At 36.6% G+C, this 125,392-nt stretch overlaps 4 protein-coding genes across 19 annotated transcripts; 2 read left to right on the top strand and 2 right to left on the bottom strand.

The window, feature by feature from the left end:
• Positions 1 to 25,941: 25,941 nt before the first annotated feature.
• Positions 25,942 to 32,960, bottom strand: LOC116574093. The gene is made up of 4 exons (XM_032314616.1): positions 32,945 to 32,960; positions 32,086 to 32,672; positions 27,801 to 27,844; positions 25,942 to 26,644 (listed from the first exon to the last, which is right to left on the bottom strand). The coding sequence occupies exons 1-4, from the start codon at positions 32,958 to 32,960 to the stop codon at positions 26,569 to 26,571; spliced, it is 723 nt and encodes a 240-aa protein (XP_032170507.1). The 3' UTR covers positions 25,942 to 26,568.
• On the top strand, positions 32,147 to 73,328 carry SUPT20H (SPT20 homolog, SAGA complex component). 15 transcript variants are annotated; one of them, XM_032314342.1, is made up of 26 exons: positions 32,147 to 32,255; positions 34,613 to 34,707; positions 37,942 to 37,977; positions 38,604 to 38,662; positions 38,915 to 38,981; positions 42,175 to 42,304; positions 43,295 to 43,398; positions 46,348 to 46,464; positions 46,697 to 46,750; positions 49,963 to 50,102; positions 52,014 to 52,170; positions 52,265 to 52,321; positions 54,566 to 54,637; positions 55,283 to 55,440; positions 56,560 to 56,586; positions 57,146 to 57,178; positions 57,952 to 58,069; positions 58,586 to 58,688; positions 58,832 to 58,990; positions 60,702 to 61,008; positions 61,567 to 61,721; positions 64,590 to 64,645; positions 67,898 to 68,017; positions 70,399 to 70,504; positions 71,962 to 72,065; positions 72,824 to 73,328. In XM_032314342.1, exons 2-26 carry the CDS (start codon positions 34,705 to 34,707, stop codon positions 72,959 to 72,961), a joined length of 2,580 nt encoding a protein of 859 aa, XP_032170233.1. In that variant the 5' UTR covers positions 32,147 to 32,255; positions 34,613 to 34,704; the 3' UTR covers positions 72,962 to 73,328. The 15 variants fall into 15 exon arrangements, with proteins under 15 accessions (XP_032170233.1, XP_032170239.1, XP_032170234.1 ...); XM_032314343.1 differs by lacking the exon at positions 32,147 to 32,255 and adding an exon at positions 32,274 to 32,365; XM_032314341.1 differs by lacking the exon at positions 32,147 to 32,255 and adding an exon at positions 32,371 to 32,479.
• On the bottom strand, positions 73,253 to 80,223 carry EXOSC8 (exosome component 8). The gene is made up of 11 exons (XM_032314358.1): positions 79,978 to 80,223; positions 78,816 to 78,852; positions 78,598 to 78,661; positions 77,970 to 78,043; positions 76,665 to 76,710; positions 75,862 to 75,967; positions 75,731 to 75,776; positions 74,839 to 74,935; positions 74,452 to 74,572; positions 73,835 to 73,941; positions 73,253 to 73,465 (listed from the first exon to the last, which is right to left on the bottom strand). The coding sequence occupies exons 1-11, from the start codon at positions 79,992 to 79,994 to the stop codon at positions 73,350 to 73,352; spliced, it is 831 nt and encodes a 276-aa protein (XP_032170249.1). The 5' UTR covers positions 79,995 to 80,223; the 3' UTR covers positions 73,253 to 73,349.
• Positions 80,224 to 81,055: 832 nt separating this feature from the next.
• ALG5 (ALG5 dolichyl-phosphate beta-glucosyltransferase) lies at positions 81,056 to 120,669 on the top strand. Of its 2 annotated transcripts, XM_032314356.1 has the most exons (10): positions 81,056 to 81,207; positions 84,385 to 84,556; positions 84,930 to 84,976; positions 86,691 to 86,759; positions 88,628 to 88,720; positions 93,068 to 93,181; positions 105,767 to 105,826; positions 112,169 to 112,320; positions 118,205 to 118,290; positions 120,366 to 120,669. In XM_032314356.1, the coding sequence occupies exons 1-10, from the start codon at positions 81,142 to 81,144 to the stop codon at positions 120,479 to 120,481; spliced, it is 975 nt and encodes a 324-aa protein (XP_032170247.1). In that variant the 5' UTR covers positions 81,056 to 81,141; the 3' UTR covers positions 120,482 to 120,669. The 2 variants fall into 2 exon arrangements, with proteins under 2 accessions (XP_032170247.1, XP_032170248.1); XM_032314357.1 differs by lacking the exon at positions 81,056 to 81,207 and having other exon boundaries at positions 84,442 to 84,554.
• Positions 120,670 to 125,392: the final 4,723 nt, after the last annotated feature.

Below are 125,392 nucleotides of genomic sequence, written 5' to 3' on the forward strand. Positions count from 1 at the left end.
TTCACTCAAGCCTTGAATCTCCTGGGGTCTCTATGAAGGAAATGAGACTTGTGCTAGACCAGGAAGAACACATAAGACTCATACAGACAGTAAAGAGGAAAGTGTACACCAAAATAAGGCAAATGGCATAAACGCTAGAAATTGGAATGTTCATGGCCAGCTCATGGAACAATGAAATGACAGACTTAGCTAGAATGAGACATGGAGGATTTATTTAACACAGGCTATTTTTTTCAGCATTCAACTGGAAACTTGAAACATAGCTCTGTCCTCAGAGAACTATAATCTAGTGAAAGGAGAATGATACATAAAGAACTGTCCTAAAGTTTTATAGGTGCTGTGATAGTGTGACAAGAGGATACAAAGGAAGAAACAGTTAAATCTGTGTGGATAAATAAAGAGAAAGTCTTCTTGGGGATAGTGATTGAGTTTGCTCAAAAAAGTACATTAGTGGGGCGCCTGCGTGGCTCAGTGGGTTAAGCCGCTGCCTTCGGCTCCGGTCATGATCTCAGGGTGCAGGGATCGAGTCCCGCGTCGGGCTCTCTGCTCAGCGGGGAGCCTGCTTCCCTCTGTCTCTCTCTGTCTGCCTCTCCATCTACTTGTGATTTCTCTCTGTCAAATAAATAAATAAATAAATAAAATCTTTAAAAAATAAAAAATAAAAAAAGTACATTAGTATGACCACGTACACAAAGCCAGAAGTTATTCTAAAATGTTATCTAAATGGATCTACAAGTTTAAGGCTCTTACAATAAGAAAATTCTATAATCTTTTGGTAACCTATTACAGCATTCAATAGCCTTTACTTTTACAAAGTTCTTTTTTACTCATGAATGCCCCTTTCTTTACAAAATTCAACATGGAGGATTTTATAACGTCCAGGTTAAGTTTCCACATTCATATTAATATTTTCTGTGAGGGAAAATTAAAGGGGAAAGATGTGTTGCTTAAATCCCAATACAGACTTTAACTCTGTAACTCTGATACAAAAGAACACCTGATTTAGCCTCAGTGCTGGCAGTCTATCTTTGTTTATCTTCTTTGGGTGGCTATACAAATAAAAAGAATATTACTGCTTTGGGAAACAGGATTAACTAAAATCCAGGTGTTTAAAATATTACTCAATCTAAATATAAACATACCAGAGTGTTTATCCATCAGTCACTCCAAGCACTTCTCATAGGCTTTTATTTCCCACTTAGTTTACTCATTGTAATCTATCTTGCTTATTCGGTGTATTTAGGAACCCTATTAAATGATGGCGAAGATTTTCTTTCTGGAATATGGAATCTCTTTCTTGCCATTGGCAGAACACAAACATGCTCAAATTCCTTTACATTTTATATTATTTTTTAAAGATCTTATTTATTTATTTGACAGAGAGAGACAGCGAGAGAGGGAACACAGCATGGGAAGCTGGAGAGGGAGAAGCAGGCTTTCCAACTAGCAGGGAGCCTGATGCAAGGCTTGATCAGAGGACCCTGGGATCATAACCTGAGCTGAAGGCAGACGCTTAATGACTGAGCCACCCAGGTGTCACAAATTTCTTTACATTTAAAAATAATCTTGTTTAGAAATCAATCTCCCAGAACCCTCTTCTTAGTAGACATGGCACATTCTTTCTTTCTAATGCATGACCCATCAGTTTCCAATTTTCTTAGGGCAATCACATACCCGGTTTTCATGTGCTCAGAGGAAGGACTTAGCCTCCCTACCCCTATCTGATTTAGATCTCCTCCACTGTACTAACATAGAATCTTTACACATTATAATTATATTGAACTGTGAACCCTGATTTATTATCTGCTTCCTCACCAGACTAAAAGCTTATCATGTTTTATTTGAATCTCATCCATTCAATACAAATGGATGGCTAGCTGGCTGGCTGGCAGACTGGCTGGAAAAACATACAATAAACCTCACTTAATCTTTATAAGCAGAGTTTTCAATACAATTCAATTTAGGTTCATGACTGCAAGAGCCATGCTTCTTTAAATGGTTTCTCTTTTATTCAACTAATGAATAAATATATGGAATAAAATTAGTTATTCAATTAATATATAAGCTCTGTAACTGACTTTATTTGTACTTATAAAACATTGGAATGTCTTAAAAATTTGATGTTTCTTTCAGTTATTTTAATAAATTATCTGGTTTTTAAAAATGCATTTCATTTTCTTCTCTACCTCATTAATTCCCTACCTTATGCAACAACAACAACAAAAACTATTAAATATTTCCAAGTATATTCTCGTATATCTGGATTTTAAAAATCAGTTCAGAATAGTCTTCTAAGTAGCCAAAATTAAATCTAAGGGTTTAATATTAATATCAGCTGAAATGAAAAGATATACTCCTAAAATTAATTTTGGAGAACTTACTAGAAATGGGTAACAGTAGAGAAATTTAAAACTCTTTAGGTAAATGAAAAATGTATTAGCTAAGTATTTAAGAAAATCCTAAGGCCATTTTAACTAGACTCAAATAGTTCAGCATGATTCAGATAAGGCCCAACTGTAGATAATAATGAAAGGCTAGTTAACATCTATCACCTCACATATTTATAGTGTTTTTCTTCAAAATTAGAACTTTCAAGATCTACTCTCTCAGCAACTTTCAAATATATAAGATAGTATTTTTTTTTTAAAGATTTTTATTTATTTATTTGACAGAGAGAGATCACAGGTAGGTAGAGAGGCTGGCGCAGAGAGAGAGAGAGAGGGAAGCAGGCTCCCTGCTGAGCAGAGAGCCCGATGCGGGACTCGATCCAGGACCCCGAGATCATGACCCGAGCCGAAGGCAGCGGCCCAACCCACTGAGCCACCCAGGCGCCCATATAAGATAGTATTATTAACTATAGTCCTAAGTCTTACTGTTCCCACTTCACATACAAATAAACAGACACTCAAAGTGCTCATGTTATAAGATGCCATAATAAAATACTGCCAGATTCTAAACCCTAGATTATCTGGGTTTAGTCCATGTTTTTCCACCCCTGTAAGATGATAATTGAAGTAAAGATGTGATTCTCAAAATGTGTAAATTATTGCTATTATCATACTCACTATTGTCTTGACATTAGGTTTTGGGGCAGTAATTTACCATAACAGTTGCACTACTGGAGTTCAATTTTTCCCACTTGTGAAAAAGACAAATAACACATATCTACCTCTAATAAAAATTCTTAGTATGATTAAATTGAAAAACATCTTTGGATCCACAAGACTACCCAGTCAATAGAAAGGCACATTTCAAAGAAAGTTCTGGAAATAGTACTAGGAATCAGGCCTGAGGACAATCCCAGGGAGAAGGCACAGCTACAGATTCCCACAAAAGCCATGGACAAGCTTTATTTCCTCCTCTCCTTTACTGCTCATTCCCTTTTTCCATGCTTGGTTCACCAGTATTTTTCCTACTTTCCTATATTTCCTGTTTTACCCTTTTAACCAGAGTATTGCATACAGTTAAAGCAGCATATAAACTGATTTAAACTTCTAGGGTAGTTCTAGCAAGTGTTTAAATCTAGGAATCATAATTTTAATATAGTGATAATGGTCTAAAATGGAAAAATTATATTGTAAAACTATATTTAAACTTCAAAGACAACAAACATTTTATACTTGAGACAAAAATGTTTACCCAGAGGGTGCCTGAGTGGCTCAGTGGGTTAAAGCCTCTGCCTTCGGCTCAAGTCATGATCCCAGGGTTCTGGGATCACGACCCACATCGGGCTTTCTGCTCAGCAGGGAGCCTGCTTCCCTCTCTCCCTCTCTCTCTGCCAGCCTCTCTGCCTACTTGTGATTTCTGTTAAATGAATAAATAAAATCTTTAAAAAAAATTTTTACCCAGAAATTCTTAATAATGACAACTCATTAACAAAGACTTTTCTACTCTTTATAAAACTTAAGTCTAGATCCTTCACGAGGTCCAGTACAGTACTTATTTTTAAAATAAAGTCCTGACCTCTAGTGGCTAAGTTGAATTAATAATTGAATATACTGAACAATCTTTTTTGGGTTTTTTTTAAAGATTTTATTTATTTACTTGACAGAGATCACAAGAGGCAGAGAGGCAGGCAGGTGAGGGGATAGGCGGGGCGGGGGGGGGGGGGGGGAGGGGAACAGGCTCCCTGTTGAGTAGAGAACCCAACACGGGGCTCAATCCCAGGACCCTGGGACCAGGACCTGAGCTGAAGCAGAGGCTTTAACCTACTGAGCCACCCAGGCACCCCTATACTGAACAATCTTCACATCAAAAAAGAGACATATATTTTTTTTAATATTTTATTTATTTATTTGACAGAGAGAGAGAGATCAGAAGTAGGCAGAGAGAAACAGAGGAGAAAGCAGGCTCCCCGCAGAGCAGAGAGCCCGATGCGGGGCTCGATCCCAGAACCCTGAGATCATGACCTGAGCCAAAGGCAAAGCCTTTAACCCACAGAGCCACCCAGGCGCTCCAAGAGACATGTATTAAATGCTCCCTAATGAATATAGTAGGCAACGTACAATTCCATCTATGAAATACTCGTAAAAAGAAGAAAAATCAGATTTCAATCTGATCTAGCCTCTAGGTCTAATACAACAACCAGGTTAGCAAAAATAAAAAGCTAGATTAAAAAGGTAAACACCAATCTAGAACATGGGAAATTCTATCCCATCTAAGATCCATTCCAGAAAGAAAAGAAGAAAAAGAAAGGAAAAGAAAAGAAAAGAAGAAAGAAAAAAAAGTGATGGGAGAGAAAACTCTTATGGATTAAAAGTGTCTTAAGAGGATACTATGTGGCATCTTAAAAACAAAACAAATGAATAAAACAAACAAAAAGTAGGATCAGAACTATAAATACAGAGAACACTCTGATGGTTGCCAGAGGGAAGAGGGGTAGAGGGTTGGGCAAAATGGGTGAAAAGGAGTGGGAGAAATAGGCTTCCAGTTATGGAATGAATAAGTCAAGAGAATTAAAGGCACAGCATGGGGAATATAGTCAATGACATTGTAATAGCATTGTATGGTGTCATATGGTAAGCATCATGTGAACATAGCATAAGGAATAGACAAGTAGAATCACTATGCTATATATTTGAAACTAATGTAACATTGTAAGTCATACTCAAATTAAAAAAAAAATATATATATATATATATATATCACCAACAGTGTAAGAGGGTTCCCCTTTCTCCACATCCTCTCCAACTCTTGTTTACTGTCTTATTAATTTTGGCCATTCTAACTGCTGTAAGGTGGTATCTCAGTGTGGTTTTGATTTGAATCTCCCTGATGGCTAATGAAATGAACATTTTTTCATGCCACCCAGGCACCCCTACAAATGTCTGTTAGGCATTTGTATGTCTTCTTTGGAGAAACGTCTGTTCATGCCTTCTGCCCATTTTTTGACGTGATTATCTGTTTTGTGTGTGTTGAGTTTGAGGAGATCTTTACAGATCTTTATAGATCTTGGATATCAGCCCTTTGTATTTTCTCGCAAAATATATTTGCGAATATCTTCTCCCATTCTGTGGATTGCCTCTTTGTTTTCCTGACGGTTTCCTTTGCTGTGCAGAAGCTTTTGATCTTGAAGTCCCAAAAGTTCATTTTCGCTTTTGTTTCCTTCACTTTGGAGACGTGTCTTGAAAGAAGTTGCTGTGGCTGATATCGAAGAGGATACTGTCTATGTTCTCCTCTAGGATTTTGATAGATTCTTGCCTCATGCAGAGGTCTTTTATCCATTTTGAGTTTATCTTTGTGTATGGTATAAGAGAATGGTTGAATTTCATTCTTCTACACGTAGCTGTCCAATTTTCCCAGCACCATTTATTGAAGAGACTGTCTTTTTTCCACTGTATTCTTTTTCCTGCTTTGTTGAAGAATAGTTGACCATAGAGTTGAGGGCCCATATCTAGGTTCTCTACACTGTTTGACTGGTCTATGTGTGTTTTGTGCAAGTACCATGCTGCTTGGTGATCACAGCTTTGTAGTAAAGCTTGAAATCAGGCAAGTTTGAAATCAGTTTTGTTTTTCTTTTTCAACATTTCCTTAGCAATTTGGGGTCTCTTCTGATTCCATACAAATTTTAGGATTGTTTTTTCAGCTCTTTGGAAAATACTGGTTAAATTTAAATTAGGATGGCATTGAAAGTATAGATTGCTCTAGGCAGGATAGACATTTTAACAATGTTTATTCTTCCAATCCATAAGCAGGGAGTGCATTTCCATCTTTTTGTGTCTTCTTCAATTTCTTTCATGAGTGTTCTGTAGTTCCTCAAGTACAGATCCTTCACCTCTTTGGTTAGGTTTACTCCCAGATATCTTATGGTTCTTGGTGCTATAGTAAATGGAATCAATTCTCTAATTTCCCTTCTGTATTTTCATTGTTAGTGTATAAGAAAGAAACTGATTTCTATACATTGATTTTGCATCCTGCCACATTACTGAATTGCTGTATGAGTTCTAGTAGTTTGGGGGTGGCGTCTTTTGGGTTTTCCATATAAAGTATCATATCATCTGCAAAGAGAGAGAGAGTTTGATTTCTTTGCCAATTTGAATACCTTTTATTTCTCTTTGTTGTCTGATTGCTCTTGCTAGGTCTTCTGTTGGTGGGAATGGAAGTTGGTGCAGCCACTCTGAAAAACAGTGTGGAAATTCCTTAAGAAATTAAAAATAGAGCTTCCCTATGACCCTGCAATTGCACTACTGGGTATTTACCCCAAAGATACAGATGTAGTGAAAATAAGGGTTATCTGTACCCCAGTGTCCATAAGAAGTAATGGCCACAGTCGCCAAATGTTGGAAAGAGCCCAGATGCCCTTCAACAGATGAATGAATAAATAATATATGGTCCCTATATACAATAGAATATTATGCCTCCATCAGAAAGGATGAATACCCAACTTTTTTATCAACATGGATGGGATTGGGGGAGATTATGCTGAGTGAAATAAGTCAAGCAGAGAGAGTCAATTATCATATGGTTTCACTTACTTGTGGAGCATAAGGAATAACATGGAGGACATTGGGAGCTGGGAGTTGGAGAGAAGAGAGTTGGGGGAAATTGGAGGGGGAGACAAACCATTAAAGACTGTGGACTCTGAGAAACAAACTGAGGGTTTTGGAGGGGAGGTGAAGGGTGGGGAGTTGGGTGAAACTGGTGGTGGGTATTAAGGAAGGCATGTATTTGCATGGAGCACTGAGTTTGGTGCATAAACAATGAATCTTGGAACACTGAAAATATATATATACATATCATCATAAACATACTAAAAAGAGACATATGCAATGTGTGAAACTTGTTTGGACCCTAATCTGAACAAATGTCCTTTTAAACTGTGAAAACAAGGGAAATACAAACTCTGCATATCAGACGACATTATGGAATTATAGTTTAATATCAAGGTGCAATATTGATATTATGTTTACTTTTTAAATGGTCTCTTAGATATAGAGTGAATTATTTACAATTAAAATTTTAAAATATCAGATAATTATAAGTAAAGAAAACAACAGATGCAAAGAAAACAAAGATGCAAACAAATAGATGCAAAGAAAACAAAAGGCAGAAATGTGTTTCAGAAGGTGAGTTCAAAAAGGGTCATGGGAGTGTGGGATAATGTAGGGTTTTGTAGGCTTTTTAATGACTTTCCCTATTTTTAGCAGAGTAGTAATATAATCAGATTTAGAAATTTAAAAGGTCATTCTGCATGTAAAGCACGTTATTGACAGGCAATGGTGAGCACAACACAACCAGTTAGGAAGTTGTTGCCATTATATAGGATAATAAATGGTGGCTTAGACAGTGAGAAGCAGTCATACTCTGTTCTATTGCACAAGCAGAGCTGACAGGATTTACTAAATGTGAGTAAATGTGATGACTAAATGTGAGTGTGAGAAAAAGAGAGGCATCAAAGATGCCCACAGTTTTCTAGCCTGATCTATTGGAAATATGGAGATGTTATCTGGGAAAGGAAAAAATGATAGGAGAGGACTTGGTGGGGAATTTGAAGTTCAGTTTTATCATCTTTTCCCCTAGTTTTATCAAGATACACACGTACTATATATATATATATATATATATATATATATATATATATATGTATACATATGTGTGTACACATATATACATGTATATATATATGTGGTATATATATGTATATGTGTGTATATGTGTGTGTACATACATATGTATACGTGTGTGTGTGTGTGTGTGTGTGTGTGTGTGTACACACACATATATATGGAAATGTCATCTGGGAAAGGGAAAGATGATAGGAGAGGACTTGGTGGGGAATTTGAAGTTCAGTTTTGTTTTTTTTTTTTAAGATTTTATTTATTTATCAGAGAGAGAGAGGGAGAGAGCGAGCACAGGCAGACAGAATGGCGGGCAGAGGCAGAGGGAGAAGCAGGCTCCCCGCTGAGCAAGGAGCCCGATGTGGGACTCGATCCTAGGACGCTGGGATCATGACCTGAGCTGAAGGCAGCTGCTTAACCAACTGAGCCACCCAGGCGTCCCTGAAGTTCAGTTTTATCATTATTTTTTCCCCTAGTTTTATTGAGATACACACACACACACACATACATATATATACATATGTGTATACACATATTTATGTGTATATATACACAATATATAATATAATAATAATATTATATTAGCTTATATATAATATTGTATTAGCTTAAGGTATAGAATAAATTTGATATGTATATGTGTTGTGAAATGATCATAATTAGTCTAGTTCATATTCATCATCTCACATAACTATAATTTTTTTGAGATGAGAACTTATAAGACTTACTCTCTTAGCAACTTTCAAGTACTGTATATTAACCATAGCCACCATGTTGTATATTATATCTCCAGAACTTATAAGGGGAAATTTATACCTTTTGACCTCCTTTGACTACCTTCACTCATTTCACTTACCCCCTGCACTCCCTCCAGCAACCACCAATCTGTTCTGTTTCTATGGGTTCAGTTGTTTGTTTTTTAAATTCCATTTATAAGTGAGGTCACACAGTATTTGTATTTCTCTATAGAATTTATTTCACTTACTTTAATGTCCTTAAGCTCTAACCATGTTGTTGTGAATGGCACAATTTCCTTCTTTTTCATGGTGATATAATGTTCTATTGTGAATATATATCACAATTTTGTTTTCATCCACTGATGGATATATAGGTTTGTTTCTATGTCTTGGCTATTGTAAATAATGCTACAATGAATACTGGGAGGGGAAGATATATTTTCAAACTACTGATTTTGACAGATATATGATAGAGTAGAACTGCTAGATCATAAAATACTTCTATTTTCTTCTTCTTCATTTTTTTTTAGGAAATTCCATACTATTTTACATATGGGTGCCCCAATTAACATGCCCACCAACAATGCACAAGGGGCCCCTTTCTTCTATACCTTCACCAACACGTGTATCTGTTGTCGTTTTGATGATGGTAACTCTAACAGGTATGAAGCAATATCTCATTGTGGTTTTGGTTTGCTGAGCACCTTTTCATGTATCTATTGGTCATTTGTACTCATGACCGTGAGATCAAGATCTGAGCTGAGATCAAGAGTCAGACACTTAACTGACTGAGCCATCCAGAAGCCCCAGTTCCTCATTTTTAAATCATACTGTTTGTGGAGTTTCTTTGCTAAGCTATAAGATTTCTTTATATTTTTTGGATATCAACCCTTTATCAGATATGTGATTCGCAAATATGTTCTCCCATTTGATAGGTTTCCTTTTAGTTTTTTGATGGTTTCCTTTGCTGTGAAGAAGTTTCTTAGTTTTATGAAGTCCCACTTGTTTATTTTTGCTTTTGTTGCCATGGCTTTTGGTGTCATTTCCAAAAAACACTGCCAAAACTGTTGTCAAGGAGCTTAGCCTCATGTTCCCATGTTTTCTTCTAGTTTTATGATTTCAGGTATGTCCTGAAATTCAATCAATTTTAGGTGATTTTTGCATATTGCATAAGACAGAGTTCTGGTTTCATTCTTTTCCACATGGCTGTCCAGTTTTCCCAACATCATTTATTGAAGAGACATCCTTTTCTCCATTGTATATTCTTGGCTCCTTTGTTGTAAATTAATTGACTATATATGTATGGGTTTATTTCTGGGCTCGCTATTCTGTTCATTGAGATATGTGTCCATATTCATGCCAATGCCATACTGTTTTGATTACTAATGCTTTGTAATATAGTTTGAAATTAGGAAAAGTGATGCCTCCAGCTTTGTTCTTTCTCAAGATTACTTTGACTATCTGGGGTCTTTTTTGGGTCTATAGTCTAAGATAATTTTTACTATTTCTTTGAAAAATGACATTGAAAATTTGACAGGGATTGCAAAGAATCTATAGCTTGCTTTGGGTAGTACAGACTTTTGAACAACATTATTCTAATCCACAAACACAGAATATCTTTCCATGTAATTATGTCTTCAATTTCTTTCATTGATGTCTTACAGATTTCAGTGCACAGCTCTATCCATTGGCTTGATTAAATTTATTCTCAATTTTGATCCAATTGTAAATGGGACTATACTCTTAATTTCAGATAGTTCATTATTGCTGTATGGAAACACATTGATTTTTGCAAATTGTGAGTCTTACAAATTTATTGAATTTGACGTTTTTGTTCTAACAGTTTTTGGGTGGCATCTTTAGGGTTTTCTAATATAATATCATGTCATCTGCAAAAAAAGACTTCCTCCATAATTTGAATGTCTTCTACTTCTTTTCCTATTTCTTTTTCCTCTAACAGGACCCAGCATTATACTGAATAAAAGTAACATGAACATCTTTGTGTTGTTCCTGATCTTGGAGGAAAAGCTTTTATACTCACAACTAAGTATAATGCTAGCAGAGGGCTTGTCATATATGGCCTTTATGATGTTGAGGTATGTTCCCTCTACACACATTTGGATGAGAGTTTTCATCATGACAGCTGTTGAATTTTATCAAATGATTTTCTGCATCTATTGAGATGATCAAAGGCTTTTTATCTTTTATTTTGTTATTATAGTCTATGACACTGATTTATTTGCAGATGTTTTACCACCCTTGCATTCTTAGAATAAATCCCACTTTTTCATGGTGTATGATCCTTTTAATATACTATTGAATTTGGTTTGCTATTTCATTGAGGACTTTTGCATCTATGTTCACACAAGAAATTGGCCTATAATTTTCTTGTGTCCTAGACTGGTTTTGGTATCAGGGTAATGGTGGCCTCAAAAAAAAAAAGACTTTGGGAATATTCCCTCCTCTTCTATTTTTTGGAAGAGTTTGAGAAGGATTGATATTAATATTTCTTCAAATAATTAGAATTTACCTGTGAAGCTATCTGGTCTTAGATTTTTGTTTGTTGGTAGCTTTATGATTACTGAGTCAATAAACTTACTAGCAATTGGTCTGTTCAGATTTTCTACTTCTTCACAATTCAGTTTTGGAAAATTACATGTCATATGAATTTACTCATCTAAGTTGTCCAATTTGTGGGTGTATAATTGCTCATATTAATCTCTTACAATCCTTTGTATTTCTGTGGCATGAGTGTTAATATATCCTCTTTCATCTCTAATTTTATGTAATTGAATCATCTCTCCTTTTTCCTTAATAAGTCAATCTATTTTTGTCCCTGCTTCCTGATAACATCCAATCCACAGCAAATCTCCACTTCATTAGACCCTTTCCAAAACTACCCAGTCTAAATTCTATAATAGGTTCTTTCTAACACTATTACTGGGCCTCCCCACAGCTGCTCATGGTGATAGCTCTCCCTCACTGCAACAATAAGCCCAAGTTGTTCAACTACAAGTGTGTTCCTGCTGGTCTTTGCCTGAAGGACACTGACACATCTAACATACTATGTGTTCTTCTTGTTTATTTGTTTAACATCTGTCTTTCCCACTGTAAGGAATTTTTGTCTAGTCACTGCTAACATCCTTAGCAGTTAGATTCATGCCTGCTATATTATAGGCTCTCAATAAATAGTTGCTAAGTAAGTGAATGAACATTAAGCACTCAGATTTCAGCAAACAGTAGAGATGCAAATGTGAATCAGAGTAAGTCCCTGAGATGTTCAGAGGAGTGGCTCAGTTTCACCAATACTGATTCAGTAAGTTCGCCTGGGGAAAAAATAAAACAGGCACAGACAGTAAGTCAAATTCGGTGCGGGGGGGCTGGAATGTTATTCTGCTTCCCATTCCTGCTTTATTTTTGGTTTCTTTGTTTTCTTTCTTTACCAAGTCAGACACATTCTTCTGAAACCAGTGATGGCTAAAGGAAACTTGAGTTTAGACTGCCAATGAGAATTGGACATGCTATGGAATCTCATGCCAAATCTATAAAACTTCCTCTTGATGGCCTTGCTGAGACAATAATTCAAAAATTAGAGATTAATTCATTGTAATTTAGAAATCCTACTTACGATTCTCAAACTTCAGAGCACTTAAGAATCCCCTGAGGAGTTAAATAAACTGTTTGTTTGGGTTTTTTTTATAAGATTATTTATTTATTTATTTATTTATTTATTTATTTATTTATTTGACAGACAGAAATCACAAGTAGGCAGAGAGGCCTGCAGAGAGGGTAGGGGGAAGCAGCGTCCCCCGAACAGAAAGCCCAATGCAGAGCTCGATCCCAGGACCCTGAGATCATGACCCGAGCCAAAGACAGAGGCTTAACGCACTGAGGCACCCAGGCACCCTGAAACTGTTCTTAATTGAAACAAAATTTATTAACCTTATAATAAAATTAGTACATTGAACTTAAAGGCTTAAAAGGTCTAAATTTACTAGTTTAGAATTTTAATAAACTGAAAATTCACTAAACATTGGCAACTATAAATATTTTTTTCAAGCCCAAAATCTTCCCTCAAGAAAATTCACAATCCAACTGACATTTCCCAACTGACATTTGTCAGGGTTCTTTGCAAATCCTTTTGGCTTACAACAGCCAACCTGCATACTTCTCATCTTCATTGGTTTCAACTATCATCTTTAGGCCGATTGTTTAAACAAGTAGTAATTCTGGTTTAGGGAATCTCTTAAAAGTTGGTGAGTTTCCACACCTGGAAGGGGTTGTAGTGATCTAGGTGTTTAGGAATTGTCCCAGGTAGGCCCCACCCATGTATACAAAAGCATCCTTTAGCATCACCATTAGTTTATTATCCTCTGATTGCAATCATGCTTATTTCAGGTAAACTTTAAAGAAGATATATAGCATCTGGATTTTCAAAAAGAGAACAATCTGTTCAAAGAAAATACCAATATAGTACTGACTATTCCAGTTGGTGCCACAAGGTGTCACTTATATACAAGAAAACTCTCCATGTATAATAGAAATAATTTTAATTCTTTCCAGTAAACATTTTTTAAAATTTTTTTTAAAAGATTTTATTTATTTGAGAGAAAGACCATAAGGGAGAGAGAGCAGGGGTAGGAAGAGAAGAAGAGGGAGAACAGACTCCCCACCAAAGAGAGCCCAACACGCGGATCGATCCCGCAACTCTGGAATTTGGCTCATGACCTGAGCCAAAGGCAAACACAACAAATTAAGCTATCCAGGCACCCTACAGCAAACTTTTTTTTTTTTAAGACTTTATTTATTTCTTTGTCAGGGAGAGAGAGAGCACAAGCAAATGGAGCTGTTGGCAAAGGGAGAAGCAGGCAGAGGGATAAGCAGGCCCCTCCGCTGCTGAGCAAGGAGTCTGATGTTGGACTCCATCCCAGGACTCCAGGATCATGACCCAAGCGAAGGCAGACACTTAGCCAACTGAACCACCCAGGTGTCCCAACATTTTTTGAAGCCCTAACATGGGTCCCAACCTCAAAGGGCTTCAAATATCACTGAAAAACAGATATGTAACTAAATATAACACATGCAATATAATACATACAATGCAATGCCAGAAATATGAATTGTCAAAGCAAAAATTGCCCTAAAGTTAAAAAGGTAAGGAAGACTACCGAAAGCTATTGAAATAGGTAAAAGAGATCAGAACACAGTATGAACTCAAATCCTCTGGAACAAAGAATGGGAGAGTTGTTTTGGAGGTGTTTTTAGTATTTTCTTATTATGGTAAAATATACATAAGATAAAATATACCATGTTTACCTATTTTAAATGAACAATTCAGTGACATTAACAACATTCACAAATGTTGTTTAACCATCAGTATTCTCTATATCTAGAAGTTTTCACCTTACAAAATTGAAACTCTATATCCTTTGAGCTACAATTACCCATTCCACTCTCCTCACAGCCCCTGGTTAACTGTTCTATTTTCTGTCTCTATGCATTTAACTATTCTAAGTACCTCATTAAGTGGAATCATGTGATAGTTGTCCTTTTGTGTTCAGGTAATTTTGTTTAGCATAAAGCTCAAGATTCGTCTATGTTAGCATGGCATGTATCAGAATTTCATCACTTTTTTAAAATTTTTTATTTTTTTATAAACATATAATATATTTTTTATCCCCCGGGGTACAGGTCTGTGAGTCGCCAGGTTTACACACTTCACAGCATTCACCATAGTACATATCCTCCCCAATGTCCATAACCCCACCCCCCTTCTCCCAACCCCCCTCCCCCCAACAACCCTCAGTTTGTTTTGTGAGATTAAGAGTCACTTATGGTTTGTCTCCCTCCCAATCCCATCTTGTTTCATTTATTCTTCTCCTACCCCCTTAACCCCCATGTTGCATCTCCACTTCCTCATATCAGGGAGATCATATGATAGTTGTCTTTCTCCGCTTGACTTATTTCGGTAAGCATGATACGTTCTAGTTCCATCCACGTTGTCGCAAATGGCAAGATTTCATTTCTTTTGATAGCTGCATAGTATTCCATTGTGTACATATACCACATCTTCTTTATCCATTCATTGGTTGATGGGACATCTAGGTTCTTTCTATAGTTTGACTATTGTGGACATTGCTGCTATAAACATTCGGGTGCATGTGCCCCTTCGGATCACTACGTTTGTATCTTTAGGGTAAATACCCAGTAGTGCAATTGCTGGGTCATAGGGCAGTTCTATTTTCAACATTTTGAGGAACCTCCATGCTGTTTTCCAGAGTGGTTGCACCAGCTTGCATTCCCACCAACAGTAAGAGGGTTCCCCTTTCTCTGCATCCTCACCAGCATCTGTCATTTCCTGACTTTAATTTTAGTCATTCTGACTGGTGTGAGGTGGTATCTCATTGTGGTTTTGATTTGTATTTCCCTGATGCCAAGTGTGAATTTCATCACTTTTTAAGGCTAAAAATACTCCACTGTGTGCAAACAACACATTTTGTTTCTTTATCTTTTGATGGATAGCCTAGTTGTTTCCACCTTTTGGCCATAGTGAATAATGTTGCTATGAAAAACAGTGTGCAAACATCTGTTAAAGTCTCTGTTTTTAATTCTTTTAGGAATATACTTAGAAGTAAAATTGCTGGACCACATAGTAATTCCATTGAGCTTTTTAAGGAACCACCATACTGTTTTCCATAGTAGCTGCACTATTTCACATATCCACCCGCGATGTATAAGGATGCCGATTTCTCCACATCCTTGACAATACTTGCTATTTTCTATTTTCTTATTTAAGTGAAATTTTTTCCCAACAGGATAGTGTAGTCTTTATCTCCGTTGTCCATTCCCCCATCCATCTCCCCTCTGGTAACCATCAGTTTGTTCTCTATAGTTAAGAATCCATTTCTTGGTTTCTCTTTTTTTTTTCCTTTGTTTTTTGTTTCGTTTTCTTAAATTCCACATATGAGTGAAATCAAATGGTATTTGTCTTTCTCTGACTGACTTATTTTACTTAACATTATACTTTCTAGTTCTATCCATGTTGTTGTAAATGACAAGATTTCATTCCTTTTAATGGCTGAATGATATTTCATTGTATTTCTGTACCACTTCTATATCCCTTCACCTATCAATGGGTACTTGGGCTACTTTCATAATTTGGCTATTATAAATAATGCTGCAATAAACATAGGTGCATAAGTCTCCCTTTGAATTAGTATTGCATTTTTGGAGTAAATACCCAGTTAGTGTGATTATTGGATCATAGGGTAGTACTATTGTAAACTTTTTGAGGAATCTCCATAATATTTTCCAAAGTGACTACATAAGTTTGCCTTCGCACCAACAGGACACAAGGGTTCCTTTTTCTCTGCTTTCTTGCTAGCATTTGTTGTTTCTTGTATCTTTTATTTTTGCCCTTCTGACAGATGTGAGGTGATACTTCATGGTAGTTTTGATCTGTATTTCTCTGGTGATCAGTGATGTTGAGCATCTTTTCATGTGTCTGTTGGCCATCTGGATGTCATTGGATAAATGTCTGTTCATTTCTACCCATTTTCTAATCTGGTTATTTGCCTTTTGGGTGTTGATTGTGTAAATTCTTTATATATGTTGGATACCAAACCTTTATCAGGTATGTCATTTACAAATATCTTCTCCCAATCCATAGGTTGCCTTTTAGTTTTATTGATTGTTTCCTTCACTGTGCGAAAGCTTTTCATTCTAATGTAGTCCCATAGTTTATTTTTGCTTTTATTTTCCCTGAGGAGACATATCTAGAAAAAGTATTGCTATGGCCAATGTCAAAGATGTTACTGCCTATGTTCTTTCCTAGGATTTTTATTGTTTCTGGTCTCTATCTAGGACTTTAATCCATTTTGAGTTCATTTTTGTGTATGGTGTTACAAGTGGTCCGGTTTCATTCTTTTGCATGTAGCTGTCCAGATTTCCCCGCATCATTTCTTGAAGAAACTGTATTTTTCCCCCATTGGATATTCTTTCCCTCTTTGTCGAATATTAATCGACCATGTAGTTGTGGGTTCATTTCTGGGTTTTCTATTCTGTTCTATTGATCTACATGTGTCTATTTTTTTATGCCAGTATCATACTGTTTTGAGAACTACAGCTTTGTAATATAACTTAAAGTTCAGAATTGTGATACCTCCAGTTCTGTTCTTTTTCAAGATTGCTTTGGCTATACGAGGTTTTTTGTGGCTCCAAACAAATTTTAGGACTGTTTGTTCTAGTTCTGTGAAAAACAGTCTTGGTATTTTGATAGGGATTGCATTAAATGTGTAGATTGCTTTGGGCAGTATTGACATTCTGACATTATTTGCTCTTCCAACACATGAGCATGGAATGTCTTTCCATTTCTTTGTGTCATCTTTAATTGTTTTCATCAGTGTGCTGTAGTTTTCAGAGTATGTCTTTTATCTTTTTGGTTGGGTTCATTCCTAAGTATCTTATTATTTTTGTACAATTATAAATGGGATGGTTAATTTCTCTTTATACATTTATTTTGTGTCCTGCACAAAAGTAGTGAAAGTAGTGACAAACACTAATGATTTCACTTACCAGTTCTAGCAGTTTTTTGGTGGAGTGTTCTGGTTTTCGACATATAGTATTATGTCATCTGCAAATAGTGCAAGTTTTACCTCTTCCTTGCCAATTTGGGTGTCTTTCATTGTTTTTTGTTGTCTGGTATGGTTAGGAATTCCAGTACTATATTAAATAAAAGTGTTGAGAATGGACATCCTTGTCTTACAATCTCAACCTTAGAGGAAAAGTTCTCAGTTTTCCCCCATTGAGTATATTTATTGTGGGTTTTTCATGTATGGCCTTTATTATTTTGAGGGATGTTCCCTCAAGACCTGCTTTGTTGAGGGTTTTTATCATGAATGGATATTTTATCTTGTCAAATGCTTTTTCTGCATCTTTTTAAATGATCATATGGTTTTTATCCTTTCTCTTATTGATGTGATATATCATGTTGATTGAACTGTGAATACTGAACCACCCTTGTGAAGGAGCAGGAGGCTGGCTGAGGACAAAGCAAAGGCTGGCGCCTTGCACCCCCCCCTTCATCCGCTCCCCTCCATATGTGTAGCATTCCTCAGGCACCCCTGACTGCCATAAAATGATAAATAGTTAACTTGCTGAGATCGCAATCCTGCAAGACAGGAGTCTCCCTTGGTTTGCAAATTTCCTTGAGATTACAACAAAGAAGTTACCTTATCAATAGCCCAATTTCCAAAGACACAGAACTCAGTTCCTCAAGCCTAATGTTACCCTCCCCTCCATAAAAACCGAAGGAGGTGGAGGTAGAAGGAAAAGTAAATAAAGTTAAATTTCTTCTAAACCTAAATCTCATTAACAAGGATGCTTGATAGCAGGAATGTAACATTCCACCAGGAGACTCCCAATTGTCTTTACTTGATAAGTAACCAGGCCTCCAATATCCTGGTAGTGCTTTTTTTTCCGCATGCGTGGGCTAACCGGCCAGTTCTGCTTCTGTAAGATTGCTTTGTCTGCTTTCGCGCGGGGTCCCCTGACCCAATCCACTGACGCCAAGTATGCCTGTTCAAACTATCAATCAATCAGCTCAGCCCCACCCGAAACTTGTTTGTATCTGTCTATAAAAATCCTGCACCAACCCAGCTCTGGACCTCTCGGCGTTATCGGCAACGAGCGCCGCAGAGGTCCAGGTTCGAACCTGCAATAAACGACCCTTGCTGATTGGCTTTGACTCACGTCTCTGGTGGTCTTTTAAGGTGGGGGTAATATTCAATTGGCATTTCACTTGCATTCCAGGAATAAATCCCATGTGGTCATGGTGAATATTGCTGGATTTGGCTTCCTAGGATTTTGTTGAGCATTTTCTTTTTTAAAGACTTATTTATTTACTTTAGAGAAAGAGAGAGCAAGTATACAAGTGGGAGAAGGGGCAGATGGAGAGGGAGAAAAGCAGATTCCCTGCTTAATATAGAGCTGGACTCAGGGCTTGATCCCAGAACCCTGAGATCCTGACCTGAGCTAAAATCAGGAGTTGGATGCATAACTGACTGAGCCACCAAAGTGCCCTGGATTTTGTTGAGGATTTTTTTTGCTTCTATGATCATGAGACATACTGGCCTATAGCTCACTTTTTTGGTGATAGCTGGTTTTGGTATCAAGGTACTATTGGATTCATAGAATGAATTTGGAAGTTTTCCTTCCTCTTGTACTTTTTGGAATAGTTTGAGAAGAATAGGTATCAACTCTTTAAACGTTAGGTAGAGGGGCACCTGGGTGGCTCAGTGGGTTAAAGCCTCTGCCTTCGGCTCAGGTCATGATCCCAGGGTCCTGGGATCCAGCCCCACATCCGGGTTCTCTGCTCAGCAGAGAGCCTGCTCCCCCCACCCCCCGCCTCTCTGCCTATGTGCGATCTCTGTCAAATGAATAAATAAACTCTCAAAATAAATAAATAAATAAATGTTCGGTAGAATTTGTCTGTGAAGCTGTCTGGTCCTGAACTTTTGTTTGTAGGGAGTTCCTTGATTATGGATTCTATTTCATTGCTGTAATCACTCTGTCCAAACTTTCTATTTCTTTCTGCTTCAGTTTTGGTAGGTTATATGTTTCTAGGAATTTATCCATTTCTCCTAGGTTATCCAATTTGTTAGCATATAATTTTTCATAATATTTTCTTACAATTGTTTGCATTTCTGTGGTGTTGGGTATTTTTTTCTTCTCTCATTTGTGATTTTTGTTTGGGTTCTCTCCCCTCCCACACACTTTTTATTATTTTTTTAATGAGTCTGGCTAGAGATTTGTCAGTTTTGCTGATCTTTTCAAATAAGAAGTTCCTGGTGTATCTGTTCCACTTTTTTAAAAAATTCCTATATCATTTATTTTTGCTCTAATCTATTATTTCCTTCTTTCTGCTGGTTTGGAGTTTTGTTGTTTTTTTTTAATCTCCTTTAGGTATAAAGTTAGGTTGTTTATTTGACATTTTTCCTGCTTCTTGAGGTAGGCCTATATTGCTGTAAACTTCCCTCTTAGAATTGCTTTCGTTGCATCCTGAACATTTTGGATCATTGTGTTTTCATTTTCACTTGTAATTTTTTATTTCTTTGATTTCTTTTTTTTTTTTTAAAGGTTTTATTTATTTGACAGAGAGAGATCACAAGTAGGCAGAGAGGCAGGCAGAGAGAGAGGAGGAAGCAGGCTCCCTGCTGAGCAGAGAGCCCAATGCGGGACTCGATCCCAGGACCCTGAGATCATGACCTGAGCCGAAGGCAGTGGCTTAACCCACTGAGCCACCCAGGCGCCCTATTTCTTTGATTTCTTGATTGACTCAACCATTGTTGAGTAGCATGTTATTTAACTTCCATGTATCTGTGTTCTTTCCAGATTTTTTCTTGGGGTTGATTTTCTAATTTCAAGCATTGTGGTCAGAAAAGATGCATAATTTAACTACAATCTTTTTGAATTTGTTGAGACTTGTTTTGTGGCCTAACATGATCTATTCTGTGTGTGCTTGTAAAGAATGTGTATTCTGCTGTTTTAGGATGGAATGTTCTGAATATATCTGTTAAATCCATCTGGTCCAGTGTGCCACTTGTAGCCACTGTTTCCTTGTTGATTTTGTTTAGATGATCTAGTCATTGATGTAATGGGGCATTAAAGCCCCTATTATCATTATGTTATTATCAATTATTTCCTCTATGTTTGTTAATCACTGCTTGATGTATTTGGGTGCTCCCATGTTGGGTGCATAAATATTTTCAATTGTTATTATCTTCTTGTTGAATTGGTCCCTTTATGATTATGTAGTGTCCTTCTTTGTCTCTTGTTACAATCTTTGTTTTAAAGCCTATTTGTCTATTGCTACCCTGTATTTCTTTTTACTTCCATTTATATAAGTGTTTTTCCTAGCCCTTCATTTTCAATCTGCATGTGTCAGGTCAAAATGAGTCTTTTGTAGGCAACATATAAATGGGACTTGTTTTTTTATCCTTTCCATCACCTAATCTCTTTTGACTGGAATTTTTAGTCCATTTACACTCAAAGTAGTTATCACTAGGTATATACTTATTGCCATTTTATTAGCTGTTTAACAGTTGTTTGTAGTTCTTCTCTGTTCCTTTCTTCTCTTGCTCTCTTCTCTCTATATTTGCTGGCTTTATTTAGTGATATACTTGGATTACTTTCTCTCTCTCTCTCTTTTTCTCTCTCTGCATATATATTAAGAGTTTTTTTATTTGTGATTACCATTAGGTTTATATATAACATCTTATGCATAGAGCAGTCTGTATTAATTTGATGGTTGATTAAGCTTGAAGCCATTCTAAAACCACTAAATATTTACTCCTCTCCCTATCCCATGTTTTAGGCATATGGTGTCATATTTTACATTCTTTTGTGAATCCCTTAACTGATTTTTATAGATATACCTAATTTTGCTGTTTTTGTGCTTCTCACTTTTCTTACTCTTACTTATTGTCTTTCCTTCCCACTCAAAAAGTCCCCTTTAACATTTCTTACAGGGCCTGACTCAGAGATGAATTCTTTTAACTTTTGTCTGGGAAATTCTTTATCTCTCCTTCTTTCTGAATAATAGCTTTGCTGGACAGAGTATTTTTGGCTGCAAATTTTTTCCTCTCAGCATTCTGAATATATCATGCCAATCCCTTCTGGCCTGTAAAGTTTCTGCTATAAAGTCTACTGATAGCCTTATGGGGTTTCCCTGGTATGTAACTGCTTTCTTTCCTCTTGCTACTTTTAGAACTCTCTGTCATGACTTTCTGCCATTTTAATTACTATGTGTGTTGGTGTGGACCTCCTTGGACTGATTTTATTGGGGATCTCTACACCTCCAGGATCTGGATTTGTTTCATTCCCCAGTTCAGTGAAGTTTTCAGCTCTTATTTCTTCAAAGAAATTTTCCACCCCCTTTTCCTTCTCTTCTCCTAAAGGAATCCCTATAATACAATTGGTGTTAACACCTGATGGTGTTGCTGAGTTCCCTTAATCTCTTCTGATTTTTTTTATTATTCTTTTCTCTTTCTCCTTTTCAGCTTTATTGCTTTTCATTACTGTCCTCCAGGTCATTGATCCATTCTTCCACTTCCTCTACTTTAATACTAATTCCTTCTAGTGTGTTTTTAAATTTTAGATATTGAGTTCATCATCTCTGATTTGTTTTTATGTTTTTCTATCTCTTTGTTGAGGGTTTCACTAACATCTTCCACTCTTTTCTCAAGTCCAGTGAATATCTTTTTGACCATTACTTTAAATTCTCTACCAGTCATACTACTTATTTCTGTTTCATTTAGCTCCCTTGCTGTGATTTGTCCTGTTCTCTCATTTGGGACATATCCTTCTGTCTCTTCATTTTATCTTACTCTCTGTATCTGTTTCTATATTAAGAAAGCTTTGTCTCCTATTCTTAAATAGTGACTTTATGAAGAAGAGCTTCTATAGGGCCCTACAGAACCATGTCCCTGGCACTTCAGAAATGTTTTTTTTTCCAATGTATGCTGGGTGCACCCTACTATTGTGACTAAGCCACATTTGCCTTTAGTCCAGTCACCTTTATGGCTCCTTTACCTGTGTGGGTCATTTTCTGAGTTATTTACACTGAGGTGGGTGTCATCTGGGTGTATCTGTGGGAGGAGGTGAGCTTAGTGTCATCCTATTCCACCATCCTCCCCAGAAATTCTATTAGCTTTTATTCTTTAAAAGGAAACTTTTACTCATAAATTAATTGAATTCCTTAAGGTAGAGAAAATTACAAAAACAGAATAAATGATTAATCCTCTCTCTTTATTTAGTAATAAAATACATACACACACACAAATGATAACTACACACATGTGTCACATACATTCATATAGTAACTACATTAAACTAAAATATATGCTTAACAATATAGGGAAGATGGAAGAGAAAAAGGAACTGGAATAGAAGCTAGAGTTTCTGAGCTTAACCTAATTTTATAGGTTTAATATATAATCATATATTTATTTCACATTCTTATAAAAGTAAATTATTAAAACAATCAATTCCTAAAAACAAAAGCAAAACATAACCAAACTGAAAGAAATTATTTCAAATGTCTTTAAAAAAACCAGAATTTATATAATGTATTTTTTATAGTATATACTCTAAGGACAAAAAAAACCTTCAAAAAAAAAATCCTTAAATGTTACAGTGACCATATTGTTAATTGTAGTTTTGATGTTATTCTGAGACAGTTGCAAATGTAATGTAGGACAAAGCAACAAATCATTATTTAGGTACACTTTGTGGACCAGCATTTTCACTATGGGAGAAAGGCTATACACAAATAAGATAAAGAGGTTAAATAAAAATGCCAAAAATACTGAATTTAAATTGGAATGTCCATAAATTTCATGATATATGTTAATATATTTATTTTTTTAATTTTATTTATACTTACATTTATTTCCTACCACTGTCTGGTGAAATATCTAGAAACAATAACTAATCTGGAAGCCACAAACACTACTAGGGTCAGGTTGTGCTCCACCTTCCCACTAAAAGGAACCAGGTCTCATTAAAGGTGTAGGACTTTCTTCACACAATATATGCTAAGGACAGATATATTCTTCATTCCTTTTTAGGGTCACAGATTACTCCATTATATGGCCCTACCCTGGTTTACTCAGGTTACCTTTTGAGGGAAATTTGGTTCCTTCTAGATCTGTACTACCATAAATTGTACCACAATGATAGACTCACTTTTCTATTGTTATACCCTTTTGCACTGTTTCACGTTTGTATATTTTCTGTCCAACTTTCTTTAAAAAATTATGAGAAAAAAAGACAACTTTAGCAACAACATGAACAAAGCCAGCAGAAGGAGACCCAGAATGAGAAAGGAAGCAAGTAACTTTAAGAGTTACCTACAGCCATCCAGGTAAGAGTACAGTGAACCAAAATGAGAACCATGGAAGTGATACCATAAGAAAAGAGAGGACAGACCCAATAGGTATTTAGAAATAGAACTCCAGTAACTTAAGGACTGGTGACATATGGGACCTAAGAGAGATCTCTAAGCCAGACTCTTATCTATGTGGAGGAGAAGACCAAAAGCAGGGAAAACATGGAAAATCTGAAGGAAAAGATGATGATTTCATTTTGGACACTTTACATGTGAAAGGCCTCTGGTACAGCAAGTGAAAAGGTTGAGTTACCAGAAATGGGTAAAACTGTAGACTTGAGAGTCTCTAGCACATGCCAGTAGCCAAATCCATCAGAGTGGATGACCCTGAGCCAAAATTCTGACAAAAACTCTATTTACATATGATATATATTGGCATATTGCATGTATGAGTATGTGTGTGCATGTGCATACATGTTTAACTATTTATTTTGGACATCTTCAAACATATACAAAAGTGGAGCAACAATGCTCTTCTAATACCTCTTGCTCAGTTTCAATAATTACCAAAAATTTGCATTCTTATTTCATCTACTATGTATTTTTTAAGTATTTTAAGCCAGATCCCAAAATTCATAATTTCACCTGTAAATACTAAATTTTATATCTCTAATAGATAAAGTCCATTTTTGTTATTCTTATAACCAAAAAATCATTATTCCACGTAGTGTTATTATACTAGTTTACTAGGGCTGGCTGCCATAACAAAATATCACGGATTTGGTGTGCTCTTACTGCTCGTGTCTCTTCATGTGCCATAACTTCTTTTTACAAGGGTACCCATCATATTGGATTAGGGCCCATTTAACAACTTCATTTAAGTTAATCACCACTTTAAAAACCTATTTACAAATACAGTCACATTCTGAGGTCCTAGGTGTTCAAGCTTCAGCACAGAATTTTCGGGGGACAAAATTCAGTCCATGACAGTTAACACAGCCAGTTTACATTCCATTTTCCTACAGTGGTTACCACATTATATACTGGTGGATTCTGAGTAACATCATCATGATGTTACTTAACATGTTATTCTGTGCCTCCTTTTCCAAGTAAACTAGGAGTTAAATCTAGAGGTTTCACTAGATTTAGATTCAATTTCTGGTTTTGTGAAAGTATTTCATACATAGTAACAATATGAGATGTATCACATTAGGAGGTACACAATACTGGATCATCTCACTTGCAGTACTATTGAGGTTGATCAAGTGTCGTCAGCCTGATCCATTTTTATAAAGCCCCCTTTCAACCTTCTACCGAATGGTTTTTGGCAAACATTAGTTATTACTTCCTCAGCCATGTCCAGTCTTCTAACAGGCCCATCAAAGGTATTCATTTCTTTCATACATCTTTTAGTCTCTAACATTTACTTTTGGTTCCTTGTTATAACTTTCATCTCTATGCTTACATTGTCCATCTGTTCTTGCATGCTGTCCACTTTGTCCCTTAGAGTCCTCAGCATTTAATCGCAGTTTTAAAGCCCCAATCTGGTAATTCCAATATCTGGTTCTGATGCTTGCTTTGTCTCATCAATCTATGTTTTTTGTCTTTTGGAAAGTCTTGTATTTTTTTCTTGATAGCTGGACACATAAAAGGAACTGTTGTAAACAGGGCTTTCATAATGTAGTAGTGAGATTTAGGTGAAGTGAAGCATTCTACAGTCTCATAAGTAGGCCTCAGTCGTTCAGTGAGCCTATGCCTCTGAACCTTGAACTTCATGAGTGCTTCTCAGTTTCCTTCCCCTTCCTCTCATACGTGGGACAGGATGGCTAGAGTGGGCTAGAGTTGAGTATTTCTTTTCCCTCAGGTCCCCCAGGTCCCCCAGGTCCAGGCTCTGATAAAACCACAACATCTTAGGCTCTAGTTTCCTCCGAGGGCATGCCTTACTAAGAACAGAGTTCTCTGGTTTATTTTCAGATGGCTCCTTTTCCTCTCCTCCTATCTGGGCACAGAATTTTCTCTTAATATTTACTGTGAGAACCTGGTAGAGTTCTGGGGAGTTCTTACAGAAGAATTCTTTTTTTTTTTTTTTAATTTTTTATTTTTTGTAAACATATATTTTTATCCCGAGGGGTACAGGTCTGTGAATCGCCAGGTTTACACACTTCACAGCACTCACCAAAGCACATACCCTCCCCAATGTCCATAACCCCACCCCCCTTCTCCCAACCCCCCTCCCCCCAGCAACCCTCAGTTTGTTTTGTGAGATTGAGTCACTTATGGTTTGTCTCCCCTTACAGAAGAATTCTTATGAAAGTGTGCCTCATGACTCAGTCCCTGAGTCTGGGTGTCAGAATAGTCCAGACTGAGCCCCCAGCAATTCATCAATTGTAATTCAGGTCTCCCTACCCTGGTACTGGTTCCCATGGAGGTTGCTGCTCCAATAAATTGTGATTCTATATTCACATGGTGGGCAGTATGTGCCTTGTGACCTCACTTCTCTTGAAGATCTAAAGAGTTATTGATCTTTCAGTTTTTTCATCTTTTTACTTATTGTTATGATGGAGTAGCAACTTCTGAGCTCTTTACATGTGGAACAGGACTCACTATTTCTTAGATACATTATTTTCTTATGGGTTCCAAATGGTGATATACATTCCTTATTTATTCATTGGATTTTTTTCCAAAAAATGTTTTTCTTCATCAACAATTTGGTTACTCTGAATTTCAGTTTATGTAGAAAAAGCAGGTTAATTGTTTTATCTTTTTAACCATTATTTACCATTTTCAGAATAATGAATTGATATCCTAGCAATCTTCAATGTGACTAGTGAGGGGTTTTTTTTAAGCAATATTAAGAATTCATGTGTTTTTAACATACTTAATTAGTTTAATTGTCTTTGGTGAGCCAAGTATTTCTTCTTTTGACAGTAGGAGTCATTTCAAGCTGGACAATATAACATTGCCTGCAGAAATACATACATACAAATACACACACATACAGGCAAAGTCAAAGAATTCAGAACATACATGCCTTCCCCTTCTCTCCAAGACTGTATCTAGTTTCACAACTAGAGGGCATATGTTACATCCACTTACATTCCATTGGCTAAAGCAAGTCATATGGCAAAATGGAAAGTCACTAGGGCGGGGGAAATATATTATACCCAAACTAAAGCCATGAGAAAAGTGAAATTTTTTTATTTAAAAAATTGTGAATAAAACCATCTACCACACTGGGTGTGATGGTTGGTTTTATGCGTCAACTTTGCTACCCACCTATTTAATCAAACTCTAATCCAGGTGTTACTGTAAAAAGAATTCTGTAGATGTATTTTTCATCTACACTCGATTGATTCTAAACGAAGATTACTCTTGATGATATGGTAGGCCTTTTTCAGTCAACTTTGGTAATACATAAAGGCCTTTACAGCAAAAACTGAGGTTTCTTGGAAAAGAAATTCTGTCTCAAGACTGCAACATCAACTCCTGCGTGAGTTTTCAGCCTACCACCCTGCCCTACAAATTTCAGACTGGCCAGCTGTAACAACTGCATGAGCCAATTCCTTAAAATGAAAGAATGACCCTAGTGAAAGCAATTAGACAAGGGAAAGAAATAACCAAATTGTAAGGAAGAAATAAAACTATCTCAATTAACAGATGCTATGATCCTATATATAGAAACCCTAAAGAACATACACATGTGTACACACACACACACACACACACACACACACACACACAATTATTAGAGGTAATAAATTTGGTAAATTTGCAGAGTACAAGACCAAAACTGAAAAAAAAAGTGTTTTTTTAATACACCAACAATGAATAACCTAAAAAGGAAATTAAGTGATAATTCCACTTATAATACTAACTGCTATGGACTGAATTGTGTCCCTCCAGAATCCATATATTGAACCCATAATCTACAATGTGATTGTTTTTGAGATAAGGCCTATAAGAAGATAATTTAAGGTTAAATGAGGTCATAAGGGTACAACCCTGATCTGATAGATTAGACATGAGTAGATTTTGTCTCCCTTTTCTTTCTCTCCCTACCCACTATGGAATGACAAAGTGAGAAGGCAGTTATCTATAAGCCAGGAAGAAAACTCTCACCAGAATCCAAATTGGCCTTGATCTTGGATTCCCAGTCTCCAGAACTGTAAGAAAGAAATTTCTGTTGTTTAAGACATCCAGTATGTAGTATTTTGTCATAGCAACCTAAGCAGACTAAGATAGCATTCAAAAAGATGAAATACCTAGGAATAAATTTAAGGGGATGAAAAGTTTGTGCACTGAAAACCATAAAACATTGTTGAAAGAAATTAAAGAAAACCTAAATAAATGGAAAGACATCATGCTCATGAATTGGAAGACTGAATATTCAACACACCAATACTTGTCAAAGCGATCTACTGATTCAATACAATCCCTACTGGCCTTTTTGCAAAAATGGAAAAGCTGATCCTCAAATTCATATAAAGTTACAAGGGAGCCAAAACAATATTAGAAAAGAAGAACAAGGGGCCCCTGGGTGACTCATTGGGTTAAGCCTCTGCCTTCAGCTCAGGTCATGATCTCAAGGTCCTGGAATCGTGCCCCACATCTGCTCAGCAGGGACCCTGCTTCCCCCTCTCTCTCTCCCTGCCTCTCTACCTACTTGTGATCTCTCTCTATGTCAAATAAATAAATAAAATACTTTAAAAAAAGAAAAGAAAAGAACAACAAAACTGGAGAACTTACACTTTCCCATTTTAAAACTTACTACAAAGCTATAGGAATCAAAACAGTATGGTACAGATTTCTTCCTGCTATCAAAAAACAGAGTTCCTATGAAAACTTTCATAAACTGAAATGGCACAGAGTGAAAAAGCAATTAACATTAATTTATATGGATTTTTTTTAATATTCCCGGACTGAAAAAACAATCTCTGTCAGGCTTTTCAGATACTTTAGGACACATCTTGCTAATGGATGCACAGCATAAACCAAGATTAAGCACAGATGCTCAAAGACATAGTACAAAGTTACAGTGGCTTGATACTGAGACGTAGTTCCCAGGGAAAGAGTTTGGTTGTGTCAGTCTTGCTGCTCAGGGTGCATGCTGTCTCGATAAAGGCTTATTACAAAACAAATGCTCAATGGTTTTTTTCTCCCTTTTAATCTTTTGTCATCTACAAAGCAACAATCCTTTTAAGATTTCTTTCAGTTAATAAAAACAGGTACCCATGTAGGTTTTTTGTAAAAGCAAAATGGCATAACACAAATTTTTGAAAAGCAAGGGATACCTACACTGACACAAGACAGACATATAGACCAATGGAGTAAAATTAACAGTCTAGAAACAAACCCATATGTGTATGGCAAATTGATTTTTGATGTGGAGGTCAAGACCATTCACTGGGAGTAACAATAAACTCTTCAACAGATAATTCTGGGACAACACGCAAACGAATGAAATGGAATCCCTATTATACAACATATACAAAAACTAACTGAAAGTGAATAAGAGCTAAAATCATAAAATTCTTACAAAACCCTAGGAGCAAATCCTATAGAATCAAAATTTAAATGGAGTCACTTATGATGGGGACAAAATGGTATTGGCCAGTGAGGGCACATTAAAGCAAAACAAAACTTAGCCTTACCTGACAAATTGCAATAACTTATGATTCCTCTCAGAAATCAGCCAAGGACAGGGATGCCCCAAAATGCCATGTCTGTTCATGTCATCTTTGGACGTTCTTTTTTCTCCAATTCAGCTACCCTGACACAAATACAAAGACCAATCAACTAATCAAATGAAAAAGCCAAGTAACTTCCATGTTTACCCCATAAACACCTTTTAACTTTAAACTCATTGCTCTCTCAGTGTTGAGCTTCCCGGTTTACAGTTCAAAGAAACTCATCTTTCTGTCTTATTTTACTCAGTGTGCGGAGTGAGGTTTTTGGCAATCCTTATGAATTTGGATTTGGCAATGGGTTTTTAAGTATGACACCAAAAGCACACCATAAGAGAAAAAATAAACTAGGCTTCATCAAAAATTTAAGTTGGTACATCAAAGCAAGAAAGTGAAAAGACAACGTACAGAATGGAAGAAAATATTTGCAAATCATATATCTGATAAGGATCTAATATCCAGAATAAAGAAAGAACTCATAACTTAAACAACAAAGACAACCTAATTAAAAAATGGGCAAAGGACTTGAATAGACATTTCTCCAAAGATACACAAATGGCCAACACAGACATAAAAAGATGTGCAACATCACTAGCCTTAGGAAAACACAAATCAAAACCACAATAAGATACTATTTCATACCTACTAGGATGACTATAATTTTTTTTAAAGAAATTTGGTGAGGATGTGAAGAAATTGGAACCACCACATATTGATTTCTGTTGTAAAATGTCTTAGCCACTGTGGAAAACAATTTTATCAAGTTCTCAAATATTTAAGAATAGAATTACCATATGACCCAGCAATTCCATTCCTAGGTATTTGACAAGCTATCTCCATGGCTCTAGGCTGATTTGTGGGGCATGTACCAACCAGTTGTAGCAAGAATCCTAAGTCAGTTTACAGAGAACTGTACATCTGGATCCACCTGGATATCTGATCACCTTCAATATCTGATCAAACTCTTAGTCCCCACCCTTGGTGTCTGATCACCCTGATTTGCCTTCAGTCAGAACCCCAACAAGTCAGTTTAGCCAGAATGCCTCCTGACCCCTATTTCCTATTAAGAAACTTCCATCCAATGCCCTCCAACTCTGCTCCTTAGCTATACACCACTACTTGTTCACACTGTATATTTGGAATTGAGCCCAGTTCTAGACTGAAGTCTCTTTCCCTCCTTTGCAACAGTTCCTGAATAAAATCTGTTTTCACACTTCAACTATGTCAGGCTCTGGTTTTCTTTTAGGGTATATTACACCCCACCAAAATTGAAAAAAGTGTTGGGCTGCCAGAAAGGGCTACTTAAGATGGAGAAAGTTCCCGCCACAAAAGCTGAACTCGGACAGGAGAACAAAGGCCCAAGCAGGAATCTGAAAACCCTCCCGCCCCGGGCTCCCGTGAACCAATGGGACCCCGACGAGCAGGCGAAATATCCAAATAAGGGAAACTTGCCAAAAGACCCCTGAGCTCCCCTCGAGACCCCTTAAAAGCCCCCTCCTCCCTGCCTTGGGCGCGACTTCTGCCACTCTGCTTTCCAGAGTCACGGAACCTTGCCCAAGAGTGCCCACCTCCTCCCGGCACAACTTTCCTGGCTCCCCTTCTCCTGAGCCCTGAAACTTTGTGAGAGAGTGTTTTTAATAAATCTTGCCTTGCACCCACTTTGCCTGGTGTTGTATTTATCTCGCCGGAAAAAAATTTACAAAAAGGACTCAAATACTACCACACAAATATTCACAGCAGCACTATACATAATAGTTGAAAGGCGTAAATAACCCAAATGGCCATCAATGGACCAATGCATAAAACTGTGGTATATACATACAATGGAACAGAATATAAGTCATAAAAAGGGATTAAGTATTGATACTTGCTACAAGGTGGATGGACCCGGAAAACTTGCTAAGGGAAAGAAGACAAACACGAAAGAAATCACACGTTCCATTTTTGTGAAATATCAGATTAGATAAATCTAAAGACTCTAAAAGCAATTGGTGTCTGCTAAGGTCTAAGAGAGGGAAAAATGGAAAAATACTTAATGAGGGTGATGAAAATGTTTTGGAATTAGAGTTGATGGTTGCACATCATGAATGTACTAAATTCTACTGAATTATACTCTTAAAATGTTTCATTTTACGTTCTGTGAATTTCACCTCAATGAGAATAAAGTTTATACCCAACAAAACAAAGTTGTTAAAGGTGCAGAACTGAAATTAGACATTGTCATGTATGCAATTAGACATTGTCATGTATGCTGATTATTCCCTTTCTGAATTGTTAGAACTCTTCAGTGAGGTTGCTTCTGTTTGTTTTTCGGAATTTTTTAAACATTAAATTCATTAGCATTTGATATATACTATGCATAGCTGAATGGCATGGACTAGTAACTACAGAAATGGTGACATTCCCTTTCCACTGGGATGCGCTGAGCAATAAAGCTCGTTCCAAGTTTTTCACTCTGGAAATTCAGAAGGGCACCTACCCACCAAATAGCCACATCCCACCTCGCATTTTACGGAGCCGAATGCCTGGCCTGGGGAGGAGCTTCCATCCCCACCCCTCACCCCCTACCTCACCCCTCTAGTTGGGCCTGAGTCCCCAAGGCTTTGCGGAGACAGCCTCCGCAACACCACCCCTTCGAGAGCAAGCCTCCCAAGTGCCGCGCGGCCCTCCCAACTCCACCTCTTCCGCCCGCGGTCCCCAGCTCGCCCCGCCCAGCGCACTAGTCGGAAGTGCGGACGCCGGAACAAGCCCGGGCTGAATTGCGACACTCCCGCGAGGGGACGCACGAAGCGAACCTTCAACCCGCGGGGCGGGGCCCTTGCCCGCACGTAGCATTCCAGCCGAGCCAGAGGCGCCGTCATGACGCCTAGCGTGGCGTCTTTCCGCACAGGTGGGCGGTGGCCGGTGGCCGGTGACCGGTGACCGGTGGCGGGTAGGTGGGTGAGAGTGGCGGGCCCGCTGCGGACGGTTAGGCGCGCGAGATCTTGGCCGGGGTCAGAGGTGAGCGAGCGGCTTCCCGAGTGGCTTTTCGCCGCTTTCCACAGAGTGGGGATCCCGCAGGAGGAAAGTGTTCCCAGAGGCGGGAGCTGGTTGGGCTGAGTCTCGGCACCCCAGGTACTCGCCTCAGTTGCCTCTCGCCGTGTTTCCAAGCAACGGTTTTGGTTGTAGTTTTGACTTTTGGATTCCAGGTACGGGTGTTTCCGGAAATTCCTAAGAATTTCACGTAGCGCTTCTTTGGGAGAGGGTATCCATATTGAATAAAGGCTGTTGCCGTTGCTGCTGAGTTGTGGCGTTATGTTGGTAAAGCCTAAATTGTTTCGAAAACAAAACAAAACAAAAATTCGAACAGCTAAAGCGTCAGGTCGATCAGGAAAAGCCGTGGAATCAGTTACGAGTTTTACAGTTGGATTAATTTATTGGCCCTCACTGTGGTTACCGGGAGTTCAGAATTAAGAGCTATCTGTTCCTGGAAGCCGTGTCCTACAACCATCGCATCAGGAGGGGCTGCGTTTTCCTGAAGTCCCCGGTAGGAGAATAGTGATTAGCAAGATTTTCGGAGTTAGATTGAGTATAATGTACGAAGGTTGAGAACCATGATATGAAGTTAGATAAAAATTAAGAAAAAAAGATGTACATTATTAGTCTGAGCAGAATTCGATCTTTAAGTGCACTGCTTTTTAAAATCTAAAAACGGGTGCTGGATTGAATGGCCTGAATGTTGTAAGCTTTAGTAGAAAGAATCTAAGATTAAAAATTGAGAGAGTTTGAATTCCAGTCTGTTGTGTGATTCTGGGAAAATTTTTCGCTTTGGTGCCTTATTTTGTAAAACCAGACGATAATGGCAGTGGTCTTTTCACAGGGTTCTGGTAAATCTTATATGCGGTCGTAGGGTTTGGTTTGTAAATTGTATACGTAGTTAATGGTATTAAAAGATTTAAAGTTGGGACGCTTTCCTCTTCCCACCCCTCCCCCCAGTTCAGTGACAGGAGATCTAATTTTAAAATCATCACATTTTGCCTGTACCTGGTGTATCTTCATCTTTAGATTCAGTGGCTAGAAATTTTCACCTTGAACTTACTAAATCCATGAGCTGTTGGAAGGTAGGATTAGTGTCTTCCTTTTTAAATTATTGTTGCTGGAACTTGGATGGTGCCTGTCATTTTTTGGTTTTGTTTGTTGCTTAAACCCAAACTGGCAAAACCTAAGCTTTGGGTTCAACAGAAACAGTTTCACATGGAGAATACTGTTTTCTGTCAGTTGAGAATGTGGTTTTTATAGCTTAGTGGTATGTAGACACACAACTTAGAGGGAATTAGCTAAAATTAGCCTTTGCATCCCCTGGAGATTAAAAAAAAAAAAAAAATGCTGATCCCTAGGCCCTACTCCACACCAGTCAATCAGAAGGACTGAAAGGGAGGGCATGAGTATACCACTTTTTAAGGTCCCCAGGTTATTCTGTTGAGCAGTCAGGATGAGAACCCATGTGTTACAGGAATGAGATTCTTCAGCAGTGTATCCATTTTGCTTGAAGGAGGGGAAAGGTTAGAAGGACTGGAGCTATATCTGCAAAATGTAGCTTGGGATATTTGGGGGATCTTTAGAGGACTTTTATCAGCAGGTGTGATGAAGTGTATGATTTGTAAAGTGAACTGTACAGTGACAAAGGGCAGTGGGTGGATTGTTAGAATAATCCATAGGAACAATAACAGTAGCAGCAGTGGTGATGAGGAGGAGAAATTTGAAGACATTTATTCTTTTCTCTTCCAATGTTAAATATCCTGAAGAAAGCAAGTAATGATTTAATTTGCAAACTTTATTTTACCCCACCTAGTTAAAACTGTACTTTAAATTCAGACTGTACTTTTTAATAATTGGAAGGACTATGATACATGAGTTTTATTGTTGCTGATTATTCAAAAATGTGTTCAAAAATTTGTTTCTCGGGGCGCCTGGGTGGCTCAGTGGGTTAAGCCGCTGCCTTCGGCTCAGGTCATGATCTCAGGGTCCTGGGATCGAGTCCCGCATCGGGCTCTCTGCTCAGCAGGGAGCCTGCTTCCTTCTCTCTCTCTCTCTGCCTGCCTCTCAGTGTACTTGTAATTTCTCTCTGTCAAATAAATAAATAAAATCTTAAAAAAAAAAAAAAAAAAAAAAAAAATTTGTTTCTCAAGTAATTTTCCTTAGTAACAAAATCATCTGATTTCTCTTAATAGCTTTATGTTAATGTGGGGGGTTTGTTGTTTTTTTCAGCACTGTAAGATTGATATTAAAGACATGGTTTTCAACCCTCTTCATCAGTGCACATAAGTTATCTCTTCTTTTTGGACCCATTTTACACCACAATGGTAAGCTAGAGCTCATTATGTTCTTACTTGTTTTTAGAGTGTTCTCTTCCTTTATCTCTATAAAAATATCTGTATTGCAGGTACAGAAATACTTATGTATGCCTAAGTTACACTACCTGGGAAATTATTTAGCAGTCATCTGCAAAATCTTTCCTAGAAAATAGGGGACTCGGACACCTGAGTAGCTCAGTCGGTTAAGCAGCTGCCTTCGGCTCAGGTCATGATCCCGGAGTCCTGGGATGGAGTCCCACATTGGGCTCCCTGCTCAGCATGGAGCCTGCTTCTCCCTCTCCCTCTGCCTGCTGCTCTGCCTACTTGTGTTCTCTATCCCTCAAATAAATAAAGTCTTTTTAAAAAAAATTTTTTTTTAATGAAATAGATCAAAATTTGCTGGAACTTGGATGGTGCCTGTCATTTTTTGGTTTTGTTTGTTGCTTAAACCCAAACTGGCAAAACCTAAGCTTTGGGTTCAACAAAAACAGTTTCACATGGAGAATACTGTGTTTTCTGTCAGTTGAGAATGTGGTTTTTATCTCTCAATTGAGTTGTACAATTATGTCTAACTGAGAAAAACAGTGGGTCTGTCCTAATGTTTGTGAAGCATTAAAAAATGTTTACTTCTCCTGCCACAATTAAATCACTGGCAAGGAGGATGTGTATAAATATGAATGACTTCGGGTGGGGGGGTGGGCACAGGTTTCTTATATTTTAAAGTTCCTTTTAATTTAGATTTTTTTTTTAAGTTTAAAAACAAATGTAAGCTGCTTACCACAAATAACGTTTAAAGCAGCATCAATGTTAGCCTTCTAATGTCACATTTCTGTTCACTGACTTATAGTCATTAAGCATATTTGGGACTGGGCATTTACCTTTTGCCATGAAAAATTTTAAAGAGAAAGGGAAAAGAAATCACTTAATTGTGTTTGAGAGAAGCAGCAGCATTTAACAATGGAAAACTAAACACTGACCACAGTGCTGAAGAAATCTTTGAAAACATTTATCCTCTCTTTTGATCTTGCCTACCCACCACTACTCTGTTCTAGAAAAGTAGAGCGGTCACACTGATGTTCTCGACTTATATTTTGCATCCATATTAGCTATCACTTCCCTCTCAAGTGTTAGGAGGTTGTGAATAAATGATGCTTATAAACGTAAACAGTTAAATCTCACTAGAGCTTTTGAAGTTTTGATTTCAGAAGATACAGCATTTATTTGAGATGACTGACAACCAAATGTCTTAGAGTACACGTTTGATTATGTTTATTATGATTTTTTTATAAAAACTTGAAGATTTTTATGACCAAAATAATGAAAAGAACCTTATATATTTGTTAAAAGGGTATATCTAGAGTTACAGTCTTGTGCTGGAAAATGGTTCATATTCAAGAGTCTCATCTTGAATCCTGGGAACCAATTTTATTAGGAATCTGCTGCTTGTAAGATTATTTTCATAAATTAAATTGGTATAAATTTATTTTAACTGAACTTTTTGAAATGATGGCATATTTCACCCTTTCACTTTTACATTTTAGATGTTTGGTAAAGTCAGTGGGTCGTTTGTTTTTTTTTTTTTTTTAATTGCTGTCTAAAAAAACCAGCTGTTTTTGTCATCCTATGAATTCTCCATCCCTAGAACTAGGGTGGCAGGGTCACTTAAACCTTTCCATGGTTTCCAAAGTCTGGCAATATTTTTCCCCCACCCTGCCTTCTTGCGATTTTGGTGGGTGCTAATTTTTAACACATGGAGTTTAGTAGGTAGAATTACTGGACTCCACAAAATAAAACAGAAAAATTTAGACCCTTACTAGTAAAAAATGAAAGTTCTCTGCCTCTCAACAGAATTAAAAATTAAAGATGATTATCATTGTGAATGAAAAATACTGTAACACTGTATAATACCCAAACCACAAAATTAGAAAGAAATATCATTGGTGTTAAATGTGCTTATATAAAACCTAGTCCTGGGGCGCCTGGGTGACTCAGTAAGTTAAGCCTCTGCCTTTGACTGGGGTCATGATCTCAGGGTCAAGCCCCCCCATCGAGCTGCCTCCCCCCCCCCCCCCGCCCTGCCTCGCTCTGCCTGCTTCTCTGCCTACTTGTGATCTCTCTCTGTCAAATAAATAAAATCTTCAAAAAATAAAAAAATAAAACCTAGTACTTATTCTTAGATGTCATTATAGAAGACAGTTTTACAAGTGAGGAAGACAGCTTTACCTTCCTTCTCTTGTCTTGATAGAAGGGTCTCAAAATGGATGAAGAGTGGGAATCTATTATATATTCTCAAGCCCTACCTGCAGTAGTAAAACTATTATTACATTAATTTTAGATGCTTTTTTTTTTACATTTTAATATTACTGAATTAATTGAGTCTGCAGTTAAGGACATCTTGCACTTATAATTGGCTGCAGTTGTTTCTTAATATAACCTAGGATACTGATGCATACTTACAGTTAGTGGTATCTTAAAGTCATTGAAACATGGTAATGATAGCTATCATTTATTGCATTTCTACTGTGCACTGACCTAGGAACCTTATATTATAGATTCTCTGCATTAAAATATCAAGATTATCTTTTTTTTTTTTTTTAAGATTTTATTTATTTGACAGCACAGCGAGAGAGGGAACACCAACAGGGGGAGTGGGGAGTGGTAGAGGGAGAAGCAGGCTTCTGCAAGCAGGGAGCCTGCCGTGGGGCTCAATCCCAGGACCTGGGATCATGACCTGAGCTGAAGACAGACGCTTAATGACTGAGCCACCTAGGTGCCCCAAGATATGAGGATTTTCTGAATTGGTGTTAGGTACCAATATAACAACACCCCCAATTTCCAGGGTCCCTACCAGATTAGGAGAGTTAATCTCTCCTTCACTTTAATTGCATACTTGATGGCTATGTTTTCCTGAAGAGTGCTCTTAGAATGTTGAACTTGAGGTTTATAAAATGGCAGTAGTTTCTGTATCTAACTCTTGGCTCTGTATCAGCCTCTATAAACACTAGCCAGAGAAAATAATTTTAGCATTTCTTACATAATTTATTGTCATAATCAGGTACCCAAAACTGACATGATTTTTCTTTGTAATATATCTTGAACATAGAGTGGGGTGGGTGGATATAAAATAAAGGAAAATATCTTAGACATATTTTAGAAAAAACATTTATAAACATTTAACTTAAAAGTGTTAAATTATTTTTTGTGAAAATAACTAATACCAAAAACACCGTTTACTTTTTACAGCAACAAGCTTTAGAACTAGCTTTGGATCGTGCTGAGGTGAGGTGTGACTAAGTTACATATTGAAATAGTGTTGTCTTAATTAACAAAACTCAGTTTTAAGAGATTTCTGTATGTGGTTCTCAAAGAAGCATATTAACGTAATTTTAGGATAAGTATGCATATAATTTTGCCATAAATAAAAATGCTTTGGAATGAGGTTTGGCTCATCTTTTATTTGGAATTCTTAGATAATGTTGTAGAATAAAAATTATTGAACAAAGAATTTCTAAAATTATGTTTTCCTGTTTTGATAAGTTGTGTAATTGCTCAGTTAGAAGGGAAGATAGTTCAAAAATAAATCGAGTTCTTGCAGTTGGGTATGCTGTGCATATTCTGAACAACGATAAAAACATTTTGAGGATAATTCTCACTTCTGAACTATATGATTTTGCTTATATCATAGTGAAATATTGTGCTAAATTTTAGTGCAGTTTAAATTTCACTTGTTTATAATATAAATTTAGAAGTTAAGTAGTTTTTCCTACAAACTGTAATTTAATATGGATCGGGACTTGAGTGACTAGTCTTTTTGATCTTAACACATGTTTTAAGTATTCATAAAATAGAGCTGTTTGTGCACTAAGCAAAAGGCAAGCTTGTTTTCATAAACTTTTCTTTTTTAGTATGTCATTGAAAGTGCCCGACAGAGACCTCCCAAAAGGAAATACCTGTCTAGTGGAAGGTATACATACTTAATTGATTGATATCTTTGATTATTGGAAATAATGATTGCTACCATTTATTGCATTCCTTCTAGCACTGTGCTAGAAATGTTAGAGGTACTTTAAAGTTGATATTAACTATTGTATTCAACCCCACTTCACCCACAGTGTGGGGGAAATTGAGGAAAAAGTTAGGGAAAATTTCAGAATAGCATTCACTTCATGATAATTATAATATTATAGTCACATTATTTTGTTTCATTAAATTTTAGAAAATCTGTATTTCAAAAACTTTATGACTTATATATTGAAGAATGTGAAAAAGAGCCTGAGGTTAAGGTAAGTGTAATTTTTTTATGTTATTATTGCTTTTGAAATGTAGAGGAAGAGGGACATTCGAAGCAGTTAAATTTGAAGCAGTAATGATTTATATTTTTGTCAGTTAACTAACATCTTTTCCAGCCAGACTAGCCAATTCTGCAGTTGACCCATAACCTTGGCTAATCTGGCACTGGGTAGAATTCACCTGCTTAAGTAAGAGAGGTGAACGGTGTTTGCTGAATAACAGAAAATATTTCCTTAAGTACCCAAAGAAGTCATCATAAATATTATCTTTTGCTTCTTTACCCCTTGAAAAGTGATTTGTAGACCAAAGACAGGAGGAAAAAGGTCACTATTTCCTCATGGTCATTTGTATTGGAAAGTTAAAGCTATTGTAAGGATGTGTAGGAAATTCAGGTGTGATAATAAAAGATTAATTTGGCCACAAAAATTAGTTCAGAGCCATGTTAACTCATTTTTATTTAGTATAAAAATATGGGCAATAAAAATGTAACAAACTTTTGGATTGTTGGGTTATAAGAGCCTTAAAAAGCTCTATGAGCTTCTTTAAAGATGAATACCATTGTGCTCACTGTGGCAGCACATATGCTAATAGTGAATACCATTTGGGGTGCTTGGGTGGCTCAGTCATAAGCTTTGGACTCTTGGTTTCCACTCAGGGGATCTCAGTTGTGAGTTCGAGCCGGGCATAGAGCCTGCTTAAGATTCTCCCTCTCCCTCTGCCCCTTATGCTCTCTCTCTTAAAAAGAAAAATACCTTATTACCTGTTAGGCAAAAAATTAGTGGAATGCTAATAGTATCTAGCCTTTAAGATCTTAACATAGGGAAAACAATAAGTATTGAATAAATCTTATGGTATGTTTCTAAATAAGTTTGTTGAGATATAAATGATGTACAATAAATTGCGCATGTTTAAGGTATATATTTTGTAAGTTTTGACATAATGTACATCCATTAAACTATGGCCACAGTCAATAAATGTAGCAAATATATCCATCACCTCAGGGACAGAACTAAGATAGGATACATAAATAAAGATTCTAAATTGGGGTTGGCAACCATTATCTGCCAGATGAATCTAGCCTACTGCATGTTTTTGTAAATGATGTTTTGTTGGAATCCAGCTGCAGCCATTCATTTATGTCTTGTCTGTGGCTGAGTTCAAGGTATAACAGCAGAGTGAAGTATTTGCAACACAGACCATACATAGCCTACAAGCCTAAAATACTATCTAGCCCTTTAAGAAAGAAATTTTCTGACCTCTGATTTTTTGCTCACACCAGAAGTAGAAACCAACTTGTCTTGAAGAGATACTCAATACTGTTCGAATTTATCTGTCTTATGTCAAATTAGAAGGTTTTCTCTACCCTTGAAACTACTTTAAAATTTAGTCTCTCTCTACTAATCTTTTTTTTCCCCCCCTGGTGGGAGAAAGAGAGCATGCAGTGGGAAAGTGTAAAGGAAGAGGGAGAAAGACTCTGAAGCAGACTCTGCACTGAGTGTGGAGCCTGACATGGGGCTCGATCTCAAAACCCTGAGATCGTGACCTGAGCCAAAACTGAGTCAGATGCTTAACCAACTGCACCACGTAGGTGTGCCCCTCTACTGATTCTTCATTAAATAGTTCAACTGTTGATTTGTTCATTTTTTTCAAATTCTCAAGATGCTGAGGGTTTTTATTCCACAGTTAGAGTAAATCAATTTATCATTTGTCCTTGCATATAACTGCAAATATACATGTTTAACACAAAATACTTGGGTTTGTTTTTTGAGATCCTGTAGAACTATTCTATTAACTCGGTTTTTTTTGTAAATAAAATTAGATTAAATGAATTCTAATATCTATATATGTGGGCTTCATTTTAAAACATACTCCTTTCTAAAATAATGGATTTGGGGGCACCTGCGTAACTCAGTGAGTTAAAGCCTCTGCCTTCAACTCAGGTTATGATCTCAGGGTCCTGGGATCAAGTCCCCGCATCAGGCTGTCTGTTCAGCAGGGAGCCTGCTTCCCTTCCTCTCTCTCTGCCTGCCTCTCTGCCTACTTGTGATCTCTGTCTGTCAAATAAATAAATAAAAATTTTAAAAGTAAAATAAAGTAATGGATTTTTAGGTATGTGTACTATATTTCCTAATGACTTTTTTTTTTTTTTTTTTTCCTCCTCCACAGAATAGTTTCTAGGGTGTCTGGGTGGCTCAGTTAGTTAAGCATCTGCCTTTGGCTTAGGACATGATTCCAGAGTCCCAGGACTGAGCCTCTCAGGCACCTGACTCAGAGGGGAGGCTGCTTCTCCTTCTTTCTCTGCTCTTCCCCCTGCTGATGCCTTCTTCCTCATACCCTTTCTCAAATATATAAATAAAATCTTTAAAAAGAAAAGTTTCTAAAGAGCTGTTATATTGAGTTTATAGGAAATTGCTTAATTCCTCATTTCTTACCAGCTAGGTATCTTTGAGCCTAACATTACAACTAAGTAGAGTTTTGAATTTGTTTATATCTAATTTATGCCAGAAAATATTTTAAAAAGGGGACACTGGTAAGAGTATAATCAAAGCTAATACCCCAGATTCTTTATATGTAGACTTATACTTAAAAGAAACTATGTATATGGTACCTGTGTTTTATGTATTTGCCCTTAATGGTTTTACATTTTACTCATTTAAATATTTTTGTTTTATTCTACTTGTATGCAAATACATGGATTTTATATATGAGCATTTTTGGTTTTTTTATAGGTCACTTTTTTCTTTGTGGTATGAACTCATTTGTGTAAAACATAGTAGGAGACCAAAATTGAATTTACATAGTTGTGTCTTGTATTTGGTGACTGTATTGTTTGTGAATCTTCCCCATATATTCAGGATCATAATGTGGAAGGAACACTGAAAGTTTCATTCAAGTCTGAATGAATCATAGTTTTTTGGGGGCACCTGGGTGGCTCAGTGGGTTAAGCCTCTGCCTTCTGCTCAGGTCATGATCTCAGGGTCCTAGGATCAAGCCCCACATCGGGCTCTCTGCTAAGCGGGAAGCCTGCTTCCCCACTTCTCTCTCTGTCTCTCTCTCTCTCTCTTCCTGCCTCTCTGCCAACTTGTGATCTCTCTCTGTCAAATAAATAAAAGCTTAAAAAAAAATCAGAGTATTTTCACTAAGGTTATGCCAGATTATTTTCATGAGCTCTGCCTCTTTTTAAAGCAGAAATTAAGAAGAAATGTGAATTTGTTAGAGAAGCTTGTTATGCAAGAGACATTGTCCTGTTTAGTGGTCAACCTATACCCAGGAAATGAGGGATACTCTCTGATGCTCAGGGGCAAAAATGGATCAGGTAAGAACCTTCGGAGAGCTGCACCCACAAAAATCCCTCTGCAAGGCGGGATGTGCTCTTTTGGTAGTAGTTTTTTAATCTGTTAAGTGGTCTGTCCCTCAGATCAGTGATGACTTGATAAAAGAAGGCATGAGCCCAAATTTTCCTTTTCACAGTGTTTTGTTAAAAAGTATGTGTAATATGATTGCCTTCATGAATAAGAATTCTAATTGAGGTAGGTCTTTGAAGTTAAGTTATGTAAGACCTAACCTTTATATAATTGTCACAGTTTTCTTTTTTTTGCTATTTACATTTTAAGGTAGCGTAAGGTGTTCTGTGTTTTTCTTCTGTATTTTGAGTATACTGAGTCTGAAACCTTTAAAATAAAGCAGACTCTCTGCCTTTTGAATAATTTTCTTATTTAGTAACATTTATTTCTATTAATATATCCTGAAAATAGAGTTTTGAAATATAAAGCACTATTAGATTTCACTAAAGAGACATCTAGAAATTTGATACAGTGATGATGATATGGGTTCTACAAGGAAATCATCCAGTTAAGGATTTTTTTTTCTTTTGTTGATAATTTATAAATGTAACAGAATTTTGTTCTGTATATAAGTGACCATTTTTCATATGAGGTACCAAGTTATCATGCTGATTTTCAGATTAGAGATAAGTAGTCTTCAAGGGACTTTCAGTTACCAGTGTGGGAATTTTCTCACATTCTGATTATTGTATTGCTGGCTATGGTTTGCATTGTGTCATTAGGCAGATTGTTTTTGCGGTGTGTTGGGGGTTTTCTCCTTTCTGGCCTAAAATTATATACAATTTACCAAGTCTTTTAGTAGTAAGTGAAGTGATTGATTTATAAGACTTAAATAAAGAAGGACTTTAGGAAAGCCTTTGGGATTTATTCTTTTTTTTTTTTTGGAAACTCATTTAAATTATATACCTAAGTTTTGCAGTGAGCCTGAACATTTTTCAGAAACTTTATATTTTAATATTAAGATTCTGAGACCATTCGACTGCCTTACGAAGAAGGAGAATTGCTTGAATACTTGGATGCAGAAGAATTACCTCCTATTTTGGTTGATCTCCTAGAAAAATCTCAGGTACGAAATTTTTCTTTTTAAAATGTCATTAGAGAGGCTCCTGAGTGACTCATTTGGTTAAGTGTCTGCCTTCGGCTCAGGTCACAATCTCAGGATCCTGGGATGGAGCCCTGCACAGGGAGTTTGCTTCTCCCTATCCCTCTACTGCACCACCCCCTGCCCCTCCCCTCTCGTGTTCTAGCTCTCTGTCAAATAAATAAAATCTTATTAAAAAAATAAATTAAAAAATGTTATTAGATTTGTCAATTCTGTGGCATTTGTTATAAATGATATTTAATTGTGTTCTGGATGGTGCTGAGAACATGAAGTGAGACATTAGATATAGTTATATATGGCAACGCATTTTATTTTGGGATACTCACCCTTTAGGCTGTAATGAAATGTGTAGATTTAGTTGATCTTTCTAAAATTGCTCTAACATTTAGTTCGTTTGTTGGAAATCTCCCTATACCTACAATCAAGAGTATGGGAGAAACTATTTACTCCTTGGTTGCACTCCAGCAATACTATGTACTTAGGATAAAGAAGCTATCTATTTGGAATTTCTGTTTTCTCCTAGTCCTAGTTAACTAGCATCCACATCTCTTTTCACACTTTCTGCCTGCCTTTCTGTTAAAATGGATGAAGTATTCTGTTCTAAGAAATCTTCTCTGCTCGTATTCTGGATTCTGTTCCTTCTCAGGAATTTGCAGCTTTAACCCCTCTCTTATATCATCTGTTTTCCCCCTTTCTACTAGATAAAGAGCACAAGTATGTTGTACTATATCTCAGCTTTTAAAAAAAAAATTCTCCCTTGAACCCATGTCCTTCTCGAGGTACTGTTCTATAATTCTGCTTTTCTTGACAGCAAAGCTATTCACAAAATTGTATGTAATCATTTTGTCTTTTTTCTCACATCTCATTCTTTTCTCTGCCTATCTTTTTCAATATTTAGCATTACCATTCTATAGAAGCAGCTTTGTCAAGGTCACCAGTGATCTCCAAGGCACTGAATCAACTGGTCACTTTCTGTTCTCATCTTTTTCTTTTTCTTTTTTTTTTTTTTTTTTTTAAGATTTTATTTATTTGTCAGAGAGCGAGCACACAAGCAGGAAGAGCAGTAGTCAGAGGGAAAGGCAGACTCCCTACTGAGCAGGGAGCCCGGTGTAGGACTTGATCCCAGGACCCCTGAGATCATAACCTGAGCCGAAAGCAGCCACTTAATTGACTGAGGCACCCAGGCATCCCTTCTGTTCTCATCTTAATTGTTCTCAACAAAATTGGGTGCAAATGACTGCTTCCTCCTTGGCACGCTCTTCTTTTGGCTTCTGAAACATTGCATTCTGGTTTTCCTTTTCTCTCTATTCCTTCTGTCTTCTTAACTGTCATCTTTTTTCCCTTCATAAATGTGTGATGGTTTCAAGATTCAATCCTATGCCTTCTATTCTTTAGTAACAGTCTGTTGCTCGATGATCTCAACCAGTGTCATGAGTTTTAAAATGACGTTTAATCCCTTGCTTATCTCTCCATGACTAGTCCATTAAGCTCCAAACTTACATTTACTAGGATATGTAATAGGTTCCTCAAACTTCACATGACGAGAACAGTACTTGTTTTTCTACCTCTCAGACCAGTTTTAGTTTTCGTAATCCGTGACCCTGCTTTCCCCTTTCACAATCAGTCCATCAGCAAACGTCACCTGTACCTTCAAAATACATGTCGTCATGACCTGCTATAGTTACCTTCCTGAACTTTCTGCTTTCGTTCTAAAACACCAGAAATCAATTCTCCACAGACAGCTAAATTAAGCTTACAAAACCAAAAAAAAAGGCGGGGGGGAAGTTCCCAGCTTAAAATTTTCAGTGTCCTCTCACCATCCAAAACCCCTGCCTCCTTGGCTTCATCTCCTGATTCTCATCCCCCCTCACTACACTGCAGCCATTCATTGTGTTTTACATACTAAAACACACCAACCTTATTCCTATCTTAAGACCTTTCATCTGTTCTTTCTTGTGTGTGGAATGATCTGTGCATATGTCTGGCCCTTTTGTGAGTCAGGCCTCACCTGAAAAGTCACTTTCTCAGAGAGGTTTTTATCTGAACACACAATCTAAATTCGCTTCTCCCTATTTTATCTCCTTTCTAGCATTCCTCACTACCTAAGATTATCTTGTTTATTGCTGTACATGTTTTTTGCCTGTCTTCCCACACTAAGAGTAAATAATTGTCCCACCACTGCTGTATCTGTGAAGCTTCTTGGATAGTGCCTGGCATATAGTTCACATTGTCATGGCTCAATAAATACTTGCTGAAAAGAATGAGCATAGTAAGAACTCATAGCAAAGAAAGTCCCCAGTAAAAGTTCTGAAAGGGTAAAAAAAACATAATACTGTAAGTGCCTATGTCAGGTTGTGATTAGCAAGACTTGAGTGATAAAGGTTCTTACTTTTGGACTAGAAAACAGTATGTTTAGCCAAAAATTATTATTTGAATTCATAGTTAGCTTTCTTCCTTTTATTAATAAAGACAGTCATATTTCTGGAAGTTTTCGCAGAGCACATAGTAGTTATTTCCAGAAACTGAAACTCTGGCAGAGATGATTGACAATTTAGAACATAGATGGACTTTAGAAAAATGATGAAGTTAGCAAAGTATAGCTGTGAGCCAGTGAGCATCAAGACAGCATCTCCAGTGATTTGTAACACTGAAGTATATAAATGTCAAAACTCAATCTATAATTAGAATTCAGTAAATGATTTTAAACTTCTTGAGTCATAATGATGAACATAAAATAATTGCTTAGAAAAGTTTATATAGTGGTAAATCCACCAGTAAGGAAGGCCACTTAAGATACTGTGAGTGACCGGAAGTATTGCATAAGCATGTAAAGAACCTGAAACATTGAATGTAAGCACACTTATGTAGAGTTTTTAAAAATGACATTTACTTAAATATTTTCACTCAAAACAGGTTAATATTTTTCATTGTGGATGTGTCATAGCAGAAATTCGTGACTACAGGCAGTCCAGTAATATGAAATCTCCTGGTTACCAAAGTAGGCATATTCTCTTACGGCCAACGATGCAGGTAAGGAATGTTTAAATATTTTAGGGGCTCCTGACTGGTTCAGTTGGTGGAGTGGGTAACTCTTGATCTCAAAATTAAAAGTTCAGGTTGGAAGTAGAGATTACTTAAAAATAAAATCTTAAAAAATAAAAGAATGTTGGGTTTTATTTAGAGTTTTATTCATGAAATATCTTCATATGTTAGCATGTCTTTATATTAATGGTTTTTTTTTGTTTGTTTTTATTTTTTGTAGACTTTGGTCTGTGATGTACATTCAATAACAAGCGATAATCATAAATGGACCCAGGTTAGTTTGTTTTTAAATCCCAAAGAGACAAAATAAAGGAACAATACTTAACATTAAGTTAAGCAAAAGATATTTTATTTGTAGTTTTATTAAAATGTAAATTTTGAAATTCCTTTATGAGCTTTAGAAATCAGGGATCTCTTTATCCATGCAGTAATCACTCAAAGAACTAAGCAGTTCCATCCCATTTGCTTTAGGACCATGGTGAAACAGGGTCAGGCTGACCTGATCTGTCCAATGTGTGAAACTTCGTTTTTTAATCTCCTCTCAAATAGAAGAAAAATTATTTGTTTTTATACCATCGATACAAATAGATAACTGGTTTTCTATAATCTAGGATTCTAAAGCACATCTAGCCTGTCCTATTGCCATTCACCCCAGTTGTAGACTTGAACCTTGAGACTAGCCAGTTAACTCTCTGGTGCTGGCTCAATATGTATTTGGTGCCCACTCACAAGAGGGTGGTTGGACTTCTCTGCTACTGTAGAGAGGAACAGTAACTAAACCAAAGAAAATACTGATAATGAAAATTATCTGCAAGATGTAGGTAGTTATGAATAAGATGCCATCATCAGTAACTGTCAAATGTTGGGTTTCTGTTTGGGCTATAATGTTTTTGCCTGCAAGGTTAAAAGCTGTTGAAAGAATATTTAAAAACAAAAAAAAAAACCCTCATTGGTCGCCCTAAGAGGTTGTCAGTTTCTTATTCTGAATGTTGATGAATAAAGGGAGAGATCGTAACATTTTATTCTGCTTTTTCTGTGTGAACTGTATGATAGATAGCCAAATAGTAAATAGGGGAATATTCAGAAAAATTAGATCTTAAAAGTTCTCATGACAAGAAAAATAATTTTTGTTGCTGTGGGTAACTGGACTTACTGTGATAGCCATTTTGCAGTGTGTACAAATATCAAATCACTTGTGTACCTTTAAATTAATATGTCAGTTATACCTCAGTAGAAAAGAGGAAGAACAAACAATTATCCTGGTACAAAGTAATTGTTGGTAGAGGATATTTCTTATAAGCAGATGTGTAGTTTCTGTCTTTGAAAAATACCTGCATTTTTTGAAAATTGCCACCTGTATCTTTATACAGCAGTTTATTTTCTTAATTTTCTTTCATAAAAACATGGGACTTAGAGTTAACTTTTTCAGAGTATAACACATTCAGATGTTTCAAAATTGTTTCAGTTGTTTTCAATAATTTATTTAAGAAGGTTCCTGTAAGAATCAGGAAGTATAGAAGACATTTAGGCATTTAGACAGTTTAGAATTTGTAGAAGACAATTTAGCGTGTAGAAAACCATTTAACATTTCTGATATTAGTGAGAATTTGAATTTCTTTGGGTGAGGTGCATATAAATGGTGCTTTTGTAAGTAATGATTCCAAATAGCAGAAATTTTTAGTTGTAATTTCACGTATTACAGATACTAATAGCATCTCAACTTAATTTCCTTTAAATTTTATACCATTTAATGTTATACCATTAAATGTTGATGTAGGCTCCATAGCATTCCTGCCTGATGGGTAATCTTAACAGAATTGAAAGGTGCGCTTCCAAATACTTAGCACATATATAGGAATAATTCCAGCTAATAGGTACAAAAGAAATGATGGATTTTTTTGAAACATCAATTTTGGAAGTCTTTTTTTTTTTAAAGATTTTATTTATTTATTTGACAGAGGTCACAAGTAGGCAGAGAGGCAGGCAGAGAGAGAGGAGGAAGCAGGCTCCCTGCTGAGCAGAGAGCCTGATGCGGGGCTCGATCCCAGGACCCTGGGATCATGACCTGAACCAAAAGCAGAGGCTTTAACCCACTGAGCCACCCAGGCGCCCCACAATTTTGGAAGTCTTAATGAATTAATCTAGACAACTGTAATTCTTAGGTATAAAAACCATTAGATCATAGGTTCATAGGAATATTTATAATGCAGAGATCTGACTAACCCCACTGATGTAAAAATGGAACACTCGGACATTGTGTTCCTCCTGATGTGATGCAAGAGAAAGTACGCAGTACGCAATAGTACCAATAAAGAATTCTCATCTAAAAAAACAGAACCAGAATTAAATTAAGCTTCTAGATGTAACAGTTTACAAGAAATTCAGGAAATAAAAAAGATTATTAAACGACACAGTGAGGAAGCAACTAGTCATATCCAGTTAAAGTCCACAAGGAAGTAGTTGCTCAAATCCAACAAACCGATTAATTGCTTGAGAAAAGGGAAAAAAAAGTTGGGAGAAGAAGGTGATCACATAACAGAATTAAAAAAAAGGAGTTTGAAACAGATACAAACCAGATACCATAGGCCTTGAGTTCAAATTCAAACAAACCAACTAAAACTACACTCTTGAGATAATGGGAAATTTAAAGCCAGACTGGATGTTAGAACTCCTTATCAGTTAGCAGTGCATGCTGTAATAGATTATTTTAAAATACTCTAGCAAAACAAAAACATAAGTCACAGAAGGAGTTATTGAATGAAATTAAGTATTGGTACATGGGGTCACTACGCTTCTGCTTTTATGTATGTTTGAAAATGCCCATAATAAAAAGTTGAAGTATTGAAAGAAGCAGTGTTTGTTTGCAAAAAATCTTACTCAGCAATAGTATTGACTCATTTGACTGTAAAAAAATTTAATTGTTGCTATTAAAATATTTCAGTAATTCAAAAAAAAATAAAGGAATGCAGTATTCCTTATGTAATATCAGTAAAACACCTGTGTATATTTTGGAATTGGGTATATAGAGCTTACACAGTATTTGTGTGATCATTTTTAGTCTTGTAATGAAGTTAAGCTGAGTATAGAATGGGACTGTTAATCTCTGTGTTATTGAAAGTGCTATGATCCAACATTTATTTGTAAGCTTTGTGGAAGCAGATGATTTTATCTGTTTTGTCACTACTTAATCCTCAGCTCTTAGAACAGGGCCTAAGAACAGTGCTTGGCAAATATTTGTTGAATTAATGAATGGATTAATGAATAGGCACTCTTACAACTTGACCATTTGAACACTGTTAGATAACTGAATTTCCATTAATACTTTCATTATGCTGTCAAGTTTTTGACGTTTACAAAAAGGTTGGAACTTGAAATACTGTGTTTTATGTTAGTATGTAACAGTTCCAAGGAATATTTCTAGATTAAGAGATACGTGTGATTTGAAAAACTTAAATCGTTACGGACATGTGCTCTTATACATTTCAGGAAGATAAACTTCTGCTTGAGAGCCAACTGATCCTAGCTACAGCTGAACCACTGTGTCTTGATCCTTCTATAGCAGTAACCTGCACTGCAAACAGACTCCTTTATAACAAGCAAAAGATGAACACACGCCCAATGAAACGGTAATTGCCTTTGTAGATAGGTAAACCAAAGATGTTCCTAGGCAAGTAGTTTAAATTTTGCTATTTTGTGGTATCTTTCCCTTCCAAAGTATAAAAGTGCTCTGACTTTTTAAAAACAGGATTTTAAGGGCACCTGGGTGACTCAGTGGGTTAAGCCCCTGTCTTCGGCTCAGGTCATGATCCCAAGGTCCAGGGATCAAGCCCCATATCAGACTCTCTGCTCGGCAGGGAGCCTGCTTCCCCCTTCTCTCTCTGCCTGCCTCTTTGACTACTTGTGATCTCTGTCAAATAAATAAACAAATAATCTGGGGAAAAAAAGGATTAAATGGCCTTATATTACTTTATTTGTATAATTAATGGTTTTTTAATACTGTGCTTTATATTGAAGTGGTGCATTCTCTGCATTTTGTGAAAGAAGAAACTTCCTAAAATTTAGAGTCTGTTACTAAAAAGGAGTCTGAGAAGAGACAAGAATAAACAAAAAGAATAATCTGATTAATTACTAATAACCAATAACCTGTTTGTTTTGTTAATACTGCTTTTAAAGAAACAATTTATAGTTTATTTTTGAAATCTAATAAAATATCACAGTCTGACAAGTCAGTTTATAACCAGATGCCTTTTTATAACATTGGAAGTCGTCTTTAAATGTTTTTGCTCTCTCTTTTGCTTAATATTAACTTGGACTACAGTTATAGTTGGTTCATCATTAAGTACTTTTGACATAATTGTTTTAATGGCCCACTTTGGATAATTGTCAAGTTTGGAGGAGTTCAAAAACCTATCCATTTTTCTAAATTCCTCAATTTACTATGTAAACAATATATGCTGAGGAAAAGGCACAGTTTCGGAAATAGTGAAGTAAGTTCATATAAGATCTGTCAGCAGCCCTATAAAATCTCTTTGTATCTCTCCACATCTCCATGCCCACTGCTAAATCATTGTTAAAGTCAGCATCATCTTCATCTTGACTTCTTTTGTAAATTCCTGTTTGATCTTCCTGCTGCTGTGTTTGCTCCCTTTTGATCTATTTGCTACATAAGCAAACTGGAAAAATCTTTTAAAAACGTCAAAGGAGACTATGCCACTACTTGCTTAAATTTCCCTAAGGCTTCCCCCTATTTTACATTAAATCTAAACACATTACCATTAATCTGTAAAGCTCCTTTCTTACTCTCTGACCTCATCTATTATGTGGACCCTTGTGCTCTAATCACACCTATTTTCTGTTTCTAAAAACAAATTTTAAGTTTTTAATTCTTAATTTTAAATTCTTCTCTGTGCTTCAAATATTCATTCCCTGATCTTTCTTTTCTTTTCTCTCTCTCTCTTTTTTTTTAAGATTTTATTTATTTATTTGAGAGAGAGCATGAGGGGTAGGGGGCAAAGGGGGAGGAAAAAGCAGATTCCTCACCAAGCAGGAAGCCCAACTTGGGGCTTGATCCTACGACCCTGAGATCATGACCCAAGCCAAAGGCAGATGCCCAAACACTGGAGCACCTAGGCACCCTCCCTGATCTCATAGCCACTTCTTTCATGCCGTTCATTGCTCAGCTCACATAGCATTTCTTCAGAGTCCAGTCCTTCCTTCCTTTTACCTAATTCTGCCCTATCACTGACTCACCACAGTACCCTGTTTTGTTTTGTTCTGTTTTTTCTCCTACTAATCAGTCCTCTTTGAAATGATCTTACCTGTTTACTTGTGAATGCCTGTTTTCCCTTCTTGACTATCAGCTCCAAGTAATAGGAATTTTGTTTGTCTTGTTCATTTTTGTTTTTTCAGTCCCTGGGACTTTGCTTAGCAAGTGGTAGTGTTCTACAGATATTTTGATTGACATACATAATGTTTACTGACTGAATCAAGATTTATTCTGAGTTTCTTTTGTTTAGTTCACTCTCTTAATATTTCAGGTGTTTCAAGAGGTATTCCAGGTCCTCTCTGAATCGGCAACAGGATCTTTCTCACTGTCCACCTCCTCCACAGCTAAAATTACTTGATTTCTTACAAAAAAGGAAGGAAAGAAAAGCAGGTCAACATTATGACCTCAAGATATCTAAAGCAGGAAATGTAAGTATGTGTTTTTTAAATGAAGCTTATTATTATGCCAAAAACTTGGCTCATTTTGAATTTTCAGCATATTAATACTGATTTTAATTTTCAGTGTGTAGATATGTGGAAGCGAAGTCCCTGTAACTTGGCCATACCTTCTGAAGTGGATGTAAGTCAGTTCATGAATTGCACTTATTTTCGTACAAAGTTCCTAAATTTAACTAATAACAGCTTATATTCAGGGAAAACAAAGACTCACTTGTTTTAAAAACAGTAGTTTTTTTTTAAATCAATTGCTTATTTTTAAAATATTTTAAAACATTCTTTCACATTAACTTGTATAAAATTACAAAACTTTAATACCTCTGTATATTGCTATAAAAGGTCTGTGTTTAGGAACAATAAAAGAATTTTGAAATGGAAAAAGATGGTACATTATTACATAATATGTATAGAATGTGTTCTTTTTTTCATAATATATCATTATAACTTCCCAGTAATTCTTTTCTGAAATTAGTTAAATGTAAAAATTCACAATAGTGGAGCAGTGGCCAGGATTAAGAACTTCAGATTTTGTTTTCTGCTCATCCATAATATTCATGAGATATAAACAATCAAAAACATAAAAGAGGGGATGCCTGGGTGGCTCAGTGGGTTAAAGCCTCTGCCTTCAGCTCAGGTCATGATCCCAGGGTCCTGGGATTGAGCCCCACATCGCATCGGGCTCTCTGCTCAGCAGGGAGCCTGCATCCCCCCCCCACCCCCTGCCTGCCTCTCTGCCTACTAGTGATCTCTGTCTGTCAAATAAATAAGTAAAAATCTTTTAAATAAATAAATAAAAGAGATACTTTGATGACTTGTCCCATATTTCTTTTACTTTCCTATTTCTCCTGTGTTCCTTTCTGTTTTTCACTCAAGTTTTTATAATTGGTTAGTTATTTTAACAGATGTTTGCTTTTCTTCTGCATCCTTGGATAGCTAGCACATGGGCTAGCACATGTACTAGGCTAGCACATGTACTATTCTTATTTCCTGAGATTAAAAGTTTCTGAAAAGCACAAAACCAAAGCCTTCAGAAGTACACTATATATATGACTTAAAAGGAGTATAAGCCACATTATTTTTTGATAACTTACATGTTTCCAGAGGAATGCAGCTTGAGAAGAGATGTTAGTGTAAATATCAAAGGGTGGGATTTAGCTTTGGATGGTGACTGGGTATCTAAAGCAGTGCTTCTCAAACTTTAATGTATATCCTAATTGCTTTGGTTTGCAGAAGTTCTAATTCAGCAAGTCTGAGCTAGAACCTGAGATGCTATAATTTTTCCAGGTTCTCAGTTGCATGGTTCTGGGGTCCATAGCCTACATTTGAGTAGCAAAATGCTGATATAAAGTTTCTCAGTCTGAGTAGATCAGAAGAATCTAGAATACCAGGTAAATGTAGATTTCACGTCCCACTTCAGACCTTCTAATTTAGTCAGCTCTCCAGGGAAAAGACATGGTAATCTGAATTTTTACCCAGTTCCCAGGTGAGCGTGATTTATCTTAAGGTCATGGTTACCAGGAAGATGAGAATACTTGATTCACACAGGCTGGTAAGAGATAATACAAAATATATAATCCATGTCTGATTAGAAAATGGAAAAGGTTCATAAAAATTTTGTCATCTTTAATATAACTTACCTAGTCTTTTTCCAATTTTCTCTACATTTACTTGGCATTCTAGATTCTTCTTCTGATCAACTCAGACTGAGAAACTTTGTATTAGTATTTTGCTTCTCAAATGTAGGCTGTGGACCCCAGTACCAGTTTTGTCCCACCTATCACAAGAGAACTTTTGTTCCACTGAAACCCAGCCATAGGGAGCGTCAGGGTGGCTCGGTTGGTGAAGCATCTGCCTTCAGCTCCAGTCATGATCCTGGGATCTTGGGATTGAGCTCCACAACAGGATCCCAGCTCTGTGGGGAGCCTGCTTCTTCCTCTTCTTCCTCTCTCTCTCTCAAATAAGCAAATAAATAAGTGGTTTAAAAACCCAGCCAAAGGAGAAGATTTTGGTCCTGGTGATGTCTGTGACATTCAAACTTTCCCAAAGGACAAATGTAGTATCAACTTATGGGACAAAAAGAAGAGGCACTGTCAAAAAAAACAGCTGTTTAAACAACAACAACAACAACAACAAAAAACAGCTGTTTATTAACTTTTTTAATGACAAAAGGGATTCTAATTTTGTTTTTAAAGCCAATTGGTCAGATGATTGTATCAGGAGACTTTTATATTAAGCATAGTTGGTGATTTTAGCAATTCGATAATTTTTGTGCTTGAAGCTATATTGTATTGTTGAGTTACTTGGGCTTTTCTCTTTGGTCACAGTATTGATTCCATTACATCTGCTGTCTCTTGATTTGATTGCTTAGGTGGAGAAATATGCTAAAGTGGAAAAATCCATCAAATCTGATGACTCACAACCAACAGTCTGGCCAGCCCATGTAAGTCCATCCTTGCAGTCTTCTTTCTGATGAGACTGTTTCTGAATTTATTAAACATAAAGTGACTTTACTTTTAGGATTTTTTTTTTAATTTAAAGGATATCCTGGGGGTTTAGTGAATTAAAGAACAGTTGTTTAGTTTTGTTTTTCATAAAGTATGGTTTAGGGCATTCGTAATATGTAACTGAATTTTTACTTCTGTTTCAGTTGCATATTGGTGGTTCTGATTGGTTTTCTGTTTCTAATTAGTAAGTTATTCTAAAGATGATTTAAAATGTTATATATAAGTTTTCTCTAAGTGCAGTAATATTTCTTGTATGTGATAAATAGAAGTAGATCTGTCTTCAAAAGTTTTACCCCTTTAATATTTAGTATTTATATTCATATGTCCAGTATATCCAGTTTGGCCACAAATTGTGAAATATTGGGCCACATTTCACTTGGGCTTGGTTAACTACCTCATTGGACCCTCATTCTTATACTGCTATATAAAAGAGAATCCTGGGCTTTATTCTCTTTGATGGTTTTAAACAGGTCTGTAGTCAAAATGTAATGTGTCTTCTGTTGCCAGAAGCAAGTTAGTGTGTTGTTTGTTAACTTTGATTATTTACTGAAAAAGATATTTATCTGGATGTTCTTTTATAGGATGTAAAAGATGATTATGTATTTGAATGTGAAGCTGGTAATCAGTATCAGAAAACAAAGCTCACCATTTTGCAGTCACTTGGTGATCCACTATACTATGGTAAAATACAGCCATGTAAAGAAGATGAAGAAAATGACAGCCAGATGTCTCCATCCCAGTGAGTTCTGTTAAACACATGTAACTGAGAAAATTAGGCATCCGAATTTATCTAGCAGCTACTGATGAACCATTAGTAAATAAAAATTTCCCTTTTGGGATTCATTTGTTATTTAAGGACTCTAATTAGATTTGTCAGCAGACAAAAGTAAATTACAGTTACCATGTTGTCCAGGAGTTAAAATAATCTTTTTAAAAACCTAAGGTATAATTATTTTCATACCTATTTTGAAGGATATATCCTTCTTGTTATATTTACGTGTTGACACTTTTGACTTCAACCTGTGAGCAGGAACTTGAAGTGTTTCTGAGATAGCAAGTTTACTATAAATGAAACTGTTAAAGGTGCTTGGTATTATAGCACTGCATTTAAGAATAAAGACTCAGTGCATAATATAGTTACTGGCTCTAAAAGAAAATACACATACACACATATTTGATCTTCTAAAACTTACAGACTATAAGTTACTACAAGGTAACAGTATTTAGTTTTGTTTTTATTGTTTGATTATTTGTTTTGTTCTTCAATCAAGTTGATGGTGTTTCAAAAAGAAGAAACTACAAAGAGGAGCTCAACAAAAAAAGCAGGGGCCAGGACTGTGTTAAATTTTTTATAAAGTCTTTCCTTAACACGATACTAAGTGAAACAATAGTAGAAATGGATTTTTAAAGAACAGCCTCACCAATATCTAAGTAAAAGTCAATGGGAAGAAATAGTTTCAGTCAAAGAATCATTAGGTAATTTTTTTACATTAGGAGTTTCTATTGTTGAATACTACATAGATGAGATGTTTTGATTACCTGTGTCTTTAAAAATCTTCCCCTTAAGACATATGTTGGTTATTTTAAATTATGAACCTTTCTCAAACATAAGATAATATATGGGTTTTTTTCTCATTTAAAAAAAAAAAAGAACAGTTCAAAAGCCAACTGATTAGATCTAACAAGAAGAGAATTGAATTTTTTGCCTTTACATCAGGGACTTGCTGCAAAAATGCTGCATGTTTTGTTACTTCCAGTCATTCTTCCATATTCATAAATTACTTGAGTTAATAACTTTGAAGTTAAAGTTTGAGCTGCATTAACCAAGTTTTTTCTTTTTTTACATTTTATATTTCAGCTCCTCCACAGATGATCATTCAAATTGGTAATTAAAAAATAAACAAATTCACTATTTTAATCTGTTAAGAAATCATATAAATGTCAAATTCTTTAAAAAGACTTGGTAAAGCCATTTTATTGAATTGGCAATAAACTACCTTCCTTGTCTAAAATATATTCTAAGATCTACTCTGTAGACATTATTAATGACTTCAAAAATCAAAGATTAAAGTGAGAGGAAGGCCAAAGGCCTTGCACACAGTAGTTCAGTGAGTTTTGCTGTAGGGCAGACACTTGTAAGGATGTATAGTACTTGGTAACTCTGAGCCCAGATTTTGTTTTGATACATAAGTTTTATGCCAAAATACATCTCCCTTAAATTAAATCAGCCAAATTATTCACAGGATATTTTATAGTGCATGCAAAACTTGGTCACTGCTTCATAAGTTTAAATGTATTTTTAAAAGTTTTTTTTATAATATCTTTGTAGTTTGACTTATTTTATAAAACTGCAGTCACTAAAATATGGAAACCTTCAAAAGTAATCCCAGCACTCCTTAAGATAACTCTTAACATAATACTTTTCTCTCTTTTAAACATTTCAGGTTTATTATTGGATCAAAGACTGATGCTGAGAGGTAAAAATACTTGTGTCTTTATCTTTAATCGGGATGAATATGTAAAACTTCACTTTTTATAGGCTAGAGAGTACTCCACTAAGAGTCACAACTTTGATTTTAGTTATACTTTAAATATTACTAGTGTTTTTTATTTTTTTTTATTTTATTTTTTTTTAAAGATTTTATTTATTTGACAGAGAGAAATCACAAGTACACTGAGAGGCAGGCAGAGAGAGAGAGAAGGAAGCAGGCTCCCTGCTGAGCAGAGAGCCCGATGCGGGACTCGATCCCAGGACCCTGAGATCATGACCTGAGCCGAAGGCAGCGGCTTAACCCACTGAGCCACCCAGGCGCCCCACTAGTGTTTTTTATAGAATTGAGAATATAACACAAGAATAATGGTTTAAAATACAGTGTATTTTAAATAAGAAAGCATACATACATCTATGGTAGCTAAGGAAGACAATCTCTAAGTAGTACTTTAATCAGAATGTAAGTGAAAGTCAGTGGGTAATTTCTTCAGCTGCTTCTTGGTTAAATAATCCCTGTAATTTCTGTATTAAAGGGAGGATACTTTATGTTTATCGTTAGATTGTTTATTAGCAAAATGTTTTGAGCATTAGTTTGTCATTGAAAAGATTAGAAGAATTGGCATGAACCTAAATTATTTAGTTTGAATTTTTGTGTTAATTTTGATGGAAATTCTTTTATTAACTGTTATTATTTATTTTCTATAAATTTATGTTTAGAACAGTTACCTAATCCTTACTCACTTACTCCTAATATTCTAGGGTAGTCAATCAGTACCAGGAATTGGTCCAGAATGAAGCCAAATGTCCAGTCAAAATGTCACACAGCTCCAGTGGCTCAGCCAGCTTGAGTCAGCTTTCTCCAGGAAAAGAAACAGAAGTGTGTTTGATTACTTTTTTTTGCCTAATTGTTTCTTAAGGAATCTAAGAAATGTTAAAGATTGTTTTTTTGAGGGATGGGGGTATTGTTTAATATTTAACTTTCTGTAATGGAAACTTTCAAGTTTCTCTCTACACAAAGGTAGAAAGAAAAGTATAATGAACACCTGTGTATACTAATCACCTGGCTTCAACAGTTTATTCTTTTCCCTGGAAAGATTTAAGAGTAGAAGCTTTGCCTTCAGTTTACCTTTTTGCTCTTTTCTGTCAAACTTTGTCCCCACCCTGTTACTTAGAAATCTTTCCTTCATGCTTTATATATACTATAATGTCATGAATCTTCTTAGGTGAAATTACATATTTTTTGAACATCTGTAACACCCAGCCTATCACACTAAGAGTACTTTTCAGAGTTTTAAAGTCCCATGTTCTCATCTAGATGCTATAGTGGTACTAATTTATGAGTTTTAATTTGAGCTTAATTTTAATAAGCATGTTTAATGTCCCTGTTTCTTAGCAACCGGAGACTGTGTCAGTTCAGTCTTCAGTATTGGGAAAGGGAGTAAAACATCGACCTCCACCCATCAAACTTCCCTCAAGCTCAGGAAATAGTTCTTCAGGTACACTTTGGTTTCTGTCATTTGGAGTAAAATACATGGTACAGTCATAATCTATTTTTAAAACTATGCACATATTATGGCTTACTTAATTCACAGAATTTGGAATTATAAGTGTAGGAAATAACTTTTTTATATTCTTCTAGGTAACTATTTTACACCACAGCAGGCCAGCAGCTTTCTTAAATCTCCAACTCCTCCACCTGCTTCCAAGCCGCCAAGTCTTTCTCGGAAGTCATCTGTGGATCTCAATCAAGTTAGCATGCTTTCTCCAGCTGCCCTGTCACCTGCCAGCTCATCACAAAGTGAGTTATAACTTAAATTCTTCATTAGCTTTTCATTAGCTTTTTGCATTAGTGTTTCTTAAAACAGCTATTTTCTTTTGACCAGTGAAATACTGAAATCTGAATGTACTATGTACCCAAAATGTATAACTTTTGAGAAGCTTCAGGGGAATCTCTTGTTAATTGTATGTATTATGTGTTTATTGTAATTGTATTTGTTTTTCTGTATCTATGTATGCACTGTGTGTATACCTTGTAGATTTACAACCTACACATCTCCTTAAATAATCTTGTTAAATATGGCAATAAGATTCCAAAATATTTTTTATTCCAGTGTTCACTAGGGATCATGTTACATTTTATGTAAACTATGTAGCTGATAAGAAAAAAAATGTCATATAAGAGTTGTTGCTGCAGTCCTATCTTTGTATATATGTAAGAAACCAACTAATTCCAAGGTGGTGATAAAATAAACTGAAAGCCGATCTTTCAAAAACACTCCTACACTCTTAAAAATTGTAACCAGTTACTAAAATGTGGTAATAATCATAAGGCATTATTCTGAAAATATTAAAATGTAATTTTTACTACTGAATATTTTTTTTAACATCAAGAAAACTTATGCAAGAACTCTAGCATTCATTTGGAAGAATTTCTTCAAATTAGAGTTTCCTGAGATATTTAGGTATCAATTTGCAAAAAAGCATTCCAGTTTTTTAGATTTTTTTATAGATAACTAAAGTGTGCTGAAAGTTTTAGTACACTGCACAGTGATAGGGTGGTCTTTGCCTTAGATATAAACATCTTCATCTTGATAGCTCAAAAGGTGTAATTTTTCTGCCTTCTTGTTTTGCACAAAGAAAAATTTATAAATTTCCTGGAAGTCTTATTCACACTTCTTATGTTGTGGGTATGGATTATGTTAATCTACTGCACACAGTTGTTACTTTAAGTAAGGGTTGAGTGACAGCTTCTGGACATTCACATTTCTTTCCTTTCTTTCTGCAGGACATGAAAGCTAAAAAAGAAAACACCTCAAGAGCTTTTGGTTTTATTTTTTTGTTTTTTGTTTTTGTTTTTTTTTAAAAAGTTGATAAACTGTGCATACTTCATTCACAACAGATTTTCTATACATTCTTACATTTAAACAGAAGTACACAGTTACTGTTAAAGATGCAGTATTATCTATCAAATATTTGCTTTATTATTGTGTTTTGTAAATTTGTTTGTCAGGATAAACTTGATGTGTTAGGAATTAAACATGTACATTTAGGTGCCAAATATGATTGTTAACCATATGTAATTTATTAACTATGTTCAGAGTTTATCTCAGACTGTTAGAGAAAATAAGCAATATTTTTAAATGAAGTTCTAAATTAGTGAAATCGTAAATAACGAAAATTAATTTGAATTCCTCTTAAACTTTTTAGGCCAAAGGTAGCATGTAGGAAATTAACTTTTAAATGGGTATTGTGGTAGTATACAAATGTATATTTTTACTGTTACTGTAATAGCATATCTGATGGAATTTTTAGGTGATATACTGCATCCTTAATTGTAATTGAGTGTAGCAACACTCATGTATCATGTGTAGAAATTAACACTTGCAGTTAACTGCTTAAAAAAAAACTGGAACAAATTGTCAGTGCTAAGTAAGATTCCATTAACCTTATTTTAAAAAGGACTGGCCATTTATAACAAACTAGCAATTTTTATTTTTCTCAATGAGCAGGATCTGGAACTCCTAAGCCATCTACTCCTACACCAACCCCTTCATCGACCCCACACCCTCCTGATGCTCAGAGCTCAACTCCTATTACCCCTTCAGCCACCCCTACTCCCCAAGATTCAGGCTTCACCCCTCAGCCCACTTTGTTAACTCAATTTGCTCAGCAGCAAAGGTCTCTGAGCCAGGCAATGCCTGTAACGACCATTCCTCTTTCCACCATGGTAACATCCATAACTACAGGAACCACGGCCACCCAGGTCATGGCAAACTCTGCTGGACTTAACTTCATCAATGTTGTGGGCTCTGTTTGGTAAGTTTGCATTGATGCCCTGATTTTGGTGGGTTTTTTTTTGTTTTTTTGGGGGGGGGGTCTATATGTGTGTGTTTTAAGATATTCTCAAATAAATTTTTACTTGTGAAATTAATAAATTGCATATTTCTGAAACTGAAAAATAGTTCAGATATGGATAGAAACTATCTCAAATATCTTTTAATTTATGTTTTAATTTTAGGTACCATATGTATTATATGCACTAACCTGATACTATTTCACATTGACGGCAGTATAGATTTTCTTGTTTATCCTCAGTGTTACCATCTTTTAATCCCTTCATTAATGCTTTTACTCTTTTTCAAATTATATTTTAAACATTGATAAATATACAGTAATTAATTTTAGGTAATCTTACTGTCTAGCGTAAAAATGAAACAGAGCCCCCAAAACTGTTTTAAGACTGAAATACTTAATTATGTATGGTTAGTCCAGGGAATTAATATTTCTGTTTGTTTTTTAGTCCAGGGAATTAATATGTGACTGAAATTTTCTCTCGTAGTGCAAGTATTAATGCTTTGTCTTATTCTCCCACAGTGGAGCTCAGGCTTTGATGAGTGGTTCAAATCCTATGCTGGGCTGTAACACTGGTGCCATAACTCCTGCAGGAATAAACCTGAGTGGCCTTCTCCCCTCAGGCGGTCTGCTACCAAATGCATTGCCCGGTGCAATGCAGGCAGCTTCTCAAGCAGGTCAGAATATTGGAAATAATAATCTCTAAAAAAATTAAAGTACATGCTAATATAAAAATGTCATTTTAAGCATATTATGTACATTTAACATTCTTATTTCTTGAAGCATTATGTCCTAGGTATTTCATTTAAAAAGCCCTTGAAGTTCTGGTACTTAAAAACCATTTAGCAATTTTATGAAGAAACTTGGTAAGTTTCTGCAACTTATATCTGCCTTCCAAAATAATAATTTTGATAGCCTTGCTGTCAGTGTAGTCCTCCAATTCCAGGTAAAAGAAAGACATTTGGGAAACATAGGTTGTGTGAGAAAGGCAACATAGAATGGCAGTAAAAAGCCTGGGCTCTGGAACCGGACTGCCTAAGTTTGAATCGTAGTTGTACAACTACTGAATAATCACAAGAAAGTCACCTCACTTTCTTTGTTAATAAAATGAGGGAGAATAATGCTTTGCCTCATAGATGTGAAGGTTGAATGAGTAAATACAGATCATGTACTTTAAACTGCCTGAGATGTAATAAGCATTCAAAAAAATTTACTGTCCTCATCATAAACAATAATAGTTTTAGTGCAATAGGAATTACTGTTACATGTACTGGAAAACAGTTCTAACGGTGTGTGCTATTTTTTAATGCTGTTTAAAATGATGTTTTTTAATATCTTGGAATAATCCAATTTCTTAGATTGCAAGAAAAAAACATAGGGAAAAGCAAACTTGACAAAGTAAGAAAAATTTATCAAAAAATTTCTGAGTTATAAGAAGTCAAACCCAAAGAATATAATTTAAACAAGTAACATATTGCTGTGATCTCATTTTAATGTTCATAAATGTTAGTGGCAGAAACTCTCAAAATGGAATCATGTGTTGAATTTAGGATGCTTATATTTACTTCTACCAATTAGTTACATGTGGCTACAGATGGTCACTGTGGGGCCTAAAAGAAGTCACATAATATTTCTCCCTTGACCTCAGTTTCATTTGTTCTAAAATGGGAATAAAAATATCTAATTTCAGATGGCACTTAGGAGATGTTAGTGAAGTGATTTGAAAGTGCCTTTGATAAGCAATAAGCATTTGATAGATGACATTAATTTTTAAAAGAATTTTGGGGGTGCCTGGGTGGCTCAGTTGGTTAAGTGTCTGCCTTCTGCTCGGGTCATGATCTGAGGGTCCTGGGATCCTCCCTGCTCAGTGGGGAATCTGCCTCTCCCTCTCCCCCTCCCCCACCTTGTTCTTTCTCTGTCTCTCTGTCAAATAAAGTCTTTAAAAATAAATAAATGAGTAAAGGAAGTAATGTCATATCTTTTCATGAGAATTTTTCCTGATGGGGATATATCAATACTATAATATTTTAATGTGCTTATGCTTCTTCAGTTTCTTATTATAAGGCTTTGATATGTAACCTGTGAATGTTCTGCCTTTTATCTTTTTATAATGCAATGACCTGCTGAGAGGACTAAATACATTTTAATTAGTGCTCAAATTGGTATATTTTGTTGGCAAAATATGCACATATTTTGAAACCATGGTCCGCAAACTACGTGAATGGTTATATGTTTAAAGGTTTCCTTAAAAAAAAAAAAAAAAAAGACGGGCACCTGGGTGGCTCAGTGGGTTAAAGCCTCTCCCTGCAGGTCCGGTCATGATCCCAGGGTCCTGGGATGGAGCCTTGCCTCGCATCGCATGGCATCGGGCTCTCTGCTCAGCAGGGAGCCTGCTTCTCTTCCCCCCCCCCCCCCCCCCCCCGCCTGCCTCTCTGCCTACTTGTGATCTCTCTCTGTCAAATAAATAAATAAAATCTTTTAAAAAAATAAAATAATAAATTTTTTTAAAAAACAGTGGAGAGGAAGAACATGCCACAGAGGCCATGTGTGGCCCACAAGGCCAGTCCATGCTTTATGTGCTCTGTGTTGCATCACAGATTTGGGGGATTAAGTTCAGAAATAACAGCACTGTTTCCTGATCAGTTCTGACAAAATTCAGTGTTAACATTATTATTATTACTATTAGTACTTGAAAAAATAGCAAACAGCACATGGGTTCTCAGAGATGGGATTATTATTGTATTTACTACTTAGCACTGAGAAATTTAAATAGATGTCCATACCTGAAATGCATTTGCGCAAGAGTGTCAGTTTTATTATATTCATGGTGTCTGCATATTTCCTGATTACTTTCTCTAGCCACAGTCAAAATAGCGGTAAAAGAGATAATCATTTCTGAAATAATAGAATACAGGCTTTATTGCACTTCGAAGATAGTGCAATACAAATTGAAGGTTTGTAGCAATCCTGCATCAAGCAAGGCTCTTGATTGACATTTTTGCAGTAGCTTTTCCTCCTTTCATTATCTCTGTATCACATTTTGGTAATTCTTGAACTATTTCCGATTTTTTCATATTCATTTTTCATAGTCCTCTGTGATCAGTGATTGTGACACATTGAAAATTCAGTTCATGTATTTTTTAACAAAATATTTTAATTAAGGTTTGTACATTGTGTTTTCAGACATAATGCTATTGCACATTTAATACACTGCAGTATAGTATAAACATATTCTTTGGGAAATCAGAATTCATTTGACTTGCTTTTTTGCAGTACTCACTTTATTGCGGTGGTCTGGAATGGTACCCGCAGTATCTTTGAGTTATGCTTATAAAATGTGTATCTGGTGCTCCTTATCTTTGAATAAGATCTTAGTGTTAATAGGTATTGATGATTTTTTTTTGTTTTTTTCTAAAAGTATAGAAAAAATAATTGCATCTGTGTAGAAAGTACTTAAAACATATTTATAGATACTAAAGTATAAAATATTTTGAAGTGTAATAACATTTTAATTCTCACTTGTAACCATGAGTTTTATTTAACAGGTGTTCCCTTTGGTTTAAAAAATACTTCAAATCTCAGGCCCTTAAATCTACTCCAGGTAAATATGATATACTGCTTTTGATTGAAGTTTTTATGCTTGATATCTTTTTTTAATGGTGTATATCTGATCATATAAGCATTTGAAATGTTGAAGTCTGTTTGAAATCTTCTAAGGGTGTGGTTAATTATTGCTTTGTGTGATCACGAGGAAAGTGGACAAAAGAGAAAGAATCTGTATCTGCATATCACACTCACTGGCTCTAGCACCCTGCCTAATCAAGCACTAGCTGTTCAGTGGGGAGAATTAACAACTACCAAGGACTACACTTGCCTACAATAGAAATAAGAGATATACTTAGAAAATAATTCCTCTTTCAGTAGACATTTTATGTATGTATTATACGTATTACTGTTGATTATAGAAAGATTTTAAAAATAGTTAAGTGTTCTTTTCCAAAGCAGAATATGATTTCAAAGCACTATTCCAAGCACCTAACAGTCACTCATACAATGTTTGTCAGATTACAGTCTGTGTCTAATGATGAGGCACACTTACATGTTAGCAGTGTCAGGATATAAAAAGAGATTGAAAATGGAGAATTTAGTACACGTTGTGAACTTAAAATATTCTGGGTGTTATGCTAGGTCCTTTAATTTAAGGATGAGTTCCAGTATAAAGCTACCACATTGGAAAATGGATGGGATTGTCTACAGAGAACTTTTAGAAAAGGTAGACATGAATGTCTGGACACAAAATGGCAGAGCTTTGGATTATTAGGATATAACAGTATCAGACAGGAGCACCTGGGTAGCTCAGTCCGTTAAGCATCTGTTTTAGGCCCAGGCTATGATTCCAGCGTCCAGAGATCTAGCTCTTTGAGTTATGCTTATAAAATTTCAGACCTGCTCAGCAGGGAACCTGCTTTTCCCTTCCCCTCTGCCTGCTGCTCCCCCTGCTTGTGTGCATGCTCTCTCTCTCTGTCAAATAAGTAAAATTTAAAAAAGGAACAGTACCAGACAAATCAACTCAACCTGGTTTTTAGGAATAACAAATCAGGAAGTATATTTCAAGCCAAAACTTAAAAAAAAAAAACATTTCTTACACAAAATGCAAATAGTGTCTGTATTTATGGAATGTAATCACAGCACAGTCTACTTGTAGTATCAGCAGACCACAGATCATACTGGTTTATTTAGCCAACTTCTTTGCATATTGCTCTTGGAAAGGAGTGGAATTCCTTAATAGCACTAATTATAATGAGTAAGGCTACATTTAAGTTACTTACATTTTGCTGCATTTATTATCTTAACTGATTGAGGAAGGAACAGTTGACCTATGCTAAATCCAAATTTTCCTAACAATGAGGTTTAGAGATAGTGACTTGAGGACACCCTTTTTTTTTTGGCTATGCAGATCTAAGAGTTCTGTAGTTGGGTATTTATTTGCTTGGACTTCTTAATGACTTCAAAGTGCTTCTACAGTAGTCCCCTATTATCCCAGGAAGATGCATTTTCAAGACCTCCAGATGCCTAAAACATGGATAGAACCAAAACCCTGTATATACTGTTTTTTCCTCTACATACATACTGTTACCCTTAAAAATAAAACTCAAGTTATTTTACCAGCAAAATGGTTTTATTTGGGAATAACAGAGAATTGCTTTTTGGGCCAAATAAGCTGTAACAAAACCATAGGGAAGTTCAACAAACGAAAGAGGGGAATGTTATTTTATGATGGAGGAGGAAGAAGTGGAGAAGGTTATTTTGAATGAAGTGCTTTGGAGAAAAGAGTTCAGGTGATGAGAAGCTGATGACAGCTTCTCATAGGGATGGCTGATTTCTTGTTGGAAATGCAGTGTACCTCTTTCCCTGCCGGGGCCTGTCACTTATGATTTTTTCTCCTGTTGAGGATTCTTTTGTTGGGATCTGTAATTGACAGTTTTCCTATAATTGATATTGAGCTTCCTGACTCTAATCAGTCATTTCTGTTTTTCACAATACCTTCAGTGAAGTTTAATTTGTGAATTAGACATAGTAAGAGATTAACAATAATAAAATAGAAGAGTGATAATAAGTATACTGTAATAGAAGTTATGTAACTACGGTTTCTCAAGTACAGGGTACTATACTTACCCTTCTTGTACTGTGAGATGATAAAATTCCTAGTTGATATGAAGTGAGGTGAATGACATAGGTGTTGTGATGTAGTGTTAGGCTCCTCTTGACCTGACCATGTCAGGAAGATCATCTGCTTCTGGACTTCGTTTGACTGTAGTAACTGAAACCCAGGGAAAGCAAAACCATGCATGAAGGGAGATTACTATAGCTTAAATGCATTAGGAAGTAAATGGTCTTCCCTTTATTCTGTAAGGGTTTAACCTCTATAAACCCTCTATAAGGGTATAACCCTTATAGAATAAAGGGAAGACCATTTACTTCCTAACACATTTGAAAACCATAGTTTTAGTATTTAACATGGAGTTTTCTGGATGCTTTAAAAAAGTATTTGGGTTTTTTGTTTGGGGTTTTTTTGTAGCAGTTTAGGTACAGAATGACAAAACAGCAAGTTAATACCTCTAAACTAAAAATATGGCTATCTAATGTACTTCCATTACAGCTTTAGAATTCCTTACTGTGTTATATAAAAATTAATGCATATGTGGGTTTTGGTTAAGCTAGAACAAACTAGAGAAGTTTTCTTAATATACATATACATAGATATATTAATATACATATACACATATATACATTAATATACATATACATATCACTAGTTTCTTGTTTATACTTTGTAATGCATTTAATGCTGTTTTATATTGATGTGTAAGAAGAGTAAAAGCAGTATGTATATTTGGATAGCTAATTATTAAGCAAAATCATAGGTGTTTGAGATTACTTACCTGTGTGAGAGTCTAAAGTAATAGTGATTAAAAATTGCTTTTAAATACATTTTTTTAAAGGGCAGGGGTATTGGTTTGGTTTGGTTTTTGTTCATCTGTTTCCTCAATCCACAGAAGAATGGCTGATACATAGTGAATCTTCTGAAAGTGTTTATGAAATAAAGTTTTGGGTGCCTGGGTGGCTCAGTCGGTTCAGCATCTGCCTTCAGCTCGGGTCATGATCCCAGAGTCCTGGGATCGAGCCCCACATCAGGCTTCCTGTTCCACAGGAGGCCTGCTTCTCCCTCTCCCACTACCCTGCTTGTATTCCCTCTCTCACAGTCTCTCTCTGTGAAATTTAAAATTTTCACACAAAAAAAAAAACCTTAAAAAAAAAAATGTGAAATGAGCTAATTGGTTCTTCTTTAAAGCTTCCAGGTGGTTCACTCATTTTTAACACTCTGCAGCAGCAGCAACAGCAGCTCTCTCAGTTTACACCACAGCAGCCTCAGCAACCTACAACTTCTAGTCCTCAACAGCCAGGGGAGCAGGTATGTGCTTTCCAGCCCTTTATTTCTTTGTATTACAGAATTGTAACTTTTTTTTTTTTTTTTTTAATTCCAACCATATTTGACATGGTTTTAGTTCAGACAGACAATTCTTGTTCTGCTTTTATTATCAGTAGCAGTGGTCAGTTATTGGGTACCTATTTCAAATTCTTTTTCTGTCCCTATAGCCCATACATTTTTTGCCCAGTAATCATACTTCTGTTTGCAGTGTTTTGTCTCTGTTGGAATAGAAATGTCCATATTATCATGAAGCTTAGGGCAAAGGAAGGATAGACTTAAATAAATATTTGTATATTGTTAAACAGAACGAAATTGAGTAAGAACTGCAGTAAATTAAAGGAGAAGGAACTACAAGTTTTGTGAACCCTCACTACACTTTGGAATCATCAGGGAACTAAAAGTACTGATTCTTGGGTCCCATCACCCCCAGAGTCTCTCTTAATTCACAAAGATTCCCCAGTTAAGTCTTGGCTGGGTTAAGCTCATCCTCTAGTAGATTCTCAGGAAGGGTACATTCAAAACAATTTTTCACTATTCTTTAATGAATAATGATTTATTCATTACTTGATTACTTGGCTGGATATAAAATTGATTTGCACTTTTTAAAATTATCGTAAAATACATGTAATAATTTGCCATCTTCAGTAAAATACACGTAATATATAATTTGCCATTTTCATCATTTTAAATATGCATGTTAAGTAGTGTTAAGTATATTCATATTGTTAGGCAACCAATCTCTACAGCATTTTCCTCTTGCAAAATTGAAACTTTGTACCCATTAAATAATAATTTCCTATTTCCCTCTCCTACTAGCCCTGACAGCTGTCATTCTCCTTTCTGTTTTCTCTGCATTTGACTACTCTAGATAGTATTTGTCTTTCTGTGACTGGTTTACTTCACTTAGCATAATGTGCCCAAAGTTATTCCATATTGTAGATGTGTGTCCGAATTTCCTTACTTTTAAAGGCTGAATAATATTCCATTGTATATATATACCACGTTTTGTTTATTCATTCATTTTTCAATAGACATTTAGATTGCTTCCATCTTTTGGCTGTGGTGAATGATGCTGCTGTGAAAATGGGTGTACCAAGAGCTAAGTCCCGGGGGTATAGCTCAGTGGTAGAGCATTTGACTGCAAAGAGCTAAGTCCCTGCCTTTTTTATTTTTATTTTTCTTTAAGTCCCTGCTTTTCATTTCTTTTGGATAATACCCAGAGGTGGGATTTTTTATTTTTTGAGGGACCTGCATACTGTTCCATATGACTATACTGTTTTACATTCTCCCCAACAGTGCACAAGGGTTTCTGTTTCTCCATATCCTCACAAGTTTTGACACTTGTTATTTTCTGGGGGCTTTTTTTTAATAGTAACTAACCATCCTAATAAATGTAAGGTAATAGCTCATTGTGATTTGTGTTTTCCTAATGATTAATGTCTTTTAACATCTTTTCATATACTTGCTGGTTGTTCATATATCTTATTTGGAGAAATGTCTGCTAAGGTCCTTTTGCTCCTTTTTAAATCAATATCCAGGTAAATCCTCTCCAGATAAATGTCTTATAACTTTTTAAATGTTTGACTTAATGTTATTTACTAAAATGATATTTCAGTCACAGTTGTAGGTTGTAGCAAAGGTTGTCTTTTTCAGAGCAAAAGTTTTTAGTTTTGATGAAGTCTGAGTTATCAGTTTATCATGCCTTATGTTTTAGGAATGCCTCCCCTAGCCCTGTGGCCCAGAGATTTTCTCTTTGTTGTTTTCTAACAGTTCTATGACTTTGCATTTACATCTGTGATCTATTCCAGTTAATTTTTATTTAAGGTGTAAGATTTAGGTTAGAGGGTGAAAGGGATCATTGTCCAATTGCTATACCACTAGTTGTTGAAAAAGCTATCCTTAGTTGAATTATCTTTGTGTTAAGATATAATTTCAAGGCTCTCTGTGTTCTCTATTCTCTTCCATCTATCTATGTATCTATCTCTGTGTTGGTACCACACTGTCTTGATTAGTATAGACTATATAGTAAGTCTTAAAATCAGGCAGTGTGGTTCCTCCCATTTTATTTTTCAAAACTGCTTTTCTAGATCTTTTTTTTTCCAATCTAAATTTTAGTATTATCTTGTCTAGATACAGAGAAAAAAAGCACGTGTTGGGATTTTTAAAGGAATTGAGTTGAACATGTAGGTCAGTTTGAAAGTGACTGTACCATCTTTACTATGTGAATTGCCAGTCTGTGAACACTTTGGTACTCTTTTTACAAGACCTAATGTTGGTATTTTTCACCATATCGGGGGAAAAAAAATTTACCAACTCAAAATTGTTTTTCTTTTTGTACAATCACGTATTATTTTTTTATTCAGGGTTCTGAACAAGGTTCAACTAGTCAAGAACAGGCCTTATCTGCTCAGCATGCTGCTGTTATTAACCTTGCTGGAGTAGGAAGTTTCATGCAGTCACAGGCAGCTGGTTGGTATCGTTATACCTTTATATGTTGAATTTACTAAAAATAACTGATCACATAGGGATCTGAATATTTTAATTCTTTTCCTTCTCTTAACAAGCAGTAATGACAGAAAAAATACGGTTCTATTTAATGCATGAACTGTTAAGTTGATTGATGGTGCTCTCATTTTTTTTGTTAATATGACAGTTGATTAAAAGTGTTTTTACCTACATACATTAATAGCAGTTGGAGTTTCTTCACATTACAGTTGGTAAAATTTTATTCAATTATCCAACTTGCTAGGAAGCTACCAAAACTGTTAAATCTTCAGTTCTCCTGGGTTATTGAGACTGCATTTTTCTTGATTGCATAATCTTTGGTTTCATTCTGGTAGCTTGCCAATTACGTGAATCAAGACTTAATGGTCAGCATAAGTTTTATAAGCCACTTTTATCATTTGTTTAAAAAAATGAGATTATACTAAAATGACTGTTCACCACTTCCAGCAGTAAATGGTGAACCAAAGATTTACCTTTAATGAAGATACCTTGTCATTTAATGACAGTAATTATAGCTTTACATTTAAGTTACTAAGCCGTATGTATAAGTAAGCTATGATAGAGTTTGAGGATTGAGTGAACAAACATGTCAACATTTTGAATGGGCATAACTGTCCTATCTCTACAACTCCCAGTGTCTGAATTTAGAATAAGCAGGATCTTACATAATGCCCTATTTTGAGCTTGTGAATTTCCAGATGGAAATTTGTGATCATAAACCTTTAGCACCCAAGTTATAAATTTCCTAAAATGGCTGTTGTATATTTTAGTGGAAAGAATTCTAGGCTGAAAATTCATGAGAACGTTTCTAGCACTAGACCTGTCAGTAATTACTTTTGAGTGAGTCACTTAGACCATCTTGACCTGGGGTTTTTTCATCTGTACATTGAGGGGGTTAAACTGAATACTCTGCCCACACTACCCCTCAACTTGAAAAGAAAGAAAATATTGCAGTCTCAGTTCAGTACCGTTGTTGGCTAGTAATGTAGTCTGAAACTGATTGCAGCATCTTTTGTTTAAAGCTTTTATCCACCAGTTTTATCATTGTGGTAGATTGGACTTCTCCCACTCCTTTCCTACCTCATTGATTAGATTTTAAAACAACATACTGTATTTTATGTTTTTGCAAGAAAGCCTTCTCAACAAAATAGCACTAGTATCAAATTTCATTGTGATGCCGGGAAAGGGATATAGTGCTTTGGCACTCCCTTCCCTTTCATATCCAGGAGATTCTATAATCAGTGGTACCCTCAACTAACAGGAGACTGTACTAAATTTATTCTCAAATGTCTGTGATTTGATACTTAAGATTAATCATACTGATAACTTTTCTATAATTTCATTTTCTGTGTTGTCCTTTTCTAACCCTGGTAGCCTTCAAACTTTTTGACTGGCCTGCTTTCCCCTTCTCCTCTCTGTAGTGTTGTCTCAGCTTGGCTCTGCCGAGAACAGACCTGAGCAAAGCCTTCCTCAGCAGAGATTCCAGCTCTCCTCTGCCTTTCAACAGCAGCAGCAACAGATACAAGTAATCCAGCAACTTCACTCTGATTACATTTTAAAGATACTCTGCTCCAAAAGTACTTCAACATACCTTACTCTAGTTTTATTTTACTGTCTTTTAAGACTATACAGTAGTAGGTATATAATTTAGCAAATTTTACTTAAAAGTCTGACATTTTAGCCAGTCAACTTGGAGCACTGAACATATCTTGTACATTTAAGCCATACTCTTCCTGATTTAAAATCTTTCATGAAGTGCTGGTGGCACATCAACATACATTTTGTAGTTTGCAGTATTTTTTGAAACAGAGACATTTGTAAGTGCCAATGGTTAACTTTTTTATATTGTACTGCAGAAAAAGGCAAGTGTTCCTATTAGTAAATGTCATACCTGTTTTAGAAAAATGTTACTCCATGATTGTAGGAAGTTCGCATATTATAGTTGACTATCTCTGATAATGCAGGGTGGTTTTATATTGCTATAAACTATCATACAACAAAATAGTAACTGAAGTTGCTGAGTTACTACAATACAGACTGACAGGGCAAAGTAACAGAAATATTTTTGAAGTTTACCAAGAACCCATTTTTAAAGCCCTCAGCAGGCTTCTGTGCCACTGGTGCTGTTTGACTGTGCATTGTCTCAGTGTGGTATAGTCCCTTTTTGTTATCTTGGTGCTTTCTCCCTTTCAGTTTTGTTGTTTTCATCTCTCAGGAAAAGCACCTTTCCATACCTGCCTGCATTTAACATAACTTGACTTTTTTTTCCCCTCCCTTTTGCAGCAGTTGCGATTCTTACAGCATCAAATGGCTATGGCAGCAGCAGCAGCACAAACAGCTCAGCTACATCGTCATCGGCATACAGGCAGCCAGTCAAAAAGTAAAATGAAGAGAGGCACACCAACCACTCCAAAATTCTGAGTCTCGCTTTTCTTTCTCTCTCTCTCTTTTTTAAAACCATAAGAGCATTGAATCAAAGGATTCTGAGTTTCTACTTCCATTTTTTGTTTTGTTTATTCAAATGTGTCAGTATTTTACACTGCTAGATGTACAAACTTTATACAGAAGCACAACCCTATGATTTTTAATTAAAAATGGGAATGGTTTAACGAACCATTAGGGTTGGTTTGCCTAAGTCATTGCTTTTTAAAAATGGTTTCACTGTACATACTACATACGGAAGTGACCTAAGAAATACTAGAAACATCTTTCTGAAGAATGTAGTTTGATATTTATTTAGTATAAAAGGTTTGTGCACAGTGTAACAAATACAGTTTTTACAAATCTGTTTTGGAAATGTGGTGGTTGTTTATTTGGGTTTCATACTCTTAATTACTTCATCCATCAGTTTTTTTACTTCTTTGTGTCTGGTAACTGCTCGACTCATACAGTCCTGAAGTTTAGCTCCAGTCAGCCCACTTCCACCTGAAAAATTATTGTAACACCACTTTCAGTTCTATCATTTTACATCACATGCATCATTTGATGTTGATACTTTTGTGTAAAAAAAAAAATCAACATCAAGTATCAAGACAAAAAATTCAATAATGTAAGCCAGTGAGACTATTCCAAGATTTGCAGATTGTGTTTTAACAAGACTTGCAAGTGATTCTGATGCATACCATAAGTTTTAAGAACCACTGACAGACAAAAATAGATTAAGGAATTTGAGATAACAAAGAAACTGCAGTAAACAATAAAACCTCTCACATTCCATTTGGTGCCCCCTAATACAGAGAAGCTCACACTGACTTTTTATTTTACATGTTTAGGTTTGAAATGGAAGGAACATGCCTGGTTTGTGAAGACAACATAGCTTGCCTTCCTCATCCATTACTACTGTTAAGGTTCCAGTTGCCAGATGTTCCTCCTCTCCAGTAGGGTCAACTATGAGCAGAGTGCTATTTATAATACAAGAAAAATATAAATTACTGATCCATAGAACAAATTTTATATACAAAGAATAAAATGAACTTCCAGCCTTTTAGCTTAGGAACTGATATCTGATTTAAGCACTGAAATAGACCTGGTGGGAAACCAGAAATGTTAATAGCAACCTAACATTATACTACATGTAAGAATCTTTACGTTTCAATTTATAAATATACTAAAAAAGTCCTTCACAAATACAGAAGGTAGTCTAAGGTAAATCTTCTGTGAAAGAATTAAGAAGATTAATATTACACAGGAATAAGAAAACCAAGAAACAGAACACAAAATTCAAATCAGAATGGTTTTCAAAGTATAAGGCAAAGCTAATAATAATTCTGCAGGGACAACAGTTATAAACCTAGATGTTCAGGGCAAACTAGAATGTATGGTCACCTTAGGTTATTTCCTAAAAAGTCAGAATGCTGAGTAACAATCCATTACCTTAATTACGTAATATTTTATACATCTGATTAACTTACTCATCAAATACAGCAAAGGAAGTTGCAACTGGATGAGTTCTAATATTCAAATAACTTTTTTTCTTTAAATTAACTTCTGCTAAACCAGTTTCTTCATTTATAGTAACTTCTGGCAGCTGTACTAGAAAAAGGCAAATACATGAAGTAAGTCTCTCATTCTAAGAAATACAGGTTTCTATGCTTTAGTCATTCTTCCCTCCTTAAAAACTTAGAAGTATTTTTTTAATTAGGATAATTAAGGCAAATTTAGTGGATATAAACATGGTTTCTCGTGAATGATCAATCACTAAACATTAACAAAAACTTTAAAAAGTTTACTGATAAAAGTTTAACAAAATAATATTCTGACACCAAGAAGGAATTGTGTCTTTTATTAAGGTTGCTTACCATTTTTTAAGGCTGCTAACAAAGCAAATGTACAGGTATCCAAGATGTTCCCATCATAGTCGAGGCAAATGATATCACAGTACAGAACCCAAGAAAGCTAAAACAGAATTTATACGAAGTGGGGGTAGAACATGGTATTTGTTTTAAGTTACAAACCACAGAATCCTTGGTTAGACAAGCATGATAACCTTTAAGGCTCAAAAACTTAAAAACAAACAAACTCTACAAAGTATATTACCAACAGAGTAGACCTGTTTGGTTTAAAAAAAAAAACACACACAAAACAAAACTGGCTTTTAACTACCGAACTGACAAGTAACATCTAGATTTCCACTGAAAGCTACAGATGTAGGAAGAATTTCTATTTTTGCTGCTAAGTTACCAGATAAAAGAAATGCTTTTGGAAATCCTAAATGAAGTCCAAAACATACTTTCCCCCAGAAACATTAACATATGAAATGGCTTTACAATGCTAATAAATCTGTATGTAATTGAAGAGGAAAAGCCTCTAAGTTCTAGTCAATTTTGTTCTAAGTCTTAGACTTGAAATTAAAGACTTGAAATGTATAGTGCAGATTTACTCTAAACACATCAGCTGATCAGATACTAATCTATATGGAATAAACAAGTGACTGAATTATTTGTTGCAAAAGGGGAAAAAAGTTACCTCAGCTTAAAAAGTAGCTCCCAGTTAGGTAATAAATTACTCAAAACTTTTTTTTTTTCTTTAAGAACTACATGGTTTATTTAGATAGTTACAGAGTAAGCTAACCAAATTCCATCTTACGACATTCATATTTAAGGCCACTGGCTTATTATTTTAATTTCCCTGCTCTTTCTCTAAAAACAATTCAGAATTAATAAAACCTTACAGCTTTTTTATTCATCTTACCTTTCCTGGAGAAATGCATAAGTCTTCTTTCTGAATTATCTGTGAACTTGGATTTAATAATAAGCACAATAAATGAAAGGTCAAAAAACATCTGAAAATGAATGACAGTCAAATGTTCAGAGTAATCTTACTTTTCAATGACATCTGCAATGAACTGGCTAGCCACTTGGGCCTCTTCTCCAGGAGGTCCAGACCGAAATCTCGATGAACACAGAGGTGGTAGATCCACATTAGGAACTGAAAGAAACACTCTGGAGCTATGAACTAAACTTTACCTCTGGTTTATGGAAGTGTTAAAGGTATTCTCAATCCACTGCAAATGTGACTATAGCCATAGATAAATTTGCCAAGTGGAAAGCATAACACATCAGTTATTTCTTTTTGATCTTTTTAATACTCTCAGGCTTAGATAAAATCTACTTCCAACTTTTTTTTTCCCCCAAGACAAATACCAAAAATATAAAAGGATGTTAAGGAAGGCTTCAATCCTAAATCCTTCCGAAAAATAAGATTTCTTCCAAAATACCTGTAACAGCAGATAGCCTCTACACTCATACCCAAGTGCCTGCATTTTTAAAATGCTGGTACCTACCATAAAGAAGAGATGGTCCAAGGCAAGAAGAAAGTTGCATAGTGGTATAAATGATGAATACTTAAGGGAACATAAAAGTTTGCAATTATGACCCTTTCCTAAGAGATTCTACTTTCTTGGTTGATGACATCTGAATGTATGCAAAGCTGAAAATTTTACAAAAATTCTGTATCTTGCTATTAGGCTATCTTCTAATTAAACTTTTCAGGACTGTCTGCCCCATTCCTATGTATTTCTGAATCTTCTATATTATCTTCAACTCAGCTACTAGGACTGACCTACAATATTACCATTAAATGTGTTAAAGTTTTTGTATTAAAATTACAAAACCATTTAACTTACCAACATATCCTTTATCAGGGGCATCTGTTGGTGGTGCTGCAAATTCCTAAAGAAGCAAACAAATAACTTCTATGAAAGAAGCTACTTAATAATTGTGAAGACAGCGATCAGTTATAAAAACCTTTAGCAAAGACCATCTTAGCTAGTTAACTACATCAAGACCATCTACTATGCTTATCAGGGAGTCCTATCAGGCTATATGGACATTGTCACAAATCCTCATATTAGGTCTGCAAGATTAGAAAGGCAGCATAGCTTAGCTCTCTAGATTCTAGTGCTACTAACCAAAATTAAATGGGGCTCTTTCAAAAAAAAAAAAAAAGTTAATTTGTTTTCTTTCTCTCATTTAGTAGCAAAGAATCTAAATTTAAACCCAAAGTGATCCCTTACAAAGCCAAATATAGGAAGTGATAAAGTGATTAAGAGCAAAAGTCTGCAACTCAGCCTGGTTCAAATGTCAGACCCATACTTTTTGGCTGAGAGATTTTAGTCAAATTGTATAACCTCTTACCATTCAACTTTCTCATATGCAAAATGAGAAGTTAATGATGACCTACTTTTAGAGATTCTCAGTGAGGGTCAAATGAGATAATGTTATGTCCCCAGCATAAAAGCTGGCAACAATTAAGTGCTCAGATCATACTGTTAGATACCACCCCAGCTTTACCACCCTGAGGAAAAATCTGAAGGTTAAGTAATTCACAGTGCAACACAGTGAAAAAAAGCACAACCTTTGGAGTCAAAGTTACAGTTCTAGTTCTGTTCCTGGATAAGTTACTGAACCTCATGTAAAAACAGAAGACAAATTATACTTCAAATGACTGTTCTCATGATTAAACTGGTAATTCTGTATTAAAGCACCTAATTTAAGGTACCTGGTACATAAAAGGTATTCAGTAAACAGTTACTCCCTCAAGCTTTCTTTGGAGTAGGCCCAATTTTCTACATCATTTGCACAGATTAAATGCTATCACTGGATAAAGGGATGTCACCAAAAATCTCAATAACAATTAAATTCTTAAAGAATTAAAGGTAGTGAGGATTTTTGAAATGGTTTCATTTCAGCCTATTTGATGCACGTTCATAAATTTCAGCCTATTTGATGCACGTTCATAAATTAAGTCACTGGACTTGGGTCATTTTTAATCTACTTTGAGTATTAATCTACTTAAAGATGAAAGCTCTTAAGAAATGAAACATACTAAAAAACTGCCGAGTCAACAGAAATATAGGTGTAAAAATTACAATCTAATAACTTGAAGCTAATTTGGTAATTCATATCCCAGTAAGACATATTAAACCTACCGCCTTAATTCCACAAATTACTGTAGTATTTCCCAGCTTCACTAAAGCAGAACCATCTGCAGTACTAATTGAACCTGAAAAGATAATAAAATGAAAAAGTCCATGGAAAGTGTTCATTTTCTACATATAATTTTATCTTGCTATATATCTCAGTTGCTTGTGTAAATTTATTCCTAGCTCAAGTCTTTTGTAAATGATGTGACTATTTTAAAGTACTAGTGTTTTAGAAATTATTCACCTGTTCTTGAATTTGAGCTAATCATTTTCATTCGGTCATAGAACTGTTCTGCAGATAAAGATCTCAACACAGAATCACTGGGTTCCCTTATATATGGTAGAATTTGGCTCAAATATTGTTTAAATGGTCAGTCTAAAACTCAAGAATGTCATACAGGTTAAACTAGAAAATTCTGTGTTCACAACAGAAAGTTAAGTGTAAGATACAAGAAAACGATGTCTTGGAGGTTTTGAAGGAAGAAAGGGTAGGAAACACTTTACAGTCACTTCAAAATTTAAAGAGAATGTAACAATTGAAACAATAGTGAGTTTAAAAAACATCACAAGTAAAAATACATTTAAAAAAGTCTGTAGCAATTTCATTCTATTTTAGAATTCAAAATATCCTCACCTATGTTGACAGTTGTGGTTCTGAATTCACCAAGTTCTCTTCCATCAGGACGGCAGTTCTCTTTCTAAATAAATAAATTTACATAAAGTAAATTACGTCTATGTATTTTATACACACCAGGAAAAACACAATAAACCTCATTAATTCACATAATTTGAAAAGAAGCATAGGATACTGTTATCAAAAGGTACAACCTGTACATAACCATCTTTACTTACCAAAAATCTCCTGTAATACTCCAGAGGTTCCACAGTTCTGAAACATGTTAAAAATTATATCTGAGGTAAGTTAATGAATCTTAACATAAATCCAGAAAATGGCAAAGATTTTAGGAGTGTGATGATGCAGCATAAATCTTCCCAATTTGTTACGAAGTTTCTTTCACGAATTCAGATGTTTTGTTGCCACATGTAACTATTAAAAAGAGGTACTCTTGCAGTAGTAATCACACTCAACTGCTGTCCTTAACTCTAATCTTACAGTTACAGGTTGGAACCCAGAGCCTTTGGGCATTTTAAAAGAATTAATCCAGTTGTTAAAATAATGTCACTTTCGCTCTGAAGCAGGGATTCTTAACATTTAAAAATTACATCTTTATTTTCACTATCCTGTAACTGAAATTTAGCATATCCTCCAATTTTGACTGCAGGCAATAAGCCTTTGTAATACATTAGTACCTGCAAATTTAACAACCACAGAGATTAAATGTTTTCGTTTTTACTTTATAGTTGTCGAAGCTTATGTGCAAACTTTGGAATTCCAGATGTTACTAGACTCCCCAGCAGAACTTGTTTAAGAATGTGCATTTTTAAAAAAGAGCACGTATATATCACTATATCAAGAACTAGGAATTTATACAAATAGAAGATAGCTGCGTCAATACAATAGTTTTCCTTTGGAATCTTATGTATTTTATCCATTTAAAAACTTAACTCTGAGGACAAAAATCTACAGGCTTCACCAGCGTGACACAAAAAAAGGCTTAAGTAAACCTTCGGAACAAGGCACAATCCTTTTAGAAATAAACCACGGAGGAAACAAAGCACAGGGTGGCATGTGGTTCTAATAGAACATATTTTAAAAGATTACAGCGGTGTCCCCTGGGGCCGCACATCCACTACACCAAGCCACAAGCGCTTGTCGCGGGTACTGAACTCTGTACGCAGTCCCTTCCATCTCCCGTCTCACTGCAGAGAAAAAGCCCCCTTTCCTTTCACAACGACCACCTCCAGGTCCTTCCGCCCGTCGCCTACTTCCGTGGGGGAAAGAAATGGGAATCTAGCAGGGTGGCCTCCAGGTGAAAAATATCCCAGCGAAGGGTTAAAGGAAACCTCCAACCGCCAAAGCACAAACACGCGCCCGCGGGCCGCCAACACTCACTTGAACCCGGCCGCCATCTTCCCGCCCGCGCGCGTGCGCCTGCGCCGGGCGACTCGGGGCCTCGGGGCCGCGGGTCTACACCGCCCCCAAACTTTCGGCAGGGACGCCTGCGCTCTTTGCCGGCTTGCCGCAGACGCAGGGGGCTGGGCGTGGGGAAGGTGGTTTCTGGCCCACCTTTGCCCCCGTGGTTTCTAGCTCCGCACACCTCCAGGCTTCTTTGCTTTGGATGCGTTTGTGACGAATCTGCTCTTATGAAAGAGACGAGTGTGGCTCTTTAGAAACACTCTGGTAGTTCAAGGGTTTAAGAGAAAACTGACCTTATTCCCTAGATTTTAGTATTGAGTGTGGGAGCATTATTTCAAAGTTTCTGCGTCCCTTTCCCGCCTCTGTCTTGGCCTGGGCCCTGGGCCTCTCCTTCCAAGTTACTGAAGAATTATGTAAACTTTCTGTGCGCTCATTATCCGCACCAAGTTACACTTTGCCAGGTCCCCGGAGCGGGCTCCAAAGGAGCGCCTTGTATTGTAGGCTGTGCTGTGGCTCAGAGCCTCCACCTCCCTCCTAGGTAGGGTTGCCACAGTACAACACAGACAATTAAATTTGAATGTCAAATAAAATAATTTTTTTTTCTATGAGTATATGCCAAATAGTACATGTTATTAGTTATTACCAGGGGCTGGGGACAGTGGAGAATGTTTTAGAAATAGATAATGGTGATGGATGCAGAAAATTGTGAATGTAATTAGTACCACTCTGTATTGCACATTTAGGTTAAAATGGCAAATTTATTGTTGTATCACACTTTTTAAAAACTCGTGTAATATACCAAAACCTTTTCAATGAATGGGTTGTATGGTGTGTAAATTGTATTTTAACAAGGCTGTCAAAAAACTGTTCATTGCTTACCTAAAATTCAAATTAAGTGGACATTCTGTATTTTTACTTGCCGATTGTGCCAACCCTGCAGTGGAACGCGGCGCCTGCCTTTCCACCGCAGAGCCTCGCTCCGAAGAGCTGCGTGTTTGTCTCCTTGCCGCGAGGGGCGCTGTGGGCGGCGGGCGCCGGGCCGGAGAGGACCCTCTGCCGGCGGAAGGCGGGGCGGAGCGGCCGCGCTTCCGCGTGTGTGTAGGTGCTGGGTAGGGTAGGGCGGCGACCTGGGCATGGAGGATGAGTTCGCTCCTGCTGCAGCTGGCGGTGCTCGGCGTGGCGCTGGCGGCCGCAGCCCTGATACTGGTGAGGAGAGGGATGGGGGACCGACGCGGGCCTAGGTTCCCTGCTGTCTTGGAGACTCGGCCGCAACGCATCCTCTCCGCCGCACAGCCCACTCACTCTTCGATGTGTCCCTTCTCACCACGCTTCTCCCAAGCCTTGACCCCGGGATTTCCTCTCCTAGAATTTCACACCCCCTTTCTTCCCTTCTTTATTTTTATTTTGGAGCTTTACCTCCCTCTGTGCCCAGAACCTTGTACTTTTGTTCACTATGGGACGTGCTCACCCAGTCTCTACTCGTCCCTCGGTCCCCGGACCTCTGCCCACCCGCCTGTCAGTCCCGACCTCTCCAAGACTTCTCCCGGATCTGCAGCCTATGCAGCTCTGGTTCCACCCGGGAAGGTTTTGAGCTCCCGGGATGTGCGTGCTCCCTGGACTCAACCTTTTCCTGATGTGGTTAAGCAGATAGAAGGTGGTGACAGAGCATTGACGAGAGCCATCTGTTACAGATCGGAATAAATCAATGGATCAAGAAGACCAACCAGGGGACAGGGGACACAGTAAGACCAAGACACACAGGCCTAGTGTTACCATATGTCTGGGAGTCGTTATGACCCAAAATTAAACATCCTATATTCGCTGCCTCTAAAGGAGAATTCAGACTCATTTTCTTTGCCATTACTCTGGAAATAGAAACGTTGTAAACAATTGCTCCTACATAAGTAACAGTTTGCCGAGTGAGCTTTCTCACTTACGAGAAATTACATTCCATGTAATTTGGAATGAGCCTGCCATCCAGTTCCTACATGGAGAGGTTTCAGCTTCTTAGACACTCAAGTTCGTCCCCAGATAGCACTGCTAAGGAAGGCCATTCTTCCATCTTGCCAGGTTTGCAAACTCAGTGAGTAGAAACAATTTAATAGAGAAAAAGCAATGTGTCCTGTTTGTGTCTGGGTGAGAAAGGAGTCCTCTCTCTCCCTTAGCGGTATATGAAGATTTCAGGGGTTATTCAGGTTTTTGAGCAAGTCACTTTTTTTTTTTTTTTTTTTTTTTTTGATGGGGCAGAATTTTGACAGACGCCTGGATTGAATCTGCTTGTTGAATCTTATCTGTTGCACGGAGTTAAATGGGTGCATTATGAGGGTGTACTGCAAGTATTTGATCCCACTAGCTTGAAGTGTTTATAAGGGCTACCATTTACAGAGAATTTATAATATGCTGGGGGTTGTATTCAGTGTTTAACAGGGGGTTATCTCATGTGATCTTTAAAGCAATGCTCTCATAACTGTTATCATCATTAGCTTCTTTTGATGAGACTGATTGGAGAGAAGAGCTTATGTGTGAAAATGTCAGACAGCTAGTGGAACTTCATTTATTTAAAAAGCTGCAGCAGGAAATCATTATAAAACAACAACAACAAAAAAAAAACCTGTTTCATATATATCCACACTTTCCATACATAGTCTTCCTCACCCCGCTTCCTTTCTGAATTATTCTGAAGCAAATCCAAGACAAAACACTCTATCTGTAAACCCGCAGCATTCATCTCTAAAGACCCCCCCTTTTTAAATATAACCATAATAAAGTTATAATGGAGTCTTAAAAAATTTTAACCATTATTCAGTGATTTTAAGTGTCCTGTCAGTTCAGATACCTCATGTATGTTTTAGTATAGTCATTTTTTTCGATTAAGCATTTACATACACTTAGCACTCTGTTGATGTCTCAAGTATCTTAATCTGTAACACTTTGTTTTTCTTTTTTTTTTTTCCCCTTGTCTTTAATAAGTGGTCATTTGTCCTGTAGAATTTCTCAGAATCTGGGTTTTATTGATTTCATCCCATTGGTGACTTTGAACATCTTAGTCTGTCTCCTGAATTTCCTATAAACTGGAAGTAACATTTAGAGACTTAACGAATGCATGTTTGAGTTTTTTAATAAAAAAAAGTATGTGACTGATGCTGAATACTTTGTCTCGTATCATATCAGAAGGCTCATAATATATGATTTTCTCTGGTGTTAAGATGGATCCAGGGGTTCAGGAGTTTTGTTAGCCTGACTCACCAATTCTATAGTTTGTCAACCTAAATCCATTATTTCTCTGGGAGTTGCAAATTGCAATATTGTAATTGTATCATTCCTTTTTTATGTATTATCTGAAATTCCATAATGAAAAAAGTTTCATTCTCAGCTATTCAATTACTCTGAAATAGCTTTCATATATAAAAGGTAAGATAAAAGGCAAGTTTTCAAAATAATGACATAATTATCTGGCATCTTACAAAGAGCACTGATTCCTTTTACTAGGAAACCGAATTTAGAAATCACAATCTGAACACTGGGGTGCAGAAAAGGAACTCATAATCACTAGTCAGGATACCGCCTCCATGTTCCTACTAATCAGAGCAAATTCAATTTCAGTATGTACCCAATGGAATATTAAAAATGGTCACCACATTAAAAATGAGTAGCATTCCAAAAATGTATGACTGTTTTAAAAGGAGAAAGTGTACCAGTAGAGACAGTGTTCCAAAGAGTGGTTATTTCCAACACTAGTTCACAAATAAATATGGAAGGGAGCTACCTAATGTCAGTAGTGTATGGTGCCAGAGCCTACAAGTTTGATACTTCAAAAAGTAATGTATTCTGAATTCAAATCTGGGATAAGTGTCAAGAATATGTTCTTAAGCATTGCTGGTCCCTACTATGGGGATAGAGGGGTCTTCCCTACATATTCTAGGTCAGTCTAGTCCTCCATGGGAGGTCTTCCCTCACTCCATACATTCCACCTGCACTGTGAACTTAATCCTCTGGCACATATAGGCTCCAAGTAGGAATGGGACCTCACTGTGTGTTTGCCAGGGATTGGAGGTTCAGGGCATCTTAAAATAGATTACATTTCTATAGTGACTTCCCTATTAGATCTGGGATGATAGAAGCCTAGGGATGACAGGTAGGAACAGATTGGGAGTCTCCTAAGTCATTAGTTCCTTACCAGTGGAAGAAAGGACAATAATTAGTTCATAAATAAGGGATTTGAATTTTGTTGTCACCTCCAGTCCAGTTAACGGACTAAAAGCAAAAAGCAAATATTCCACCAAAAAAAAAGAAAAAAAATCATGTAAATGATGTATTCTTACATAAGAAGTCTAAAAAAAAGTCAGCATAGCATGATTTCTTATTTAACATACCTGCTTTTAGATTTCCTTTGTTGCATTTATAACTGCTACAAAAATGCCACACCTCCATCAACATGAAGACGAGAAGTTCTTCTTAAATGCCAGAGGACAGAAGGAAGCATTGCCTAGCATATGGGACTCACCTACCAAACGGCTCTCTGTTGTTGTGCCTTCATACAATGAAGAAAAACGGTGTAAGCCCGATTTCATTTAATGGGTAAGGGTTTATTGGGAAGAAAAGGAAACTGAGAGTATGGACTTCACTCTTTGCCAGAACGTTAATAGATGTGAGCTGTAGTGAGTGCATTGTTGTTAGTTGTAGTTCATAAGAGGGGAAACAAAGAGTAGCTGTAAAGGATTGGGTCTACATCATGAAGTCATAGGACTGAAGTATTCTAGAGAAGCCATAAGCCAGATGTGAACAGAAAACAGTCCTTCCAGATGGGAAAAGCTATTGGGGGAGAAGCTTGTTAGACTATTCAGACTTTTTCCAAATGTAAACTGCGTGTTTGGGGGTGTGGAAAATCATTTTCAAAACTAATTTTTCATACATTTTTTTTTTTTAAGTGCCTGTAATGATGGATGAAGCTCTGGGCTATCTAGAGGAGAGACAGGTATTGTGTTTTTCCTTTCAATATGATGTCTCTATTTAAAACTAGACTAGATTGGGGCACCTGGGTGGCTCAGTGGGTTGGGCCTCTGCCTTCGGCTCGAGTCATGATCTCCGGCTTCTGGGATCAAGCCCCGCATCAGGCTCTCTGCTTGGCAGGGAGCCTGCTTCCCTCTCTCTCTGCCTGCCTCTCTGCCTACTGGTGATCTCTCCGTCAAATAAATAATAAAAAAAAATTTTTTTTAAATAAAAATAAAACTAGACTAGATCACCAACTTGAAGATCGTAGGCCAGATCTGCTATGAGAGGCAGTGCCTGCCATGGCCGGGCCATCAAGGTCACCAGGCCTCCCGTGTTCAGCTTGCTGCCTACCCCCAGGTGTTAGCAAGCAAACCCAACACGTGACTCCCTGCCTCCAGAAGCAGGTGGATGAACCCAGAACAAACAGAAAGCTGAAATTTCTAATGTGCCCTCCCACCCACTTTTTATCTTCTTGCCTGATGATACATTTAAAATTGTCTACAGACTTTGTGTGGCCCCATGATACTGTTTTTACTTCTGTGACTTTTTAAAAAGACATTTATTTAAAAAAGACTTAAAATGAAAGTGAAATGGTTCTTGTTTTTCTTTATTAGTCAGAGGCGTTTCCCTCATTTATTTTCTCTTCTTTCCTCACATAAAGAGAAGAAAAGTAATATGTGTCCTTGTTTCGTATCATCAGTTGCTGTTGGACTCTCCTTGGAGAGTTTAAGGAAGCAAATGAGCTTTGCGGCTTTTTTTTTTTTTTTTTTTTTTTTTAGAAAATTCCTTGTTTTGATTTACTTTGGTTTTAGGTTTTACATGTAAAAGGAAGATAGAAGATTCATTTAAAGAAAGGGGCACCTGGCTGGCTTGGTACGTGGTGGAGCATGAAACTCTTGGGATTATGAGTCGAAGGCCATGTTGGGTGTAAAGATTACTTAAAAATAAAATCTTTTAAAAAGAAAAAATAAAAGAGGGAAGGAATGGAGCCTTTATTATTATATATGAGGCTCCTGACGCTTCTGTTATGTCTATTCACAAGAACCACAGGAACCACAAGGAATTTTTTTGGTGGAGGGGTTGGGTTTTCTAATATTTTGTTTGTATTTATTTATTTATTTGACAGAAAGAGACATAGGGGGAGTGGGAGAGGGAGAAGCAGGCTTCCTGCTGAGCATGGATCCTGATGCAGGGCTCCATCCCAGGACCCTGGGATCATAACATGAGCTGAAAGCAGACGCTTAATGACTGAGCCACCCAGGTGCCCCTGGGAGTTTTTAAAATGAGAAAACAGGTCAGAAGTTCATAAGGGTAAGAAAAGTGTAGCCAGGTTAGAATTACACTAACCTTTAACCTCACAGACTTTTTTCTCATACATGATTGTAGCGTCTCTCAGAAGTGCTCAGCCCCACAAGCACCAGGTTGCTCCCACCGATTTGGTGTGGGGTGGGTTGCAGGGGAGGAGGGGGACGGGCTCATAGATGTTCAGTCAGTGTTTGCCTTCTGTTCCTGTCCAGTATCTTTCCTCCTTTTTGGTTCTTGGCTTTTTTATTTTATGTGGTTTTTGTACACTTAATTTATATTTATTTTTATACATATCACACTAAAACAATTGTTATTTAAACTCCTTGCAATTTTATCAGAACTCTTCATGGCATTTATGCCAAATTGTGGTATTTTACTTTTGTTTCTTACAGAAGCAAGATCCTACATTCACTTATGAGGTGATAGTAGTTGATGATGGCAGCAAAGACCAGACTTCAAAGGTTAGTAAACTTGCTTTTAGGATTGCCAGTAGGTAGAAAAAATAGAATAATTTAGCAGATGTAAAGTTTTTCCACTCATCAGAGAACGTGGACACTGAGCCAGCACTCTATTGTTAACAGTGTGGGTTCTCAGAAGGGCAGAGAGGTTTCATCTATGGAAAGCTGGAAAATAAACCTGCTATTCCACCACTCCATAGACCAGGGAAGCTTTGAAGATCACCAGGTTGGGAGGAAACATGCACAATTCATCATGGCCACTGGGAGCCTTCTTTGCCGGCTGATACATGGTTCCTTTTTCCTAAGCACAGTTTTTTTTTTTTCTTTATGCTCCACTTTGCCTTACAATTTTTAAAGCAGTCATACAAATAAAAAGATGTCTTCACGTCTGGCTCTGGGTATCAGCTATGTCCTTTGGCATACTTCCATCCAGATTTACCCATGGGAGGTAACAAGTGTCTTAGAGTATTGTCCCCTCACATTCCCGCATTCTTAGACCTATAGCTACTGAGCTGCTAGAAACAATAAAAGCTAGTCTGCCAGGAGTGAGAATAACTTCACACTCCCCATAGAAATGAGGGTCAAAGGGAGAGGGCATTGGGGTACCTGGCTGGCTCAGTCAGAGCATGCAACCCTTGATCTTGGAATTGTGAGTTTAAGACGCATGGTGGGTGTGGACCCTACCTATAAAAAGGAAGGGGGTTGCCGCCTGGGTGGCTCAGTTGCTTAAGTGTCTAACTCTTGATCTCAGCTCAGGTCTCAGTCTTGGAACGTGAGTTCAAGCCCCACATTGGGCTCCACACTGGGCATGGAGCCTATTTAAAAAATAAAATAAAATAAAGAGAGAGGGTGCTGTTGATGAAGAGAGATAAAATAGAAAAACCATGTGAAAAAGCAAAGGGTATGGACCATACTATAGTGGATTGATGACTGAGTGATGAAGAGATGTGCACAGCGAATACAGATCACTGTTTATGGCTTCGATTATAAATCAGAAAGTAATGGCAGGAACACCTGGGTGGCTCTGTGGGTTAAGCTTTCAGCTCTTGGTTTCATCTCAGGTCATAATCTCAGGGTTACGACATCAAGCCCCACAGAGGGATACACACTCAGTGGGGAGTGTGTGACCTCTTTCCATTTGCCCCTTCCCCCCACTCGCACACACTCCCTCTCTCTCAAAATAAATAATCTTAGAAAGGGGGGGGAGGTGCCTGGGTGGCTCAGTGGGTTAAGCCTCTGCCTTCAGCTCAGGTCATGACCTCAAGGCCCTGGGATCAAGCCCCGCATTGGACCCTGGGATCCAGCCCTGCATGGGGCTCTCTGCTCATCAGGGAGCCTGCTTCCCCACCCCTCCCCCGTCTGCCTCTCTGCCTACTTGCGATCTCTCTCTCTCAAACAAATAAATAAAATCTTAAAAAAGAATTGTTTCTAATTAAGTAAAAAGATCTGGGGGGACATGGTCCAGGATATGAGCAACTTCTCTGGGGAGTAAGATCAGTTGCTGACAAGTGAGTTGTTAACCAGTAAGGGCGGGGGGATGGCAATCTCAGGTGTGTAACAGTTAATCAGTGCATGGATTTTATTTTCTCTAGCAGCTCATTAGTGTAAATAAAGGAGTCAGACTAAGAGAGAGTTGCTTCCTGTTCTGGTAGTACCTCTGCAGGAAAGTGAATTGTGACTTCAGTCTAGTGGGTCATTATTGGTTCTTGGCATCGGGAATTCTGGGCCACTAAAACGTACAGTGAGTATAATCTAGTCACAAGAAGAAGGCAACTGGAAGAGCAGTATTTAAACCAAACTCATAAATGCAGTTTATGTTACTGTCTTAGAATCCAAGTTAATATTATTCTGACTTTTATATAATTTGACAGGTAGCTTTTAAATATTGCCAGAAATATGGAAGTGACAAGGTACGAGTGATAACACTGGTGAAGAATCGCGGGAAAGGCGGAGCTATTAGGATGGTAATACATCGTTTCAACATTTTTTATCTAAAATATAAACCTGTTTTTAATGACTTCTTTTGTGCACTATAGTACATTTGTATTCTACAGCTAGCTAGTTGAATACCATCATTCCTAAGATAGTGGCAAATTAGTTTTAATAAGAACTTCATATAATTTTGTATATATATGTGATCAAATCTTAAAAATCATGCCGTATCTATAGCATACTAGGTAATTCAGGAGAATATGCTTATCTTAATCAAAGTTTAAAATGTTGCCGTGTGCCTCTGTGCGTCTTTGATATAGTTACTGGATGATAAGTTTTAAATGACTTTTTTTTGCAGTTTATAAAACCCGATTTGGGTCTATCCTGATGAAATTTGCAGTCTGCTGTACTTATGGGAGGTACACATGAAGTACTATAGGAATTTCAAAAGGAATAAGTTGCTTTCAGAGTCAGGATACTCTGAAGAAAGACCACAAGTCAAGATAGATATGTGAAAGAAAATATAAAGAGTGCCTCAAATGATTTAGAGGGTTTATTTTATTTCTGCTCCCCCATAAAGAGAAGTTTAAGTATAGGCAGTCCAGGCCTTGTTCATTATGGTGTCTCAGAAACCCTGCCTCCTAACTTTTCATTCCCTCTTCCTCGTGCACACACCGTGACTCCTGGAGGGCTAGCCATTACAGCCACATTCCAGACAGGACAGAGAAGGGCAAAGGCAGAAGATACACACTGGCTGGTTTGCCCTCTTTTAGGGAGCTTTCCTAGAAGCTTCACCCAATGACTTACTTAATTCTCATTGGCGAGAACAGTGTCACAAGGCTACCCGTATTTCCAAGGAAAGCTGAGCAGTGTTTCTAACATTTTCACTCCTGACCTAATCAGAGATCTACTAGTAAAAAAGAAGGAAAAAATAGATATTGAGTAGGTAACTGGCAGTCTTGGGCATGTGTCAAGCAGACTTGACAAAGGAGATATCACCAAAACCAAGTCTCCAACAGTGGTGAACACTAGATTCCGCTTTGTTATTCCACTTGATTGGTTATTTTGAGTAAATTAACCACTTTAGCGTAATTATCACATTTAGTCCTCCTCATGTTGTCTCATGAGTTAGGTCCTATTATTTCAATTATGGAGATGTGGGATGTGACACATAAGTAAGTAAAGTAACTTACTCAGGGTCGGATAGTTATTAATAGGTAGAATAAAGGTTTAGATTAGGTACCCCAGAGTCCATGCTCTTAACCTAACCTCTCTGATAGTGTGTGGGAAGAGTTGAGAGAAGAGCATGCCAGTCAGCAAAGTAAGAAAAGACAGAAGACCAGACTCTTACTGGGAGCAGCGAGTTTGCTCTGACTGGGCCATGGGACATGCAAAAAGGAGAAAAAGAAAGTAGGGGATGCAATATCATGGGGGCCTTTAAATCTATCCATTCGCTTATTTATTCAGCCAACACTGGAGTGCTACTACATGTCTACTGCTTTAGTAGAGATACTGAGACGAAGGACAACCAAAGGCACCTAGGTGGCTCAGTCGGTTGAGTGTTCGACTCTTGATTTTGGCTCAGGTTGTGATCTCATGAGTCTGGGATTGAGACCCATGTCAAGCCCTGCATGGGAGCTCTGCACACAGTGAGGAGTCTGCTTGAAGATTACCACTGTCTCTGACCCTATCCCCACTTGAGTGTGCATGTTCTCTCTCTCTCTCTCTAAAATAAAAAAAATAAAATAAAAAGACAACCATCGTATTTTTAAGGATATCATAGTTTAGTAGTAGAAACAATGTAGTAGAAATGTATACCAAATGTTGGCACCACCTTCCATCTGGAAGGAGCAGCAGCAAAGACTTCCCATACAAGGTCACTTGCGCATGGAATCTTTAAGAAGGACTAGGAGTTATCCAGGCAGAAGGTGGTGCAGGGGGCTTGCAGAGGAGCAACATGACCAAAGGTATGAAAGAAAGTGTCACAATAAGGAGCCGCTAGTAGTACATGTGGGTTGGCTTTATACAGATAAGGTCTGAGAGGTAGATGGGTTCGGATCCTGAACTTTTTGATTAGGGACTTTAAGCTGTCACCTTTGACAGAGTGACAGCAGCCAGCGCAGCAGTGTAAGTGAGGTACAAAGAATCGTTATTTGTATCATGATGATGACATAGCAGCAGAAGAGGAGAGGACAAATGTTGTCAGGGTGAGGGGGTAAAATTGTATAATGTGATCAGGGAAAGGAATATTTTAACTGTGGCCTTGGGTGACAGAGGAAGAGAATGTCATTTATAGAAGGAATGAAACACCAGAGGAGGAGCTGGTTTAAAAGACAGTATCTTTTCTTTTTTTTAATTTTTTTTTTAAGATTTTATTTATTTATTTGACAGAGATACAAGTAGGTAGAGAGGCAAGCAGAGAAAAAGAGGAAGCAGGCTCTCCGTGCAGCAGAGATCCCCATGCTGGGCTTGATCCCAGGGTTCTGGGATCACGACCTGATCCGAAGGCAGAGGCTTTAACCCACTGAGCCACCCAGGTGCCCCAAAAGACAGTATCTTTAATTGAGTTTGAGCCATGGAGTTTGAGATACCAAGTAGTGGTATCCAGAATAGCCTGGTAGAGTGTAAGTGAGTAATTCACATGCATCAGATGATAGTTGAACCCATTAAGTTGGCGAGGAAAAAGGACAACCAGAAACCAAGCCTTGGGGAAATGAAGCATGTAATGTTGAAGCCTCTGAGCTGTGAGAGGAGATAGGGTGGGATTGAATGGGTAAGAATGCAAGGCACAACATAGACTGCTTTTTTCAACAAGTTTGGCAGTGAAGTAAAAGCCATCGTTGGTACAGTGGGGAGTAGCAGTCATTAAAGAACCCCCTTTAGGGGTGCCTGGGTGACTCTAGTTGTTAAGGGTCTGCCTTCGGCTCAGGTCATGATCCCAGGGTCCTAGGATCCACCCCTGCATTGGGGGCTCCCCTGCTCAGCAGGAAGCCTGCTTCTCCCACTTCCCCTGCTTGTGTTACCTCTCTCGCTGTCTCTCTGTCAAATTAAATCTTTAAAAAAAAAAAAAAAAAAAACAACCCTCCTTTAAAAATAATAAAGTGGCTTAGACAAGATTGAAAGCCAAAGACATTTTTCTATAATGCTAAATTATTACCACCAGTTCACCTTTAATGTATATCTTTGAAATAAGCCTTTGGTTTTTTGAGAGGTTTTTGGTTTTTGTGGGGGGTTTTTGTCTTTTTTTGTCTAGACGTTAAACAAAACATTTTTATTCCACTTTTTCACCTATATCCTAATGGATATGATCTTTTAAAAATTACAGAAACTAATTAGTGGGTTTATCCTGTAGAATAAATGACTAAAATTTTGTCTACGTTTTTATTTATCTTACTTAAACTGTTGTGATATCACAAATAATAAATTCAGTCAAGTAGACCATGAGTTAAGAGTTGATGTATAATTTATTTCCACGTGAAATAAACACCCATAGAGCCATATTTTACACAAAACACCAATCAATTCAATATTGAGAGGCATAATTTTGCTAAGTCTCAGACCCCTTAAATAACATAAACTAGTGTTTGCATATATCCACATTTCCTAAATTTTAATGATATTCCATATTTCTTTATTCAGTAATTAATTTAAACTAATTTAGATTCCAAGGGAACCTGGAATAAGGTCGGTTAAGCATCTGCCTTCAGCTCAGGTTATAATCTTAGGGTCCTGGCATTGAGCCCTATGCCAGGCTCGCTGATCAGCAGGGAATCTGCTTCTCTACTGCTACTACCTCTGCCTCTGCTACTACCCCTGCTTGTGTTCTCTTCTCTCTCTCTCTCTCCCTCTTTCTCACAAATAAATAAAATCTTTAAAAAAAAAACACACACACTTTAGATTCCATAATAAAGAATACAAAAGATCTATTATCTTAGGATATGTTTCACAGCAAGTTTGTATATATTACATTTGTTCAACACACCCGTAAATACTTTATTCAGATGCTGCCCTGAAGTAGACCAGATACATACACAATACATATATAATGTATATGATAGCTATTTTACTTTTTTGTTTTTATTGATGTAGGTTATCTTTTACTTGTCCAAATCTATTTTCTTACCATGTTTTATAAGGTATTAATGGTATGATCTCACAGAGTTTTTAAAATCATTAAATAGCGTCAGATACATTTAGATGGATCTTACCCATGGAATGTTTTCAGGGAACTTTGGCCTCCTGCCATTTTCACACCCAATATTAGATATTAGACTATCCAATATTAGTGATTTTAAGTAAAGCAAAACAGACCAATATGTCATTGAGTTTAACCTTAATTTTAAGCGACGTTCTTTTAATCGAAATGTTTATATATGCAGGGTATATTCAGTTCTCGAGGAGAAAAAATCCTCATGGCAGATGCAGATGGAGCCACAAAGTTTCCAGATCTTGAGAAATTGGAAAAAGGACTGAATGACCTACAGCCTTGGCCTGTGAGTATAAGAACATAATTTAAATGATTTTCAGTCAAGAAAACGGGTAGTCTAAAGTAACATTAAAGTGGAATGTACATATAAGTTAAAAAATTGTGCTTCTTTTGGTGTGAAATTCCTATATACAACTCCACAGAAAAGCTACTCATTTTATTGTAAACATTACTGATGGCTGAGATTTACTTGACAATTACTTATTTAATAAATTAGCCATCTCTGTCAATTTTCAATCACTGCTACCAAAGTTTTAATATTTATTATACATATTCAGCCAAGCTTTTTATTTAAAAGCGTAGGCTGAGTCTCCCAGGTAAAGATGTGAAACAAACCTGGATCACAGAATTCTTATTCCTGATGAAACAAACAAACCCAAGGAGCAACCACTCAGAAAAGATTGTGTGCAACTACATTGCCATAATTTCAAAAAGTGGAGATTGACTTTCACCAGCATAATGCATTTGAGATCCATCCATATTACTGATCTTTATCAATAATTTTTCCTTTTAATTGTTAAGCGATATTCCATTATATAGGAGTATGACAGTTTGTTTATCCATTCAGCTGCTGAAGGACGTTTGCATTGTCTCTAGCATTTGGTAATTATGAATAAGCCAGTACCAACATTTTGTTTAAAAAAAAAAAAAAAGTGGAAGTTGAGGAAAGAAAAATTCTGATGCCATCTCCACCTTTAAAAGGCCATTTAGAAGAAATGAATTTACCAAATTCTGAGCTTTTTACCAAATAATCTCAATCTGGAGAGAATCAGACTGAGACAATGAGTAAGCACCATTGGACAACATTAAACAGCACACCTACCTACCATCACACAGTATCTCAGAATTTCAGCAGAAGCAAGAAAAAATTGCTAGGGCTTGCTCTTTTCAGGACTTCAAGCTAAGTTTAGGGCATAGATCCATGTGACTAAATCCGTTCCTCAGTGGAGTGTATCCTTATATAGGACATAAAAAAAAAAAAAATCTCACAACACAAAGGAACCCAAATAACCCAACAAAGCTATATTGGGCTTTAGGGGTGCTCCCTCCCTCCCACACATACAATATTCAGGCCTTGAAACTCTAATTCAGAGGGGACAAACAGGTGCTCCAAAAAGTACAAGTTACCCCTGCTATCCAGAAGGAGAGAATTTTCATTCGTAAGCCAAATGGCATAAAGCAAAGAAGGAATTAACATTAATTTATACAGCAATTGTTTTTAATGTTCCCAGACCCAAGAATAACCTCTCTTGGGCTTTTCTGACACCCTAAAACACATCTTGCTAACAGACACACAAAATAAATCAGGGTAAAGCAGAGATGCTCACAGACAAGGTTCAAAGCTATGGAGGCTGGATGCTGAGATGCTGGGGAAGGAGCTGGGCAGGGCCCCTCTAACTGCTCAGTTTGCCGCAAAACAAATGCTAAACACTATGCTTTTTGCTTTTTTTCTGTAATAGTGAAAAGCCTCTTCATATTTCTTTCAGTTAGCAAGAACAGGTACTAATGTTGGTCTTTCATAAAAGCCCCATGACCTGACATGAGCTTTTAAAACCAGGGGATACCTGTCTATCAGGTATAGTTCCCTTATACTGTCCAAGAGCTACCCTTGTTAGTCATGACAAAGTGAAAGAAATGTCACCTGCACCAACATATTACTATAGAAAAAGAACGGAAGTTTCATACAATAGAAAGATAAACTCCAAATGAAAGCCGGTATAATCCAAGAAAAGGGATAAAATTGCATGAAAGTATTTTTGCTGGAGAAATAATGAAAATAAGAATTCAGAAACTTAGGTATTGGAAGGAGAGATGGCAAAACAACAGAATGGTATTAGATAAATTACAAAAAGTAAAGAAACAAATAGAGGGCTGAACTAACGTCAATAAATAGAACTATGCATGAATGAAATAGACCTAATTTAGAATTTATTATTATTATTATATATTTGTTAAAATAATCCCTGTTCATTATAACAAAAACTGAACAATAAGAAAAGTAAAACCCCAAAAGCAGAACATTTAATAGTTAAAAAACCTCATATCCTTCTTAGAAATAAATATGTTTATTTAATTTTATGGCTTTTCACAAGTATTGCATTTCCTTTCACCATCACTGACTTCCCTTTTCTATCTAGTAGTTTTTCTTTAAAGATATTAAATGAGGGGCACCTGGGTGGCTTAGTGGGTTAAAGCCTCTGCCTTTGGCTCAGGTCATGATCTCAGGGCCCTGGGATCAAGCCCCATAGCAAGGAGCCTGCTTCCCTCTCTCTCTCTGCCTGCTTTCTGCCTACTTGTGATCTCTGTCAAACAAATAAATAAAATCTTTTAAAAAATAAAAATAAAAAATAAATTAAATGCATTAACTAATACAATTCATAAAAATTATTTCTGAAAATATTCCTTTCATCTGTGCTGTTCAAAAGAGTAGGTACCTGCTACATGTGGCTATTTAAATTTAAATTAATTAAATAAAATTATAGTTCCTCACTAAATTTTGAATTCTAGTTCTCACTGGCTACATTTCATATACTTGTGGCTAGTAGGTATCTTATTGGCTAACACAGATCTTGAGCGTTTCCATCATCACAGAAGTTTTATTTCACATTACTGCTTTATGCCATATGATATGAAATTATTATTGGATATGTTATATGTTCACTATTACTTAAAAAGTATTTCTTCTTCCACCTCTTAGTGAATCATGATAAGCTAAAAGAATATCCAACTAGTACAGTTGTTAGGTTTGATTTCCTGGTTCTCCCTAGAGAACCCACAAAGATTTGGTAAATGTTTCTTCTGCATTATGACTTCAGGTTGGGGGGGCCATGAGTAGGAAGGAGGCTGGATGGTTTCAAATTGTTTGCAGATGACTTTATGTCATTCTACAGTAACGCAAAGAAAAATTAAATGATGTAGCCAAAGTTACAGAGTGAATGAGAAAAATCTGGCCCTTCTGTGAATCCAGTTTCCTTTCTACAACTCTGAAAAGGAAAAGAAAGGTTTCAAAGTATGTGGATCAACTCAATAATAATTATTTTTGAGGGGTGCCTGGATGGCTCAGTGGGTTAAAGTCTCTGCCTTCGGCTCAGGTCATGATCCCAGGGTCCTGGGATCAAGCCCCACATCGGGCTCTCTGCTCTGCAGGGAGCCTGCTTCCTTCTCTTTTTCTCTGCCTGCCTCTCTGCCTGCTTGTGATCTCTGTCTGTCAAATAAATAAATAAAATCTTCTAAAAAAAAATTATTTTTTAATTGGGATCCCTGTGTACTCATGCTTCTGATAAAGCTTATAAATAGCCAGTCATTGCTCTCAGAAGACTTGCACTCTGAAGCTAACACTCATAGAGGAATTAGAAGGAATCTTCTTAATTATGTAATTCAGTTGTTGGCACACTTTTTAAATTTTTATTTATTTATTTATTTATTAGATTTTATTTATTTATTTGACAGACAGAGATCACAAGTAGGCAGAGAGGCAGGCGGAGAGAGGGGAAGGGAAGCAGGCTCCTGGGTGAGCAGAGAGCGCATTGCGGGGCTCTATCCCAGGACCCTGGGATCGTGACCTGAGCCGAAGGCAGAGGCTTTAAGCCACTGAGGCACCCAGGCGCCCCTGGCACACTTTTTCTGTAAAGGGCTATAGAGTAAATATTTTCACCTTTAAAGCCATATAGTCTCTGTTGCAACTACTCAAATCTGGTGGTAGCACAAAAGCAGACCTAGATAATACATAACTGAATGACCATGTCTGTGTTCCAAGAGAAGTTTATTCACAAAACCAAGCAGCAGGCCAGGTTTGGGCCACGGGCTATACATTACAAACCCTTGGTCTACTTCAATCATTTATCCAACATTGGAAACTTTTTATAGCTATCAAGTGATCTTTCAGTCTCTGCTTGCATAGTTATAGTGATGCCCAAGCAGCCCGTCAGTCTCAACTGAGTTACAAAGTTCCTCTTTACATTAAATGCAAATATGCCTCCTTTTAATCACCCCCTTTGGTTGGTTCTGTTTTTCAGAGTGACACAAACTAGTGTCCTGTACTTCTTTGTGACAGCCCTTTAAAGAGAAAGCTGTTTTCTGTGTGGTCTTCTCTATTTTAGGCTGTCAGTAGTTCTTTCAGGTTTTAAAAGAGCATATTTCTTTCTGTCATCATCCTGATCATTACCCACTGAGGGTGCTTCAGCGCGTGTGGATCTGGTTACCACATTTACATAGTCACCTCACATGGCCAACTCTTCTGTATGCATTGCCATTGCACCTTGTCTCCCCATCCTCAAACTGGCACAAACGTATCCTCAAGTTGTGTTTGTTTTGCCTTGTTTTATTTAGGAATGGAAGTGTGACTGCATTAAACATTAGCATCAAAAATGTTCGATTTGCATTTGTCAGGCTGTAGGACTTTTTTCCTATCTTTAATGTAATTGCCATTCTGTTCTCAATTCATTTAAGTCACAGATTTGATAAGCATGAATCGTATATGTTCCCTTAAGACCTAGTAATTGACTAGAACAGTTCTGGAAATAAACCAGAACGTGGGTTCCAAAGTAGTCAAATCCTATAATGGCTACATAACTAACTCACTAGATGGCAGTAGTTAGCTTCAGTATCTTCTGTGTTAGTGTGTTGACTCTCCAGATGTAATGGCTTCTAATGTTTTCTCAGCTTATACTATTTTTAATTGCAAGAAAAAGAAATTTGTTACTACTTTGTGCTTGTATTTCCACTTACAGTGCTGGATAGATTATCCTTAATGTATTTAGAAAAGTTACTTACAATTTCTTCTCCAAAGAAGATCTTTTAAGGTTTTAAGCTAAACGTGTAATTTAAATAGAGCTTTGTATAATACACAAATAAAATAGAGATTTCTATTTGGTTCCAAATATTTTATCTGTTACCTTTTTTCTTTACGTACAAAGCTTTTCTCCCAGCTTTTCAATTTCTTAACCAGTAGTTATGCTACCTCTTTTAATAAAATATGCTTCGTTTTACAGTAATTTTTCTAAGCAAAATATATGATGATCATTTGTTTAGTGGCTTAACTATAAAAATAGAATTAAAACTCCCTAGACAGGCAAAATAGATGACAAGAAGTAGGCACTCTGTAACCATAGAGTAATTCCTCAGGCTGTGACTTGGATCTTGGATTTCCATTTAGTCATAGTTCCAGTAAACTTAGTTTTTAAGTTTTGAAGTCCACTAATGATGAAAGGTAACAGATAAGGAGTAAAACTGCACTGAGAAAAACTACAGGAAAAAGATCCTAACCATCCCACCTTCAACACATATACCTCTCAGTCTGGAGTGATTGCTAACTAATGTCCCTAAATGTTCCTTTGTCTTTAATATAGTAGTCCTGGGCTAAGTTTGGTTTGGGGACCCTAACACTTCATACATATATGCATGGTTTGGTTTTTCCTTAAACGAAAATATGACAATTACTGTTTCTCCTCTTTTTTTGTGGACCGTGGGCAAGTCTAAGAGCCAAGTATATCTGTGTCACCTTCTCAGATGGCCAAGCAGCCAAAAGAAATCCCTTAACTTTCCAAATCATTTGTTTTATAGACCCGGCAGTTACATAAGCATTTTGCTGAGATCTTTGTGAAAATCCAACAAGGCAGAACACAAAAATTAAGAAAGATAGTCTTGAAAATGTAAGAAGAGGTAGATTTTGCTCGGTGGAACTTTCAGGACAGTCTGTCTCAGCAGATCACACAGTGAAGGACACGAGCTGCCTACCAAAGCAGGTGTATAATGCCAACAAACTGGTTTGAAAGTGGGTATCTCTTAAGAACAGGGAAAGCAAACTTTTTCTCTAAAGGCCAGAGGGTAAATACTTTAGGCTTTGTAGATCACATATGGTCTCTGTTGCAATACTCTTTTTTTTAACAACACTTGAAAAACCATTCTTGCTCATAGATCATGCAAAAGCAGGCAGTAGGCCGGCTTTGTCCCAGAGGCCATAGGTTACCAACCTTGTTCTAGAAGACTGAAACCTTAACGTTAACCAAAATTTTTGCTGACCACAAAGATTTTCATAAATTTAATATCCTCATGATTGTCAAGAGAAAATTCTCTTAATTTAAAAGGCAGGGAAGGACAGCTGGGTGGTCAGTCAGTTGAGCATCTGATTCTTAATTTCATCTGGGGTTGTGATCTCAGGGTCATGGGATCCAGCCTTGCACCAGGCTCCCTGCTTAAGGATTGTTTTCCTCTCCCTCTGCCCCTCCCCCTGCTTGCCCACCCTCTCTCTCTCTCTCTCTCTCTCTCTCTCAAATAAATAAATAAATCTTTAAAAAATAAAAGTAAATTAAAAACTCAGAGAAATAATTAGGCACCTTTCATCAAATAAAAAGAAAACAAGAATAAAGTTTGCAAATTTATCAGGTGAGTCTGTGCAGATTAATGTAATATTTTTATAGAACAAGTTCAAAATAAGAACCAAAAGGTTTAAATAATTCACATCCATTGATTCAATAATACATATCCCTTGACTCAGCTTTGAGAAGTTTACCTTAAGAAAATAATTAAGAAAGTGTATAAAATAAATTTTCAAGGATTTTTTTCCTCATTTTAAAAATATATTTAATATATTATAATTTCTTAGAGGAAACATTAGAAATGATTTAAAGTGTTAAATATTCATTTACACAGTTAAATTCATTGTCATATAGAATGCTATTAAGCATATATAATTAAGTGAAAAAATAAGTTTTAAATATCTGGTATCTATAGAGATAGCTGTAGCCCTATCTAGTTATCTATCTAATAAATAATGTGTTAATATCAGTTGTCTTTGGATAGTGGGAGTGGAGATATCTTTTCAAAGTTTTATTTTTCTTCAGATTGATTTTAAGTTACCTCTGCACCCAACATGGAGCTCAAATTCACAACTCCGAGACCAAGAGTTGCATGCTCTTTCCAATTAACCCAGCCAGACACCGTTATATTTTGTTCTTAATAATGAACATTTACTGCTTTTGAGAAAAAAGGGGGATAGGATTTTTTTTATCAAAACATAGTTTTTTAATAAATAAAACTTTTTCTTAACTCAGTACTTCATTTTATATGCTAAGTTTTCCATTTCTGCCCACCTTGGATGAATATGATTAATTTTACTATCTGACTTTTCTTTTACTAATTTCTAAATTGTCACAACTTTATTTCTGTATATCCACCTCATTTGGAGTTACATTTGCCTTTGGAGTACTTATGCCAATTCCCATTTCTACTTCATATGTTTCTTTCTTTCTTTTTTTTTTTTTTTAAGATTTTATTTATTTATTTGACAGAGATCATAAGCAGGCAGAGAGGCAGGCACAGAGAGAGGAGGAAGCAGGCTCCCTGCTGAGCAGAGAGCCCGATGTGGAACTTGATCTGAGGACCCTGAGACCATGACCTGAGCTGAAGGCAGAGGCTTAACCCACTGAGCCACCCAGGTGCCCCCACTTCTTATGTTTCTTAATTGTGGGTGTAGAGCTCAAATGCTCCTAGGTTCAGACTGCATATAACTTTGGGCAAGTTAATCCACCTACCTCATTTCCTTATCACTGACAAATGGACAGTAGCCCTAAGTTCATAATCCTGAGGTAATGATTAAAATTTTAAAAAATTTATGGTTAATTGTTTAGCATATGTTGAGCACTTAATAACCATTACCTCTAATTATTAACATAGTCTTTGTGTTTGATTTTTCAGAGCTAATTCTAATGTTACTACTAATAATCGTTGATATAAATTAACACTATTTAGTTCTTCTAGTCTGTTCCTTCTCTCCAGTGAATTGTGAGGAAATACTTAAATGGAGAAGTACTAGGTAAGAGATTCCGATGGAGCATTTCTTTCTAGAAGACAATATGGTACCACTTTTTACCTCTTTTAAAAGCTACCTGTCATAGTAACTGAAGTATTCATTTCAACACCCACAAAAAAATTAGCAATACTCTGAAAGAGGCTTAAAAGAGACTTCATGTTTACATACATTTTGTAATACGAGCAGTTTTAAAAGCAAGACTATCTTTTCCTGAAGAACAGCTAACTGTTCTAAAAGCTGTTTAGATGAATTCCTTATGACGGAGAGGTCAATACCAGGGATTCAGTTCTTACATCAGAACCGCAGATATACAAACTTCTCCTAAAAGCTTTTAGAGACTTACACTGAGAGAAAAAATTTTGAATGAAAACCTTTGTTGTTTTAATTTGTTTTTAGTTTAATTAAATGGCACTTTTGTTGTTGTTTTTTTTTTAATTAAATGACATTTTAATTGTACTAAGTCTCTGAAAGGTAGGAAGGGGTCCTTTCCCGCCCCCTCCCCCATCTAATACTCGGTAACATTGCTGCTCTTCTTGGATTTTACTTTGAAGCTTATTTGCCATATACTGTCTGAACTTTTTACACAATTCTTCCTTAAGAAAAGCATTCTCTGGGGCACCTGGGTGGCTCAGCCAGTTAAGCCACTGCCTTCAGCTCGGGTCGTGATTCCAAGGCCTTAGGATCGAGCCCAGTGTCCGGCTCCCTGCTCAGCAGAGAGCCTGCTTCTCCCTCTCCCACTGCCTGCCGCTCTGCCTGCTTGTGCTGTCTCTCTGTCAAATAAATGAACACAATCTTCAAAAAAATAAATAAAGGAGAGAGAGAGGGAGAAAGAAAAAGAAAGAAAGAAAGAAAGAAAGAAAGAGCATTCTCTCCCTTCCTGGCAAAGTACCTCTGCCAGAAAAAGGGAAGAAAGTATTCCTACTACTGACTAGTAGGCAAAGTATGTAACCATAATTTCCAAAAGAAAATACAATAGCCACTAAAATTTCACTCAAGTTTACTTTTTTATTATAAAGAAAAGAAAATTAGATCACATGTGGTTATATTTTCCCCTTATAGAATTAACAAATTTAAAATAAGAATAATTAGAACTGGCAAGGATTTGATGAAGTAGTCAATATCATACCCATTTAGTGGAATATAAAGAGCCTTTTAAAGAATAATTTGGCACATAAGCATTTAATGTTCAGTTTAGTATTCATATGTTCAGTTTAGTATTCTGCTTCTATTACTTTTTCCCAAGTAGGAGATCCAAAACATTCATTTTTTAAATGTTCATATGTTCAGTGTAGTATTCTGCTACTATGACACTTTTTCCAAAGGAGGAGATCCAAAATACAAATTGAGTTTTATATTCAAAGATGTTCTTTTGGTCACCTTTCTAAAAGCAAATTAGAAATAGTCAACACATAGGCAAACAGTGAAAATATGGTGAATCATTATGGTGAAATATAATATTGCCCTCACCATTGACACAAAAAAGAAAGACAGACATGCAATTCTGCTAAAGTTCTTGAAAAGTAAACCTGAATTTTATCAAGCTTCTAACAACCAGTTTACAGGAAATATAGGAGACAGAGGAACATGATAAATGTCAGCAATGTGAGTACAGTCCACAAAATCCAACATCTAGGAAATTCTACAAACTAATTGCATAGTTTCTTCAACAAATAGAGTATAAGAAGAAAATTAAACCAAAGTGGGGGGAACACACGGGTAAAAGAAACATCAACTAATTTGTATAAATTTTATTTGGCTCTTGATTCAAATAAACTGAAAATATTTATGAGATAAGTGGACAAATCTGAAAACTGTACCTGGTGGTATTAAAAAATTATTAATGTTTTAGTTGTGATAGTGCTATTTGCGTTTGAAATATACAGCAATTTATAATGGGATGCCATTATAATTGGATGGGATAGTGATGAGGAGCTTTAGAGGAAGCAAGATTGGCCGTGCATTGGTATTTTTTTTTCATGTATTAATAATTGTTTAGCCAGATTATGGGCACATGGGGGCTTCATTTTCCTAGTGTTTCTGCTTGTGTGTATTGTTTGAAAATACTTATAATAAAAATTGAAAAATAATGAGTTGAATGTAAGAAATTTTTAGGTTATTTTGAATGAAAAAACTGATGTAGGTAAATTTCAGCTATGGTTTTAAATGCAGAGGGAGAGAAAACACTAGGAAATAAATAAAGTACTATAAACGACTGCTTTTAGGTAGTGAGATTAGACATGACGTTTTCTCTTTATAATAAAGTTTTATTATAGGTAAATTTATATGCTTGCCTTTTTTTCCCCTACAATATGCACTTTTAGTTTTGTTTATTTTGATGAATAGTTCAAAAGTCAAATGGCACAAGAAGATACACAGTGAAGGGAGGCCTGTCCTTCATTTCTCAGCCACTCAGTTACTCTCAGAAGTAACCCGTGTTAATTTCTTATATATCCGTCTGGAAGATGTATATATGTTTTCTTTATTTAAAAATGCGAACTGTTACACTATTAGTGTTCTCTTGTTCCACTTAACAATGTATCCTGGGGATTGAGCCATATTTACACAGCTAAGTCCTTCCTCATTCTTTCACGGTGTCATAACTAATGCCTTTGGATAGACATGCAAGTTTGCTGCTTCAAACAACACTGAAATGATTAACCCTACTTGAAAGTCCTTTCATACATAAGAAGTTTATTTAAAGGAAGAATTCTTAGTTGTGGAATTGCTGGATCAGATTATATGTGTATTTGTAGTCTTGATAATTTTCATATTCCTGTCTGTTGGGCGTGAAGGCACCATATGGTAAACACGGATAGGTTTTATTTGCATTGCTCTTGGGATACATGTGATTGAGGATGTTTTCAGTTGTTTAAGAGCTATTTTCACTTCCTCTTTTATGTACACTGTATTCATAACCTTTGCCTCTTTTCCAGCTGAGTTATCAGGCTACTTTTATAATAATTCATAGGGGCACTTTAGCATTTTGGAAATGATCCTTTTGTCTATAATATAAATTACCTATATTTACCCCCAGTTTATGTGTCTTTTAATTGTTTTAAAGATTTAATTTATTTGAGAGGGAGAGACAGAGAGAATAAGCAAGTGAGAGAGAGAGAGAGAGACAGAGACAGAGAAATAAAGCACCAGCTAGGGGAGGGGCAGAGAAGCAGACTTCCGGGTGAGCAGGGAACCCAACACGGGACTTGATCCTAGGACTCTGGGATCAAGACCTGAGCTGAGGGCAGATGCTTAACTAACTGAGCCACCCAGGCACCCCATGTGTCTTTTAATTTTGAATATGCTTGGATTTTTGTTTTGCCATACAATTTTTTAAAAATTCATTGTCAAATTGCTTTTTCTTTCTTTTTTTTTTTTTTTTAAAGATTTTTTATTTATTTGTCAGAGAGAGAGAGTGCACACAGGCAGGCAGAGTGGCAGGCAGAGGCAGAGGGAGAAGGAGGCTCCCCGCCAAGCAAGGATCCTAATGTGGGACTCAATCCCAGGATGCTGGGATCATGACCTGAGCCGAAGGCAGCCGCTTAACCAACTGAGCCACCCAGGCGTTCCTCAAATTGATTTTTCTTCTAGATTTTGTGTACTTATGCTTTCCTTGAGATCATTTAAAAAATTATTCCTCATATTTTACACTTAAATCTTTCATGTATCTGAAATATATCCTACTATTTAGTATGAGGTTCAGGTTCAGCTTAATTTGGTTTCCAAGTAGCTACCTAGATGTCCCACAGCATTTATCAGTTCATCTTTTCCCTACTGATTGAAAATGTCATCTTTATCATATTCTAAGTATCCATATTGTGTGTGTGTGTGTGTGTGTGTATGTGTCTGGCCTTTCCATTCTGGTCCATGGATTTATCCGTTCACATTCTAATACCTTTGTTTTAATTACTATAGCTTTATAATATATATTAAATCCTCATTCTTAGAATTTTCCTGGCTCTTCTGGTTCTTTATTTTACAATATTAACTATAAAATTAGCTTATCAAGTTCAGTGAGAAATTATTTTGATGTTTCTATTGGTATGACCTTAAATTTAAAGATTAATTTTAAAAAATAAAGATTAATTTTAAGGAGGATTGATTTTTGATAGTGTTATCACATCTGCTCATCCATGATTATGGTATACCTTTCTATGTGTTGGGTTCTTTTATTTCCCTTGGTAGCTTGTACATGTGTTCTTTATTTAGGTATTGCCACATTTTTTGTAAAGTTTATTTCCAGAGTTTGCTTTCTTATTGATGTTCAAATACCATCTTCTGTTCTATTTTCTGATTGTACATATGCAGACTAAAGTATTATATAAATATATCTTGATCTGTGCCCACTCATCTTCTTAAATTCCCTTAATATGTGTAGTAATTTTTCAGTTGATAATCTTGGATTTCCCAGAGTATAATGATTATGTATAACCATAGCATTTACAGATACCTTTTTTTCTAATACCACTATTTTTCCTTCTAACTATGTTAATACAGTATTTTTAATTAGAAGAATCACTTAAAAATAAGAATTTTCAAGTCATACATGCCCCTAATATCTACCCTGTTGTCCTCTTGGTAAGTATAACTAGGCTTATTGAAGCTGTATATATTCTGAACACCTAAGTAAACCTTTAAAGATATTAAATGTAAGAAAAAAAAAAGATATTTAATGTTACTTTTTTAAAAAATCAGTGTCTTAAAATGAGATAATCTCATTAAAAATAAATATTTTTAGTAATGATATTTAATTACTGAAAAATCATTTTATTGCTTTTTCCTCAGGAACAAATGGCTATTGCATGTGGATCTCGAGCACATTTGGAAAAAGAATCAATTGCTCAGGTGAGGCTTTCACTGACAGCCATGATCAGCAAATTTCTTTTCTCTTGTTTTCATATTCCTTAGCAAAAAAATAAGCTTTCATGTTTAATCTCATAAAAATGAGTTTGCTTTCAAAGGAAGAAACATTTTTAATAATTAGAAGGTTTGTGAAAGCACATTTAGGAATCGAATTTTTGTGTTACTATTTTTTAATGAATCTACAAAAAGGATGTAGACGTCACTTTGACTTAGGATGCAAGCAGCTCTTTTTTATTTATTTATTTTTTTTACGATACAGGAGTTCCCATTCAGTTCTAATATAAGGCAAACTTCTAAATGATGCATTTTAAACCTTTCAACTTGCCTTTAGTTTTTCTCATATTGGCACACTTTAAGTACTGTATTTTGGGTTTCATTTAAAGTTTTTTGTTTTCTTTTTTTTTTAACTTTATTCCTCTTAGAAAATTACTGTACCTTAAAATTTAACTAGTTGTGACTGCCTTCAATAAAGACAATAAATTCTTCATTTTGTAATTTGTATATTAGGCTAGAAAAGCTGGAGTAACTTGGGAGGGGAAATATATTAAAGAATTATTCGGTGCAATTTTTTTTTAAGATTTTATTTATTTATTTGACAGACAGAGATCACAAGTAGGCAGAGAGGCAGGCAGAGAAGAGGAGGAAGCAGGCTCCTTGCTGAGCAGAGAGCCCGATGTGGGACTCAATCCCAGGACCCTGGGATCATGACTTGAGCCAAAGGCAGAGGTTTTAACCCACTGAGCCACCCAGGCGCCTTGTGCAATGTTTTTTAATTATTTTATTTTTTCACTTAAAAATCTGGGTCCAGTGTGTCAAGCCCAGTAATTGTCTGTTATATTCTTTTTTTTTTTTTTTTTAAGATTTTACTTATTTATTCGACAGAGAGAGAGAGAGATCACAAGTAGGCAGAGAAGGAGGGGGAAGCAGGCTCCCCGCCAAACAGGCCAATGCGGGGCTCGATCCTAGGACCCCGAGATCATGACCTGAGCTGAAGGCAGAGGCTCAACCCACTGAGCCACCCAGGTGCCCCTGTCTGTTATAGTCTTAATATTTCATCTACTAGAGTGCCCAAATAAATCAAGAATACAGCAATATTTTTCAGCAAGGTCAGAATTGCCTGGGAAGTTTTGTTTTGTTTTGTTTTAAACATGCGTATTTCTGGGCCAATCCCAGACACACTGAATCAGACTAGAGGGATAGACCAGGAACCTGCATTTTTTAACATTTTCCCAGGTCAACTTAATCCATACCAGAGTTTGAGAACCAGTGGAATAAAAGGCTAAATCTTTCCCTCAACAATTCTGCAGTAAGATACGAAGAAATAATAATTTTTTTCAAGATACACTGATGGCAGCGTCATAGAACCTCTTAAGGATTATGCTCAAGATTCTTCTTTCCTTAAGAAATAAATTAATATCTTCAGTATCTGATCCAATGTTCTGTGTCTGTATGGACTCTCTATAGTATTTGGAAAAGATAATCTGTTAACCATAAAGAGTATCATACTACTAGAAGTTAAAATTGAAAGAATGGTTAGTGGTTAGCTAGTCCAGCTTCATCACTTTACTGATACACAAGGCAGAAGGAAAGGAAAAGTACATGTCCAAGATGTTTACATTGTTTTATAATTATACAATAGAAACTACAAAATACTAAATCCCAACAATAGAAAATATTACAGATATTTCTCCTGGATGGAATATCATGCAGCACATAAGACATGATAGTGGACACTATATAATAACACAGGAAAATATCCAAAATACTAGATGGTATTAAAGAAAAGGATATAATATTGTAAATACAGCGTAATTACTTATGTAACAGTATCTGTGCAGACAAAAATACTTAAGACTATGCTACTATTTAATGGTTTTAATGTATAATTTTTTTCCTTTTTAAAAAATGTAGGAGAAAAGAAGGATAATCCCTTTGGTGAAGCTAAAAAAGATACGGCAAAATAGGAAGCAAGAGAGTAACAATTAGGAAGCTAGTGAAATAATCTCTAGGCAAGAGATAGCTGGGACCTGTATTTATTGTTCGTGGCAGGAGAAAGGAACCAAGTTTTTGGTTTTGTTTTTAATGGTGTAAATTCTTTTCATTTAGAACTTCCATTAGTTGAAAACTGAATTTTTCCTAGCAATAGTATTTAAATACGACTGTGGTATTGTCTAAATCTCCTTTGTATCTAGTACTGCTTTTAGTCAGACCTCAAGGGATCTATCCCAGGATCTATGTATTTATCATTTATTTTGTCATCCATTCATCTGTTCCTCCATCTCTAAAACCTAGTGGTTGATGTCGTACCTTTGAAGCCCACAGAATCAGCTGCTTCTCTGTAGAAAAGAAGGACAAACTGATCCACTGGCGAGAAACCTGCAGTAGTCTACTGCAGATGTTATGCATCACTGCTGCTCAGTAGGCTTGTAGTTCAGGTCCTGTGTATTGTAGAACCCTACCTGCCTTACACAAGTTTATCTCCACCTGCCGCACGTGCGAGAAAGTGCAGTATGGCCTTCCCTTCCCGAGCCACTCCAGTTTTCTCTAAAGATGCTATACACAGTCTGAACCCTTGCATATGGTGATCAGTCTGTGGACAGTGAGAAGATTACAAAAGAATTAATCAAGATAGTAAACAGCAACTTCAATAGCTTAATTGTATAGTTTTCAGATCTCTCTTTCCTGAATACTTTTAGACATATCCTCTGTTAATCCTACCATCTGTCTGCTGCTCTCTTGGAAGACAAACATGACACAGCACCACTGGAGTCCGTACCATCTTCAGTGTATCCACATGCCCATGTGTTCTGTATAATAGTTAGAACAGGGATGTTTACATTGTCTTGGCATTCTTGGATTTATCGTTTTTAAAGGATTCAAAATAGATTCTGTTAGTGTTTATTTGATATCTTTAAATTTTCTTTGAAGAGTCTTGGCTTCAATCTTGGGACTTCTTTGAATTTAAGATAATTTAAGTACCATTCAGCTTTAAATTTCATCTGAATTCCTTGTTTACATTGCATTAACATTAGAGAGATTATTGTTAATATTAAAGTAGTGACTGTCTTTCTCTTCATATTTTAAATGTCTACTTCAGAAGTTTTTATAATGTTACTCTACCACTGTTAGTTTCATTGAACTAACTGTTCCATAATATATTTTTAGAAGTCTTGTAAGATATTTTACAAGGTTATAAAAATTAAAGGGAGATGCTCTTGTTTGTAGTTTACCTTGTTATGCTTTAAATATGTTAGAAGTCAAATAAGGTCTTCATGTGAACCTCACGTGTTTCTGTTTTTTAAAAAATAACCCATTATCTTAAAGCAAACAAAAATCTATTAAGATCCAAGCAAAAGTAGTCATGGGATATTTTCATTTGGTAACCAGTAAGCTCACCTAAATCACATTAAAAATCATTCAAGGAGAATAGTTTATAGGCATTATTTTTTCTACCTTTTAATTTTAATTTTTCTATCTTTCAATTTCTATTTGTTCCTTTCCTAAGCATAAGTGCTCTTTTGGAGGTTTAATCAGTCAACAAGTATTTATTGGAAATATTTTATATGGAAGGCACTGAGCAAGCTGTTGTGAGATTACCAAAGTATTTTAAGATGAGGTTTCTGCCCTATCTGCTTAGAGAGGTAAGACCTATTTACATCAGAACATAACTAATGATTCCAGGTAATAAATGGGAAGTACTAGATCCTTTCACAAAGTTTATTTTACAGTTTACAAACATTTTGTCTAATTGCTCTTCCAAACTGGTAACCAATCTATATTCCCACTAGTGGAGTACTCCCTTTGCTCCATATCCTAACAAAAGATTTAATGCTTTGATTCTTTTTAGCTTTTGCCAGTTTGACTGGTGTAACATGGCATCATTCTATAGTTAAAATTTGGTCTTATTGGTCACTAATGAGAATGACCATTGTTTTATATGTTTACAAGTCTCTTTTGGGTCCTTTTCTGTGAGCTGCTCTTAGACTATGTCCAATTTGCTTTATGACTGTACTTTTTATTTTTTATTACTAAAGAGTTCTAAAATGTTATCTTTCTAATGTAGAAAGAATGGATGCTAATCATTTTTAATTACATGTACTGCAGATATTATGTTTCACTGTGTTATTTGACTTTTTCCTTTTTGACATGAAACATAATAAAAACACATACAAGTATACACACACACACACACACACACACACACACACATACTTAAAAAGAAATTTGTTTCACATACCTGCCCTATGTAATACACAAATGAAGTTGTGGTCAAGAGTTAAAAGTGAGCTCTCAAGCTTTCTTCCTTTATTAAAAACATTTATTGAGTTCCTGTTAATGTCTGTTCCAAACGATTGGCTAAAGGCTTGACTGTTATCTCACTTAATCTTTTTTTTTTTTAAGATTTTATTTATATACTTTTTGAGAGTGAGACAACGGCAAGAGAGGGAACACAAGCAGAGGGAGTGGGAGAGAGAGAATAGGTTTCCCGCAGAGTGAGGAACCTGATGTGGGGCTCAGTCCCCGTACTCTGGGATCATGACCTGAGCGGAAGGCAGATGCTTAACAACTAAGCCACCCAGGCACCCCTATCTCATTTAATCTTTACAATTACTTTGTGAAATGGGCATTTTCTTTCCCATCTGATAGATGAGGAAAGTGGGATGGAGAGAGTTGAAGTAACTTGCTCAAGGTCACCCTCCTAATTATTAATGCAGCCAGGGTTCAAATACAGATCTGCTCAGGTCAGTGGCTTTCTCTGCTTTGTCCTGGTATCACTTAGTCATGTTTCTCTTTGATGATGATAGAAAAAGCCAGTAAATGAAGAATGATAGTAAAGATTGCAGTTCTAAAAAGCAAAAACCAAAAGGAGGAAGAGAAATATTAAATAGTTTGAAATAGTAAATGTTCTACATAGACTCTCAGTAGGTTGCCAATGTGCATATATAGTGTTATCATTCCATGGATTTATTATGCTGTAGAAAATTTTAAGAGATCCTTTATTTTAATCCTAAATGTAAGAGTCTTGAATATAATGATAATTAATGATCTATTATTTTTATGTTTTAAAGTTTGCAGTACTTAATAAATAATGGAATATTATGTCACATACTACTAATAAAATTAATTACTAATAATGTGAATACTCAGGATTAAAGACTACTTAAGTTGAATATCCAAAGTATTAAGAAACGTAATCATTGAAATCTATTTATCAGATATGTGTCATACCTAACCGGAGAGACTATTCCTTCTTAGGCTGTGACTTTTGTGACACTTTGCTATACTTCTTTGATCAATTCTCATTAACTAGGCATAGAACTTTAGGTTTAAATCATAGTGTTTTGGGCGCCTGGGTGGCTCAGTGGGTTAAGCCGCTGCCTTCGGCTCAGGTCATGATCTCAGAGTCCTGGGATCGAGTCCCGCATCGGGCTCTCTGCTCGGCGGAGAGCCTGCTTCCCTCTCTCTCTCTCTGCCTGCCTCTCCATCTGCTTGTGATTTCTCTCCGTCAAATAAATAAATAAAATCTTTAAAAAAATAAATAAATAAATAAATCATAGTGTTTTATATCTCCAAGATATTCCAATAACTGTCACCTTAGATTCCTTCTTAGGCTGTGACTTTTGTGACACTCTGCTATACTTCTTTGATCAATTCTCATTAACTAGGCATAGAACTTTAGGTTTAAATCATAGTGTTTTATATCTCCAAGATATCCCAATAACTGTCACCTTTTTAAAAAATATTTTATTTATTTGAGAGAGCAAGTGAGTATAAGCCAGGGGGCAGGGGGCAGAGGGAGAGGGAGAAGCAGACTCCCCGCTGAGTAGGGAGCCCAACCCCTGGCTCGACCCCAGGACCCAAAGATCATGACCTGAGTTGAAGGCAGCTGCTTAACTGATGGAGCCACCCAGGCGCCCCATCTGTCACCTTTTTGAAACTGAAATATATCTGGGGCAAAGAGGCATAAAATGTATAGATGAATGAGATGCTCTCCTTGCTCCTAGCAGCCCAAAACAGTTATAGTATGCTCCTGGTAGATTAAAGCCCTGACCTCTCACAGGTACTGTGATTCTTGTCTGATTCTTCTTGAACCTGTGAGAAAGGAGTAACCATTTCCCTGGTTCCTCTGCCCTGCTCTAAGCAGTAGGCACCCTCAAAGTTTCTGTAATATACTTCACCAGTGAAGCTAATGAAACAATGGTGTTCTTAAGTAAGATCTACCCAGCCAGTTAAATATTAAATTACAGTTGTCTACAACCAGGTGTTTTCAATGGTCCTTTATAGATTAATGGAAAAATCCTTTATATTTTCTCTTTGTTTCAGCGTTCTTACTTCCGTACTCTGCTCATGTATGGGTTCCATTTTCTGGTGTGGTTCCTATGTGTCAAAGGAATCAGAGACACACAGTGTGGATTCAAATTATTTACTCGAGAAGCAGCTTCACGGACGTTTTCGTCTCTACACATTGAACGATGGTAAGTTCCTGACCAGGTGTACAGGGCATGTCTCACACAGCAGCTCCTCCACATCATGAGAAGCAGCCCTGTATTCTGAGAATGAACACTGAGCTTTAAACAGAACTGACACCTGTATGTGTAAAATTAATCCATATCTTTATTCTGTTACTGAGTTAGATCTTATTTTCAAAATTTCAAACTACACATATGGCATAAAGTTAATTTATTCACCTTAGTTGTGGACAGTACAAATCAAAAGTCCTGAAAACACCCTGTTTCTTTAGGCTTCCGTATTTTCCTTTGAAGAGAAAGAAAGCTCAGAAGTACCAGAATGGAAGAGAGCCCCTCCTTTTTCATTTCCTTCTTTCCTTTTCAGTAGTAAGTTCCCTCTCCTGCCTGTGACCAACCAGTCTTTTGACCTCTGCATCCCCTCTACCTTCTTAAGAACTTCATCCTGTTCGCTTGTCTTGTCTTTTCCTGTCAACCGCATCTTTCCCATCAGTTTCTAAAACAAGTTTAAATTTATCTTGCTATCAAAAAAACAAAAACAAAAAAACTCTCAGGATGCCTGGGTGGCTCAGTGGGTTAAGGCCTCTGCCTTCGGCTCAGGTCATGATCCCAGAGTCCTGGGATCGAGCCCCACATCGGGCTCTCTGCTCCAAAGGGATCCTGCTTCCTCCTCTCTCTCTCTGCCTGCCTCTCTGCCTGCTTGTGATCTCTGTCTGTCAAATAGATAAATAAAATCTTAAAAACACAAAAAACAAAAACTCTCCATTGACACCACCCCCCAGCTCCAGCCCTCTTTCACAGCCAGCCTTTTCTTGAAAGAGTGCTCTGTGCCTTCTGTTTTCTCTCTTCCCACTAATGCCTCATCCCACCTCAGTACGGATTTTCCCCATCCCTCCATCTCAGCATCTAGCGACCTCCGGTCATGAAATCCAGTGGTCAAGTTTGATATGACCACTTAGTGTCTTAATTAACCCATCAGCAGTGGTCTGTACTTCTCAATGCTCTCTCTTGACAACCTGGTTATCCGGCTTGTCGTTATCCCAGACCTCGCCTCAGCTCTCCGCCTGCTTAGTGAATGACACGGATACACAGGAGCTTGAAGCCTTGCAGTCTGCTCGGATATTCCCCACAGCCCCTCCATATATCCAGTCCATGGCTCCGGCCTGTTGATTTTAGCTTTTATGCTCCTTTGCTTCTCTTCATCTTCTCTACCACCATGCAGGATGCCATTATTGCCGTTACTGTAACCCAAGGAGTCCTTTCAAATTTAAAAGTGATCAGATCCACCTCCTTTGCTTAAAATCCTCAGTGGCTTCTCAGTGCCTTCCTGTGGGCTTAAGAGGTACAGAATAATCTGTCTCCCCATGGGGACCCTTCCTTTCTCAACTTCCTTCTTCAGTTCTTCCTTAGGACAACCAACACTTACTCTCCACACCAGATCATCAAGGTATAATTATAAGGCTGGGCATGCAGGTGTCTGGGTGGCTCAGTTGATTAAGTGTCTGCCTTCAGCTCAGGTCATGATCCTGGAGTCCTGAGATCCAGCCCCGCATGGGGCTCCCTGCTCAGTGGGGAGTGTGCTTCTCCCTCTGTCCCTCCCCAGCACTCGTGCTCTCTCTCTCAAAAACAAATAAATAAAATCTTTAAAAGAAAAAAAAAATAGACTGGGCAGGCATCTCTGATTCAAAATTACAGACCTGTGGGGCGCCTTGGTGGCTCATTCAGTTAAGCATCTGCCCTCTTCAGCTCAGGTCATGATCTCAGGGTCCTGGGACTGAGCCGCACGTCAGGCTCCCTGCTCAGCGGGGAGTCTGCTTGAGATTCTCTCTGCCTCTGCCTCTCCCCCTCACCAGGCGTGCTCTCTCTCTCTTTCATAAATAAATAAAATCTTGGGGCACCTGGGTGGCTCAGTGGGTTAAAGCCTCTGCCTTCGGCTCAGGTCATGATCTCAGGGTCCTGGGATGGAGCCCTGCATTGGGCTCTCTGCTCAACAGGGAGCCTGCTTCCCCTCCTCTCTCTACCTGCTTATGATCTCTGTCTGTCAAATAAATAAATAAAAATCTTTAAAAAAATAAAAACAAACCTTTATTTAAATAAAGGTCTTTTAATGGATAGTAATAAAATGGATTCCTTGCAATGTACTTTCTTCTGAGGAATACTTCTTTTTTAAATCAATGTTATGCATGTTAATAACTTAAAGTCCATTCCATAAGGCTTATACTAAAAAATCATTCTCCCTTACCCGATCTCCCTCTGTCTCCAATTCCTACTCCCTATTTCACTCTCAACTCTGCTGTTTCTTTGTGGTATTTGCTTTATTCAAAATAATGGGTTTGCATAGCTCTGTCTCCATTTTTCACTTTTAGATATTACTTTCCAAAATAAATCAACAGATATGTACGTAGTTCTCTTAAATCCCCGTACACCCTCCACATGTATCCTCCTAATGCAGCTTCTACATAATTTGTGGTTAGATCACTACTGGTTGGTATAGCTGTGTAAAGGTAATTCGTATTTGAGCCAAAGTGTGATATGATTTTATTACCTGTCCTGTAGTACTTTCTGTTTTCCTAAAAATAAACATCTGGAGTTTCTGTCAGCCTCTTTACTGTGGACCTGTCACTTAGGCTCACACTCCACGTGGAGTAGGAAGTATGTCCATATGGTCCCGTTGCAGCAGGTCACGCATCAGTTTCACCTTTCTCTTGGAGACATCCTGTCGGCTCTCACCTGTCTAGCTGTTCTCTGGCCTGCTGCACAGTTCCTGTTCTTCCTTTTCCTTGTTTCACACCACGATTGCAGTAGAGCACATCCTGTTAAACTTCCTAAACATAAGAGAAAGAAACCTTGAGACCCTGCATGTGATCCTGCCTTTAGTCTCCCCTCACATTTGCCTAATAGCTGGAGAAAGCATTCTAGGTTGGAAATCATTTTTCCTCCGGATTTTGAAAGCATTGCTTTATTGTTTTTGGCATCCAGTGTTTCTGTGGAGAGGTCCACTTCTGACAGTAATCTGAATCTCAGTTCTTTGTCTATGCATGTTGTTCCCATCTCCTTTTGGAAGCTTTTTCTCCAGTGTTTTGAAAGACCATGATTTCCAGGACTTAATGTGGCTCTTTTTCATGCGTCTTGTTGAGCATGCGGTAGCTGCTCCAGCTCTGCAAACCTGTACCCTTTTTCTCTTCCCACCTGTAAAACAGATGTGGAACCTCTGTCCTCACATTTTCTAGTATGGTCCTGAAAAGCTCATCAGAAGCTGTGTGCATGGGCAGAGAACTCTGATCAACTGGTTGATGTCACTACAGACTAAGTAACAGAGCCACTTGGTGTGGGAAACTCCCAGCAGTCACTATCTTTTGGGCTGGTTGTTTTCACGTTTCTTGTTTCTTGATTTCCTGCCTGCGATATAGAAGCCTGGCTGCCAGCATTCACAGCACGAACTTGAGGAAAAGAGAACCTCCTAGAGATTTTCTGTGAGCCTTCCCTTTTGAACCCTCCCCGCCCCCGCCACCACAACCGCCACTTACAGACATCACCTGCAACGAGGCCAATGATGCCTGATCCTTTGGGGGCTCTGCGGTAGCCACTCGTCCGTTCTAGGACAAATCACAGTCTGTGTTTCCTACTTAGCAGTTTACCAGCTACTTTCCAAGTTTCCGGTATTTTTTTATTACTTTCATCTCTTCTGTGTTTATTCCATGATTGTTGTTTTCATTTTAGTGGGATTTCAGGAGGGAGCAGTAGGGTATGTGTGTGTCTGCAGTGTTTAAGACTATCGACACGCTCTTTGTTCTTCATGAAAATATCTCTGAGCTCACAGCAATACCAGGAACTGAGTAACAAAAGAAAACAGTGGCTCTGCCCTCCCTACATCTGCAAAAACACATGAAGGCATCTGAGTTGGAAACTAACCCTTATACTGTTTCTGTACAATAGCATAAGGCTCTATCTAGAAATACTTGGTATTTTAGTTATGTTTTCTTTGGTAACAGATTGGTCTCTTATAATATGGTGATATGAACTATACTTTTTTTTAAACTATATTTTTAAGTAAACATCTTCATTTCTTAAAATGGTAAAAAAAGAGAAGGATAGAGTAAAAGTAATAGTAGAAGATGACTAGCCCTTTCAATTTTTTTAATATAAATTGAATTAATCAGTGCTTTTTTCTCCACTCCTTTCTACTCATCATTCTTATGTTGTTTTATGTCTTTGATAAGTTACTATATGCTGATATCCTTAGAACAATTAATAATCTTATTCAGATTATTGAATATCATTGGAACTAATTCAGCATTTTAGGTATTTTTTTGGTGTTGTGGTAAAGGAGAGAATTAAGGGTTAACAAGGCTTAATATTCAAATAATTTCCTCCTTTCTTGAGTGTCCTAGGCTAGTTAACAGAAGTTTTACACAGTCTTCTTAACACAAAGACTGCTTTTGTAGATGGTTTTATCATCTTAAGTAAATATTTTATTAGGATAAGAAAAAGCATTAAGTGTTTTTTTAAAAAAAATAGTTTTCATATTGAATTATCCAAATACTTGGGATTAAACTAGTCACAGAATGGACAGTAGTAGTCTTGTGGCCAAGAAGACAAAGCTCCAAAATTCAAGTTGTCTGGGATCAGGAAAGCAAACAGAAGTGGGTTTTAGGTATTTTCTTGTTTGTGCTAATATTTTAAAACCAATCCCTGAAGTCTGAAGTGTGTTCCATGCAGTCTAGAAAGTCGGGGCAAGGGCTTGCTTAACAAGATGAAAGCCCAACAGTAAAGGCCTCCAGCACTTTCGGTTACAAGAGCATGAAGAAGGTTTCACAGGCAGTGGTACTTCTTCCTGAGCTCACTGCCAGTGAGAAGAAGAAACTGGTTTCAGAGAATCTGTAAGCAGAATCCAGGAAAACTTCTAATCAGGATTCAGAAACTCTAGGGTAAGCAGATTTCACCTAAACCAAGAGGTAACTGAGGAGGAGCTTTCAGAGCCTTTCATAGGGAGAAGGAAGGATGAACTGGGAATTCAGACTAGAGATGATTTTTAACAATGTAAGTTAAAATGAGATAATATATGTAATTCCCATGTATGTATGTCCTTAAACCAAAGAGCATTTCAGACTAATCTAAAGTGCCTTTTCATTGCAACAGCTGGCAGTACTATCTTGCCCAGAATGGCACAGGGAAAGGAAAAGGAGAAGGCAAGTCCTTAGGCAACCCTGTATTTCAAAAAGAAACCTTGGGGCACCTGGGTGGCTCAGTTGATTAAGCATCTGCCTTTGGCTCAGGTCATGATTGTGGAGTCCTGGGTCAAGTCCCACATTAGCTCCCTGCACAGCAGGGGAGTCGGCTTCTACCTCTCCATGTTCTCTCTCCCCCTCTCAAATAAATAAATAAAAATCTTTTTAAAATAAACAAACAAATAAATAAACCTTGATCCTTTGGTGGTAGAGGAATATAATCAAGCAACTCTAAAGTGGCTGACAACATTTTCTCCAAGAGATCCTCAGAGTTCTGTTTTATTAGCTCTCTGAATCAGTTGAAAATGCTATCAATTCTGTACCTTGAGCTAGTTAAGCCTGGGACTGAAAACTATCAATCATGAAAATTTGCATGATTAAATTTTCTCTTAGAGCCCAACAGGCCAATTTTATCTCTAGGAGTTTCTGAGTTATGATAGAGACACCATATTTCTCATTTAGATGTTATACAGTGACACACTAAATTATTTACCTTGAAGCTCCTGTACTACTTAACCTTTTATATGACCTATGAGTCCAACTTTCAGTTTTACTCTATAAGCTATATATCTGCCTTATAAATTTCTATAAAACATGCCAAGGTAGAGATTTAATTACACTCTTTGTCTTTTTAAAAATAAAAATCAATATATTTTCTGTTTCAGGGCATTTGATGTAGAATTACTTTACATAGCACAGTTCTTTAAAATTCCAATAGCAGAAATTGCTGTCAACTGGACTGAAATTGAAGGTATGTTGTTGGTGTTACCGCTGATCTTAAGTGGGGGTGGGCGTAGGCGACAATACAGTTGTGCAGCAAAGTTAGCTGGCTGCCCCCAACAGGGCCTACTCAGCTGACCTGAAAGGGGCAGTTCCATAGAAAATTCTTCTCCTAATCCCCTCCATCCTCCATATGGCTTACTGCCTTCTCTCTCCCTGCAGTCTCTTCCTGGGGTCTTCCGTAGGCCTGCTACCCAGCCCAGGAAATTCAGTAAAACTTCTACAGCAGACAGGATCATGGCAATTGAGGCTAGAAGCAAGGTTGAGAAGTCTTTGAGATAAATTTTGTTTGCATCCCCTTTTATTTAATATTATCTTATTTCATTGCTCAGTCGATACTGAGTACCTACAAGCCACCTTGCAGAGCTAGATAAGGAATTATAGTTGTTTTAACTCGAAATGTCCACAGCCCATTCAGAGCCATTCTTTAACTGGTATCTGTACATATATCCAAAAAATGTGAAAATCTCTAAGATCTCTCATAATGATAAATCTATCATAATTCTTAATAATTCCTATTTGAAGAAGGTTAGACTGCTTATAATTTGTAGAGCTTAAAATATATTCTACTTTTCTCCTTCGCTTACCTTAGAATGCTCCAAAATTAATTCACAGTGTGGAAGCAGTTAACAATCACCTGGAGACTTTCATAGTCACCCCTCCCTTGCTGGGCATGGCCCCCGTAGAAAGTCATTGTTGATATGCCATTATTGTTCTGTAACCATGGATGTTTAGGAACAGGAGAAGGTCTACAGATCATTCAAACTATATAGTCTAGAACAAATTCAGACCTCTTGGAGTCTTGCTGAATCAAAGTTAACTTAAAAAATTTAACTACTCTTCCATAGTAGCAGCCTGGATCAAAGGCGATTAAAAAACCAGTAAAAGACTGCTCAGATTTTTAAGAATCTACTATGTTGATCTATGCTCAGCATAGACTCTGTGGGAAGTTGAAGTGGGAAAAAGTAAAAAATGTGTTTCATATTTACAACATTTGCTCATGTGCATTTCAGAGATAGTTGTGTATTACTTTTCATTAACGGGCATTCAATAAGTAGTTAATTGAATGTTAATCATTCCCAGAATCCTTGGCCATATACCCTCAGTCCCTATAAGTGAGCCATCTGAAATCTCCACAATTTAGATCCTTTCCAGTTTCATTTAACTTCCAAGATGTTTTGTTTTTGTTATTAGAGAAACCACTAAATTCAGCTTTGAAGATGTTTAATTCTTTTGTAAATGATTGAAATAAAATTAAGGTAGATGTGTTAATTAACTTGACAATGGTAATCATTTTACAATATGTATATATAAGTATATACATGTATATGTATATATATGTATCAAATACATACATTCTGCACTTTAAATATATTTCAATTTTATTTGTCAATTATATCTCAATAAAGTTGGGGGGCGGAGAAGAAGAGGAAGAAGCTAGAGTATTTGGGCTTAAATCTAGAAAACTGTCAGTGATTAGTATTTTGATACTGGCCATGACTCATTACCATCTAGCACCCCAGTTCCCGTGACCTGCAGTCTCTCCTCTTGACTTAATATAAAAAGCAGTTCCATGGGATAAAATCAAGGCATGTAAGCTTTTAAAACATGCTCCAGGAGGCAGATCTCCTGTAGTCAGCTGCACGTGGCACTCTGCCATTAGGCCACCACTGGACAAGAAGATGTCCTAGCTAAGATGGTATTTGTTTTAGCTGATTGAGAGTCTTTGGTAGAATTAGAATAAAAACTGGGTTTTTATCTAGGATTTCCCAGATTATTAATTTATATTACATATGGAAATGTACCTGCTTCTCTGCAGTACATGAGACTGAAAAGTATCATGTAAAACATGAAAATTTGTCCTAAAAAATCATTTTTAAATATACCAATGAAAGTAAATATATATGCATACATAATTTTAAAAATAAGGTGACTAGAAGGTCACAAATGTCATGTAGACACACTTCTAAAATATAATTTTAAAGTGATATATTTTCTCCAGAGTTTACTTAAGTTAATTCATTTTTAATTATTTTTAAATCATAGGTTCTAAATTAGTTCCATTTTGGAGCTGGCTACAAATGGGCAAGGACCTACTTTTTATACGACTTCGATATCTAACTGGTGCCTGGAGGCTTGAACAAACCAAGAAGATGAATTAGGTTATTTCCCATCTTTGTATTCTTATGTATCAGTGTCAACACATTTCATTTGAAATTAAAATTTTAAATAAATCTGGAATAAACGTATGCCATTGTCTGCCTTTTGGTAATTTTAAAGAATTAACTGCCACAACTAAAAATGCTTATACCCCTTTTGGACCAAAAAATTTAAAGGTATTTGTAACGAAGTCAGATTTTCTTTTTGCTTTGGCAATTTTGTTTATTCAGATCAATTATCGTTATAATTCTGAGAAATGCAACTTTTAAACAGAAGAGAGAATCAGTTATTCCTACTCTGAAGTACCTGCATAATTCTCATGAACTTAAGTAAATATAAACCACAATCATGTATCTGTGCTCAGAGGTTTAAAAATCAAATTAGTATATGTTTAAATATATATGAATTTATCAGTATTAAATCCATATTTCAACTTCTTCAATTCTAGGAAATTACATGTTAAGGAAAGGATACAGGTTTTGTCACAAAAGCATCCACTTCCTTACATAGTCTTATTTCTCTCCTTCCCAGTTTTACTGACCGATGCACTTATTCTCTTACCTCTGGGCAGTGCCTTGCTCTTGAGTTCATGTTATTAGAAACTGGAAATTCTTTATTAAGAAGAGAAAGTTTTGGAGGTGCCTCACTGGTTCAATTAGTAGAGCATATGATTCTTGATCTTGGGGTTGTGAGTTTGAGCCCCATACTTGGTGTACAGCTTACTTAAGAGAAAGAAAGTTTTGTAATATTAATAAATATTTACACTTAATATCAGAAGCCTGTGTTTTTGAGTTACTACAAAGATTAATGAATAGCAATTGTAATTTACCCCTAAAATTCAGAATTAGACTTTCTGATATTTCAGAGAAACTAATAATAATATCTAGCATTTATTGAATATCTAGCATTTATTGAATGCTTACTATATGCCTGCTACTGTTCTAAGCACTTGGTATATAATGATTCACTTTAATTTTTTGCTAAAGATTTTATCTATTTTTTGTCAGAGTGAGAGAGAGAAAGCACAGGAAGGGGAAGCAGCAGGCAGAGGGAGAAGGAGGCTCCCTGTTGAGCAAGGAGCCCAGTGTGAGACTTGATCCTAGGACCCTGGGATCATGACTAGAGCTGAAGGCAGGCACTTAACCAACTAAGCCACCCAGGCGTCCGTCCCTTCACTCACTTTCAAAATGGAAGAGGAAACAGGCATAAAGTGGTTACTTACCAAGGTCACATAGCTAAGAAAGTGGAGTCGTGATTCTAGCTCCTATAGTCTGGGTCCCAACCCTACACTCTAATGATTATGTTACTTCAGTTTCTGAAACTGAAAATTGGAGATATCGGAGTAGAAAGTTTCAGAAGTACACTAAATAAAACATTTTAAAGACAAGACTTAGGGGCGCCTGGGTGGCTCAGTCGATTAAGTATCTGCCTTTGGTTTAGGTCATAATACCAGGGTCCTGGGATTGAGCCCCGCATCAGGCTCTCTCCCTCAGTCTCCCACAGCTTGTGCTCTCTCTCTCTCTCTCTCGTTCATTCTCTCTCAAATAAACAAAATCTTTTAAAGTAGGGGTGCCTGGGTGGCTCAGTGGGTTGAAGCCTCTGCCTTCGGCTCAGGTCATGGTCCCAGGGTCCTGGGATCCAGCCCCGCATCAGGCTCTCTGCTCAGCGGGGAGCCTGCTTCCCTTTCTCTCTGCCTGCCTCTCTGCCTACTTGTGATCTCTGTCAAATAAATAAATCTTTTTAAAAAATAAATAAATAAACTAAAGACAAGAGTTGAGTAAAAAAGTAAATAAGCTGAAAAATGTCTCCTCTCCAGAAGTTTCAACAACAGTGCTATGATCACATCTGCAGGAGACATTAAGTTCCTTGAAAACAGAAACCAGTTCTTACCTTAGTATCCCCAGCACAGTGCTTAGCCTATAGAAGACACTGACTGCTGATTAAGTGGATAAACAAACTCCACTTACTACCAGATTTTAAGAGCATTAAACTCCCTAAATGAAAAGAACAAAGCAAGCCTTATGTAAGTAGAAATGATAGAAAACCAACAGGAGAATGATATGAGCATTTAGAAGAGTTTAAAGTACAAACCTAAACCAAAAATAAGATCTTTCATGAAACTATAATAAAAATAAAATAATTTATAGGCATACCTTGCTTTTTTTTTTTTACAAGTGAAAGCTTTGGTCACCCTGTGTTGAGCAAGTCTCAGTGCCGTTTTTTCAACAGCATTTGTTCAATCCATGCCTGTCACATTTTGGTAATTATAATATTTCAAAATTTGTCATTATTTGTTTCGGTGATCTGTAATCAGGGATTATTACTCACTGAAAGCTCAGATGATGGTTATCATTTCTTAACAATGAAATAATTTTTAATTAAAGTGTGTATTTTTTTTAGATATAATGCTGTTACAAACTTAGACTACAAATAAGGTAAACATAACTATTACAATGGGAAGCAATAAAATTCATTTGACTCCTCTTATTGCAATATTTGCTTTATTGCAGTGGTTTGGAACCAAATCCATGATATAGCTGAGATATGCTTGTGTTGCTCTTTGCAAGCTAGTGATAAAAATGTGTGTTCAAAGCACACAGAAATTTTGAGAGGGAAGCATCAATACTCTTAGGTAGTTCATTCACGAACACTATTAGGAAAGGGTTCTGATATCCTTGATGCCAATTTACCTTTCTAAGCCCATATTCACCTAGGTTAACAGCATAGTGTAGACTCTGAGGCACTCTGTAAGAGAAAATGTAGTTTTTGTTGACATCATACATCATAAATTTGTAGATTTGAGCCTGCTAACAAAATAACAGGTAGCCATAGCAAAAGTGAAAATATCGACTACTTTCTACATGCATCAGCTTAGTCTCATCAAACAAATCTATCTTATAGGAATAATTACCCACATTTCAGAAATTAATAAATAGACTGGGCCCAAGGTCCCACAAGTAGCCAATAGTTGTACTTCTAAATAAAAAACAGAAAATATAAAGTATCATGGGACATGATCATGATTAAAACTGAGAGGATAAGCTCATTACAATCAGACAACTTAACCATTTATTTTTTTACCTTCTGACTTGTTCTTACAGAATGTTTAATATGGAGTTTGACATGAAGTTAGAACTGTTTAACCAGTAATTCTATGTCTCTCCATTGTTATGTATTTCCACCATTCATGGTTGATTCTTCACTTCTATTTTCCATCTTCTTTATTCAGTTATAATTTCCTTAAGAGCAGAAACCTTGCCTTTTCTTTTATGTGTGTGTCACAGAGCATCCTAAATTGTGATTGTTCAATAAAGTTTCCTGAAGTGGTTAGATAATGCCACCATTTCGATTCACTTGTCAAAAAAAAAATTACAAAAATGAGTTTATCCACTTTATTGTCAGCTAAACCCCCTGAAGTAGCCACCTAGTAGGCTGCTCTGTTTTTGTGCAATCTCGAAATCCATCAAATCTACAAATTTATGATTTCATTATGTTAACCCAATAAAGGACTCTATGAAGTGATACATTTGTAATTCACTGATTTTGAATAAAACTCTAGGTAGTGGGGCACCTGGGTGGCTCAGTGTGTTAAGCTTCTGCCTTCAGCTAAGGTCATGATCTCAGGGATCGAGCCCCTCATCGGGCTTTCTGCTCAACAGGGAGACTGCTTCCCCCTCTCTCTCTGCCTGCGGCTCTGTTTACTTGTGATCTCTCTCTGTCAAATAAATAAATAAAATCTTAAAAAAAAAAAAACACTCTAGGTAGTATTTTGATGGTCACAAAAAAGCAGATTCTTTACAGATTTGATCCCATCTAAGCGTTCTTTCTTTATATAATATAGACATAGATATAGATATTATAGATATATAGGGGTTTAACTCAATTTTTAAAAATTTGATATATAGGTGGGTTTTTTTTAACTGTATCAAATGATACAGTGATCAAGTGTTCTATACTTGCAAGCAAAAACTGATCCTATCCTTGCCTTCTGAGGACTTTGCATTTTAAGGGCATGATGCCTGCAAATCCTACCTGTAGAACCCCATGCCTGAAAGCATTCCCCTTTCTTCAACTCATAAAATCAAGCCAGCTTAAAAGTCAGTTGTTTGGAACCCATAGGTGTTTCCCATGAAAATCATATCAGAAAAGTATGGTTAAGTCCTTACAGCAGTCTGAAGCACATGTAAGTCTATAATACACCTGAACTACCCTGTACTAGTCTGTAGTAATACCTGACCATGATTTGCAATGCCATTTCTTTGGAGAAACTATTCATTTTCCAAGTGGGAATGCCAGGGAATTATCTTGACCTACGGCCTCTAGGAATCACAATGAAAAGTCAGGCACCCAGCAGCGGGTTTAAACCTCACTGCAGCTTCTGCAGAGGCTGTGGGCAACTTCCCCCACCTACAAGGGTCTGATGGGGGTCTGATGAGCAAGGGCTCCCATGGTAATCAGCAGAAGCCTGCTTACAGTATGACATCAGAAGGTAGACAGTCCTCCATAAAGGACAGAGGGCAGAGAAAGGACCAAGAGTGACAGCAGTGATCTTTATCTGAAAAGTATCACAATACACCTCAGAAATACTCCTGGGAAATGAAGTTATGTACACTACCTCTCTGACCCATGAATGTTGACACTAACAAGATAATGTGTTCCTGCGTGTGCGTGTGTGTGTTTGTGTGTGTGTGTGTGTGTCTCTGATGAAGGTAGAGGGCAAGTGATTGTCAGCGTAACTCATTCCACTCTGAGAACAGGGACAGTAAAACTAGGCCCAAAAACACATAGTGCCCACAAACATGCCCCAACCAAACAGTGGCATGAATTTAAATTTGAATCCTCCAAAATAAAAATGAAGAGAAAGTACAAGTCCTTAAAGTAACAATATTTACAACTGTCACGTTTTCAGAAAA

Source organism: Mustela erminea, chromosome 15 (genome assembly GCF_009829155.1).
Source record: "Mustela erminea isolate mMusErm1 chromosome 15, mMusErm1.Pri, whole genome shotgun sequence".
Classification (NCBI taxonomy): Eukaryota; Metazoa; Chordata; class Mammalia; order Carnivora; family Mustelidae; genus Mustela; species Mustela erminea.

Coding starts and splice junctions, on each gene's coding strand:
- LOC116574093 (XM_032314616.1), bottom strand. Junction 27,845..32,085: donor GGCGTCCGCACTTCCGACTA/GTGCGCTGGGCG, acceptor TCTTTCTTACAG/TTCTGGAGACTGGGAATCCA. Junction 26,645..27,800: donor CAAGGCCAATTTGGATTCTG/GTGAGAGTTTTC, acceptor GTATTTCTGCAG/GCAATGTTATATTGTCCAGC.
- EXOSC8 (XM_032314358.1), bottom strand. Junction 74,936..75,730: donor TATGCATTTCTCCAGGAAAG/GTAAGATGAATA, acceptor ATTCTGTTTTAG/CTTTCTTGGGTTCTGTACTG. Junction 73,466..73,834: donor ATGTTGTCTTCACAAACCAG/GCATGTTCCTTC, acceptor ATAATTTTTCAG/GTGGAAGTGGGCTGACTGGA.
- ALG5 (XM_032314356.1), top strand. CDS start 81,142: ATGAGTTCGCTCCTGCTGCAGCTGGCGGTGCTCGGCGTGGCGCTGGCG. Junction 84,557..84,929: donor ATACAATGAAGAAAAACGGT/GTAAGCCCGATT, acceptor TTTTTTTTTAAG/TGCCTGTAATGATGGATGAA. Junction 105,827..112,168: donor AAAAAGAATCAATTGCTCAG/GTGAGGCTTTCA, acceptor TCTTTGTTTCAG/CGTTCTTACTTCCGTACTCT.
- SUPT20H (XM_032314342.1), top strand. Junction 37,978..38,603: donor TAGCTTTGGATCGTGCTGAG/GTGAGGTGTGAC, acceptor TTTCTTTTTTAG/TATGTCATTGAAAGTGCCCG. Junction 54,638..55,282: donor CAACAGTCTGGCCAGCCCAT/GTAAGTCCATCC, acceptor GTTCTTTTATAG/GATGTAAAAGATGATTATGT.